Source organism: Candoia aspera, chromosome 3 (assembly GCF_035149785.1).
Source record: "Candoia aspera isolate rCanAsp1 chromosome 3, rCanAsp1.hap2, whole genome shotgun sequence".
In the NCBI taxonomy this organism is placed as follows: domain Eukaryota; kingdom Metazoa; phylum Chordata; class Lepidosauria; order Squamata; family Boidae; genus Candoia; species Candoia aspera.
The window spans coordinates 170,305,790-170,418,391 of NC_086155.1; the positions used below are offsets into that span (position 1 = coordinate 170,305,790).

The window sequence follows — 112,602 nt, forward strand, 5'->3', positions numbered from 1 at the left end:
CGCCGGTCTAAAGACCGCTCCGCAAGCCGCTTCTGCCCGGGACTGGGTGGGTGAGCGGGGCTCCCTGCAGGCAGGCGGCGCTCCAGCAGCGCCCGCAGGAGCCGGTGGCCCAGCCACATCAGCTCTTCGGGAAGCCTAGCGAGGAAAGCGAATTGTCCGCGGAGGGAGGGGAGGGAGGGGGCGGGCTAAAGGGTGCTCCCGTACTGGGTCCCTTTCGCTGCCGCCGCCGCCGCCGCTTTCCATCCGCATCATGGCCGCGAAGTCGGACGGGGGGCGGCTGAAGATGAAGAAGGGCAGCGAGGTGGCGTTCACGCCACTGCAGAATTCGGAGCATTCCGGTTCGGTGCAGGCACTGGCCTCGGGCTTTTCCTCCGCCGCGGAGGGCCCCGGCAGCGCCGAGGATGACGAGTCACCTGGCGGCGGCTGCTGCAACTCCGGCGGCAGGAGTCGAGGGGACGGCGGTGGAAACGGCGGGTGCCGCTGCTGCTGCTGTGGTAGCGGAGGCAGGGCGACTGGTGGCTCGCGGGGCTCGGCCGGAGGCTCCTCGTCGCTGTGCCTGCGGCTAGGCAGGGAGCAGCGGCGCTACTCGTTGTGGGACGGGCTCTGGATTCTGGCCGCCGTGGCCGTGTACTTTGCAGACGTGGGCACGGACCTCTGGCTGGCGGTCGACTACTATCTTCGAGGCCAGCGCTGGTGGTTTGGGCTGACACTTTTCTTCGTGCTGCTCGGTTCCCTCTCGGTGCAGGTCTTCAGCTTCCGCTGGTTCGTCCACGACTTCAGCACCGAGGACAGCGCCTCGGTGGCTCCTGCCTCCTCCTCTTCTGCCGGACACGGCGAAAGCAAGCTGCTGGTGAGCAGCGGCTCGGCCGCGGGGGATATGGATGCCGGGGCCCGGCCGGCCACGCCACAAAGGCAAGCCTCCAATGCCAGCAAGGGCAACGCAACTAACAGCAGTAACAGCAGCACCACCAATGCGACCAGCACCAGCAGTGGAGGAGGCGGAGGTGGCGGCTGCAGCGGCATCCGGACCCCCAAGAGCCGATCTGCCTCCTGCGCTTTCTGCATCTGGCTTATGCAGTCCCTTATCCACATCCTGCAGCTTGGGCAAATTTGGAGGTAAGACACGAGTGCCTCGAACTGCTTTCTATGAGGTCCCTACAGCTAGGTGGCAAGGAAGAAAGATGGGTGGACAAGGGGGCCTTCTGATGGGCGGGAAGTGTCCCGGGTGGCTCAAAACTTGTTATCTTCCTAGCCACGTGCAAGACCAAGGCCTGAGTCCTTAAGCAATTGATGACTTGAGAGATGGGGGGAGTTGCATGTGGAACTGCACATCTCACCTTCCTCTTAAGAGCTCATGCAATAGTGCATGAGTTGTACCTGTGTGTATCAGTCTGTAATTTTAAATGGACGTGTTTGACTGAACTGACCTGCCAAGGCAGCTATTCCTTGTGTCTGATTATATATGCAGCCAGATAGATTGTACTGCCAATGGAGCCACTTAGACCTGACACACACAGTGGAGAATTGCATTGTGTGCAATGCATCCCCTTCTAAGATTGGTGGGTTTCAGTCTTACCTTAGCTTAAGGAGGCATAGATGTCACCCCAGTTTCTTAAGAGAAAATACAAAACTTGGTGCTTGTTTTAGGAAGAATACATTAAAAAGTCCAACTTCTTTTCTAGATACAAGTCCATAGTGAAGTGTCTCTCTGAAGCAGACTTTTAAGACACAGTTGCTATTTCTGAACATTTATTTATTGTTAAAAGTAACATGGGGAATGGCCAAACAGATTAAAAGCAGATGACTTTGAAGTCTTGTCCTTCTGTAAAAGTGTATGCAAAATCCTTAGAATATGGAAGAACTAAAATTTGAAGAATTATGAAGTTTGCAAAACCTGAATATATGTTACATCCTGAAAATCCCTGCACATGGATGGCTTATTAGTTATTTTTATTCTTTCTACAGAAACAGTGCTGAGTGTGAGTGTGGGTGTATTTAGAGTATTATAACCTAAGGCAAATCTCCAAGTATACTCTGTATTCAACAATTTTGTATGTTAATATCCCATGTTAATGTAATTCACATAATACGTTTCATAAATATATTGTTTTTGTTTTTATTTGATAGGATTAGAAAACACATTTCTGAACTGTTGTTAGTGATGATGAAAATCTTAATTACTGTACATTTCAATAAGGAATAGAAGTGGGATGTTGTGTTTAAACTATATGCTAATGTTTAATTTTTATACTATTTTTAAACCTAGATAGAGCTACCTTAAAGATAGTAATAGATTGCTTTGGCATTATTGATTTAGTTACCAAATATATATTTTAATTAAATTTCTATTCTGGGATTTTTTAAATAATACTTCTGAATGACCATAATAGCTAAAATGTTATCATTATATACTGAATATAATCCCAAATATTCTTATTCTAAAAAAAATATACCTACTTTTATTTGTACTATTCCACCCTATCTTGATAAAATATATTTTGATTAAGTTGGTCACACCCTTGTATTCTCTTACATGAATGAAACATGACTATTATCCAGGCTGCTGATTTCAAAATGTAGTATCCTGACCTTGGGTGGGTGGGTGGGGACTAGGGAGTCATATAAGGTGTCAGTGTGTTAAGCAGGTCAGTGAGGTACCAAGTGGGACTGTTGAGTGCAGGTTATAATATAAGATTGGGGCTTTCAGATAAAATTGTGTTAAAAAGGAAGCCTTGAAACTGAGATTCAGTATTTATGCTATAGAAAATTAAAAAGATGGTGTTATTGGCTATATACTAAGATAAGAAATACATTACCCAAGTCAATTTTTGAGGCCTACCAGCACTAATTACTTTTACTTATAAGTATGGGTTTCATGATTTCTTACTTTTCAACCAGGAATATTAACAGTCACTCAGTGCATATTTAATGTGTGAAAAATGACAAGAATTTTGTATGCACTGGAATTCTGTTAATTGCATTTTAAAAAGCTTTTTTTTTTACACAGATGGTTATGAATGGTTGCATTGGTAAAAATAGCAAACTTAATAACTGGCATATGGATGAAACAAAATTGTGATATGTGACTGCCTTTCAAAAAGCATACAATATATTCATTTTTATGCTCAACTATTCTTATTAAAGAATAGGGACGCGGTGGCGCTGCGGGTTAAACCGCTGAGCTGTCGATCGGAAGGTCGGCGGTTCGAAACCGCGCGGCGGGGTGAGCTCCCGTTGCTCGTCCCAGCTTCTGCACACCAAGCAGTTCGAAAACATGCAAATGTGAGTAGATTAATTGGTACCGCTTCGGCGGGAAGGTAACGGCGTTCCGTGAGTCATGCTGGCCACATGACCCGGAAGTGTCCTATGGACAACGCCGGCTCCAAGGCTTTGAAACGGAGATGAGCACCGCCCCCTAGAGTCGGACACGACTGGACTTTACGTCAAGGGAAACCTTTACCTTTTATTCTTATTAAAAGAGCCAGCAGTGGTTAAGGTGTAGTGGTTAAGACACTGGGCTAGAAACCAGGAGATCTTGAGTTCTAGTCCCATTTTAGTCATGAAGCCAGCTGGATGACTTTGGGCCAGTCACTTTCTCTCAGCCCTAGGAAAAAGGCAATGGCAAACCACTTCCGAAAAACCTTGCTAAGAAAATTGCAGGGACTTGTCCAGGCAGTCTCAGAGAATCGGACACAACTGAACAGATTTTAAAAAGATCTTATTAAGCCAATTTATACTGGAGAATGTGATGGGCAGCCAGTTATATGGGAAATCTAACCTGTTGCTGAGATTTCTTTTGCAAACACAATTTTAGTGTAATTCAATACTTAGATATAAACCATATTAACCTGAAAAAAGATCTACTTCCAAGTGTGTTTGCACAGTTATAGCTTTAATATATGATATAATTTATTATTTAATTTATTATTGCATTACAAATGTTTAATTCCTGATGGTGACAACCATACATCTATCTTTCTATTGGTCACTGAAGTGGAATCAGGGTGGGGGTGGGGGCTCTTTAAGCTCTTCTGGTCCCAACCGAACAAGGTAGAATTAATACAAGATGTGATTCCTAACAGTTTTCCAGATTTCACTGTTTGGGTTAGCAATAGTAGTTCTGAATTCTCCTCAAGTTTTCTTGGCCTTAGTAACAGGGTAGCAGTAGAGGTGGAATCATGTTCTGAATTGTGCTCACACATTAAAACAAATTGTGGGAAAAGGAGCAGCAGTAGGGACAGCAAAAGAGAGCTACTGTTTCTCTGAAGTACCTTGGCTCAGCTGTCCCATTTCCTTTTTGAGTCTGGAAGTCGGTGAGAAAATGGTAAAAATTGCCTTCTCTTTGCATCATCACCATAGAACGTTTTCCAATATAGAAAACTGACACGAACATTCTGTTATAGCTGATAAGTCATCAGGGGACAGCAGGAAATATCTTACTCAGGAAAATCACCGTAAGGATAACTGCCTCAGTTGTCCATAGTGATAATCTAGTCATCACTGCAAAAGCCACATTGCAACTCCTACAGCTGAGAACAGAGAGTGAGAAAAATGAAAGGGGAAAATACAGCTACTGTACATGACATATTTCTCCTTGCCTCTTTTCTTCTTTTGAAAATCACACTTCGGTAGAACTTGAAGAACTTCCGATATACAATATGTAATTGGTTTCTAATTCTGATATTTGTAAGTCATTTAATTATTTTTTTCTTGAAACAACTGCATCCATTTTTCCTTAATAAATATAAATAAAGATGCTATTGCTGAAAATATTTAAATTATTATTATTATTATTATTATTTCAATGAAAGCATGCGATTTAAACATGAATGGAGGTGTTACTATAATGCTTCAAAAGTAATGCCTGATATTTATAGTACATTATTTATTGTTAACAATTACATTTATACACTTCTGATGTGGGAAGAGAAGTGTCTTTAAAGAGGCCAACCTTGTTACAGCATGAATTTAGTATCATTATAAATCTAGCAAAATAAAAATAAACCTATAAAATACCTGAGGAACTTCTTTTAAAAATGGGCTTCATCTCATATTAAAAAGAGAGTAAAAACTCCAGATAAATCACTCCTGGGAAATTCTAAGGGGAGGCTTAACCACAGAAGTTCTATCTTGGTTTATCACCTTCTTATTCCTGATGACACTGGATCCAGAGTACTGTCCCTGACTCAGACCCTTGGATATTTCTGAGGTACCTAGGTCCTACTGTCACTTGGGGCTTAGAAGTCAATCATCAATTCCAAGAATTTCTAAGATCAAAATAACTTTTCCAGCCTTCACTTTTTCACATTTCCAAATGACATTTTCACTCATACTATGCATCCCAGAATCTTCATCAAATCATTGCCTCCTTTGGCACCTTTACTGAACATATATGCTTGGAAATGAATTGGAAGCAGCATAGTTTTTATAATGGAATAATTTGTTATGGAAATTCTCTAACTACCACATTTGGGCCAATGGTAGTTTTTAATTATCTCCATGTATAATAATATTATAGTATGATGAGCTGAATATAACCCGATTGCAGTATCTGAGGTTTACTTATACAGGAACTTTCACAGCTGTTTCGGCTATTCATTTCTTGTAACTCTTGTTACAGCTCTTGTAGTCTGGTTGGCATTCCTGGTGGCTAGATTGGCAAGGTTAGAAGGAGAGGGCCTGGATGCAGGTTGGTCCATTACAAAATGCACAGGCGTCAACCACTCCTCTGGCTCAGAAATGAATGATCCTCATCCCATTATGACACATGGGTGGGAGGAAGGGGCACAAGATTGGAGAGACTAGAGCAAGAGAGAGAGAGAGAGAGAGAGAGAGAGAGAGATCGCACACAAACACATCAGTTTTACATATGGTTTTTCTCATATCTGTGATAAAATATTGATAGATACCCTTAAGCATCTCCCTGTGACATGTGAGCCTTCTAGTTCCAGTATCAGTCTGGATTAAGCCAGACAACTGGGAATGAAACATGACCTCAGCCCCCCTCCTTCCATCATCTAAGTTTCTCTGAGCCTTCATTTGCCTCATTCTGGCTACTTCTGCTGGTGCATCATAAGATGTTTCCCCTTCCTTCCTTCCTTCCTTCCTTCCTTCCTTCCTTCCTTCCTTCCTTCCTTCCTTCCTTCCTTCCATTAATAAGGAGTATGGAAGGCATTTTTATGTTTTTATCCTTTTCATTTCCATGTTTCTCTTCCTTTCCATCCCTCTCTCCAACCTGATTTCCTCCTTCCATTCTCTCAAAACATGAAGTGCAGTTCCTGTAGCTTTGCAGGTACAAGGATGTCTAAGAAATGCTTGGTAGCTGAAATATTGCCATATCAGCATTTCTGATAACAAAGAAGGAAGGAGAGGATTCAGAAGGTTTCCCTTTCTGCAGGGAAGTGCTTTATCTAATACTATTACTCTCTGTCTCTCTCTCTCTTGGTTCAAATGATGCATGCTTTCCAACCATTCATTCTGATATTATTTTTCTGAATTTACTTCCTCCCCTCCCCCCATTTTCCAATAATTCTTTGCAGAGATCACAGTTTCTGTGCACTACTGAACAAAGTATGATTCAAATTTATAGTATTCTAACTTCCTGGTGATAATGATTTCTGATAATGGAGAAAACCGCGCCTTCTTTGACTGACACAGACAACACTGTTGGGAGAGGACCAAAAAGAAGAAGCAAAGATAGTGACTGCACTTCAGGCCAGCAAACACCATTTCCTCAGTAGTGATTTATAGCATCCTATGTCATCATCCAACCATCACTATGTCAATATATCAGTAATAAAGATAAACTTTATATCACCACAATGATGACTGGATGATGCTATACTGTGCTATAAATTACTAGTGAGAAATAGCCAAAGGGTTTATTGTCTAGTATGGGTTTGGCAAGCAGGAAATTATATTTTAAGTCACTTCAAATGCAAATGAACAAAGGAATAGAAGTTTGAATGTATATCAACACACAATGATTATTTACTTTAAAAAATATTTTCGTACATGATTTCATGTAGCGTAACAGCAACTGTAGCATAAATCTACAATGCTATAAGTCACCCAAACTCATGACTTTTATAACGTCTTCTATTCCTTCCACAGTATGACACTTTGTTTTAGTAAGTGCTTCATGTTCATGTATTGAATACAATGACCATTGTGGGCTATTTTTGTCATGTACCTACTGAGTAACAATTTTGTCATGTACCTACTGAGTAGCAATTTTGTCATGTACCTACTGAGTAGCAAATACAAATAGTATCACTAAGATGCTTACACAAACTTCAATATAGATTTTGTTAATGACTATATTGTAGTGTAAGCTATGCTTCATGGGTTGACTAGATTACTACAGTGCAGGATATACCCTGAATAATATTAATGACTGGGCTAACCAGATTATTGCAATGCAGGATATACCTTGAAGTATGTTATTCTTAAGGATATTGCCCAAGTCATGGAAAGTCAATATGCAATGCATGGCTATTTTGACTACTACCTGGGTGAAAAGTAAGGGGAAATTAAAGTCATGATGATTTATAAATTAATATTAGTAAAGATTGGGATGATATAACATTTGGAATTTCAACAACCTTGTATTCAACCTTGGAGCCAGTTTGGAGTAGTGGTGAAGGTGCTGGCCCAGAAACCAGGAGCGTGTGAGTTCTAGGGCTCCCTTAGGCAGGAAAGCTGACTGGATGACTTTAGGCCAGTTACTCTCTCTCAGCCCCAATCACAGGGTTGCTATTGTGGGGAAAATAGGAGGCAGGAGTATTAGGTATGTTTGCCACCTTGGGTTGACCAAAATATTTTAAGAAGGCAGGATAATAATATAATAATAATTCCATTTTTAACAAAGCAATTTAATTGTGGAGAAAACACTGACAAATCTGCTTCAGAACAACAATAATTTTAGAAGCATGAATATTTCAATATGCATCTAAAACATCAGTCTTTCTAGGTGCTAATTTGGGGACTTGGTTCTTCCATGACAAAGGAAGTGTCTACTTTTCTGTTCCTCTGATTGAATCTGTTCTTCTAGATCAGGGTTTCTCAACCACAGTCCCTAGGGTTACATGAGAGGTCACTAGGGGTTCCCTGGGAGATCATGATTTATTAAAAAAAAAAAATTTTTTTTAGTTTCATTCTTTATTTTTAGTTTAAGAACACTGTTAATGCATCTATACAGGCCTACACAGGAAACGAATATAATAATTTTGTAACTTGTGGCCTATATTTGAGTCTGAATGTGCAGGAGTTCCCTGAGACCTGAAAAATATTTCAAGGGTTCCTCCAGGGTCAAAAGGTTGAGAAAGGCTCTCTAGATTAAACCTTGGCCTGATGCATTTTGCTGAAAGGAGAAAAGGACACTTTAAAATCTATCTGTGCAGCACAGATGTTTGCAGAGAGACTGGCAACACAGCCCCTCCTGCTGGCTGTTATTTTGAAAATGGAGCTCAGCTGAGAGGAGAGGAACTGAAAGGAAAGCTGTGTTACATGATTATATAGTAAACCTTGTCCTACTTCATTTGAGCCATGCTCTATTTCCAGAATAGCAGTTTGTAGCAAGCCTGGCTGAAGATCCCAGCATGCAAGGAAATCAACAGGCAGATTAGGTGATTTCAGGAAGGGCAGTTGGGACCACCTTGTCCCTGAGTGCGGTCCTAGTAGTATCAGCCTTTTGAGGTAGAGAATATCAGGAAACAGGAGCAGCAGGGATTTTAGGTATCATATTTGTTGTTATAGGGTATAATGACAGAACCTTGAAAGCCTGTCAGACTTTTTTTCTGCTACAGGACCAAGTAATCTTTTCTGAACTTCCTCTCCCCCAATCCATTTTTTCCCCATTCCCAAGGCCATATTTATATTCTATCACAAGTAGTCATAGCATGTTATTATGTTCCCAATTTCCACTATTCATTTCAGGGAAAATATCAGTCCCATGAGCATAAAATAATGTTTATTTAGCTTATGTCCTATGATGACTAATTCTGTTGTGCCTATAAATGCACAAGGACCCTTGGATTACAGTAAAAATCTGTCTCAGAAAGTAGATGTGTGCAAGTCATACTCTGTCCAACTAAGAAACATATATCTTTCCCTATATATTCAGTCTGACCCATCCATTTTCTCTTGAGTATTGCAATGTGTTATACTGAAATGTGTGTATATGATGAAACATAATCAATGCTACTTTGTGCATACCTTTCTACAAATGAAACACCTGGAAGCTAGAAATGGTTTTTTGGGTGATGATTTGTCCAGAGTTAACTTGTTAGGTCCCATTAGATGGCTTTGCTTAATGGATGGGACACAATGTGTGTCCAACCTGTTGGATCTTATGGGGCAGGCAGATGGGAGAGAGGTGGTCTCTCAAAGGGCCTATGCCATTAAGGACTTTATAAGTGGCAACCAGCAGTGTGTTCTACATAGGGCTGTCCTTGAAGACTACTTAGAAGCTACAGCTGGTCCAGAATGCAATTGTGAGTGTACTTCACAATGCCCATGTAACACCTTGGCTAGCAATCTGTGCTGGTTACTAGTGAGCTTCCAGGTGCAATTCAAGGAGGGCCCCAGGTAGAATTCACTGCAGTAATCCTTTGTGATGTGATCTGACCAAGAGGCAAGTGACCATATGGAAGGATTCTAGAAAAGCAGCAAAGGTGATCTTAGTACTTCTAGATCAGTTATTTATTTATGATTAGTAATTTAAATCCTCTAAAAAGTTTGTACCACTTCATTTTTCCTGCTCATATAAGCAGTGTCTACCACCCAACCCAATTATAATCCTTCTGTTCAGTTTCTTGTCTGTTTTACAATTCCTATTAAAAAACCAAAACACCTGTCTTGATTTCTCCAGCCTATATAAGTCTGTGCATCAAAGTTTTGCTTTACCCCACCTTACTATCTCTGGGCTCAAGCATTATTCACCCGTTACTCACACAAGAAGTTGCTGTACAGTTCAACCTGAACCTGGCTGAAAAACTAGTTTCATGAAATCATCACTGCTTTCAATGGGGAATTATATGCATAAGGAATAGGCCCCCACCCCTACATTCTTTTATAAAAGAAATATTCCATCTACCAATAAATGAATTATTCCCAATATATTTGTTATACCATAGTATTTCATATTGTATATAAATACCTCAAATTCCCAAGGATTTTTAAAAACCATTTTGCAATGAAACAACCATGAATGGATCTTGTTGTTTATTCTTTTAGTCGCTTCCGACTCTTCATGACTTCATGGACCAGCCCACACCAGAGCTTCCTGTCAGTTGTCAACACCCCCAGCTCCCCCAGGGACGAGTCCGTCACCTCTAGAATATCATCCATCCACCTTGCCCTTGGTCAGCCCCTCTTCCTTTTGCCCTCCACTCTCCCTAGCATCAGCATCTTCTCCAGGGTGTCCTGTCTTCTCATTATGTGGCCAAAGTATTTCAGTTTTGCCTTAAATATCATTCCCTCAAGTGAGCAGTCTGGCTTTATTTCCTGGAGGATGGACTGGTTTGATCTTCTGGCAGTCCAAGGCACTCTCAGAATTTTCCTCCAACACCACAGTTCAAAAGCATCGATCTTCCTTCGCTCAGCCTTCCTTATGGTCCAGCTCTCGCAGCCATATGTTACTACAGGGAACACCATTGCTTTAACTATGCGAACCCTTGTTGTCAGTGTGATGTCTCTGCTCTTAACTATTTTATCGAGATTTGTCATTGCTCTTCTTCCAAGTATTAAGCATCTTCTGATTTCCTGACTGCAGTCAGCATCTGCAGTAATCTTCACACCTAGGAATACAAAGTCTTTCACTGCTTCTACATTTTCTCCCTCTATTTGCCAGTTATCAAGCAAGCTGGTTGCCATAATCTTGGTTTTTTTGAGGTTTAGCTGCAAGCCAGCTTTTGCACTTTCTTCTTTCACCTTGATCATAAGGCTCCTCAGTTCCTCTTCGCTTTCAGCCATCAAAGTGGTATCATCTGCATATCTGAGATTGTTAATGTTTCTTCCAGCGATTTTAACTCCAGCCTTGGATTCCTCAAGCCCAGCTTGTCGCATGATGTGTTCTGCATACAAGTTGAATAGGTAGGGTGAGAGTATACAGCCCTGCCGTACTCCTTTCCCAATCTTAAACCAGTCCGTTGTTCCGTGGTCTGTTCTTACTGTTGCTACTTGGTCGTTATACAGATTCCTCAGGAGGCAGACAAGATGACTTGGTATCCCCATACCACTAAGAACTTGCCACAATTTGTTATGGTCCACACAGTCAAAGGCTTTAGAATAGTCAATAAAACAGAAATAGATGTTTTTCTGAAACTCCCTGGCTTTTTCCATGATCCAGCGGGTATTGGCAATTTGGTCCCTAGTTCCTCTGCCTTTTCTAAACCCAGCTTGTACATCTGGCAATTCTCGCTCCATGAATTGCTGAAGTCTACCTTGCAGGATCTTGAGCATTACCTTACTGGCACATGAAATGACCATAAATGGATAGTTAAATTAATTCTTAATGACAAAATCTAGGTTAATCATAGAAGAATACTTTATCTGTCTACTATTTTATGAATCTGTTCTCTTAATAATATACAGGAAAACACTACAACATAGGACAGATTCGTAGTATTTTCCATATGCATCACTCATAAATTCAGTAAGCATCTCTCTTGAAAATTACTGTGGATAGATTCTGGGCCTGTGGAATTTCTGGCTGCACAAAGTTTAGCACAATAAAAACTAGGTCAATATAAATTAGAAAGACATTCATCAAGTACATTACTACAAGTTGATTTTTTGCCAGCGGAATTACTATAGTATGAAGAGTTTTGTTTTGTTTTATACTTGCACAATTAACATAATTTTATCAAGGATGTATCGATGATGATATTATGTTAATTATACCTCTTTAATCTTTGCCTGGACATCCTGAAGACCTTTTTGCCTTTAGGGCAGGTTTTGTTTGGCACTCCTTAGACTAACATCGTAATTTATTTTACTGGCTGTATTTACATTCAACAACTGTAAAAACTTAATTTTGATGGTTAACTTTACATTTTCCTGCTCATATTTTGAAGCATCAAGATTTGGCTCATGCTATGATTTCTATTCTTTTTGACTAGGACCACTAAGGTGTAATTATTAAGAACTACATTGATATCTGCTGAGCCTGATTTAAATGCTATAAATGTAACCCCCTTTGGTAGCATTAATGATTTAATCTTGATTCAATGTCTAGGAGGTTGATTGACATTATATTTCAGATACCATTAGGACACCTTTCATACAATGTGCTTTCTTTTTCACCACACAGCTCTGCTTGTCCAGATGTTGTTTTTAGCATATGTTTTCGTGATGAGGTATAATAACTGAGTCTATTGCTTTAGTATTTGCTTTTGTCTTCATCTTTTCCAACTCTGCTGGGTAATGTGGCCACAAGAATACAGCTTGTAGTTTTTTTAGGAGAGGCCAACTTTGCACCTACTCTAATCCAGAAATATATATGTTCCTGATGCACCATACCTATCAATACCATATTTTACAGCACCTATAATTTTCCTGAAGTGTTGCAGTTTATTACCTGGCACCAGGAAAATGTTTGAACTCAAAGAAGAAGAATGGAAAAGGACTTGTAAAGAAGCCTCTATCTCTGTTAATTTTTATTTTGTTATTGTCAGCCTATTGCTGTAGCATTCTGAATTGCCCTCTAGAGTTTTAGCTATAAGAGACACGCAGTGTTTTAATTTTGATTTGGAAGAAGAGCTCTGGAACATGCAGTGATGTGAACGCAACACTTCAGCACTTGTCTGTGACTTATCAAAGGAGCCACATCTGTTTCTAGGATCATACAACTGCTAAAGGGCTTCAAATTAAACCTCTAAAGCAATTCCTTTAAATCAGATCTGAAGTACTGCACAGCCCTATTAGTTAGCCCACCCAATTTTGTGTCATCTGAAAATTAGGTAAGCATTCTGTCCACCTTTTCTTCCAAATCATTAATAAAAACTTTGAAAAGTACGTGATCCGGGATTGAATCTTGTGACACTCCACTTTATACCTCCCTCCAGCTGGATGAAGGATACTTTGAGTATGGTCTTCAAATCAGCTGTGTATCCACTGTGTTGTCATGCTTTGTAACACACACTTACTAGCTTTGTAAGTCGAATATTATGGAATATTTTTTCAGACACTTTGCCGGAATTATTAACATTGCAGTTTAATATATATTAAGCCTACTCAAAGGCTTACTACTTTTTAGGTTTTTGCTTTTCCACAGGATATTCAAAAAACTGCTGCTGAATTTGGGGGATGCAATCCCTGGCAAGCCACAAGAAAAGAAATCAAGGGCTGAATATGGAGCATTGAAAGCCCAACCTGTAATTTGATATAATTATGTCATCTTTAAAAGAACAATCATGGTAGTTGTTAGAATAGTGTGAGTTTTAGTTTTTGGAGTGTATCTTTTTTCCAGAACAAAATCCAAAACAAAATAATTATATATTTGTCAGGGGATCTGTGTAGTTCCTCCTTCATGGCCAATGAAGTGTTGCTATGTCGCCAACACTCTCAGAGTATATTAAACCATAACATACTTTTTTTTCTACTAAATGCTTTAAAAGATTATTTTATCATGATCAAGGAGATTCCATGGGGTGTGAAAAAGGAACTGAGCAGAATATATGTGAGCAAAGGAAGAACATAAAACAGATATAATTGGTCACATCTGATGTGATAGCACAAAATATTTACATCATTTTAATGTCACCTGGTCAAATTCAAGAGAAAGCATTTTTTCAGCAGAAGAATCAAAAGTTTTTTTTAAAATATGTTAGGAAATAATCTACCAAGGAATTCTTCGTAGGATGCTCTAAATCTTCCATGAAAAGGATACCAGTACTGATAAATCAGTGGAGCTTAGTGAATCAATAAGCAATGATGTAGAGCTTAATATGAGTCTTTCCATAAGTAATTACTAGTTAAATTTAAGTAATCTCAGAAGTATTATGAATGGTTAACTATCCATTTGTCTTGAGCATCTGAAAACATGAAACTGAAGAACAATTACAGCAGAAAATGTTTTCAGCTAAAGAAAGATATCAATTAATATGAGACAGGGGAAAGCAAACAATAAAAAATAACCTGATGTCTAAAGTTTATAAACTCTCTTAGAATATAATTTTGATTTGTATATAGATGCCAAGGCTTCACATATTTACATATATAGTAGATGTACCATTCTATGCCAATTTAAGGGTTATGTTTTCTAAGTTCATTATTAAGTTGTACATTACTTCTCAAAAATCATGTTATGCTAGAAATGTGAGAAAGGAATAGCAACTTCACATCATTTTTACTGTGCTTCAACCAGTCATTAAAAAATTATTGGTCTCCTATTAGAAGAGCAATCTATCAAACTAAATGCATTCATATAAATTTAGAACCACTGATATTTATATAGACTTATATCAGAGGTGATCAATGTGGCACATATGAGCATTAGTGTGGCTACAGACACTTTCATCAGTGTCCACCAAGCCACATGCTATTATAGTTCTGTTCATTTGGAAAGCAAAAGATGAAATGGGAAGCCTCTTTATCTTACATAGGCCAATTCTTAGAAAATAAAAATGGTGTATTCTGCAACCTAATGATTCATTTGAAGTATGCTGACCTGCCATGGGGGTGGGGGTGGGGGTGGGGGTGGAATGTAATGTAGGACGGTATAGAGCATCTTCAGAAGCTAGAGGAAGCAGCAGGATGCAACCTTACTATTTTGTCATCTGTAAAGGGGTTTGACATTGAACATATCCACCATGGCAGTCATTAATGAGATGGTCTGATTATAGCTACTTTATATAATACAGTATCGGCTTTTTTCAAGCCCTGGTGCATGTGTTTTGTTCAAATACCACCATAAAAAATAATATGAATTTGGCCATACAAATTCAATAAATAAATAAATAAGATATACATGGTTCCAAGCAAAGCAAAGACCTCACAACATAATTCTAATTTTGTCAGCTGTTTTGACAATTCCACTGTTATAAATTTTAATGTGCCGATAGGGGGAAAACTTGTGCTGGTTTACTTCATAATCTCTGTACTTCAATTGTTTAGTCCTGATATTTTACAATTATTCCCATTTCCTTCTGAACTACTTTAGTGTCATTTGGTATTGCCACATCTATAAGTAACACTTTTTGCATTATTGTATTTGTATTATTTTTGCCACTCAAACATGTCTTGTTTTATAATTTGAGCAATTATGCTACAGCCGCTCCTTAGATAGCCCACGGTCGTGTCTTTCTCTTTACATACAGTATAACACATTTGCTATGCTTTCTGCTTTTCTGAATTTTTGTTTTTAAGGCATTTGTGGCTAGTGCTTGTTCTTGTGCTGTAAATAGTAAGCCTTCTGTTTCCTTTCCTTTTATTATTATTATTATTATTACTGTTTTTGCATTCCTTTGTTAATTAATTTGGCATAATGAAATTACGTTTAAGAGATAGTTTTATACTTGGCATATTGGGGGGGGGGGAATCCTACTGGAAACAAAGCAATTAACAAAGATTTACCAGAGTGAAGCAAAATTCAGTAGAAGATAATTAATGGGGCTGATACAACTCAATAATAACTACTTTGAACTCCAAACAATAGTGCATGAATGTGTATGTCAGAAGGACAGATTATAATTACTGTCAGCAACCATTTGCTCTGGGTTAATTAGAAACATGTGATAACTGATTATACTGATTACTGAAATAAGGGCTACGCTATGATTTTTAAGTATAACATTTCCTTTTCTTATCTGTTCAGTTATACCATGGATACTTTGAAAATAAAAACAGGAACTTCCCTCACTAAATAGATAAGAAATAGTTTTTCCTAGTGCATGATTACATTTAGGGCAAAATTAAATTATCAGAATTCTGAAGAGGAAGAAAAAGTGATTAGACCCTTGACTACTTGAATCTGGACTAGATGCAGACTAGTGACTAAGAATTTATCTGAACCATGAAATGAATTTCTTATTAGGCATATACTTCTACAGTACATATGGATTGGGCTAAGTCCCTTCCATTCAACTTTCCACTTTTGAGAGCAATCAAGCAAATTTTCATATTTATCACCAGACTGGACCCAACTGGAAAAGATGTTACTTCTTAAAAGTTACATGTTGGTTGAGAGGTCTGTCATGTTATCTATTATCTATCATCTATCTATCCATCCATTCATCCATCCATCTCCCTCTCTCTCTATCTATCTATATTCCTTTCTCTTTCTCTTTCTCTCTCTCTCTCTCTCTCTCCCTCTATCATCTCTGTCTATCAGTAAAAAGCTTGGAATCCTTACAGTAGTGTCAGGTTCTTTGAAAACAGAAGCACTTTCTCTGGTGTTTCCATGGCTGATATAGGAAGCCTCAGAGAATTGTACTCTTCAAACATCCCATGCATTTTATAACAATCTTCCAGGAACAAAAGAACCCTCTTATTAATCTCAAAGATTTTAGAATGTAAACTTTTGTACAATCCAATGCAGATATTTTCTTGGAAGAAATCAACTTTGTTTCAGGTACTGCTCCTTGCCCATAAGTCTACTATGGATCCTATGGTGAAGCTCTAATTTTGCTCGCATTCAGATCTGTGATAAAAAAAAATGTTGATTGCTACTTCTGAGTGTCTCCATGTTGACTTCCAAGTGATTACATGTCTGCATGTCACCTCTTGTTAAACATTTGAACATTGGTCATTAGTGATAATTATTTGGAATTTATCAAATCCCAGGTACAGGTTAAATTCTTTTCAGAAAGATTTGTATATGACAACATTCCAGTACATAACTCCGTCTTTGTAGAACAACTCATAGATTCATGATGTTGACTCTGTAAGATGGCGATCAGAATAATAACATTCTGATCTTGTTCTACATTTCTCTATTTCAATGTTTCAGGCTCTTGTCTTCTCATACAGTCATTTTGTGCAGAAAAATAAATCATGTTCCTTTCAAAAATGACTTCCTTCTTTAATATTTTATATGACTTCATAGATTGTCTATGAAGAAATATAAGTAAAGTAGTAGTAATTTAATGGGCAAAACAATTGAAATTTTTTCCCCCTCTAGCATAGATATTTACAGTACATAGTGTGTGACAGTATAAGGCTTCTGTTCACCACATGGCACATTTGGATTAAACATGGCAAGTGATTGTAATGTTCTATCTTTTGAATGAAAGCTGCATTATTTGAAAATATCATTAATCTGTATTTTTTCTCAGATTATTGGAATTTACTTGGATATGCCAGGACCTATAATTTAAACTGTATATCTAGAAAAAATAACTTGAAATTGAAACAAAATTAATTATAAACAAATTGGCTCATTAAAAGTTAACATGTTAATTAAAACAACTGCATTATGAAGATAATCACTGGTATTCATTTGTGGTTTTTAGGAACATACCATCACTGGAAATACATTATTCCAAGATATCAACAGGCAAAATCTGAAGCAGTAAATATTTGCTTGCTTACAATATGCTAATCATTTTTTTAATTCTCTAAGCATAGCTTTTTAAAACTAAGGAAAGTTGCTGGTATTAATATAGTCACAGCAAATTCAGACCTTCTATATTTTTATTTTAATACACAGAACTATGTCATATAATACAAACTTAGGAACTTTAGACTTCAGACTATGGAATTTAAATTTACAGTAAATATCAAACTTCATGCCTGGGCTTGATAAAAATATATATTGGGTTCTTTATCCTTTATTCAACTCCGAAATAGTTGTAGCAGAAGATTCCCAGACATTCCTCAGCTATGTTAGAATCTTTATTGCAGACAAGAACAAATCCTTAAATACAATAGTTGATTGGTTATTGTTGTGCAAAGAAGTCACAACTTTTTAATATCTATTATCCAGAGTTTAAACTCTAGGCTTCTTCCCCACCCGCTTCTGAATATATGCATATTTGGTGAGTCACTTGATGGCTGTTAAAATATATTCACATAGTGACTCACTCTAGGAAACATTTAATTCAAATTATATGTACATTCTCATTCCTAACCAGCATATCTCTAAAATCACCACAAGCATTCCTTATACAGTTATGCAGGCAATATTAAACAACCAAGAGGACATATCATATATCTTTATCTTACCTCCTACTTGATGCTGAAACATTTGTTAAATATTCTATTTATCGTAATACATAATTTACCAATCTTCAGTTCCATACTGATTTCATATTAAATGACCACATCATAATATGCATTCTCAGAATCAACAGACATACAATTTTTCATATTCCTACATTTCCCAATAACTTGCTGAAGAACAAAAATTGGGTCTGCACACACCCCATACATGACATAAAGCTGTACTTCACTTCCCAGCTTTGCTCATTGTCATCTCTTGAACCCCTCTGCCAAATGCTTTCCCAGGCACACTTAATAAACTGGTCCCCTGTAGATTTTACATTTAATCTTGCAAAATCTTTCTGTTTGTAGAGGGGCCAATAACGGCATTTTCCAATTGTCAGGCACAGATGCGCTGACAATTCACACACATTAAACTAGTTGGACAGCAACTGAATAAGTAAACCACAGCCAGATTTTAACATGTTTCCAGTTACTTGCCTAGTCCTACAGCCTCATCATTTTTCAGCATTGTTATAGGATTTATTTCCTTTTAATCTATTTTTTCTCAGTCAATGACATTTAGAGCATTCATTTCAATACATATAATATAACACTATCATTCCCATGCTCATCTCTAAAATACTCTTTTCAACACCCCCTTGCTTCAATTTCATTCTCAGAAATGGATCTGAGAGTAACCTCTTTTAGGATAATGATGAACATTGCTGACAACAAGCCAGCAACTGCTCTGGCTCCTCCCCCATAACATGGTAAAAAATATGCCACATGGTATGGAAAACAACACTGGCTTATTTTGATCAATTTGTCCTTTGATTTCCTCCATTTGTGTGAACAAAGAAAGCATTTAACCCTGAGACTAAAACCTGCTGCCTACAGTCAAGTCAGAATGTCTACATCTTTGCCAAGATACAAAACAAGATTTAGGCAGCCATTAGGATTGATCAGGTCCTGTATATGGAGCAGGACATTTTCACTACAAAAGCTCATTAGAGCAGATAGTCTAAGACAGACCAGAGAGTTTTCTGATCAAAACAGTATCACACAGAACATTTTCCAGAGAAAACTATCAATCAGAATTAAAAAAAAAACAAGCAGACACATCTCATTTGTCATAAAACTTTAACAAGAAATTAAACTAATCAAATTTTGCTTAAATAACAGGTGATTTGTATCCCATTAAGTATGATCATCATCACCCACAGCTTGAGTGATCACCAACTTCATCATACCCTGATTACATAGTTACGAATGTACAGTTATCACTTGGAATTGATATAAAGGTTATCTGAAACTTCTTCATGTATAAGGGACAATTACATATTGTCCTGAAAATAGGCATCTTCTTTGGACTTTAAAAATGTATAAATATCTCAGTTCAACTACTTTGTCATGCATAAACTGTGTGTATAGCAATGTAACAAGTTAGCTGATATTGATTTTAATAGGATTTACTGTAAGTATAATTAAAATATCCATTTAAAGGATTTTATTTTAGTTCTAACAGCTATATATTGCTATTACCTTTTAAAAAAATTCTTAGATCTGAATTCAAAGAATCAAAATTCTAAAAAGCAGTTGTGTCAATGAATCTGATTGCAATCATTCTGCATAATACAAACAAAAACAATTAAAATGTTTAAGGTGAATTAGTTCTACCCTTAAAAATGCTTTCTTTCTTTCTTTCTTTCTTTCTTTCTTTCTTTCTTTCTTTCTTTCTTTCTTTTTTCTTTCTTTCTTTCTTTCTTTCTTTCTTTCTTTTGGCAGGGGGTGGAGGATTCTCAGGCCATAAAACTGTTGAGACATTTCAGCACTTGTTTCCTTGGGATGAAAAGGGATAAACTACAGATAGCAATTCTACAAGTTGAGAGCTTATAGGAGAAATCATGATGGATTTTTGTTTGTTGGGTTTTTGTTCATTTGTTTTGGTGTTCTTTCTTAAACTGAATTGCTCCAATGAAGGCACATTTTTTTCTTGTCCTCTACAGTGGACAAGAAAAAAATGTGCCTTCATTGGAGCAATTCAGTTTTGCCCATCAGATCCTTTTGAATGTGTGGAGTTTCAAACACAGTGATATAGAACAAGGCCACATAGTTAGCCTCCTAACTGACTCCCCCAATTTCTCAAATCAAATCGACTTATCCATTCAGTTGTATCCGACACTTGGCGGTTCCATAAGCCAGCTCTCTCCATGATTTCCAATCTTGTACAGCTTCTTTCAGTTGCTTTATATTTTGGCCTGTGTCTGCTTTGATTACATCCGTCCAACAATTTCTGTGGTGCCCCAATGGGAGAAACTGAACTTCAACTGACTTGAATAGGGGTAGAGTTCTGTATGTGATACGGGACCCCAAGCTGCATCAAGACCAGTTCTTATGTGCAAGTCAGTTGAGTACCATTCTCTTCAGGCTTCACAACTAAATGCATGGGCACTGGGGAGGAAAAAAAACAACGCCCAATTCTCTAGCCAGCCTACCTACAGAGGGTCTGTGTCTCTGAACTGATGTTACGTATTATATAGCATTGTTCCCAGTAAACAGGGTACATGACAGCACGCTGGGCGCTGATAATTTCAGCTCCATTGATTTGGTCATGGGAAGCTATCAAGGAAAAATAACCCTGTGTGTTTGCTCAGTGCTTTTCTACTTTCCATAATAGTGCCGCAAGTGCACTCTTTGTAAACCCTCTGATATTTATTCTCTGCATTCCTCACTGCACTATCTTGTTGGCAGAATTTGTATAAGAGACATCATAGACAGCAAAACATATGAGCTTACGATTCTGTGAATTACATTTGGACCTGTCTTAATGTGACTAACTCTGGAAGCACTTCTGAAGGCCATATACACATTAAATTCATGCATTCATAAATATATACATATTTTGTAAATACATAGTTCAGGATATCTGAAAAGGTTTATATTTGATTACATTAACAAATAAAGAGGTTTCATTAAAAAAAATCTCTTACCAATTCTGTGCCAGTCAAGATAGGCATATGGATGTATAGAATTATATTTCAGTTAACCTATACAAGCCTAATTACAAATGATTATGATTTATAATATAGCTTTTGACACTGCAGCTGTACTTCACAAATGCAGTCCCCGTGTCAGTAATACTAGGCATGGCAATAATGAGCGACAGTCGTTTCCTTTTCCTTTTTCAAAAATGTGCACCCAAGGGCACTATGCAATTCCTGTTTTTCAACAAGCAGTCTCTCCAGACTTCTGGAGAGCTGAGAACTTTCTAATGCCATATGTGATGCATTATATTGTAATCTGAAAGAAGTTATGCATTCTATTTCAATTATCCATCATAGACACAAAAAGCTGAGCAACTTTTTAAAAGCCAATGTATGTTGCTTCCGATGGTATAAATTCCCAATAGAAGACTGAAGAAATGATCCTGGGCTGCTTAGTATATCTGTATATTGCATAGTGAGTACAGTGCTGTCAACCCCTGTAGTAGAAAATGATTTTATTAGCATCTATTTCAAGAAGACAGAAGAAGTGTAATACAGGGAATCCTCATTTAGCAACCATGTGCAGTTACAACAGCGATGAAAAAGTAACTCTACAACCAATCTTCATATTTACAACCTTTTCAGGTTTGTAAAGCAAAGGAAAGCTGAAGGAAGATCACAAGCACAGTCACAGTTTCACTTAGTGACTGCTTCACTTAATGACCAAGGTGCTGGTCCCAATTGTGGTCATTAAACAAGGACTACCTGTTGTTCACAGTGCTGATAATCAATTAGAAAGACTGGAGGAAGTTTCTCCCTCATTTTGGGGAAAAAAAAGTTCTTTGGAAATAGGTATATATATCTTGATTTTTTTTAAAATGAGCTCAGGTGAAACTGCCATGCTTTTCTGCTTGTAGATGTCCAGCGCTTCTGTTTTTGTTTGCCAGAATTAATCAGCATGTGCCACCTAATACAAATGATTGAATCTTTCTGTCTTATTTTTGCTCTTTTTCATTCTACCCTATTCCAATAAAAATGTGTAAGACTCTTGCTGTGCTCCCACTCATGTGAAGTCAAAAGCACCTAAGAATTTCCACACACACCAAGGCAACTTTTCCCCTCCAAAACCAAAGTGCCACATATCCCTAATAATGATGGTTACATATTTTCTAACAGGGCCCAGGAGGGCAGACAAGTGGCTGAAGTGTTCAGAACTATGCTTGACCCAGTGACAGACATGGTGCAAGGAGGCAGTCTCTGACATCTGCTCTTACCCTCAGCCACCAGAACTCTCTAAGCACCTGATGCGAAGTTTCAAACACTCCCCCATGCCCAGCAGTTTTATTGCAATGGTAGAGTTGCAATGGTTCTTCCTTTATAGGAAAGTGAACATATGAATGGGGGCCATTGTGAAACAATTGTCTGTCAGAGAAGGGAGAAGGTAATCCATCTGAGCCCTGACATACAAATAATCGAATTTGATCTGATAGATCTGCCTCCCTGCTTCTAATCTTTCCAGAATATTTCTACTTGGAGGAGGGGCAAATCCGATCCTTCTCATTCATTTGGACTTATAGTATTTCCAAATGAAATATCATATCTAATGTTGCTACTTGCTGAGCAATTTTCATTGTTCATTATTTATACTGCATATTTTCCTTTCTAAGAAATAAATTACTACCTTGAATAAATTTTCAGAATGCTGCACACAATGTAAGCACACAAGTCCCACTAAAATGTTTCAGAATCTTACACTCCAACATTTTATACACTCAGTTGTGCTTCAGTTGCTTGGGATAATCTAAATTAAAATTACTTAATTTCTATGATTTCATTTCAACAATCAGTTTATCTGTGTCTCTTGAGGCAAAATTACTTTCAATTCTCAGTTGACTTGTCAGCCACTACTTTTTCCTTTTCTTCTTTCTGGTTCTGGATATCACATTCATTCTCTGTGCAAGTAATTTGAATGCATATCATTGTAATGAGTCAAATAAATGTAGTAAAGTATATAGCAAGTTGCACTCCAAAACTGAGCAACTGGAATCTATTTTGAACATGGAATTTTTACAGTTTTCTCAATAAATACATGTTATTTTCATTTTGAAACATTAGCAGAACAAGAATACGTTATTTTAACAGTCCTAGAGAAGATTCAGTTGTTAGCACAGAATGGTAGTCAGGTTAACTGGACAATACAATGAACAGATGCAAAATGGAATTTATTTCAATAGATAACAATTTCCTTTTTCTTGTATCAGTTAACAAGGTCTATAATATGATTACGTTAAAAATACTAAAAGGAAATGATTGTTAGCACTATTATTCATTATATCAATATATCAATGACCATTCACAAAAGCTCTTAATATTACAGATTGCCAGATACTAATTTGAAAATGGGATCATGTAATTCAAGAATTCTGATTGGCTGCAATTTGCAGATTGAACCATTGAACTGTACATGTAAAACTTTTTACGTATGTATAGCATGCCAGGAAATCAGAAGACGCTTAATCCTTGGGAGAAGAGCAATGACAAATCTCGATAAAATAGTTAAGAGCAGAGACATCAGAAACTCTGGCGTGGGCTGGTCCATGAAGTCACGAAGAGTCGGAAGCGACTAAATGAATAAACAACAACAAAGCATGCCAGAGAAATCAAGATGTATCACAGCTGTGAAGTTTACAAGATGTAAAGCTATCATTTCTGTCCCTTTATTTTTTTTGTTTTTAATAAGAACTGTCATGAGTAAGGATGGCGAGCAGGGGGCTCCCATCCAGACTGTCAAGCGCATGCGTAGCACTGAGGAATTGTTCAGCCATTCAAAGAGACACAGATCGGGACCGCCTTAACCCTTGGGGTTTATATGTCTGGGTTTTTCCCACGCTTCTTCAGTTTGTTAGGATTCCTGTTAAGTACTAATAATAAATATTAGAGACCAGTTCCTTGTCTCAGTGTGTTTCCTGGTTGTTAGGACAAGAACCCAGTCAACATTTAAATACTGTTTTGATAACTCTTACTGCAAAATAGTTAAGAGCAGAGACATCACACTGACAACAAAGGTCCGCATAGTTAAAGCAATGGTGTTCCCTGTAGTAACATATGGCTGCGAGAGCTGGACCATAAGGAAGGCTGAGAGAAGGAAGATGGATGCTTTTGAACTGTGGTGTTGGAGGAAAATTCTGAGAGTGCCTTGGACTGCAAGAAGATCAAACCAGTCCATCCTCCAGGAAATAAAGCCAGACTGCTCACTTGAGGGAATGATATTAAAGGCCAAACTGAAATACTTTGGCCACATAATGAGAAGACAGGACACCCTGGAGAAGATGCTGATGCTAGGGAGAGTGGAGGGCAAAAGGAAGAGGGGCCGACCAAGGGCAAGATGGATGGATGATATTATAGAGGTGATGGACTCATCCCTGGGGGAGCTGGGGGTGTTTACGACCGACAGGAAGCTCTGGCGTGGGCTGGTCCATGAAGTCATGAAGAGTCGGAAGCGACTAAACGAATAAACAACAAAAAACTGCAAAAAAACAAAACAAAAAACAAAAAACCACTCTGGGCTACATGTAATATTATGCAAGAGCTCTGCTTGTGTAATGAACTTTCCTTTGCTAGAGGTCAAAAGACTCTGAAGATTTACAGCTGAAGAGGAAAGAAAGAACTTCTGGAAATACTATTCTTACAGCAGAATGACATCACTGGAAAGAACCCTTTATCTCCATCATTAAGTGATACAATAAAATTACTGGGAAACAAAATCCACAGTAGGGTCAATACTGAAAATACTTTGATTCATAGATCCAAGTATCTCTTAATTATGAGCCTAAGAAAAAAGTTACAGACATTGATCTCAACCCATGAACAAACTTTTATGTGCAATTTAAGAAATATGTAGCAAGGAATGGCAACTAATTCAGTGAGGTTTAGAGAGAAGGTCCCAGTGTACGGTGTTCATTTTGTTTCATTATGATATTTGCTATTAGACTCCAGATTCTATTAATTTTAGATCATATTTTTATACATTGTATATTATAGGATATCATTTATAATAGCAGTGGGCAACCTTTTGGTGTCCAGAGCCATTTTAAACTTTTTGAGGGAGGAAGGTTATGGCCACATTGGTTGCATGGGTACCTGGGGGGACAAGGGGGGCAAAAAATGAAATTTTGCATGATGTTTCTTACTGACATTATGCCATGACTTACATACTTGCATCAGATGTTGGGACATAAGTGCATAAACATGGCATTTATCTGATGATGCCACTATGTGTCTGTAGTCATTTTGGCATCATTATTGTTTGCTGCAGATACTGCTGATTGGATGGAGATATGTCATGCAAATGAACATAAAAGGATTACCTTTTTACTTTGAGGAAGGAGAGTGCTGGGGATTTGGTTTGGGTGTTTTTACAGCCATGTCTACAGTTTTGGCATTGTTCCCACTTCAAAATGGCAGAAAAATGTGTAGCAGGAAAGCAAAAATATAGCAGCCAATGTTGCCTATCCCAATTTTATAGCCAATGTTAGGTTAAGAAGATGGTAGGATACTTTATTTTATTTCATAATTGAGTGTTTTTGTTTGCTTGCTTAGGTTGTAGTGGTGCTAGTGCTGGTAATACTCCATTTACCATGCAACTTAAAATCCTTATACTCAGCATGCGAAATATTAAAGCTTCAGCCATTTCAGATTTCCCTCTCTCAGTTTGCATTTTTCACACAAGGTATCTTTGATTGATTGGTTTCCTTGGCAACCAGTCCTTGCTTGAATTGCTTAAGCATGAATTAGTGAAATCAGCCTGCTGTAATGGGATGTTGTTTGAGGTGTTCCAAAAATGTTAATTCCATTACTCTGTATATTATTCCCATTAATGAGCCATTAATAATAAGTTGATTCTCTCTAATCAAATTCTCCTTTAATATATCAATGATTGAAGTCTTTGATAGAGAGGAAAAGTCTGTAACACAAATGTGAATAAAATATATTATAATGAAGGATGCAGAAGAAAACCTATTCTACTGAGAGCTGTCCAAATGTCATCACTTCATTGGAGACCCAAGTGACCTTTATGGTTATAGAAATATTTATTACTAACTTCAGCTGATACACCAAAATGTCCTTTCATGGATAGGAATGCCTTAGTTACCATGGTTCACATAACAGTAATGTCACTTTTGACTACTATAACATGCTTTATGTGAGGCTGGCTTTGCACTACATTCAGAAGCTGCAGCTGGCATAGGATGCTGTTGCCAGGTTGCTGACAGGGCATTTGGCTACCAGCTACGCTGTCGCTAAAACTTTATTTATTTATTTATTAATAAATACATAAATAAAGCTCTTATATTAGCTGCTAATAGGCTATCCAGGTTTTCTTTTCATATATAATGTCTTAAACAAAATGTGACTGGGATACTTATTGATTGCTTTCACCATCACATTCTGAGATGATCATCCAGATCAGCTGGAAAGTTCTCTTGTGTTCATCAAGAAGCACAAAATGCCATCTTGCAATTGTTTGCTTTTGAACCTTCTCTTAGATGGTAGTATCTGCATTCTGGAATGATGTCCTCCTGAACTTCATGACATGCATACACTTTTAGACCCTTGTGAAGACCTTCCTGTTCAATCAGGCCATCCCTGTCAAGTGCTATAAAAATGTGGGGTTTTTTCCCCCATTTTTTCCTTTTTCCTCTCACCTTTTAAATTGAACATGTATTTTTAGACTGTTTTAATGTATTGTTTTTTATTTTTTATTTTAACTTTTAATTGCAAATTCCCTTGAGATTTGGAATAATATAAAACAGTTTATAAGTCTAATAATAACTTCTTATACTATCAGCAAAAGGTGGTCTTAATCATAATATATTTTCTTTTCAAGTATATTCTATGTGAATCTACATGAACAAATGTTTGGGTTACCTGAACTCACCTCATAGGGTTGTTGTTATGGGGAAAATAGGAGGAGGAAGGAGTATTAGGTATGTTCCCCACCTGGAATTGTTTATAAAAATAATAAAGGGAAGATAGAAAATAAATAAATAAATAACATTTGTAGTTGACTAAAAGTTATAACAGAGAGCGTTTGGTGTAGTGGTTAAGGCATCAGGCTAGAAACCGGGAGACTGTGAGTTCTAGTTCCGCCTTAGGCACAAAACCAGCTGGGTGACCTTGGGCCAGCCATTTTCTCTTATTCCTAGGAAGGAGACAATGGCAAACCACTTCTGAAAAACCTTGCCAAAAAAACTGCAGGGAGAAGGAAAAAAATAAAGAAAAGAATCAAGTAAATAAACAAGAGATTTACAAATATGATAAAATTCACCATATTTTCTAATAGTTTTACAACAACTAATAGTTTTATAACAATAAGGGAAAGACTAAATTATCTCTTTATAAATTCTTTGGTAAAAATCTAGCTATTCAGAGTAGAGTTCAGGAAACTCACACAAGTAAGTTTCTTTAAACTGTTAATATATATCTGGAAAAGATTCTAGGCTAAGCTTCTCCCTGATGTGTTCTCTATGTACAGAGAGCTTTTATTATGACACCAAGCATCCTATCTCTCCATAGTTTAAAATAGAATATTCTCAGGTGCACTCTTCCATCGTTGTACTACCAAAATTCTAGTTTTATGAATGTTTCGTAACTTCAACAGTACAAAATTGGACTGGGGGCAGGGGTGAGGGAGTTCAGGTAGCACCAGGAGCACTGGAGGATCATGCTTCTTAAACAAAAAAATTCCATTACAGAGCCTGTAATGGAGGGGCCGAGGGTCAGATCTCTCACTCCCAACCACCACCAATTGGGAACGGCTCTGGAGGAAGGAGGTGAACCAGCGCAAAGTCACGCTGCCCACCCCCAACTCCCTGAGCTGTTTCAAAAGGATACCATGGTCGATGGTATTGAAAGCTGCTGAGAGATCAAGAAGAGCCAGGATGAATGCACTACCTCCATCTCGCTCCCGCCAGGTATCATCCATAAGTGCGACCAATGCCATTTCTGTCCCATATCCTGGCCTGAAACCTGACTGAAAGGGGTCCAGATAATCTGTTTCATCCAGAAACCTCTGGAGTTGCAACACCACCACCTTCTCAACCACCTTCCCTAAAAAGGGGAGATGGGAGACTGGACAAAAGTTGTCCAGCACAGTTGGGTCCAGTGATGGCTTCTTGAGGAGGGGGTGCACCAGCGCCTCCTTAAAGGTGGCCAGAAACACGCCCTCTCCCAAGGATGTATTAACCTTTGCATGGACCTAACCACATGTCACCTCCTTCACCAGCCAGGAGGGACATGGATCTAAATGACAGGTGGTGGCATTCACAATCTGGAGGATCCTGTCCACTTCCTCGGGTCCAACAGGATCAAACTGTTCCCAGATAACTGAGCAAGAGCGTTCCCTTGGCATCTCCACCAACCCTTTCATATAGTTACCTGTTTAGTGTTCCACTATTTCCTTAGGCTTAAACCTCCTTAGGTTTTCATGTGTCTACTTTTTACATTTGTGTGTATTCAAATTCAATGGATATTCCTTTATTTTGATTCTGTGTTTAAATTTTAAGAGCAATATAAATGACTGTTATTGTTATTGGTGCTTCTTTTACAACTGGTATATGGAACACTTCTCTAGCCACTTTATATGGCTAGACATATTTTTGCTACTATATTAAACACTTTACTAACACAAATTGTTACATTCATTTTTCTCAGAGGTTTGTAGGCATAAAAAGATAAAGTGAGTGAGCGGACACTGAAAAATTATTTACAATATGTATATACACTTCAGAATCTTTGTATTCAAATAATTGTTGTTTAAACATAATACATTACCTTTTTAGTATGATGAATGTATAATCATTGCAGATCATGCAGGACTTGAAGTTCAGTATGTCATTATAACCAACTGGCTGCATGCCTATAAATTATGAAAATGATTTATAAAACAGAGGAAAATCCATTTCATCTCCTGAATGTATTCCAAAATATAATTTGCCAACAATTAACATCCAAAGGAGTGCAAACTGAATCACTTTTTCCCCTGGGGCTCCCAAGACCATTTAATTTGTTCATGTTTATTCTTTAGGATTTTACTTTTTTTTAATAGTAATTTTATTAAAGATTATAATTGCAACAGTAAAAACTAATACAAACTAAAAAAGAGACAAAAGAATAAAAAGAAAGAGCAGAAGGTGCAGAAAAGAAAGAAAAAAAATAGAAAAAGAAATAGAAATAGAAAAGTAAGAATATAGTAAAGAAAAAGAAAAATATATATAAAGAAGTGACTTCCCACCCTCATCGCAACAAGTACAAATAATTTAGTAACTTACCACCTCCTCTTAAAGTACTACAAATGATGTCTTCTTGCCATATCCTATCTCTTATCTATAAAGCATTGTCATTTCAGTCCTGGTGTCAGCAAAAGTCCATTAAGGGTTACCAGAAATAACAAAATATCTATTTTAACCTTGATCATTTGAAACAACTTGCAAACCAACTTTACATTCTTTCCTTTTACTTCTAAACATCTTAATCTTTAGTCCATTCAAATAATGTCTTAGAACTTAATTTTTTTCATTTTTTTCTTTGATCCTTCCCACAAGATTCTTCAAAATTTTAACAAGCCTCTTTTGTAAATCCAATATAGGAAAATTATCCATGTCACTCTCTTGGTTTATTGTTTGTATATCCCTTTTAATTATTAAAACTTCGGCCAATTTCTTTTGGATGTCTTTTGTATTTCTTCTGTATGTAAAAGTGTAGCATCTTTTTCCATGTCATTCTTGTAGCTTATCATCTGTAAATCCACTTTCAACTCAGTCTTGATCTTGTCAGATCAACTTTTTCCTCTCCCATAACATCTTTTAGATGCAATCTTCTATAGATGCAGATTTCTCTGTTGACACTATTAAAATAAATTTCTGGATCCATTTTTCAAAAATATCCTTCAATATGTCCAATGTTAGAATACTTTGCTTCATTCTGTTATTGTAAGTCGAATGGAGGTGTTCTTCTCCTTTAATTGTAATCTTTAGATCACTTTAGTGTCCAATCTTATTATGTTTTTGCTGTTTATTCCCCCCAAATTTTTCTTTTAAGTTCTTAAACTTGTAATTAAAACTTTCTTTCACTAAGGATTGAAGGAAACTCACCCAGTGCCATCAAACTTGTCAGTCCAAAGATTTCTTATAGTTGAAAAGAAGTTAACAAGCAATTTCCGAAAGTGATTGGAAAAGGTAGTATGCAAATTCAGTTTCCTTTAAAGGCATATATATATCAAATTTATTCACCGCCCATCTCACTCAGAGAGTGACTCTAGGTGGTTTACATAAAATAAGAATAAAACATTAGTTGAAATACAATCAAACAATACAATAAAAACAATCTTCTTAATAAATAATATGTCCCAAGAGGTAGGTGGTAAAAAGTTCTTAATTTAATTTCCAAGGAGTGTCTTTAGGGTGTTAACCACCCCTAGGATTGGTTACGAAGAGTGTTCCATAGGGCGGAGGCAACGGCAGAGAAGGCCCTCTTCCTGGGACATGCCAGATGACATTCTTTCAGAGACGGGACCCGCAACATGCCCTCTCTGCCTGATTGGGTGGGATGAGTCGAAGTAATGGGGATGAGTACCAATTATAGACTATAATGCCTAAGGAAAATTATAATGGAACAATTTCTTGACTCCAAAATTATGGAAAAGTGTTGTAGGATGGGTAATATTTTTAGGTACACTGTACACTTAAGTCTCTAGCTATCATAATCTTTGATTAGAATGCATGGGATTCAGATATGAGCATCATATCTGAGGCTAGTTTACCCTGCTAAATTAGTGTCTAAGGAGTTTATCATTACCATTTATTTTTAGGAAACTCACCCTGTAAAGAACATTGAAAAATAGTTTTGATAGGGAAAATAATAGTAGTCAAAGTAAATTTTTTTTGACTGTACAGCAATACCTTCCTAATTTCATTTAATGCTGATGAATCCACAACCTCTGGGTTTGGCAGGGAGGGACAAATTTGCAGTGGCTAAGGAGATTATATAAAGTGTAAATAGGGGAAGATTTCCATTTTTCTAGGCTTTATAGGGGGTGTTTTTAAAATTATGTGAAATATAGTTTAGGGCTTACACCAGAGGGTTTTTGTTTTTTTTTTTTGTCTTTCTCATGTCAATCATTGTAAATGTAGCTTCTGAGTTTCAGCCATTACCCAACTGAAATTTGTCACTACCTGTAATTCAGCTTTCAGCTGCTTAAGAATAAATACAGCACTTAGTTCATATACTTGGAAAACTGACTCCCAAATGAAAAGATTGGATTAAAATTCTAGGGTGGTCATGGAATAGCATGATACCTTTCATCTGAAAAACTGAAATAAAGGGATATTACAAAAAATAATTTAAAAAGTGAACCTCTTTCATCTGGATATTATAATGCTGGAAAATGCAGAAAGGGTAAATATAATAATCAGGGGTTGGTGAAATTTTGCATAAGGTGACTACATCTTTTGCTTAGAAAAAGTTATCTCTTCTAAAAATTATGTGTAATATAGGAAATATAACATAGCACTATGAAAAGTTGCTAAGACAAGAGTGTGTTTTTGTACAAGGATGGCCAGAGCTTCATTCCCTGCCCTTTCTAGATAAAGCTAGGAAAAGACCCTTTCTCAAGCTCTGGAGAAGTGCTGCCAGGTAGAGCCCACAATGCTGGGCTAGAGGAACCAATGGTCTGACTCAGCCATTTTCCATGTTCATAATGAAGCTGAATGAGGGGATATACAGCACAGATAAAAAGGCATGCATCACATAGTATATATAGTAGTTAAATTATAGAACCCACCACCATAAGATATAGTCATAACTACTGACTCAGCTGCATTTTATTCTTCCTTAAAATTGCAGTCGCTGACTTAAGCCAATTTCAGCATACTAATTCCTTTCTTCACTTCTCAGATCTTGGCTTCTTTATCCTCGCTTCCCCTGATATATTCTCTGCTCCAGTGAAGTTTATCTCCACCACCTGCCTTCTGGTCCTCATGGCATCCCAGAAAGTTATCTGAAAGACCTAACCTTTCCTAAGATTAGAATAGCATTTTTAGAGCTAGATTTAATATCCTTCCATCAGCACTCCTGCAAGGCAGGTATAATAAAAACCCCTTAGCAGAGAAAATGTGTACATGTGGCAATAAGGAGGTTGAAAACATCTCTCATGTTTCATTATACTGTAAATATTACAGGGATAACAGATCAATATACATTCACCCCCTAATAGAAAGATTTCCAGGGAGACCAGACAGTTTTTATGAGAACCATCTTCTTCAGGACTCAAAACCAGCCATCACATGTGCAGTAGCTAAATTTTGTGCTGTCGCAATGATAATAAGGCAAAACCAGTTAAAGAAGTAGGGATTTTTGCTTACTTTTCTATTTTTATCAATATTTTGTTTAGTTATCTTTTAATAAATTTTTGAGGATAACTTTTACAATATGGTGTTACAATATAGTATTAATATATTGGATCTATTAATGTTTAGGTAAATAAATATGTCATTATCATAATAGGGATCTATAGATTATATTATAATTGTTTTAATTTACAGTTGTCTATATATAATTGAACTCATTTGATGTCGTTCGATTTTGTTATTTTTATTAATTTTATGTTGCTAGTCATTGACTAAATAAACATTAAATCAATCAATCTCATGGCATCCCTTCTTTCAAATTGAACATAACTAATGATTCATGACTGCAACTTAAGCAACAAACATATTTTAAAGAAATCTGTAGCTTTATCATAACATGGAAAGTTATTATAAAGGCAAATATAATAGTGTAGTTTAACCAGTCTTAATACATATAATTATGCACTTCATTAAAGTACAAAATTGGTTCAGTAAAATGGCTTGTCTATGGCTGGATTCCCTTGGGAGAAGAGCAATGACAAATCTCAATAAAATAGTTAAGAGCAGAGACATCACACTGACAACAAAGGCCTGCATAGTTAAAGCAATGGTGTTCCCTGTAGTAACATATGGCTGCGAGAGCTGGACCATAAGGAAGGCTGAGCGAAGGAAGATCGATGCTTTTGAACTGTGGTGTTGGAGGAAAATTCTGAGAGTGCCTTGGACTGCAAGAAGATCAAACCAGTCCATCCTCCAGGAAATTAAGCCAGACTGCTCACTTGAGGGAATGATATTAAAGACAAAACTGAAATACTTTGGCCACATAATGAGAAGACAGGACAGCCTGGAGAAGGTGCTGATGCTAGGGAGAGTGGAAGGCAAAAGGAAGAGGGGCCGACCAAGGGCAAGATGGATGGATGATATTCTAGAGGTGACGGACTCGTCCCTGGGGGAGCTGGGGGTGTTGACGACTGACAGGAAGGTCTGGCGTGGGCTGGTCCATGAAGTCACAAAGAGTCGGAAGCGACTAAACGAATAAACAACAACAATGGCTGGATTCACATACTGCACTCACACTGAGTTGTCTGTGATTCCAGTCATTATGGTTCAAAGGATTTTGTGCCATTTTGGTTGGCCCCAATAAAGGCTAGAGCAGGAAGCTATAATGAAGGATCACATTAGAAAAATAAAGGCAGATAGGAGTGGATCATTTGCAGCTGCCTTTTCCTGGACCAAGGGGAAAGCTAAAGTCTCCTTTGAGCTTGACTCCTTATGACTACCTGGAACTTTTTGTATCGTTTTCTTGACTACGGCACAAAATTCATTTGCTTTCTTTAGTAGGGTCTATTTTTTTCCACTTCTTTCAGTCTAGCAGCTCCAGGGTTCCCTAGCAGTTTTCCATCCAAGAATCAGCCAGAATCAAGTCTGCTTAGTTACTTTCTTCATTTAATCAGCCAGTGTCAATATGTGTTGCCACCTATGGTGAGAGTATTAAAAGTAGGCACAACAAAATACAGAATACTCTGGCTTTTTTTTTCCTGAATGGCTCTTTCATTAGCTGTGCTGTGGTGCAAGACATCTCTTTTTCCTATGGCAGATTTAGGAAAAGGAAGCAGTTAGCCAGCCAGTCTGATCATTCCTGTCATCTATTCTTCCCTTCTTGCTTTGGTTGCAAAGGAAATGGAATAACAGAGGAGTTTTAAATAAGTGCTGGATCCAGTAATATCTGACCCACAGAATAGCGTGCCTTTATTAAGAATCTGACCATAGGGACCTGAAGTAGGGAAGAGAACTAGGTTGCTTTGAGAACTAGGATGCTAGGGCACTCAGGCTTAAAATATGAGTTATGGGTAAGGAAATGTTTTTCTTTTGCATTTATGCCTGGAAATACAAAATTACAAAATCTGTATGAAAATATACAGTACTTCTGCTGATGCAATCTAACCTTGCATTGAATTTTTGCAGCCCTAGCACATTGCTAACTCATTCAGTTTGCAATCAACTGCTACTCCAACAACTTCTTCACAACTAGTACTGCCAGGCCAGGCCAGACATCACCTGTTTTATATTTGTGCATTTGATGTTTTTGTCCTTGCCTCTGTAAAATTTCATTCTGTTATTTTCAGTTCATTTCTCAAATCTAGCAAGGTAATTTTATTTTATTTCTATATTCTAAGCATTCTCTCTTCAGCAAAGGATCATTACCTTGTCGTGGTGCTGGAGCTTGAGCACCTCAATGATGCCATGAGCTAAACCGTGAAGGGCCACCCAAGACGAGAAGGTCATGACAAAGAGGTCAGGCTAAATGCGATCCCTGGGGAAGGTAATGGCAACCCACCCCAGTATCTTTGCCATGAAAACTAAATGGATCAGTACAACCAGAGATATGTCAGTATACCATCGGAAGATGAGACCCCCAGGTCGGAAGATGGTCAAAATGCTACTGGGGAGGAACAGAGAAGGAGTTCAACTAGCCCCAGACATGATGACGCAGCTAGCTCAAAGCCGAAAGGACGGTTAGCGGCCGACGGTGCTGGTGGTGAAGGGCGAATCCGATGTTCTAAGGATCAACACACCATTGGAACCTGGAATGTAAGATCTATGAGCCAGGGCAAATTGGATGTGGTTATTGGTGAGATGTCAAGATTAAAGATAGACATTTTGGGCATCAGAGAACTGAAATGGACTGGAATGGGCCACTTCACATCAAATGACCACCAGATCTACTACTGCGGACAAGAGGACCACAGAAGAAATGGAGTAGCCTTCATAATTAATAGTAAAGTGGCTAAAGCAGTGCTTGGATACAATCCAAAAAACGATAGAATGATCTCAATTCGAATTCAGGGCAAGCCATCTAACATCACAGTGATCCAAATATACGCCCCAACCACAGATGCTGAAGAAGCTGAAGTAGAGCAGTTCTATGAGGATCTGCAGCACCTACTGGACAACACGCATAAAATAGATGTTATTTTCATCACGGGAGACTGGAATGCTAAGGTGGGCAGTCAAATGATACCTGGAATTACAGGTAAGCATGGCCTGGGAGAACAAAATGAAGCAGGACATAGGCTGATAGAATTTTGCCAAGACAACTCACTCTGCATAACAAACACTCTCTTCCAACAACCTAAGAGACGGCTTAGGAAGAAGACAATAGAATAGGAAGGACAAGAGACCACTGTCAGAAAATTAGAAACATTGGAGATAAATTCCAGGCAAAAATGGGTATGATCAAAAACAAAGATGGCAAGGACCTAACAGAAGAAGAAGAGATCAAGAAAAGGTGGCAAGAATATACGGAAGATCTGTATAGGAAGGATAACAATATCGGGGATAGCTTTGACGGTGTGGTCAGCGAGCTAGAGCCAGACTTCCTGAAGAGTGAGGGTGAATGGGCCTTAAGAAGCATTGCTAATAACAAGGCAGCAGGAGACGACGGCATCCCAGCTGAACTGTTCAAAATCTTGCAAGATGATGCTGTCAAGGTAATGCATGCTATATGCCAGCAAATTTGGAAAACACAGGAATGGCCATCAGATTGGAAAAAATCAACTTACATCCCCATACCAAAAAAGGGAAACACTAAAGAATGTTCAAACTATCGAACAGTGGCACTCATTTCACATGCCAGTAAGGTAATGCTCAAGATCCTGCAAGGTAGACTTCAGCAGTTCATGGAGCGAGAATTGCCAGATGTACAAGCTGGGTTTAGAAAAGGCAGAGCAACTAGGGACCAAATTGCCAATATCCGCTGGATAAGGGAAAAAGCCAGGGAGTTTCAGAAAAACATCTATTTCTGTTTTATTGACTATTCTAAAGCCTTTGACTGTGTGGACCATAACAAATTGTGGCAAGTTCTTAGCGGTTTGGGGATACCAAGTCATCTTGTCTGCCTCCTGAGGAATCTGTATAACGACCAAGTAGCAACAGTAAGAACAGACCACGGAACAACGGACTGGTTTAAGATTGGGAAAGGAGTACGGCAGGGCTGTATACTCTCACCCTACCTATTCAACTTGTACGCAGAACACATCATGCGACATGCTGGGCTTGAGGAATCCAAGGCTGGAGTTAAAATTGCTGGAAGAAACATTAACAATCTCAGATATGCAGATGATACCACTTTGATGGCTGAAAGCGAAGAGGAACTGAGGAGCCTTATGATGAAGGTGAAAGAAGAAAGTGCAAAAGCTGGCTTGCAACTAAACCTCAAAAAAACCAAGATTATGGCAACCAGCTTGATCGATAACTGGCAAATAGAGGGAGAAAATGTCGAAGCAGTGAAAGACTTTGTATTTCTAGGTGCGAAGATTACTGCAGATGCTGACTGCAGTCAGGAAATCAGAAGACGCTTAATCCTTGGGAGAAGAGCAATGACAAATCTCGATAAAATAGTTAAGAGCAGAGACATCACACTGACAACAAAGGTCCGCATAGTTAAAGCAATGGTGTTCCCCATAGTAACATATGGCTGTGAGAGCTGGACCATAAAGAAGGCTGAGAGAAGGAAGATCGATGCTTTTGAACTGTGGTGTTGGAGGAAAATTCTGAGAGTGCCTTGGACTGCCAGAAGATCCAACCAGTCCATCCTCCAGGAAATAAAGCCAGACTGCTCACTTGAGGGAATGATATTAAAGGCCAAACTGAAATACTTTGGCCACACAATGAGAAGACAGGACACCCTGGAGAAGATGCTGATGCTAGGAAGAGTGGAGGGCAAAAGGAAGAGGGGCCGACCAAGGGCAAGGTGGATGGATGATATTCTAGAGGTGACGGACTCGTCCCTGGGGGAGCTGGGGGTGTTGACGACCAACAGGAAGCTCTGGCATGGGCTGGTCCACGAAGTCACGAAGAGTCGGAAGCGACTGAATGAATAAACAACAACAAGGCATTCTCTCCAGCTCTGCATCCAAGCCATTCGTAAGAAGTTGAATATTACAAGATCCAAGATTAGACCTGTAGGAACCCCACTCAGTAGCTTACTCTAGTTTGGTAATGAATCTTTGATGAGCATTCTCTTGGTATAATCTTAAAGTTAGGTATGTAGTAACTTAATTGTCATGCCATTCAGCACCTACCCAAGTAGATTGCTAATCAGTCTTGTCATAGGGTACTTTATTTTGAACATATTTGAAAAAGGCATGTTTATGGTTCCTAACATCCTTCGTCAACTTTAACTCATTCTGAGTTAAGAAATTGTAGTTATGAGAAATGTAGAAATGAGTTAAGGAATTGTAGGTATATACCTACAATTCTGTGTGCTCTTTGTGTACTCTTCCTTGGTAATCTGTCCCTCTTTCCATATCCACATCCGTGATGAATCTTTTTTTTCTTTTTAGATCTCTAGTAAGGAATATAGTTAAAGAATGATACATTTTGAAGACATATATGTGGCAGAGACAAATAAGGCACCGATATAATTTTGGATAAACAATATATCAGCATCATGTGTCAAAAAGAATGTAAACCCAGATCCTTTGGTGATATCAAGGTTTATTGACTCTTCTGCTCCTTTCAATTTTCTAACTTCCAAACTCAGCATGAATTAGAATTAAAGCAATTTTTATTCTGAGTTTCCTGATGCATAACTCAAGATCCTGTTATTTATTGTGCTGATCTGTAGCTAGATAATGCTCAATTTCTTTGCAATACATTCACAGGTTACCATTTTTTGTGTGTGGGTTTTGAAAAGGAAGCTTTTTTTGAAAGCAAAGACAAAAAAACTGCAATTGCGGAATCTGCTTCTCTAGTTGGTTAACGCAGGTACCATGAATGGATCTTTCCCTTTCATGAAGTGTTCTTTGTCGAAGCAAGTCTTCTTTATGCCACATCCACCTTTTCAACTGACCTTCCCTTTTCTCTTACAATCAGTAAAATCTTTCATGCTTAGGATTTTGTATATGCACTGTCAGGTACAGCAGAGTTGGGTTGCCAATGTGTCTATTGGGCAAGTAGCTCTTTGCATCTGCTGGGGGAGTAGACGTTTTCAGACCCAATTTAGGGTAAATAAGCAAACATATCTGTTTTTGTAACACACATGATAGTGTAACATTTTAAAGTTACACCTGCATTGTTTTTCCATAGACAATACTGAAAGTTTTGTAATACTATGAAGAATACCATGTATAGATGTTACAATTTCAGTAGTCTTTTTTCAGGCATTGATGATAATTGCTGATTTGAGGATTGGAGCCAACACCAGCATTTTAATGTTAATTCTAGATCAAATGTGTGAGAATTGTCTGAACCTAGAAATGTAGGTGTCATTACTAGAGATACCATATACACAGCAAGTAATTGAACCAAACGGGGAAAATAGCTTTTTCAACTAAGGAAAATTAAATGAAGATAAACAGTCACAATAAATCAATACAAGTTACTTTTATCACAAAGTATTTTACAGAAGGAGCTTCCAGTGGGAATGGTGGACTAAACACTGTGACTGTGGGTTCAGCAGGTGGAGCTGACAATGCAGTAACTTTTTTCAGGCTCAGGCAGGTTTTCCTGAAGCCCAGAAACATTCTCCGGATCAAGGAGAACACTTGGAATCGCCCTATCTATCCTCTGGATGGCTGCTTGCAGCCAGAAGATCACAAACAGTGTTTCACATTTGACTGGTAAGAGCCAGCTGGGAGGTGGGGACATCATCACTTTCCAAGCTGCACTGCAGCCCTAAAGGGACACTAAGACCAGCCACCCCATTTCTAAATCACCAATTTGTTTGTTTGTTTGTTTTTAAAGTATATGTACCTCAAGAGAGGCTTTCTACAGCAAGGAGAAGCTGGTTCCCTTGGTACTTAATATTATTTTTGGGATTACTTTTTTTAAAAAAAATAAGTTTTGGATTTCATTTTCCTTCCAAATATAAAGGAGGATTGAGAGTCAACAATTGTCTTCCTGCTATTATTTTTGTATTAAATCTGAAGATATTAGCATTTTCCTACATGTTGAATTGGCTGATTTGAACCTTCAGCTTTCTGTTTTCACTTTCCCTTAAGAACTGTCTGCTATCTCACTTTCATTTTATGTAAATACATCCTGGAACTCTTCCATATTTTCACCTTTCCCTGGTTAAGCTCCTAGGGGGCACCATAATCTACTGCATGAGACATCGAGGATTTCAAATAGATTCTTTTTGACTTCCAAGATTTTAAACAGATTTCTTCTTACTATCAAGCTTTTATGCAAGATATCCAGAACATTGTGGAAAATATGAGATCTAAAATGTGCCATCAGGTTGGGGATGTGGTGGATAAAATTGAGGAATTTAAGAATGATAGAAAGGTAATTTTTAAGAGTGAGATTGGGATTTTTATCAAGATGAAAATTGAAATAGGGGAGTTGGAAAGATCTAAGGGAGAGAGTGATCTGCAAGCCATAAGTGAGATTGACTTTTTGGTAGAATGCCAATGAAAGAACCTGGAATCTTTGAGGGGGGCAGTTGGGCTGTTTGATACTTTCAAGAGAAAAGCTCTGTGCACATTGTGGGGATATGTAACTGCTCTGGTTTATTTTGAAGTGGGATAAGGGTTGAAGAATGTTCATCTGGTTTGCTTTAAGGATTTGATAGATGTTATTTGCTTTTAAAGGTTTGGATTTACTATTTTGAATTGTCCTTGTTTTTTGGGCTTATTAAGATTAAAATTATTAAAACTGTTGTATAAGGGTTAAAGAATGTTTATCTGGTTTGCTTTAAGAATTTGATTGATGTTATTCACTTTTAAAGATAAGGAATTACTGTTTTCAATTGTCTTTGTTTTTTGGGTTTATTAAGACTGGGATTATTAAAACTGTTGTATTATTAAGTATAATAGCAGACAGCATGTGCTTTTTAATTTGGTTCTTATTATAGTAGACAGAAATGTATAGAATAGTGGTAGAAAGGGAATAATTAAATATGTGTTATCTTTTGGAGGGAGAAAGATGTTTAGGAGGTTTATATGAACCTTTTTTTTCTTTATTTTAATATAAGGGGAGGGAGTAACTGTACTTATGTTTTTTATTACTGTATGTGTTAAAGTGGAATGATTTCTAGAAATAATGTGGTGTTTTGGTTTAATATAGAGTAATAAATTGATTATGGAAATTTTGTATATCCTTGCTGTTAAAAGTTGGAAGCCACATTGTTTTGTAAATTTGAAAAAAAATTCTCTTGGGTTTCCTCACCTTTTTAGTTTTTCTTTCTTTCTTTGTAGTTTTTTGTTTTGTTTTTCTGTAGTTTTTATTCTTTTTCTGAAACTTAATAAAATTTACTATTAAAAAAAAGTACAGAAGGAAAAAAATTGCTTATGTAACCCACCAGGTCTTTGACAGTTATGCTATTCCTAATAACAACAGTGAAAGAACAGAGAAATAAGGAGACATGTTTGACAAATGAGGGGCAAAAAATTGCCAGGGAAATTTCAGGACTGTACTTAGGAAGTTATATACAAGAAATCTGAAGGTTGATGACCTAGTATGTACCATGCATGTGTGACCCCCTTGAAATACCAAATAAATAGTTCTACAGAATGACCAGGAAAAAAAAGTCACTGTTGATATACCTTGGTACAAAGTAGGGGAAATACATAGGTATAGTCACTTCCTGACTAGTCAAAGATATTTTGAAACCATAGAAAGCACATATCATGTCAATTATATTCATCCATTTAGACTGTGGATCAACACATTATAAAATTTAAAGAGAAAAGTACTTGGCTAATTAAGGAGAAACTAAATGCACATTGTTAGAGACCTTGTAACAAAAACTGTCAGCAAACTTTGCTGTGGATTATGAAGCTGAAGTCTGTCCTGTGAAGAAAGAATTCCTGATTAGGTCTCTTTCAAAATGAGCTCCCTCTTAATAAAGTGGGGACAATATCTAATTAAGCACTACTAAACAAGCAGAAAATTAAGAGTGTTTCAGGGCTAGCCAAAGAAGTACAAAAGTACCTCCTGAAGAACAAGAAGATAAAACTTATCTTGCACAATAATTGCAAAATGTGAGAATATATGTTACACATTCTTAGTAAAATCCAGTAATCTTAGCAAGTTACTTGTTTTCTAATATTTCAAGAAGTTCTTTATTAAAATGATAATTACATAATATACAATATTCTAAATATATTTAGAATGTATTTTTAAAAAGGACCTACTAGCCACTCCTGATACAAAAGAAGTTCCTTCAACTTTAATAGATGCAGGAATTCCCTTTGGCAGCCAACTTTTTATTTGAAAAGTTTTAGTTTATTGAGAGACTTTTGTGCTATTTATCTCCATACTAAGCAACTATTAGGGCTACCTCTTCAAGTCTGGCAGCTTATAAAAATCCTTTTCAAAGAAGTAATATTCCAATTAACTCTTTCACTTGTACATACAACTCATTCTATACTATAAATAAGAACCATAATCTATACACAGTGCATCTACACAACGACTTTACTGTATACACTAGATAATCCAGAAGAGTAGGATTTAAAATTCAGTGTTATTTATTTATTTAACAAATTTATATGCAATAAATACTGAGCATGGATGCAGTAAATCCAGTGGTAATGAAAGAAAATGGGAAATGTTGAATGGATATGACAAACAAAAATTTAAAGGAGACTACAGTATAAATAACATGCCATCCCCCAAAAGTTAAGGATGCTCAACATCCAGTTCTTGATGTATATGGAATAATGTGGCATTTCAGTGCTTTTACCTTATACCTGCCCAATGACGTTTCCACATTGCATGATACAGTCATATGACCTCTAAATTTTAGAAGTGTTAACCACATGAGTCACAGCTGAAGATGGTACTGTAAATTATTTTGTGACTTGTAAAGAAAGAAAAAGAAAAATAGTCATTTTTACTCTATCATGTTACCATGAAAATCACATTAATTACAAAGTGAGGGCCAATAGACACAGTCACAAGTTTGATAATAGGGTAGGATGACCATGAAGAGAAGACTGAATTATGAAAAAAGCAAACTTTTACAAGCCACAGCTCCTAGTACCTTCCTTATCCAACAGTTCCATGTGATATACTTTTTTTCAGGCTACCAAAGGATAAAGTAGAAGTCATTGTGCTGGGTGTGCAAGTAGAATGTTCTAGTTCTATTCCATGCCATTTGAAGTTGTGCATCAGCTTTCTGCTTTAGGTTATAGATTCTGATCTTTCAGGTCCTTACAGGGAACTATACTTCCTTGTTTTTATTACTCTTTCTTGATACCTAAAAGGTTTTAAAAAGAAATAATCAACCCTAGGTGAAAACCTGAACATCCTGATATTGTATCCCAATGTAGAATGCAATCCATATGAGAAGTCAGCTTCTATGAGTGGGTAAATAATTTAAAGAAGTAATCATAGTAATCATATAGTGCCTAAAGCACTTTCCAAGGATGGTGCTAATCCTGCATGGGAAAATTAACAGATTAAACAATCCTTACTTTTGTTATGCTTTTAAAATAATTTTATAATTTTACTCTTATTTTTTCAATTCAATTATTTTAATATTCTAAAACTCCATATTAAGGGAGGATTATTAAACCAACCGAAGATAATACAGTTGTGCTGAAGCTTGAGCTATTAATAACTCATCATCTTGCAAGATGGTAAAGCAAAACTGGGGAGCAGGAGGAAACGATCTGTAGGTAGCAACTGTATTGATGAAATAGTGAAATAAGCTGCAGATAATCAATCTTAGATGGAATACAGGTTGCACCCAAGAAAAACAAATAAGAAATAATTGTTTATTGCCCATTTTGTCCAACTAAATACATTGTCTGGACTACTTGAAAATAGCTGCTTAATATGAAAATTGTAATACTACTAATAAAATTGGGATATATTCTTATGCTGCTACAGATTTTGTTATTAATTATATAGCACTTTCTTTATGGAAAACATTCAGTAAATTATAGATTGATAACAAAGAAAGCACTGGCTGGGTTAACATATTTAGAGCTTGTTTTAACTATGTTAATAGTTAATAAATCATAATGGGCAGGGTTACACATTAAACCAAACAAACCGTATTATGCTTTGTTTGTTGTGGGAAGTCAGATAGTGTTTCTAAAACCAGTCAATAATCCATTATAAAACTGAAAAATAAATGAAGGATTCTTAAATATAAATACAACTTATTAGCAATAGCTCATTAAATCTGAGTCACAATTAGTGATTATTTCCAAACCAGAAAATCTTTAAAATATATTCATGCTCTAAACCAGAAATTTGTTGAAGTCATTTGTTGGAGTGTATACAAAGCTCATTTATTCACAAAAACCTCTCTATTCACTCAGTAGAGTATGCAGTAGTAAGAACATATTTATGCTCTTGATAGAACATTTCTATTTATGCACAGAGATGTCACTTTATCGTGTGCATTAGGCAGTTTTCATGTGCTAGTATGAGAGCGTAACAGAGCAAAATGAACTTCTGGATGGATGTGATAAAGCCCATGTCTTAGATTTTATTGTAAACCTTTCAGAGTCATGCTCTGAGAGAGATGGGTGGTAACTAAATTTGACACACACACATATATACAGAAATAAATAAATTTATGAAAAGGACATCATAGTGCCAAAAAAGTCATTTGTGGGCCTTATACTTTTAAGCATTTTTATTAGTGAGCTGTATGAGGATTGGAGAGAATACTTATCAATTGGAACGAAATAAAATTCTGGGGAATAGCTAACAACCCAAAAGAGAAAAATAGAATTTCTGCATTTTCTAGTTAAGTTTATTTCATTAAGTGTAAAAGGACTAAGTTAAACTAACAAAAGAGAAACCACAGTGTACCTTACATATTAAGACCATTAACAAATGTCCATACTGATGACAAGACAACCTTTATTGCTTTACTATTCTTAAAAACTGCAGAATGTAGGAATATTGTAAGTACCTGAGGAATACGATCAGAAACAAAAAACCCAGACTGTTAGTTTACCAAGCAGTCATAAAACTATATGGCTAATAATAATCTGACATTCTGAAACTTTTCTATAATTCTCACTACTCAGAAAATAAAAGCAGGGTTTAAAAAGTAAATGAACCAACTGTAATATAAGCGTATGTGATTCTCTCACTGTTGTGGTAAGAGAAAGAAACCCAGGAATGTAGAACCACATCTGCATGGTTTAACATTTTATTTTTTGAAAGATGTCATTCCCTGCCCTGCTTCAGATGATACCTTTGGCTTATATGAACAGAAATTTTGCCTTAATTCTGTCAATACATGGATACATACTGGTGGCTATTAATCTGTAGCACAGTTGATATTGTGTACTGTGTATAGGAAGGCTTCATGCTGATATTTTGACAAGAATCCCAGTAAATGTGAAAAAACGTGTAATATGTAATTTAACAGCAAGAAGTTAGTAACTTATGAATTTGCTTTCTCTGCATCTATGTTTTAGAAAATTGGAGAACCGAATACTGTATCTCCAGTATATGATACTTAGCTTTGTGAAATGCCAACCCCCTTTATTATTGGGTCCAGGAATTAAAAAAACATATTTTGTGGGAAACAGATAACTATATATTTACTGAACTTTTATGCAAAGAAAACATTACAAAAAAATACGAATAATAAAGAGTCTTTTTTGAGATGGGTGGTGGAAAAATATGATGAATAAATAAATAAATAACTAAATATATTTTAATCTGGGGTTCGCAAAAACAAAAAGTCTGAAAAATAGCATCTCATTTCATGTAAAGTTTTGACCCACATTATAAGCCCTTTCTTCTAAGCAAGCCAGTTGCAAAGAGTCCAGCCATCTTATTTCATTTATTTACAAAATGTTTATTCTGCCCCAATCAGTCAAGTGGTTAACAATAAAAACAGAACAAACAATCCTTGAACTCAACTCCCTGAATGTTGTGAACCAACACAACAACAACAAATCATTACCCAGTCACCATTAATTCAGATCAAATGCTTGTTACAAAGAAGAATCTTCAGTGCTTTCCAGAATGCTAAGAGTGATTCTTGGAAATTTTGATTTCTTAAACATCTCTAAGCTGAAAAGATGTTTTCAAAATGAACCATTTGTCTGTCTGATGAACTCAAAATCCATATTGCTCCATTAATTATTATTCCACACAGAGAATGTCAAACGTTCTATGTCTGAGACCTGGTAACCCTGTTCATAAGCAGCCATCTTGGCCATAATTCCTTTATGATTCTTAGTGAGTGACCACATTTGTGGGGTGATAATGGTTATGGTGAAGCGAAATTAATTTTAACGCCAATTTGAAACCCTTTTTGGGCTTTTTGTGTGAAACAGAAAAAAATGAAATTATGATATATGGATCTGATGATTAGAAAATATAGTAGATGATAGAAAAATTGAAAGTTAGGTTGTAACCAGAGTAAGAATTCAATTTAATTTTTTACCTATAACTGTTGTAAAAGAAATTCAGAAGTTATTTCTTTATATTTCTTTTTTCTTTTTTTCTGCACTATTGGCTTTTCTCTCTCTCTCTTTCCTTACTTTTTCTTTTTCTTTTCCTTGTCTTAAATATTAGTTTCTCTTAGTTTTTATCTTTCTTATTTAAGAATTTAATAAAGTTATTATAAAAAATTTAAAAATTAAATTAGAAGGACTCCTTGTGAGAATTTTTACTTCTTATGGATATATTTATTTATTAGAGTCATATCTCTCCTTCTGTTCAGGAGCTCAAGGTGACATACCCCGTGTTCTCTCCTCCCATTTTTCCCCATAACAACAACTCGGGAAAGTAGCTTGACAGACCAAAAGTCACCCAGTGACTTTCCACAGCTGAGGGTAGACTTGAACATAGACCTCCTTGGGGCCAGTCCCTCATATTGGTTCTCAGTGAGAATCTGTTATGTGAAAGCTGTCCCTATTTAACTTGAAGGCCAGCCTTTGTTTAAGAATCACCTATATGTTGTAAAAGCATGTTGTCTTTTTTTCACAACATGTCAAGAGTGTTTTTTGAAAAGGGACGTGGTGGCGCTGTGGGTTAAACCGCTGAGCTGCTGAGCTTGCCGATCAGAAGGTCAGCGGTTCGAATCCGCGTGACAGGGTGAGCTCCCATTGCTAGTCCCAGCTCCTGCCAACCTAGCAGTTCGAAAACATGCAAATGTGAGTAGATTAATAGGTACCGCTTCGGTGGGCAGGTAACAGCGTTCCATGTAGTCATGCTGGCCACATGACCACAGAAGTGTCTACGGACAAACGCCGGCTCTTCGGCTTTGAAACGGAGATGAGCACCGCCCCTTAGAGTCAGACACAACTGGACTTAATGTCAAGGGAAACCTTTACCTTTACCTTTACAAGAGTGTTTCCTGTTGACATTCAATATTTTATCCAATTCTCACCATCATCTGAGACAGTAATGTGTTGACGTTCCATCCAGTTACTTTTCCAGCTCCATCAGATTTATCAATGCGTCTTGTCCAGCTCTGGTACTTTCTGTTTTCCTATTCATGTAACTTTGTTATTGTTATTAGCAGCTGTTGTTTTGTGTGATTTCTATGACAGTTGTCAGTCTTGTTTCAGCTATTTAATTTTTTTATTTCATTCTTCCATCTGCAATGGATAGCAATAATGCATGTCATGTATCTTTGTATCTGTCTATCACCTTGCTGTATAACTGTCTTATGCCTTCAAGTCAGTCTTGACTCTTGGCAATTATGTGGACAAATCCATGAAGTTTTCTTGGCATAATTTTCAGAAGTGGTTTGCCAGTGCCTCCTGCCTAGGGCTGAGAAAGATGACTCACCCAGCTAGCTTCATGACAAAGGAAGGACTAGACCTTACAGTCTTCAGGTTTCTAGCCCAGTGCCTTTAACCACTGCACCAAACTGTCTCTCTATAATCTATCTAAGCTGCCTAAATTTGTAACAGTAGGGGATACTCTAGATAACTTAATAGCACTATCAGGAGAAAGAAATTATCCAAATTTTAATTTAATTATGGAAGGGGATTTATTGATTAATTTAATATTAATTATGGAAGGGGAACAGTTAAATCTTCCTTTTGCATATACTTTTTTTCTGTCCTGATTCACATTTTCTTCGGTTTATCTTAATTTTAAGAACACCACATACTTTAAGTGATACCTTTAGCCTCACTGATTTAGCCTTCAGCAGGTTTGTAGTTTGTGGGGAAATTCTGAAGCCAAGAAAAATCTGGGTTTTCCTTACATTTCTCAAGGGAGTTTGCATTATTCTTCTACATTCCTTACATTTTTGTTCCTAAAACTACATTTTAGGAACAAAAATGTATTAAGCATAATGTTATTTGCTCATAAAATCATTTCATTTGGTATATTAAATGTAAAAACTGATTCATAAAATTTAAACGCTGGGCTGGAAATAATTTGTAAAACCTCATAATACATCTATGTTATGAAAATACAGTAATGTACTGAAAAAGAATTAACATACCAAATTTAGGATGCATGTTTTTCAATAATGAATTATAGAGTGCTCTCTTTTAAATCCATTATGCTTTTCCTGCTATTATGTGGATCTCAGGGGCCAACTCTCAAGGCCAAAAGGCTTACTTTTTCTTCCTGAGCAAGCAAGGCATCTTGCTTTTAATCTGATTTCCATAAGAATAAATGGGGTGCTTGCCCATTCTACTCCACTGCACCTCTGGCTCTCTAGATTAATCAAGCTGTGAGGAGAGGTGAGATGGATCTATCAAGTTCTTCAAAAATCAGCCAGGCAGCCTGTCAGGGCCCCTCCAGACAGAAACAAACCTTGCCCTTGTAAACACCATTTGTCTCTTCCTCATGGGAATAGTAATTATTCTGTGTAGAAAACTAAAAAGTACTTGTGTACATTGTCTATTCTTTTTACTTTGTAAAATAAAATATGTCATTTTTTTTCAATTTTCCAAATTCTTGGGTGGAGAAAAAGACCTTTAAAAAGTAGTTATAGGTAGAAAAAAGCCACTTTTTATTTTTATTAATCGTCTAGAACAGTTTGGTACTGAGGTTCATGAGCCAAAAGTTTTCTTACAATATTTTCTTCTTATTTACCATTTCTTTATGGTATCAAATACTGTAATGTTTATAAAATAATAAAAATTCTAAGTGGAAAGGTGTGATGCTTTTCATGAGATATGTCAGCTTTATCACTTATTGTTATTAGTAATTATTAATTGTCCTCTCTTTGTTGTTCAAGTCCTATATAGGATAGGAAACTGAAAAATTATCTAAAGTTGATGAAGGCAGAGGTCTATTTTTAAATTTCAATTTATTTAGTTTTCAAGGAAAAGTTCTAATTTATCAAATGTGCAAATTAATCCTGAAAATTGAGACACACATATAAAATTGTCTCAGCTTTATTCTAGGAATAAACAGTGTCACTATTTATACAACGAACAGTCGCAACATATTAAAGGGTATGCATTGAGCCATGCAACATAATTTAATGTAGATAGCATTCCCATGGTTCCAAGGAAGCATCACACTAGAGAAATTAATGTGAAAGTATCTCATCACCTACAGTAAATGTGCTAAATACTTGTACTTTCTAATTCAGTTGGAAAGTGTAAGATAGCTCATTATGCCATTTATTTTCAAATAAATAATTATTTTATCACTGAATATAATTTAAACTAAAAACCTAACTTGCAGAAGCTGCAATGATGATTACACCTCACTTTACAGTGTTGGGAGGTTTTTTTTCTCTGAAAATGGGTCAGCCAGAAAAGGAGCAGATCCTGACTTTTTTTGGGCCCAATTATTATGGTTTGTGCTCTGTAGCTATTTCAGTTGCCTACTGTACAAAGATAGTGCCTCACTTTTTTTAAAAAAACCAAATCATTCAACCAGGACATAGCTATATCTTTTATCTGTTTTTGTTTTTCTTGCCCAGTTTTTAAAATTCTGCAGATGAAAGGTTATCAAAAATGTAACTAAACTTACCCTAATAAGTATCTGTGAATAGTATAAGGGGCTTTCTTCCTTGAATATATATGTAGTCAAGCAACAATGAACATCATCTATGTACGTACCAGTAATGACATGCATGCTAGTCTTCTTTCATCTCAAGAAACACAGAAGCTTTTAAAACTCTAATTAAATTGTACCAGGAGAATGAAGCTTGCCTGTTCCAAGAATGTCACTGTTGAATCTTGGTTTTTCAGCTTGAAACATCACTCTGTGTTATTGTCAGTTATTCCTGTCCAGAGCACCTGGTACAAGACAGTCTTGCTTCAGCTGAATTAATTTCATCTGTTGTTTAAGATATCTTCCCATATGAATTTTTGGAAGATATCCAAGGCATTCCTGTCAGTTTTTCCACAAAGCATCCATTTTGTTGCAGGTGCTGATTCTTTTTAAACAGTGAGAAGGTTTTAAGTACCTTCTTATTGTTGACACAGGTACTTGATTGTCTCTCTTGGACATAAGAGGATTTATTTTAAGTGGTTTGTGAAGAAAGAAATATAGACTGAAGAAGAAGCCCAATGAGAAGAACCCTAAGTATTACTTTACTTGCTGAAATACCTTTCTCATTAATTACTTATGCAGAAATGTCCATGAATTAAAGGGTAAATTTGAACTACGCAATTTACAGATAATAGAATGTACAAAGCAGATTGGAAAAAAAAATCTAGGACTGTTTGTGGCTGATTGGAAGATAGCTATGTGGAACAACAACAGAATTATTTTTTGAGATATATCTGTAAATAAGAAAAAAATCAATGTATATAAATATTATAAAACAGTATTTCTATCTCTGTCTCTGACAATTGCAGCACAGCTTTCTGGTGAGCTGTGGCAGATTACAAAGAACATAACTTGGGATTTCCCTCCACCTGCTTATTACTTGGCAACTATTGCTGCCTTTTCAATGCATTTGGAATTGCCATTAGCCATCATGCACACCCATCACCTACTGTCACTGCACACTTTTGTTGCCTGCCTGCTCATCACTGAAAGCCTCAAGAAGAACAGATGACTTTCAAAGCTAGCTATGTGTTTACTGAATTGTGACTGCCTGAGCCATATGCCACTGCCACAGAGCCTCAGCTTTCCAGGAGAAAGATGGAGGACTGGATATGTATGGGCTGATGTTTGACTTTCTCTCTAAGTGGAGCTATATATCCTGAGAAGATATCACTGCCAGATCAATGGACAGCATTAGTGGTCTGTGTGCACTGTGTCACCTCAGGCAAAAATTCAGCCTTAGACAGCAAAATCTTTAGGACCAGTTTTGTTAAAACAGATCCCAATTTAGAACGTAAAGCATAATTTCCCTCTATTGAAACTAACAGAAGCAAATGGACAAAAATATACTTGTGCAAAGCCTGAGTTCATCCAAACACAAAGAAAAATTACATATGATTTTATTTCTGTCCTCCCTCCCTCCCTCCCTCCCTCCTTCTCTCTTTCTCTCTCACACACAAATGCTGCAATAATTTTACAAGAGACTTATATGGGATTATGTGGTATAGCATAGTGGTTCAATTGTTGTACCTTGACTGAGAAGACTCAGTTAAACACAGTACTCACCGGATGATTTTGGGCTAATCATTCTCTTCCATTGTAGTCTATCTCACAGATTGTTGTTGTGGGTTGAACATGACGATGACCTCCATTCCTCAAGGTGGAGAATCTTGAGCTCTCTAGAGAAAAGACAAACTATAAATGCTGTTTTTAAGGTCTGTGTTACAAATTTTGGTACCTGTCCTGGTCATAAACATGCACAACTTGCTGATTGTAGAGATACAAACTCCATCCTCTCCCCCTTGGTTTTCTAACTTTAAAGGTCACAAGCTTAAGATGGTCCAAAACAATAATATTATGAAAGATCTCATTTCACCAAATAATGGATTTATCTCCTATTTAAAATTACATGATATAAGGTTTCATGTAAAATAATCAAAATTATATTCATGGCCCAATATTTTCCATGTATATTTTGTAGCATTAAGTGAAGGAATTAGAACTGATATTTGGAGAAACAAGGATCTCTTTTGAAATATTAGTTTTATAAACATTCTCTCCACGTCCTCTAAGTCATTAATAAAAGTATTGCTTGAATAAAATTCCAGTACTAATCTTGAAAATGTGAAAAATTAAATACCCCTTTCCCAACAAGCAATTGTAATTGATGCAATGAAAATCTTGAAGGATGTCCTTACAGAGAATGGTATTATACAACATATAAATTTATTTGAAATAATGTGAAAAGGAAGACTCCTGGATGGCTGCAAAGAAACATACATACATACATACATACATACATACATACATACATACAAATATACATACATTTGCTTCCATCTAGTGACTGTCTAGATTTTTGCAGCCCAGGTATAGTAATTCAGACCCAGAGACCTTCAAAATCACAGGATATTTAGCCTTTATAGCTTGCATAAAAGAAATTTACAAAAATGTTGGCATCCAAAATGACTTGACTCAGTAAGCCCACACCAATCATGTCCCAAAGACCTTCCAGTTTTTATAAGCTTCATGAGATTGGGAGCCATCCTTACCTACAGGAGCTAAGCTCTTACAGAGCAGGGAACATCCCACAGAGAATTTCTACTTTCAAGCCCCCTCCAGCCATATTTCTACACAGGGGGCCTTCAGCAGGCATGTTCACCTGGATTGGATGGGCTAAGTTGCTTTAAATAACAAATATATTGTGGGCAATATCACCATTAAGGCAGAACAATAGTAGATTGCTGTAAAGGGTAACAGCTTCAGATTGATAAATATATGTTCAAATCCCATAGTCATTCCTCAAGCTCATTGGCCAACTTTTTCTTATGATGAAATAGTGGTGGTGCATGTGATACTTCAGTTCCTCAGTGGCATGATCAAGATGTGAATGTCACTGCAGACAAGGTTGGGGTGACACCCACATCCACCCAGATCTGCTGCCCCTTTTTTCACTCGTCAGTATGGCCCTGGTGAGTGAAAATTGAAATGGCCAGAAAGACATTGCGGCAATCTAGAGAAGTCCTGTTTCACAGGTCTTTCTAGGATTTTGCACCTATCATGGAAGGCAGTGAGTTTACCTCTTAGTCAGTAATTTGGAATGATACAGATGAACGGAGGGAGTTACTTTAGGTCCAAAAAAAGCTAGGATTTAATTTTAATTTAATTTATTTTCTATCCCGCCTTTATTATTTTTACAAATAACTCAAGGTGGCAAACATACCTAATACTCCTTCCTCCTCCTATTTTCCCCACAACAGCAACCCTGTGAGGTGGGTTGGGCTGAGAGAGAGTGACTGGCCCAAGGTCACCCAGCCGGCTTTCATGCCTAAGGCAGGACTAGAACTCACAGTTTCCTGGTTTCTAGCCTGGTGCCTTAACCACTAGACCAAATAGTTTGAGGATAGAAGTACTTCCAATAGATTTAATTGGTTTGGTCAACTAACACATTTTCCTAGTTGTATAACATGCTAACTCTCTTCACATGCCCTAAGGCCTCAGAGGCAAAAGCTATAAATGGATATTAAACAGAAATCTTCCAGGGCCCAGACCAGATTGCTACTCTTTAAGCCACTGGTTTTCTCTTTAAAGCTATATTTTAGAACTGCCCAAATGCATTAACCAATAACGTGATTCCATCTTTCTCTTTTCACATAAATTTCCCATTTTTTAAATGGTGGACTATGTGCACATGCCTATGTGTTTAATTCATAGGGTATGTTCTTTATTTTGCTTTCAGCTGCTTAGCTTTAAGACTTTTCCTGATTTATTATTTCTGCACATTTATATTTATTAGTTTGTCTCCATCAATTTTGGATAATAAGCTTGGAATACCTTCTTGGAGGTTGATTTTGATTCCTTAAAGTATGATTCAAGAACTGTAGTTTCACCATTCCTACAGTAAAAACATGCAGCCTTCTCTAGATGCATCTGACTGGAAACCACAACTTATACCTTTGCAGGTTTTGCTCAGCAGCATCTGCAAGGGGTAGGACTATTTAAAAAGACAAGATGGAAGTTATGGCAGGGTCATCAAAGCCTTGCCTCTTTTGTATGTGCACTGACACTGCAGTACATACAAAAAGATGGGGCTTCAATCGTACTGCTGTGACTTCCATCTTGAATTTTTGATTCCCCTCTCCCACCATGGATGCTGTGACATCCACTCTCATTCTTTATATGCAAAATGTGCATCTCATTTACACAGCCATGGCTTGTCTCTGCATTTGTTGTATTAGTCTGTAATAATTCCAATACAGTTCTTTTTTTCCTGATAATAAATGGCTCTCAGAGATAAGCAATTCTACTAAAATACAAGAACCAACACTCTAACTAAATATAAACCAGTTTTCTATGTACCTATGACAGAAGTAGGCATAAACCTATTCTTTCTTAAACTTTCCAAAACTGTTGGTATGAAGCTATTTTTTTTAAGTATCATTATAAAACTGTGCTGTTGTGTTTAAGGTTCTTACAGTATTGCTAATATGAAGTCACTAGAGATAGGATTGCTCCCTTTTAAAATTGTTCTCAATGCTCTAGTCACTTGCAGACTAATTTGTAGAGGATTGGTGTTTCTCAACCTTGGCAACTTTAAGCTGTCTGTAAGGGTTCTTTGCTTTCCAAAAACTGGACACACCTCAGTGTAGCAAATCTGTATGCAGTGCTATATTGCAGCACACGTCTTCCCCAACAACAGACTACTGCTGTCCACCATTATAGGACCTGGAAGGTGATATTGCCATGTAAATATGTTTTTAATACTCAGTCCTTGAATACTCAGAACAATATCATGTTGATTATTTAGTAGGCATGGAACATTTTCAGTAGTAAACTTCATATTAGGTTATTTTGTGTAGAACCAGAAATTATAATAGATGTTACTGAAACTAGGCTGAGATATGGAAATATGTTAGCAAAGAAAAATTAATCCAATCTAATCTATTAGCAAAGAAAAATGAATGTAATCTAGTCTATTTTGTCAGATTATCCTGTTTTTTTTTCCATCGGTGTCCTTCTGCCTTTGCTTTTTCTCTGTGCTTACTTTTTTTTCACAAGAATGTTGTATATGTACACTTATATATATCTAAACCAATTACGAGCTGCTATGAATTTAAAAGGAGGAGACTTTTTTCTGTTTGGCCTTCACCAAACATTTACAGAATGTACTTATTTTACTTAGTTGGCAAGAGAGATTCCATGATTACAAAATTTATTTATTGCACCCTAAATTTTAAAATCACATATTAAAAATGGGATAGATAGAAAATCCAAGGGCATTGCTATGCTAGTAGCATATTAAAATACTGTACCTTTTCCAGGATTTTACATACACAGCAGTAACATAGTTGAGAAGTAGGCAACAAAAGTGTAAAAATTAGATAGTATTGCAACACTGTCAGGCACTGGACATTGCTGCCAACCAATACAGAGCAGGATGCAATGACAACGACTCTGCAGTAACTGTGCATGGATGAAGCCAACCCAGGTGGAGTAATGGGAATCGATGCTATATTGATACTTTAATAGACAGAGGGTTCTTTCAGATAAAACTGTTATTGTTCAAGTGCTCTTCCACATGTGTAGTGTGGTACTACAGAGCTCAGGAGACACTGCAGCTGATAGGAAGAGGAAGGACACTTTAAGGGAGACATGTGGAGACACATACAAAGGGAGAACTATGGGACTCCTGTGCCTAAAACTGTTATGTAATAGAGTTTTAAGCCACACTACCTTCAAAAGTATGTATCTGGTACGTATTTAGATGTTCAATTATTTATTTATTTATTTATCATACTTTATCACCACCCATCTCCCTCCCAAGGAGGGACTCTGGGTGGTTTACAATAAAATAGAATTAAAACCAGAACAGTTATAAATACAATAAATACAATAAAAGTAAAAACGTAATGGAATCTAGATGGCCAAGAGTTCTTTATCAGACTGTGAGTATAATAGGTCTGTCAGAAGTCACTCTAGGGCACTAGCCATCCCCAGGTATGACTATTCCCCCTCTGTTATGCATCTTTCAAATCCATTTCTTTTAGAAGTATAGCAACTGAGATATATTTACATAAATGAAGCTTTGACTAGCATTAAATTTTCCAGTATATACTATGTACAAATTTAGGGCTGCAAAAATCCAGTCAATCACTAGATGCATATTTGCAGCCTACATCTGTTAGCCTTAACAAATTATAGGATCTATGAACATAGCTTGCAGTGAGTATAGTCAGTGTAACTGTAATTTTGAACATAATATCATGTGGATAGTAGAATCCCCTTAGTCCTCAATATATAAATACCAATGAAGAATGAAATGGAAGATTGCTCAAAGGAGACATGCTATTAAATACAATACAATACAGCAAAAAACTTCTATTTTAACTGGGATTAATATTGGAATTCATTTCCCCATCTTTATTCTGATGCACTGACTGTGTGTTCACACATAACTTTAAGTCATAATGTGCTGAACCCAAGTAAATCTTGAGATTGTGATTTAGAAACATGAAAAGTAAATGAATCCAATGGGGCTTTATTCAGAATCATGGTTAAACAAACCATGGCTTCAATGATGTGGAAATCCAGACAATTAAAATAATAATAACAATAAAGTATATTTTTAAAGTGGTGGTAGCTTACCACTTTTAAAGATCCTTCAAACATCTTTACCAGGATGCCTTTCAAAAGTTTGATCCATGCTTAAGCATAATTAGAATTCCTTGTGCATAAAAGACCTTATCAAAAATAAGAAACAGAAAAGGGAATGTTGCAAGCACAAATGTTATCCAGGCTAACTATGTTGGATGACATTTTAAATACAGAAAATAAAAAGCTGATAAAATAATGCTGAACTTTTAGTCTGAGAAAATAAAATTCCTGATGTCTAATTTTGAATTCAGTGAGCATCATGTACATCTTTGGATACAAATACAGCTTGCCGGGGGTGTGGGGGTGTGTGTGGGGGGCTAATGTTATTTTGGTAATTTTTCCTTTAAACATTTCTCTGAGAAACAGAGTATGAATGTGTAGAAATTATTTTTAAAAAATAGGTTAGTAAAGCAAAGAATGAGCATGTATATCATAACTGAGAAAAGATCCTTATATTTTCCTAGCATTAAATATCCCCAGGATCATGGTAAGTGGATCATTCTCAGATCTCTGCATTATTTTATAATTAGTCCCCATAGGAGAAAAAAAAAGATGTTAAACATCAACACTATGTAGAATTCAGACTGAGATCAAACACTGCTGCTGCATGGGCACCATTTATTTCAACAGTACCTGCCTTACATTATTGCCCTTAAATAGGTGAGCAAAGCAGCATTTAAGATTTTCCAAAAAAGGTGCTGTGCCAGGCAGATGTACCATTGTTTGCAACTCTTTAAAGCAGCTGCATCTTTTTTTCTGGATCATACAGCACATGCAGCACAATCTTACTTATTTTAGGGGGAGAGGGTAGCAACTATTATAATTTGGTCTTATTGCAAAATAAGCTGTGCTTAGAAAATAGCATAATGCTTCAAAGATGAACTTAATGAAAAGAAAGGAAATGTTGAAAATATAAATAGTAAAACTAGGGTGTTCATCTTAAAAATGTACAAGAAAAACTTTCACAAATTAAAACTGCAACATGTTAGAAGTGCATGTCTAGAGCAGATGGTGTGCTTTGCCATTAGGCAACTAAGGTAACTTTTTCAGGCAGAAAATGTTTGAAGGCAACACCTCAGCACTACCAGAGAATATAGTTATGTTGTAGTCTATTAAACTACTTTGCTCGCTCAAGTGTTATGGAGTGTTATGGAGGTTGTCATATCATATCATCAGTGCTAGTCCAGCTGGCATGGGATAGATGGAGTATTGGGACATTCTGCGTAAAGTAGTAGAATAACTCAGGTGGCCCAGTCACCAAAAATTCTTCTACATATAGCTCCTGTTCATGGTAGCAGTAAACTTCTGGATCAGCGTATTTCCCTCTGACATAAACATATATTGTTTTGCTAGGAAATTCATGTCTTCCATGGAGACCATAGGCTTGTCTCAAGTAATTTTGGGTCTGCCTCATGTTGGCAGTCACACCTTGGACTGCCTTTCCATCTCAGCAGATGGTTGGTGATTTGGAGATGGAGAGAATTTTCATCATCCTGCTGCCATGGTCAGATCATCTTCTGATCCAGTTACAACTGATAATCATTTGTGACCTCCTTAAGGTAGTGAGATCCATTTGGATGAATTACCCTGAACACCTAATGGATTTAACTGGCATCCAAAGGGCACATGGAAAATTTCCAAGCTCTCTTGCAGACACTTCTATCCAGTGCCTGGTGCACAACTGGAAACAGGAAGCATACTGGATGCTGAACAGTATTGCTCCTGAGCAGCTTCTTCCTGGTGGCCAATCCCAGTTGGCACCTTGGTCTTCTGAGACCCTTCAGGAAACAAGAAGAGAATAAGAAAATCTGATTGAGCACAGGTATGTGCCTACACCATGATGATAAGGGAGGCAAAGCATACTTACTTCTCCTTTATCATGTCAACAAGCCACATGGAGATCTCCACTTTGGGAAAAGGGCAACATGGAGATCTCACAACTGGCTGTTGTGACCAATTCACATAACATTTCACTAATAAAACTGCTCAGATTTGCTGAAGCCCTGACTCTGCAGAGTCCTTGATGGAGCACCATCTAACAATGTTATCTGGAACATTTTTGGCCTGTGACCTGTGAGGAAGTAGATAGGGTGCTGTCTAAGTTATCATCTCCTCATTGCTGCAGGGAGTGGGTGGAGAAGTAATGTAGAGAGTAAGTAAGATGACCTTGATAAAGTATGCAAGAACCATTACCTAGAGAAAAAGGGTTGAAACGTTTTTAATTCCTGAGAAACAAGATGTCACTCAAAAGTGGCTCAGGCAGATGACTCCCTGATTCACTGGAGTATAAGAACAGGGAAGACATACAGCACAATCAGACTTGCAATGTTCTGTTATTATAGCCAATCTCAATAAAGGTAGCATTAGCTTTCCTGTAGTTGTTCCTGATCTGGACTATATAGTGGGGCTGGCAAATTACTTGGATTCAGGAGATTGGCAATGTCTCCTTGTCAGAGGGAGAGTTACCAGCAGTGGTGAAGCAGACTGTGGTGTACCCATTGCTGAAGAAGTCATCCCTGTATCCAAGGGTTTGAGTGCATCCTTCCTCATCTTTTTGGACCCCTTGCATCTTTGTATACCATAAAAGTACCTTACTTTGGTAGCTTACTGGGCTGCCTACAGGGATTGGGGATTGGAGGCTAGGCTTTGCACTGGTTCTGCTCCTTCCTCTGCAGGCAGTTTCAGTCAGTGGGGAGGGAGGGAATAGTAAATCACCCTGATGGCCTGTGATATGTGAAGTGCCACAGGGGTCATTCCTCTCTCCCTTTCTCTTTAAGATCTATATGAAGCCATTGGATAAGGCCATATAATAGTTTTTCATCACTACCCTGGCCTGTAAGGAAGACACTATTGATGTTCTTTCCCATTGCCTGGTGGATTGGAAGGTCTGGATGGGAGGCAACAGGCTGAACCCAAATAAGACAGAATTACTGTTTCTACATAGGTGCTCTCTGTCAATGCCAATGTTATTTCCGATGGACAGGCAGTACCTATGAAGAAGCTAGTTCATGATTTGGGGTCCTTCTAGACACATGGCTGCTGCTGGAACAGCAGGTGGAAGAAGTGGCTAATGGGGCCTTTGCCCAGCTTCAGCTGGTACACCAATTGCAACTTTAACTGATGTATGATGAAATGGCTATAGTAACCCATGTCCTCATTACTACTAGGCTGGATTGCTGCAATCGATTTACATAGGACTGCCCTTAAAGACTACTCAGAAACTGCAACTGATCCAGGATGCAGCAGCCAACATATTTACCAGCTCCTGGCAATGGGAGCACATAACACTGTTTTTGTGCATCCTGTGCTGATAGTCTATTGGTTTCTGGGTACAATTTAAGGTGCTATAAAGTTTATAATGACCTATAAGGTCATTCATGACTTGGCACCTGAGTACTTGCAGGACTGCTTGCTCCAACCAGAATTGGCCCAACCCACTAGAACTTGTAGGGAGCAGTTGTTTGTAGTCCCACATTCCAGGAAGTGAGGGGAGCTATGGCTAGAAGGCACTGTTGTTTTTCTTTCTTGGTTTTGTTTTTGTTTTGTGGCATCATTGATGCTCTGGAATGGCCTTCTTATAGAGATCAAACTCCTTCCTTCCCTGATGACTTTCAGAAAAACTATTGAAAAGGGAATTATTTGGGAGGACTTTCTCTTAAATGAAGTATTGTGAAAGATGAAAGGTCCCTATTGCACCACTTTTATTTTTTTTAGATTTTTGTTACTGTTTGTATCTTGACTTTGTTATTTGTTACAAACTGTACTGGGAATATTTTAACTGTTGTTATATGTTATACTCTGCTGGCACTGAAAGTGCTAGACTGAGGTAACATAAAATTTTAATCAGTTAAATAATTAAATAAACTGAAATAGCAACGTGAAATTTCTAAGTAAACATTCTTAAATGTAAATCCTTCTTTTGTGACATCAAGGCCTTTCTACCATAGAATTACTAGATATATTGGAAAGACTGAAATGCTCATTGGTGTAACCTTTGTTAATATTTATGGGTTGCCTTTGTAGATTTGGTGAACATTATTAGAAGTTGCTTCAGCTATTTCAAAAGAGTCCTATAAAAAGTTAAAGTACTGGTTATTGCAAATTTACTTGCAAATGTTTTGCAATATCTTCCAAAAATTAATCCGATACACCTTTCCTTATATATTACTACTTTGTTTATTTCATGTGCAAAGTTCCATAACTTTTCCATAACAAATAGTTAGGTCTAGGAATAAACAGCAAAATATTGCTTGAATGAACATTATAATAAAAGGGAGTAAAATTCAATAGTTCTAAAGTTGTGTGTGTTTATACATCCCCCATCCTCCAGAAAATAATAGAAGTCTGTACTCCAAGCAGGAAATTATCTGGAGACTGAGAATCACTGCAATTATTTCCAGATTCAGCCTGAGCTACATGCGTTTATTTATTTTTTTAATAATTTATATTCCACCTTCTGTTATGGAGAATGGTATAGAGTCTGAGGCTATCTCACATCAAGTCTGACAAGATCCAAATGCGGCTATAAAACATGCACCTTCTGTAACAGGAAGCCTAGTTTAAATGAATCCACCTAACAAGTTCCCATGAGTGGTCTTTTGAACAGCAAATCCTCCTTCTAGGGAATTTTACATTTATTGCATCCACTCAGGGGACCATTTCTATTAAGGGAACATTCAAACATGTCTGAGTACTATTTAGTAAAAGATTTGTCTGCTAGGCAAAGGGGTTTAGTACTTAGCTCTTAAAAGTCTGGATTTAGAATGAAGTCTCCCCACTCCTGCAACAGATGCTTGCATTTTAACTACAGGCAGACAGATCTAGCCTGGTCTTTAACATACAGGGCAGAATTTGGCCTACTGAATTTGGGTAGTGTATAAGTACTAGAATTTAGTTTGGTTTGCTTTCTTAAAAGATAAAATCCACCGATTTCTTCATAAATAAGAGAAGAAAGAATATTAAAAATAAATAAAATGTGGGTGAATGCATGTTTATTCAAAAGGTGTAGAATGCCCTCCCCAAATAGGTACTGTAGGCCTTCCCAACCTGGGCATAACCAGTAATCTATTTATGAGTTTCAGCACCAAAGCAGATTCATGCTAGGAGGAAGAACATACTTCTCCAAGACTGAGCCAGACAACAAAAGTGTTGTCCTGCTGTTTTACTTCAGTTTTGCCAATGGGAATAGCATTAAGGCCATTTCTAAAATTCAGAGAAGGCACAGAAAAGTGAGGGTTTTCATCACATCCACTGAAAGTGTCAAGATAGGCTGCTTCAGTTCATCCAGCAGTATTGTGTATTATTATTATTATTAATATTGCTTGATTGTACAAGTTTAAGCAACATCTTAGCTCCCTATGAGATGCGTATGCTTTTTGTTTTACTTAGGATTTTGTTTAGTAAATTAGTCATCAAACTTTGAGATATCCATTTTTCTAGGTTAAAACCTAAGGATGTACATAATTACAGCAAATAAAATTATTTTTTCCATGTACTGATTCCAAAAGGTAATAATAGCAGGCAGTATTCCACAAAGTGTGTCTCAATTGCGCATTTAAAATCTGCCGTGGTACTGCTCTGCTTGAGAATAGTGACTAGCATTTAAAGCTGGTATTTAGTAAAGAAAAGGTTGTAGCTCAGGGCTGGACTACAGAATAGACTGGGTATCTGCTATCCACAGGGGTGTTAAAATTAGGGATATTCTTGAGGCTGAACCAAATCCATCTCCAAAAGTGAGATGGTTCAAAATGGATGTTCATTTCCCTGAGGATGAATGGCTGTATCTGAACCTTTTCTGGCCTATTTCTGAGTTTCAGTGTGCTTCTGGTCCCAATTTGTTTCTCCAAAGCAAGGATCTGTACTGTGGCAGCTATGGAAAAAACCCAAATCACAAAAATACAATCACATACTCTAATGGGGAGATGAAAAGGGACACACTGAATTGCAGAGCCTGCTTTTCTCTTCCTTTGCCTCTTTCATTCTTTGTATATGAGCAAGGGAGAGAGGGAGGGGGAGAGAGAGAGAGAAAGCTGGCTTACCATTTTTGATGCTCTGTCCATGGTCTCACTTTCTTGTATAATATCTTTTATATTTGCTATAACTCCCTGGCAACAATGATTTAATTTACAATGTGTGATAACAAAAATGGACAAAAATGTTATCATATATATACTCTCTGTGTGTGTTGGTTGTGTTTGTGTGTGTATGTGTGCCTATATATGTATATATATATGGGTGTATGTATATATATGTGTGTGTGTCCATATCCCCAATCCTCCCATATGCCCAAAAAGGCAGGTTTTTTTCTTCTTCCTCCCATCAGACTATCAATTGCCCTGGGTTACCATTCAAAGTATAATTTTGTATACTTTGAAATGATCAGATGGTTCAACGTTTTTCATTCTTTGGAGAAAATCTAATCAGTTGAATCTAATAAGGATTATTTCAGTGATTTCAAGTTTCCAACACATTTTGGATTGATTTCAAAGGACAGAAAACAATGGAGAAAAAAATACATGTATGTAGAATGCAGTGGGAACAAATAGAGGTCACTGCTCTGATGAATATTCTACCTCCAGGTCTCTCAGAGTCTTACAAGGCCTTCCCTTTTTATATCCTTTTTAGGGACAACTCTGGCAAATTCTGCTTATCCATGGTGGCCTTTGAGATATCCCACAAAGAAGCACCAGAAGGCTTTTAGGCAATGTTTACCTTTCCCAGGGAGGTGGAATCCCTTTTTAGGTTCAGGTGACAATCTAGGATCTAAGGCTTGGAGAAAACCTTTTATTTGAGATCCCTATACTGTATATAGTAGCCATAGACTAAGAAATGACTTTTCCCATGAATAGGTAGGGAAACAAGGAAATATAAATAAATGGAAAAATTTTTAAAGAGAATCACTTACCTGAATTACAGTTCATTTTATGTTGTTATATCTAAATCCTAACTGTAGAGATTTTTATTCTCTGTTCTTAAAAGATGACACAAAGAGTGCCTGTTTATAGTGCTGCTAAATTGCTTAATGTATTATTTGATACAGGAAGCAAATTAGACAATCTCCCCTTTATCTGTTATCAGCCATTAGATTTTTTTTTCCTTGTCTTTTTACAAGTGCTTCAATATAATATAGCAAATGGCATACTTGGGTAATTGCATAAGTATCAGAATGTAGAAGGCATGAAATCAGCACTTTTCTTCTATGCCAAACAATACAAATGTTGCTTTTATCTTATTTATCTTTGTAGAATCTCTGAAATATTACATTCTTATATGCCGCTTATTTTACACTTAACTAAAAGATGAGTAGATTTTTCTGCCTTTGTCACACATAATTTGATAAGAAAATGGGACAACAAGAGGAAGATGATAACATACCTGGAAAGAAATGCTTAATTAACTTCAAATGCTTTCATTCCATTCCCATCCATTTCTTTTCCTTGCCCCCACCCACTTTTGGAATATTCCCTTCTTCCCAGCAAATCATTCAGAAAACAAAAGCAAACCTTAATCTGGAAAGTGGGGCATGCTGGATCTAAGAGAGGAATTTCTAACTCTTTCGGGCAGCAGAACCTGTTAATTGTAAAAAAAAAAAAAAAAACATCCTGGAACCTCTGATCAAGAGACAAAGCTGTAGTGGTAGAAAACTGGCTCTTTGAATGAACTTTTTTTTTGGTCCCTCATTTTTCATGGAACCCCACAGAATCCTAAAGGTTCCTCAAAACACAGTTTGACTACCCCCCCAATCTAATTTTGTTGTTTATTCATTTAGTCGCTTCCGACTCTTCGCGACTTCATGGACCAGCCCACGCCAGAGCTTCCTGTCGGTCGTCAACACCCCCAGCTCCCCCAGGGACGAGTCCGTCACCTCTAGAATATCATCCATCCATCTTGCCCTTGGTCGGCCCCTCTTCCTTTTGCCTTCCACTCTCCCTAGCATCAGCATCTTCTCCAGGGTGTCCTGTCTTCTCATTATGTGGCCAACGGATTTCATTTTTGCCTTTAATATCATTCCCTCAAGTGAGCAGTCTGGCTTGATTTCCTGGAGGATGGACTGGTTTGATCTTCTTGCAGTCCAAGGCACTCTCCGAATTTTCCTCCAACACCACAGTTCAAAAGCATCGATCTTCCTTCGCTCAGCCTTCCTTATGGTCCAGCTCTCGCAGCCATATGTTACTATAGGGAACACCATTGCTTTAACTATGCGGACCTTTGTTGTCAGTGTGATGTCTCTGCTCTTGACTATTTTATCGAGATTTGTCATTGCTCTTCTCCCAAGGATTAAGCGTCTTCTGATTTCCTGACTGCAGTCAGCATCTGCAGTAATCTTTGCACCTAGGAATACAAAGTCTTTCACTGCTTCTACATTTTCTCCCTCTATTTGCCAGTTATCAATCAAGCTGGTTGCCATAATCTTGGCTTTTTTGAGGTTTAGCTGCAAGCCAGCTTTTGCACTTTCTTCTTTCACCTTCATCATAAGGCTCCTCAGTTCCTCTTCTCTTTTAGCCATCAAAGTGGTATCATCTGCATATCTGAGATTGTTAATGTTTCTTCCAGAGATTTTAACTCCAGCCTTGGATTCCTCAAGCCCAGCTTGTCGCATGATGTGTTCTGCATACAAGTTGAATAGGTAGGGTGAGAGTATACAGCCCTGCCGTACTCCTTTCCCAATCTTAAACCAGTCCATTGTTCCATGGTCTGTTCTTACTGTTGCTACTTGGTCGTTATACAGATTCTTCAGGAGGCATACAAGATGACTTGGTATCCCCATACTGCTAAGAACTTGCCACAATTTGCTATGGTCCACACAGTCAAAGGCTTTAGAATAGTCAATAAAACAGAAATAGATGTTTTTCCGAAACTCCCTGGCTTTTTCCATTATCCAGCGGATATTGGCAATTTGGTCTCTAGTTCCTCTGCCTTTTCTAAACCCAGCTTGTACATCTGGCAATTCTCGCTCCATGAACTGCTGAAGTCTACCTTGCAGGATCTTGAGCATTACCTTACTGGCATGTGAAATGAGTGCCACTGTTCGATAGTTTGCACATTCTTTCGTGTTTCCCTTTTTTGGTATGGGGATATAAGTTGATTTTTTCCAATCTGATGGCCATTCTTGTGTTTTCCAAATTTGCTGGCATATAGCATGCATTACCCCGACAGCATCATCTTGCAAGATTTTGAACAGTTCAGCTGGGATGCCGTCATCTCCTGCTGCCTTGTTATTAGCAATGCTTCTTAAGGCCCATTCAACCTCACTCTTCAGAATGTCTGGCTCTCGGTCACTGACCACACCATCAAAGCTATCCCTGATATTGTTATCCTTCCTATACAGGTCTTCCGTATATTCTTGCCACCTTTTCTTGATCTCTTCTTCTTCTGTTAGGTCCTTGCCATCTTTATTTTTGATCATACCCATTTTTGCCTGGAATTTACCTCCAATGTTTCTAATTTTCTGGAAGAGGTCTCTTGTCCTTCCTATTCTATTGTCTTCTTCCACTTCTGTGCATTGCTTGTTTAAAAATAATTCCTTATCTCTTCTGGCTAACTTCTGGAATTTTGCATTTAATTGGGCATATCTCCCCTTATCACTGTTTCCTTTTGCTTTCCTTCTTTCTTGGGCTACTTCTAGTGTCTCAGCAGACAGCCATTTTGCCTTCTTGGTTTTCTCTTTCTTTGGGATGTATTTTGTTGCCGCCTCCTGAACAATGTTGCGAACCTCTGTCCATAGTTCTTCCGGGACCCTATCTACTAAGTCCAGTCCCTTAAATCGATTCTTCACCTCCACTGCATATTCCTTAGGAATATTAGTGAGCTCATATCTAGCTGATCTGTGGGTCTTCCCTAATCTCTTTAGTCTGATCCTAAATTGTGCAAGAAGAAGTTCGTGATCTGAACTACAGTCAGCTCCAGGCCTTGTTTTTACCGACTGTACAGATGTCTGCCACCTTTGGCTGCAAAGGATGTAATCAATCTGATTTCGGTGTTGTCCATCTGGTGAAGTCCATGTATAAAGCCGTCTCTTAGGTTGTTGGAAGAGAGTGTTTGTTATGCAGAGTGAATTGTCTTGGCAAAATTCTATCAGCCTATGTCCTGGTTCATTTTGTTCTCCCAGGCCATACTTACCTGTCATTCGAGGTGTCATTTGACTGCCCACCTTAGCATTCCAGTCTCCTGTGATGAAAATAACATCTCTTTTAGGCGTGTTGTCCAGTAGGTGCTGCAGATCCTCATAGAACTGCTCTACTTCAGCTTCTTCAGCATTTGTGGTTGGGGCGTATATTTGGATCACTGTGATGTTAGATGGCTTGCCCTGAATTCGAATTGAGATCATTCTGTCGTTTTTTGGGTTGTATCCAAGCACTGCTTTAGCCACTTTACTATTAATTATGAAGGTACTCCATTTCTTCTGTGGTCCTCTTGTCCACAGTAGTAGATCTGGTGGTCATTTGATGTGAAGTGGCCCATTCCAGTCCATTTCAGTTCACTGACGCCCAGAATGTCTATCTTTAATCTTGACATCTCCCCAATAACCACATCCAATTTGCCCTGGCTCATAGATCTTACATTCCAGGTTCCAATGGTGTGTTGATCCTTAGAACATCAGATTTGCCGTTCACCACCAGCACCGTCGGCCGCTAGCCGTCCTTTCGGCTTTGAGCTAGCTGCGTCATCACGTCTGGGGCTAGTTGAGCTCATCCTCTGTTCCTCCCCAGTAGCATTTTGACCATCTTCCAACCTGGGGGTCTCATCTTCCGATGGTATACCGACATATCTCTGGTTGTACTGATCCATTTAGTTTTCACGGCAAGAATACTGGGGTGGGTTGCCATTACCTTCCCCAGGGATCGCATTTAGTCTGACCTCTCTGTCATGACCTTCCCGTCTTGGGTGGCCCTTCACGGTTTAGCTCATGGCATCATTGAGGTGCTCAAGCTCCAGCACCACGACAAGGTAACGATCCTTTGCTGAAGCCCCAATCTAATACATTCTGCAAATGTTTTATAGATATTTCAGACACTACTGTTGGTAGAAATGCTCCTTGAATATACAGAATGATTAAGGCTGCAGTCTTACATTTGCTGGAAAGACCACTTGATACAGTAAATGTTACAATATTAACTGTAAGAAATGAGTCTGCCAATCTTCATTAAATTGGCGGATTTTCAACTTATCCCTAGAACTTTCTCTGTGGGACTGTCCTGAAAGAAATAGTTTTATGGTGCTAGTTTTATGCATTTAGAATTGGAGTGAAAATTGCTTCCATAGTTAACCTTACTAGGGTTTGTTTGTTTGAGTTGCTTTGTTCTTTATTTGAATTTATATAGCTGCTCATCTCACTTGCAAGTGACTCTAGGTGGCCTTCTTTATATCACAAATCATTTTGTGAAAAATCCTCCCAAGTTAGATACATAATCTAGACACTTAGAATCATAGAGTTGGAAGGCAACGTTTAGGTGAGGTCAACCCCCTGCTCAGTGCAGAAATCCAAATCATAGCACCTCAGACAGATGGGTATCTAGGCTCTGCTTGAACACATCCAATAATCAATTTCATCTACTGTCAAACTGCTCTTATTTTTTAAAAAACATTAAATTGGAATCTGTCCATTTATAACATGTGTTTTCTAAAAAAAGTTTCAAAATGTTCATTCGGGGCTTCAATATCAACAGCTTAGGTACAAATCATATCTGATCAATTCTAATGTATTGCTTTTTAATAGTGCTACAGTGGCCAACCTTGCTTAATCACACATTTGTTTGATTTTTTTCCCACTTCAACCTATGCTTGGTGTCCACAAAGACTGAGGACAAAAAGGTCAAGAATGCCATGACCATGTGATGGAAGCCCTGACCCTTTTTCACATGGATCATGCCATGTGAAAAAAAGAGGCAGGGCTACTATCTTAATTTTTTTTGAACCACTTCCAGCAGATACCCCTGGCTCCTTTTGTTGATCTTCTCAACTGATGTAATCAGAGCATTTGCTAAAGTGTAACTATCTATAACTATAAGGTAAAGGTAAAGGTTTCCCTTGACTTTAAGTCCAGTCGTGTCTGACTCTAGGGGGCGGTGCTCATCTCTGTTTCAAAGCCGAAGAGCGGGTGTTTGTCCGTAGACACTTCCGTGGTAATGTGGCCGGCATGACTAAACGGAACGCCGTTACTATCTATACCTATAGATGCACTTAATGTGTTCTGTTTAATAAATATATTTCTAATCATTTATATTTACCATATTGGTAGTACAGTAGAATATTAAACTAAAATTTCCTTATACTATACTACAATTTTTAGTTCTATTTTCAAACTTTCTTTTTAGGTATTTCCATACTATATATTTGGGCATCCGGAGTAGACAGAGTGGAGAGAATGACAGGTGGCGTTTTTATTGGAAAATGGTCTATGAGTATGCAGATGTGAGTATGCTGCATTTGCTTGCTACATTTCTGGAAAGTGCCCCACAATTGGTCCTCCAACTCTGCATTGTTGTACAGACACGCACTCTTCAGGCCCTTCAAGGTAAGGATTTCCCTATTACAGTTTTCTAGATTTATATGTATAAATATATAAGAACCTGGGTTAGATTCAGTTTCATTTCATGGGCGATAACATTGCTTCATCAGATTTTGACCAAATTAAAGATCTTTAGTATAGTTTTAAAAGGTAGAATTACATCAGCTTTCTACCAGACTGGACAGGATATATTCGAGTGTAACAGATTTGCAGATCTAATGATCCTGTATATAAATCCTAAAACAGAAATGGGCAACTTATAGTTCATAAGCTATTTGCAGCCCCATAAAATTCCTGAAAGGGCAAATTTGACATTTTCAGTGTGTGTGTGTGTGTGTGTGTGTGTGTGTGTGTATGTACCTACAGTATGCATATGCATATGAATCAGGAGTAAATTGGGAGGTGTAAGGATTGAAATAATTGCTTAAAGATTTGTAAAGGCCTAAAATGTCAATTTTACTCCTTAAAATCCCTTCCCCAAATTCCAAAACCTGCACAAAAGGACAAATTGTTTTGGCTTCACTCAATCTGATATATGACATCACTTTCCAGGTGTGTCTGCAGGGTGTGGTTAAAACAGCCAAGATGGCAGCTGTGATGGTGCACAAAAATTCTGCCCATTTTTTATGTGATGTCTTGGCTTTTTTTACCACATCCCATAGATGGCCCTGTCACTAGCCATGTCGCTTGAAGCAAAAATATAAATTGCAAGCCATCAAGCTAAGAATGTTTACCCATATCTACTGTATTCTTATTCCTTTCTGGGACATCTAGGATACATCTGGCAATTATTGTAGGTTCTGAACTATTTCTAGAGAAATGTAGGGGAAAACTCAGTCTGCTTATACTTAAAAAAAATTTTTTTTTCAAGCAAACCAAATTATTCTCAAAATCAAAGTGGGATTAACTACATATTTGTTCTGAAATGTATTAAACCCAGTTCCAGAAATACAGAAATTAAATGTATAACATAAAGGAATAATACTAATAGTCCTTATGTATAATTGTGTTACCATTTTGAAACAAAAAGCCAGCTAGGTGACCTTGGGCCAGTCCCTCTCTCTCAGCCCAACTCACCTCACAGGGTTGTTGTTATGGGGAAAATAGGAGGAGGAAGGAGTATTAGGTATGTTTGCCACCTTCAGTTATTCATAAAAGTAGTAAAGGTGGGATAAAAATTAAATAAATTTTAAAAAACTGTGAAAGTAGCAAACCATGTGCTGTTTAACCATTCTAAAGTAGGATATTGGTAACTAGAATCTGTAGACTGGAAGAATGTGATAAGGAGTAGACTCTAGTCCAAATTGAGACAATTATAATTAATAGGTACTGACCTACTGACCTAGATAGATAAACTCTCTGAGAAAAGCTAATAATAGATTCTACCTACTGATTCTTTTTGCAACTATGCCCAAAGCTTAGTGGTTGGTCCTCAATGAAATTAAAATTACTTTGCCTACAATTCTCAGCCTCTATTATTATAAGCAGTTTCCAGGTTAAAGGTTTATGTATATGTAACCTTTGCCTATGTGGATCCTCGGAGGCTAAATTGAAATACAAACAGCAAAGAACTATAGTAAATAGCTGAAATTAAGGGAGGTATTCCAAATTAATTAAATAGTTTAAACCCAAACTCTTTGTTTTCCAAGGAGGCAGGTATATAAAACGTGTATTCAACTTTATATTCAATTAATCCACATGTTTCTTAGTTCCTCAAAATATAAATAACTTTTATCTAGGTTACAGGATAATCACAGGAACGGTCAAGTTGGAATTTGCACAGAGACATCATAGGCATGCAGTAACAATGAACATCAAACCAATAGCAGTAATACAAAAATCTTCTTATAATTCAGCCATGTGAATTTATCAATTTAATTTATTTTATTCAGTGTGATAAGAGCATGGATTTATCATACATTTTGGGAATAATCAGCTTTCTGATAAACTGGTGATTTATTTTTCCCTTCCAAGTTTCTCCTTGAATGGTAACTTTGCCTTTAACTTTGAAGTAAACCAAGCTGTTCACAGAGGCTCCATTCGCATTTTTATGTACATAATACACAGGAACGTTCTAATACATGTGCATAAGTTGAAAGAAGACATCCCACCCACCTTCACCATTTGCATAGAATAGTGTTTGAAATCAGACTTGACATTTGAAATGTTCTGATTTTGCGCAACTGTATGTTGAGAGGGTGGCCTTATTGATTAGAATAACTAGACAGTTTTACTTGTGTGCGTGTCTGTTTATGTATAAATTGGATTTTATTCCTAAATCTTGCCCTTAATGACCTAATCTAGTAACGTCAATGATTTTTCTTTCCATACATCAGAAAGCATAAAAAAATGGAGTACTATTTCTTAAATCATATATTCTGCTGTTGAATTAATTTAGAAAGGAAAATTCATTCCAGCATTTTACAATGCTTCAGCAGACACCATTATCATGGAAAAATATGTTCTTGTAGTCATGATAGTTCTATCAAAATTCAGTTCCTTTGCCTTAATACTGTATATTGTTTTGTACTTCATTATCCTTAGCAATCTGTGTTGTCTTTTTATACATGGATATAGTTAAATTTATGCCAATGCTGCACAATATACCTTCGTAAAAAAAAAGTCTGATATACAGTATGTCAGATAGTATACTATTTTTCATTTTATTTTAAGACCAGTTACTTTTAAGTATTGACCTCTCCTTATATTATTCTGGCACTCTATGTTGGAACACTTTTATTGTTTCCAATCCAACAGAATTTGTAAAGAAATTATGCAATGGGGCTCAGGACATTATCTGATCATTCATCACCAGGATAATTCTCAGAAAACAGGATGGCACCAAATTTGGTGTGATGGGAGAAAACAACAAAAGAAAGACTGAGTTTGAAAAATGGGCTAGATCAGCCCAAGAGCTGCAGAAAAGAAATAGCCAGAAAATTTTACACAATGCATATGGAGAAACAGTTGGATGGTTGCTCAGAATGTTGCTGACTGTTCCATCCTAAGCTTCCTCCCTCACAGCCACATCACCCAGACTAGGAGCACAGCATACGCAGCCCACCCTGCACTTCTCCATGCATGCATACACCCAAACACATCAATAAGGGACAGCAGAAGCACACATAAAGATGTTATATCCATGCAGCAGCACTGGTTAGACTCTCATAGACACACGGACAACACATATGCAAACATACTGATTAGTTTCTGGAGGGAAAGTACATGCAAACCAAGTTGTAACATATTACTTAGTTACATAGAAGAAAATTCAGACCCCTTCTATAACAGGCATCCAGTACAACCTGTGATGATCAAGAGGTAATGAAATGTGCATTACAATGTCACAACACCAATTCTGGCCTTTCACATTTCTGTCCTGATGTTATACACAAATATTTGAATCATGTTGTTTGAGTTTGATGTCACAACACACATTTCATTTGTCCCCCTCCTAGGATATCCATGCCTCCCATGGTTGCTAAAGGGGTTGGAAAGTATTCCAAAAAACTGACTGTATGCTTTCCCTAGTTTGTATAAATAAATTGTTTAAACAGTTATTCTATTCTAAAGGGTTTTATTTTGGGGGTGGGGGGGGGAATTAGGTCATGTCTACTGACATTTTTTTCCAAACTTTTCAATGGCAATTTTAAACGTGAACCAATTTACCTGCAGATTTGCAATAAACAGCAAACAAATCTTATGCAGGTGAATTTCTGTGGATTATAATGAATTAACTCTTTTCTTCTAACTATATCAGATTACAACTGATGTTCTTATCATAGTCCAATAATCAACAATGGTAGTTAAGATTGGCAGATACTACCATCACTCGATGGCAGAGAGGAGCTCCACTAGGTGGTAGAGAGGTCAGCCTTACCAGGTAGACCAGACAGGAAACACAGCCAGATAAGCTAATTCTATTCTATTGTAAAGCTACATTAACAGAACCTTGCAAGTCTGAAAGTACAATTCTCTCGCTGTCACATTTACAACCCGATAACTTAGGGAAGGTCCCTCCTGAGCTTCTTGGTCCACCCACAATGCAGCTGTGAGCTATGCTGTCTCTTATCTGACCATTCCTTAGGCAGCAACTCTTTGCCCAGTCTCCCAAGGTCATTCCCACATACCATTACAGAGAGGGACATCTTCCTCAGAAGCTTCTGGTAGTTGCACCCCAAGACAGGGTATTGCAGAGTGGATGCCGAATGAACCTTTGGAGCCAAAGCTAATTCTTCTCCTGACTGCTCACAGTAATGGTCCTTCACTATATCTGACTGGGGCCTGCATAACCAATATCCTCCCTACTGATTTACATAGGGTGGAGAATTCCTAATAATAAAGATATGCTGGGCTGAAATGTCTGCTAAAGTCCTTGTTACACTTCCTTTCCGGATCAACCCAAGCTGGGCATGGTAGTAGTCCACTATTTTGCCAGTGTCCTGCTACTCTTAGATGCAGATAAATCCTCTTTCCTCCTAAATATTCACAACTCAAGAAGTTGCTTTGGGTTACATATCATGTTTCTGCCATTAACCGTATCAAATCAATTTTAATGGATGAAAGAGCTTACATTTCCTCAGAACAATAGATTAGATTAACATGCAGTGGAACTTCTCTTGTTAGAAGATCAAACTGTCTAAATCCATTTTGGATAATGCAGAAGTGCTCAGCACTGAACATAGCATAGTAACTATTGTCACTATTCAAATTTTAAAACATACTCTAGGGGCTTTCTCAGAGTTGCTAGTATTGTTTAATGCTGTGGGCATTGAAATGAGACTGAGGAAACTGACATTCAGGTTCACCTTCAGCCAAGGTGGATGATTTCTGGGTGATAGTCAATCACTATCTCTCAGCCCCACCTACCTCACAGAGTTCTTTCATAGGTGGAAAAATGGATGAAGAAAGGTAATCCTGAGCTCCTGGAAAACAGGCAGGATATAAATCTAACAAATTAAGTTGATAAAGATGAATAATATTATTCCTGAAATATTAATGTGTAACTAGAGGAGAAAACAGTATGCAGTGAGAGTTCTAGGGAAGTTAAGCACCAGGCATTTTCAGACTAACTTTTTAAACTGACAAGTGTTGTGATTTTTTTTTTACCCTTTAGAAAGGGCAAGCTCTAACTCAAGAATTGAACGTAATGACAATTCACTGTAGATCTTCAGATAATGTAATCTTTAAGAGGCTGACTGAAACACTATAGAACTGTATAAATGAAGCTTAATTTCTCACAGCTGTGCTCTGTTGCAGCAGATTTTATTTTTAAATACCAAAGCAATGCCTCTTCATTTTCTTCTTTGCTAAATGCAGCTTCAGAAGAAAAGGCCAATTGCTGTGCCTATTGTTCAATGATCAACACACATCCGTTTCAATATTTTCAGAGGATTGTAGCGTTACAATTATTATTCAGCAATTTGTTTTCTTCTGGTGAGAAGACTAGTCATCAGGATGATATTCGGTGTCAGAACCCCAGCATCTATTTTTTTTTATCTTATGAACAATACATTTATGAAGCAATGAGTAACAATTAGATTCTTTATAATGAAGAGGACACTAGCATGTTAGATTTTACTAGGCAGAATAATGCAATTCAACATTCAAGAGGTTCTTTCTCCATTCAGATCTATCTGGAGATGCCAATGAAGAGCTACTTCCCCATGTACAGTGCAACTGTCGGCAATATTTGCAGCACAGTCTTCCCCTGGAGATATTGTACTATAAACTTGGAGACTGGCTATTCACTGAGTCACCAGTGCAATTTGGAGAGACAAAAGGCCACTCACCACTCCTCAAATATTGAGTTGTACCCAGGAGGTGTCAAATGAACTGTGCTTCTGAATATTGTACATTTGATTTGTCTCACTTAGCCTTAATTTTTTTGAAACAATTTCTGACTGACATGAAAATGAAACAGTGTAAAAGAGGGATGGGATTGTGCTGAATCACCGTTTTTTATCCCTGGAAATTTCTAAGTATTTACTCCTTTCTTGAACCATAGTGCCTGAGTGAATTTGTTGTCTGGTGAGATCTGGAAGAGATGGTTTTCTTGAACTAATGCCATCTACAGGGATTGAGTAGATGAGGTTGTGCCTTCCCTGTGATGATCCCCCTTTTTGTGGACGTTTGTCCTGAATAACCAGATCTCATCCAACTTATTGCACTTTTGAAGGGCTATAAATACATGGTTCTTTAGAAGAATATTTGGGCATGTGGAAGATATATTATGCTTTTGATTTTTCTTTCACTTTTGAGGTTCATTATGTTTTTAATTTAATGTAATATTTATTTGTGGATATAAGTTTCTCACAGCCTTTGGAAATTGAGTGAGATAGATTTATATTTACTGTAGTAAATAACATCTACGTATAATACTGAATATTTTTCTCATTAATTGCTGAGATTTTCTGTCTGTGATTTGAGCTGCCACAAGTGCAATGCACTGAACTAACCCACTGCAGGAATTCACTACCACCAAATCCCCAGCAGATGGTCATTCAGCCTCTGTTTAGAAACGTTCAGCAAAGGAGAGTCTATCACCTCCTGACACAGTGTTTTTCGTTGTCAAACAGCTCTTACTATAAGGAAATGTTTCCTGATGTTCAACTAAAATCTCTTTCCTTGTAGTTCAAATTTATTGTTTGTTCTGCCTTCTGGAACAACTCTGAGCAATTTTGCCCCATTGTTTACATGACAGCCATTCAGATACTCTCCACTGTCTTCCATTCAGCAAGCTAAACATGCCCAGTGCTTCCAGCTCTCTTTCAAAAGTTTCTCTTCCATAACCCTTTTCTTCTTGGTTGCTCTCCTTTTGACATACTTCAGTTTGTACATCTCCTTCCTAAAATGTGGTGCCAGAACTTCAGTTTGTAAATCTCCTTCCTAAAATGTGGTGCCAGAACTGATGCAATATTCTAGGTGTAGCCTGTTCAGCCCATAACACAAAGGAATAATGAAATATCTTGATCTTGACGTCATAATTGATTCAGCCTAAGATTGGCCTTGGCTTTTCTACAGCTGCATTATATTGTTGGCTCGTGTTCATCTTGTGAGCAAGAGTCCCAGATGATTTTTGCATGTACTGACTCATCTACACTCATGCCTTTTATTTCTACTACCAATATGTTGGACATTGCATTTGTCCCTTTTAAAACTCATCTTCTTGGTTTTTGACCATTGTTCTAGCTTATCTTGATACTCTCCTCTAAGATATTTGATAGGACCCTATCCTTTGTGTCATTTGCAAATTTGATAATCTTATTTTTGAATTCCTCATTGAGCAACACAGGGTATAACAGAATCTCACAGTATACTACATGACATTTCATCTAGCTTGATGCTGAGCCAGTGATGTACACTTGCTGGGTATAGCATACAGTTCTGTATCCATCTGATGGCAGCATAGTCCAGTCCATAATTTGTCATCTTCTCTAGTAGAATCTCATGGAATAATTTGTTGAATGCTTTGCTGAAGTCAAGGTGCATCATATTCATCATATTCCCATGGCAAGATAAATTGGTCATTCTATTAAGAAAGATCAGATTGGCTTGACATGATTTATTCTTGATAAACCCATGCTGGTTCCTGCCATTCTTTTCTAAATACTCACAAACTGGCCATTTACTAATCTGTTCCAGAGTTTTGCACAGTATGGATGTCAAGCTGACCATCTCTAATAACATTGTGACTATAGGAATAACATTTGCTTTTCTCCCATTTTTCTGGTGTTATGCCCATTCTCCATGTTTTCTCAAAGATCACAGAAAGATGCTCCAAGAGGACATCCATAAGCTCTTTCACAACTCTTGGATGCTGGTCCTTGAGACTTAATATAGGACGGCCAGTGTTCCCTAAACTTGGACTGCCACTTCCTTCTTTTTTCAGTTGTTATATTTCATCCAAACACAATTCTCCTATGAGAGAGAAGACCAAAGCAAAGTAGGAGCTGAGGATCTCTGCCCTCTCCCCCAAAATGTTACTATTCTAAAATCCACTCCTACCAGTTGGCTCACACCTTCCTTCCTCCCCCACTTTTTTTTCCTGTTGATTTAGCCAAAGAAGCTCTTTTTGTTGCTGTTGGCCTCCCTTGCAAGCCTAGGTGAGTAGATCCCCATATCTCTTCTTCTAACAAGGCAATGAGGAATTTGGGAGATCTTACAGTATGGATACATTTTTTTTTCTATTAATGCCTAGATAGTTAATCTGTCCTATTACTACTTTTCTCTCTTTCCCAACTCTCCTGTAATCTTGTCCAAGAGGGCATTATCCAGATCTTAGGACAGGTATATCAGTTTATAGAACATCTTCACAATAATATCTTCCTGTTCCCCTTCCTTGTATTGGTGTCCAAATATTCTTGACTGAACCCTCATACTCAGATTTCTGGATCTCCATACTAGTGTACCATTTCTTCACATATAATTCCATTCCTACTTCTTTTTTATCTTTTTATTTGAATAAATTATGTCTTTCAATTGCAACATTGCACTTATTAGTTTTATCCCACTAGGCTTCAGTAATTTGTACTAAATCATATTTGACATCCTACATTAAGTCTTGTTCTTTCTCCTGTTTTTTCCCCATACTCTATGCATTTGTACAAAGACATTGGATTATTGGATCACACAGTCTGATTTATTCTTTCCTATATCTACTGTACATGCTCATGATTGGATGTGTCCACATTCTGTACACCCCTTCTAGCCCCATTCCTGATATTTAGTGTCACACTATTTTCTGAGGTCTGTTCTCCCTCCCACACAAGATTCACTGGAAGGGACCTTCTCGATGCATTTTTTTCCAGTTGTCATGAGAGGCAGCCTCTCTCTTGCCAGCAGTCCCTGATCTTGAAAACACATCATATTATCAAAGCATCCAAACTGTTCCATTGGCACCATCTGTATAGTCTGTTGTTCAGTGCCATTATTTTTTTCTTTCTTCCTGGGCCACAACTTTCAACAGGAAGGAGAGAAATAACACTACATATGCTGCCAGTGCTTTAGCCCTCCTGCCCAATTCTTTATAGTCCCTTGCAGTATCTTTCAGACTATGTCTGTTTGGGTCAGAAAGGGATATTTGTCAATAGGCTTAAACCATCTTTGGAATCTCTCCATCACATTACAAAATGTGTTCCCCAGGAAAGCTTCTCTTGAGAGGCTGTCTGGATGATTGATTGCTATTTGAATCCCTCTCAAAAGGGGGTCTCTCATCAGCATCACCTGTCACTTCCTCTTCTTCAAGGCAAAGGCAGGAATCCTTTTCTTTCCAGAAGGATTCTTTGAGGTAGAATCTTCTTCCTCGGTCCCTGTGGTCTGTATCAGCTCCTGAAAAGGCTGTACTTTTCCAATTTTAAAAGACAAATAGGAAATAAGGGTTGTTAGTTAAAACTGGGCTTCTCACTTAATAACTGATTTTAGAGATTGTTTGGCTTAAAATATGCATGCATTTCTGAATAAAATGCCATGCCTCTCTCTATTAATGAGATCCACCTTCAAAGACATTATGTCTTCTGGGACAGCAGATACTGCCAATGTAACAATTACATGACAGCCAAGTTCAGAGGAAAATCTACTTTTCTTTGGATTAATTTTCAGGTAAGATAGACATGATAAAAGTGGGCTCCAGTCATATACTAAAGGAATAGGTGCAGCTTTATTTCATATTAAAGACCAATACAGTGAGAAATTGAAGATTCCTTCAATGCAGTATAAAAGCATAAAAACTACCTAGCTGTGAGCAGATATTGGGCCCTGCTGTGATTAAATTTTGTGTCACTGATATTTGCAACTTCTTGCTGTCCAAGGAATGTACATGAAGAACAGATATAATAAAACTCCTATTTCTTCTCTTTCAAACATCAGAGCTATCCAGACCCTGATCCATGTAGGATTTTAACAACCACTCCCTCGAATTGCACCTGAGAGCTAACCAGCAGCCAGTAAAGCTTCCTTAATAGCACTATTACTTGGGCAAATTTGGCCAACTATTGGCGTACTGCACGCTGGACCAGGTGAAGCTTCCAAGAGGTTTTCAAGACCAGCCCTACATAGAGCAAATTGCAGTAGTTCAGACACAAAGTGATAATGATAAGACCCTAAGTGACTATGCACAAAGCCTCCTCAAGTTGCATTCATATTTAAACTCCAGCTCTTTCAGTTACCAATATTTTGTCTAAACTAGAGATGCTTAATTTCTTACTTTTTAAAAACCTGTCCTCTTTTCTCTTTGTAAGAAACAATTTTATTTTCCATTTACATTCTATTTTTGTTTTTAAAAATGATCTGCCTCTGTAACAAAGATCCACAGAACAAAGGAAAGAACTTGGCCCTTTCTTTGAAAATACGTTTTTAATTTTATTTTCGTAGGAATTTGTGCTGTAATAAAGGCTATGAAAGAAAATGTCAAGAAAGACTTTGAGCCATATGTAGCCGTCTTCTTTACATCTCTGTGCACCTGGTGAAGATGGTATCCTTAACAGAGTGGCATTGCTTCAGATTACTATTTATGTAAGCAAATGGAGAAAAATCTTTACTGGCTCTTCATGCATTGGCTCCAGATGGGAGTTCAGAGGACACATAATGGAGAGAACTGAGCTGATATCAAAACATTTGTCAGCTTAAAATCAAAGAAATTACAGGCAAAAGCTTACAATGCGAAGCTGATTGCAGTGCAACAGGCTCTGCTAAGTGCTGCCAAGAATATGGTTTTGTCAGCATTTTAATTCCTAGTTAGTGTTCAATTGCATCTAACATCTGTTTGTTTGGGATGTTCAGAAAATCTCTTCTTGATGGAGATGAAGGAAACAGAGGGTGTGAGGCTTACACTTCTCTATTTTAACCTCATACATTGAGAAGAAAAAGGAGGAGGAAATTAAAGCTTTTGTTTCTGTGTCATCATCTCTTTTTCTACTACCAGGCTGTATATCATTCATACTAAAATCATGTCATCCAGAGAGGGAAGCTAAAGTAGCTAAGAAAATCCCACAAAGAAACTTGATATTATAGGTAGTCCTTGCTTAACCACCATAACTGGGACCAGAATTTCAGTTGTTAAGCAAAGCAGCCATTAAGCAAATCTGACCCATTTTTACCTTTTTTGCGGTGGTTGTTAAGCAAATCACTGTAAGTATTAAGTGAACCATGTGGTCGTTAAGCAAATCATGTTGTTCCCATTGATTTTGCTTGCCAGAAGCTGGGCTGAAAGGTTGAAAATGGCAATCATGTGACCACAGGACACTGCAACGGTCATAAATGTGAACTGGTTGCCAAGCACCCAAACCATGATCACATGACTGTGGGGATGCTGCAATAGTCATAAGTGTGAGGACTGGTCGTAAGTCAGTTTTCCCAGCTCTGTCGTAAGTCTGAACCATCACTAAACGAATGGTTGTTAACTGAGGACTACCTATATATTTCTGATATAAAGGAAAGAAAGAAAGAAAGAAAGAAAGAAAGAAAGAAAGAAAGAAAGAAAGAAAGAAAGAAAGAAAGGAAGGAAGGAAGGAAGGAAGGAAGGAAGGAAGATCGGTCTACAGAAATGACAAATATATACTTCAGGAGCAAGTGTATACTTTGAAATATTTTCCCCTTTAAGCATGCCAAAAAAAAGAGGGGGGATTCCATTATACAAAAATGAACAAAGGCAATTTAATATGTAAAATAAATATTTTATCTTTATACAATAGCATAGTAACAAACTCCATCAAACACTTGTTCTTATTGTAAATGAGAACAAACAAAAGAATAACATTGGAACAAAGGCAATTTGAAGTGAGGACTACCTATAATATCAAATTCTGATTTGGAGGAACGTTGTCAGATTTTCCCTGGTGTTTCACAGCACTTGGCTACTGTAAGCCTGTATGGATATCACTGGAATTTAGTTGATAGGTATTTGGGGCCTTTATATATAGTATAATAAAATCCTAAATATCTCAATATTCATCTAGTTAGTCTTTTCAGGCTTCTCCAACTCATCCACTGAGATGTTTTCCAAATACCTGCCCTTTTGGGAAAGGTAAGGAACAAAGTGAGATAAAAAGGCTATAACTGAAGAAATAAAATGCAGTAATTGGTTGACTTTGAAATATATATATATATATATTTAAAAGCTGTGGTTAAAAAAAAATAAGTAGAGCAAATGCTACTTCAATTGGTAGCATCAATATCAACTTAATTTTGTAAATATTATGTGGATTGATTTATACAGTTATAGATTCTAACGATTCTGAGCATTTATAGACTCTAGGAATTTCTACAAATCCTTGAAAAGAAATAGTCCCTAGCTATGCATGCATAGACTATGCATGCATAATGTGGATATGTGTCAGATATTTCTGAATATACTGAATACATTGAACCTGCATGGACTGGTGGCATGACCAGCTGGAGTGGGTGTGTGTGTGGCGGGGAGAAGTACTATTCCTATCCTCTTTCAACATACGCTGGTATAATTTGTTCTCTGCCCTGTAATGTATTTCCAGATGTTTCTCATAATATATGAGGAGATGAACACCATCTGCCAGTTTTATCCATTTGATCTTTGCTTAGCTAACTTCATTATTCATCATAAAATTTCAGAGATCCTCACCCAGTCATTGCACATGAGTATATATTCCCCCATCACATTAATTCATATACTACAGATCATATTAACAAAACCTAAGAAATCTTCCTAGAGATGCCAGAAGATCAGATTGCTTCTGCTGTCTCAAATGAGTTAAGTGGCATGTTATAAGATACCACTTATATGATGGGAATTTAAGGAATATAGCTGGTGAGATGGGGCCAAATCTAGTAGACATTTCCCCACTGTGGCCTCATCCAAATGGAGAGCTTTCTAGGGTCCTGATTTCTGCTTTGAGTTACCTGTTTTGCCTTTATGTGATTGATAGTTTGTTAAAGAGAAATGAGGGCAACTCCTACTTCAGTATGGTCCTTATCAGTCTCAAATGCCAGCAGTAGAAATCTGGTCATGAAGCAAAACCCTTAAACTGCAAAGATCTCTCTCTCAAAAAAAAACAACAACGTTTTAAGTATAGCAATCCTAACACACACACACAAACGATTTTTGTGTTAGGGATAGGAGTAAATATATTTTTGTGTATTTGGTCTATAATAGAAGCCCATTATAGTTTTCTTTGATTTCATCTGCCATATATCTCACCCCTATGGGTGGTATGTGTCTCCCTCAACCTCAGGTCCTCTACCAGAGGCCTGAGAGTTTGAGGGTTCTGCCCAGTATTTTAACTGTTCCTAGCACTGCACTCTTCTGGACAGAGAGCTCTGATACTGTTCCTGGGATCTGTTGGAGTCCCTCTCCCAGCTTGGGAGTCACAGCCCCGAGTGCTCCTACCACCACTGGGACCACTTTGGCCTTCACTTTCCACATCCTCTCTAGTTCCTCCTTCAGACCCTGGTACTTCTACAGTTGATTGGCCAGTACCTATCTGTCTAGTGTATAGGCTAGACCCTCCCAAGTCCAGATGGGAGATTCCACAGAAAGTCATTGAGAATGACAGGGAATGACATCCAGATCCAGACAGGCAGGTACTGGCCAATCAACCAGACATCGTAGTAGTAGAAAAGGACCAGAAGACACTGGTGGTGATAGATGTAGCGGTGCCAAGTGACAGCAACATCAGGAAGAAGGAATATGAGAAGCTGGAGAAGTACCAGGGCCTGAAGGAGGAACTAGAGAGGTTGTAGAAAGTGAAGGCCAAAGTGGTCCCAGTGCTGGTAGGGGCACTTGGGGTTGTGACTCCTAAGCTGGGAGAGTAACTCCAACAGATCCCAGGAGCAGCATCACAGCTCTCTGTGCAGAAGAGTACAATGCTAGGAACAGCTAGATACTGCGCAGAACCCTCAAACTCCCAGGCCTCTGGTAAAGCTGACCATATGCATGACAGCCTACTAGGAAAAGAAGCAGCTGGGTGACTCACTAGGTATAAAATGATTATAATTTAAAATTTCAACATGTGGAAATGAAACTTAAGAGGAAAAACTTCAGAAAACAGTTGTATAGCTTTTTACGGTAATTTGGCATAACTGATGGACATCTTTCATCTTTTTGTGAAGTTAACTATAGATAGATCAGCTGTTCTAAGATAACAAAATATTGGGTTGTTCAACAAAATATTGGGTTGTTCTCCAACAAAAGTGGGAGAAGAATTCACAAAATGGAAAATGTGTTTTGTTTCATGCACAGGACAAACATTCTGTATCTTGGAAGTTTGACTGGATTGTTCCAGGCAGCTCCTGTAGGGCTAAGTCAGTGTTTTTCAACCTCAGCAACCATCCCAGTCGCTGTTTATTTCAGGAGAAAGAATGTATTAAATGTTAATGCATGAGATCATTATCATGGTGTCTTTACATTAGTCATGTTGAATGTTTTAATTTGTGTCATATGTAGCAAGTTCTTTTGTTACAAGACAAAATTAAATTAAAATCACTTTAAGATCTATATTAAATGTTAAATTGTATGTTAAACGTTCTATTTTTTTTAAGGACAACTTTTCACTTCTTTTTAAACTGTTGTTTCCTGTCATTAACATAAAACATTATCTTAGTGTCTGATTGCCAGAATACAGAATTGCTGTATATGCCACATTATGGTTCTTCTTTCTAACGTATGGTGATAATTGAATCTTGAATACTTGAGTCATTACTCACTGTGACTTATATACCTTCTCATTAGCACCAAACACAGAAATATTACCATGTGAATTAGCTTCTGGTTATAAGTCACAAAGTGAGAAATCAGTTTTAGCTTTCATATAGCATCTGTATCACATTTAGCATTCCAAATCAGGTTTATCTGATATATGTTAATGTGTGACTTGACCTAATTGTATTTTTTCTATGTGCAAGATTCTATTCAACATAGGAAGAATGAGAAATAGGCTTTATAATGTCACCATTATTTATCCATTGTAGTAAATGGACACCTGCACATCAAACTGTAAGAATAGGAAAGATTGCCAGATACATATTGCAATATATTTTAAAAATTAGTCAGCACTTGCATTAACAACTCTTCACTTAGATATGCAAGTCTTAATATCTTCCTTTAATTTCAAAACTATGTGTTAGCCAGCAACCTAACATGTAGTACCAAATGCAAATTAGGCAAAAGGATAAAATCGATCCTATTTTCTAGTTGAGTATATTTATTGTAAAAAAGTAAAGTTCAAAAATGGTCAGTTTTATTTTTACATCAAACCAAATATGTAATCTAAGGTGTATCAGAACCTGAACATGTAAAACTATTTCAAACCCTTTATCACATTGTAGAATTCTATAATTCCCATTTAATTGGCTTTGGTAAGGAATTTTTACATGTTCAGGTTCTGACACACCTTAGATTACATACTTGGTTTGATGTAAAAATAAAACTGACATTTTTGAACTTCACTTTTAGAAGACTTAACAAAATTAGTGCTTTCTGTGGATATTTGTTATGGACATTGCTGATAGAGGGGGGGAGCTCTCTCTGCATCAGCAATGTCCATAACAGTATTGGGTAGTTTCCATGTAAGGCAATTCAAACTGACCCATAAATTTGGGTCCTGACTCTGGTTACCTCCTAGAAGCTGAAAATGCAAGGTGTTTGGGGGCTGATGCCAGATGCTGCCTGGCATCAGATGCTGCCTGGATGCACGTTTTTGTATTTTTTCATTATAAGTTTTGTATTTTGTATTGTTATTGTTATTTATTGTGTGTTATAGCCAAGAGTCTACTTATGATTGTGACAGGGTATAAATGGGATAAATAGTGAGATAAATACATATACGCCTACATACCTGAGATGGCTTCATCATGTGCCTTCCAGGTGATCTTGTAGTCCTTGTTAAATATACAATTGGGACATTGGAGGCGGGGTGGGAAGGAATTTTTGGATATGCCTGGCAAATCTGCGGATGTGTTCTCTTCAAAAACTATCTCTCTCTCTCTCTCTGTGTGTGTGTGTGTGTGTACACATACACATACTATAATAGTACAAAATAATGGAGAGACCTTACAGCAGGAGATGGGAAGATGCTTCCATTCTAAAAAGGAGTTTAGTAGGCTCATTCTCTAAGATATTAAAAATATTTCTTAAAAAAATAAAATAAGTGAGCCCCTTGTCACAATTTACAATACATACCCAAGATGATCTTCTTTTACACTCATGAACATTCATTCTAAAATGTAAGGATGTAGCATTCCTTAGAAATTTCTTGTGATAAAAGTGAAAGTATATTTGTGGTTTTAGCATACCTGACTAAATGAGTAGAATCTTTCAGTGGGTAGACTATTGTTTATTTTGGCCTTTATTACAGCCTCATTTCATTTCTCTGTTTGTCAGCATGAAAGTAGATTTTTACCCTTACCATTTTAAAAATGTTTTAATAATGTACAAAGTCACATTTTCAAGCAAGATAATATGGGGCTTATTTGTCTATAATGAGTTATATCAAAAGTTAGCTCAGGCAGGGCTGGTTTACCATGGTTTAAAATAAGTAAAGTAATAGATATTGCTAGCTAAAGAGAAGAGCTCCCACAAGAATATCAAATCTGAAGCTATAATTATAAGGAAAAAAATTATAGCTCCTGAGCACTGCTAGAGCTGTATTTTATGATATATACTTTGTCATTTTTGAATAGAGTAATCATTTCCCAATTCAGTCCTGACCTCAGTTCCACAAAAACTCACTCAGCTAAGTTTTAACTTGTTATTTATGGACTGGTTCAAACAGATATATCCTGGCTTAGCAGGCTTTGTATCTGTCCACACTGGCCCATCTCTGCACATTTAATAAGTAAGATAATTTCCATTAATCATCCAGTGTGATGTAATAGTTAAGTGTGGGTTTACGATTAGGTGATTCGGGGTCAGTTGTTCTCTCTTTATCCAACTTACCTCCCAGGGCCATTATGGGAAAGAATTAGCAGCGGTTTTATGTACCCCACCTTGAGACTTGGATAAAAGATGGATATAAATATAAATATAAATCAGAATTTCCATTATATCCAAATTGGAGGACTACAGTTACTGGGAGGTGGGGGATCAGTACCATAAAATAAGGTGGCAACTATTTTAAGATCTTGGCTTATTCTGGACACTATAGGTCTCGTCTGAAGTATGAAAGTATGAAATATGAAACTATAGTTAGTAGAAGAATTTTGGGTACTTATGGTGTCCTGAAAAAGAAGAGGGGAAAGAGTATTATTATGATTTAATAAGCCAAAATATGTACCATATATACTCACAGGTAAACTAAGAATTTTAGTTGCCAAAATACACCCCCAAAATTGGGTTCAGCTTATCCGTGGATGGGCTTATCCGCAAGTATGTACACTAATACTTTTTGAAAGTACCCATATATCCTGTATCTACTCACATATAAGCCCATCCGCAGATAAGCAGACCCTCAAATTTTTAACCAAAATGCCATGAAAAATGTGCCACCTGTGGATAAGGTGAAAATTGTGAAAATCAAAACATACAAAAATGTTGAGGGTCAGCTTATCTGCAAATGGGTTTATATGCAAGTACAGTATATAGAGTACATCTGAACCAAGTCTCTGTTTTGCAAATCAATCTTCTTATACTATCTAAATGCTAATTAATTTGCACACTGCTTCTTGACCCAGTGGGTTGCAGGAACAGATTATACCTATAGTAACAGTACAAGAGAACACAGTATAAGTTTTATTAAATCATGCTTCTTCATTGTCCTAAGCTGCATTATCAAGTCATAGTCAAGTTTAGGGTTTCAAGCAGGAATGTAAAGTAAGACTGACTGAAACCTTGCATTTCAGTTTTAGTCCGAGAAAGCAGAAATAATTTTCAAGGTTTTCATTGGTTTCCTGCTGAACCAAGAAAACCACAATAGAATATAAACAGACATTGAAAGGCAGATAATAAAAACATGCCTTAATAGTCTTTTGATAAAAAGGTAGATTTGAATCTACTGTGACATTATGGTTTCAGTACAAAATATAGATTCTGATCTATTGATAATACTTCAGTAGGTCAAGATGGATTATCCAACTTTCCATTGTATAATCCTAATAGCAACAAAATGATCCCTCAGATTATATTTTTTTAAAAAATTAAAACATAGAGTGGTAATCAAGTAGCAGACTGAGCCTCATTCACTTTGGTACAAAAAAAACATTTCAGAGATTGTATATGTATATGTATATGTATATGTATATGCATATGCATATGCATATGCATATGTATATGTATATGTATATGTATATGTATATGTATATGTATATGTATATGTATATGTATATGTATATGTATATGTATGCATCTTTTACATCAGGCTAAAAGTGAAACAAAAACAGATCCTGTCCATGTGAATTCTCCCCAGTCTGCCTACCGGAACAAGTCTTGTTCCAAACTCAAGTTAAGAGTTGTTCCAACTCCCAGGTTATGACTCCGTTTTGCAGTCTACTTTAAAAGATTGATCTCCTGATCTAGTAAATTTTCACTTCAATTTTTAATATCAATCAGGTCTGGATGACAGACAGATAGGTGTTGCTCTTGCTTCAGCATGATACTTCAGGAAGTATCAGAAAAGGAAACTGTACTCTTCAACTCTGTTAATGAACTATCACTTGGTGTAGTGGCAAAGGTGCTGGGCTAGAAACCAGGAGTCTGTGAGTTCTAGTCCCGCCTTAGGCACGAAAGCCGGCTGGGTGACCTTGGGCCAGTCCCTCTCTCTCAGCCCAACTCAGTTCACAGGGTTGTTGTTGTGGAGAAAATAGGAGGAGGAAGGAGTATTAGGTATGTTCCCTGCCTTGAGTTGACCAAAATATATAGCTGGGATAAAAATCTAATCATCATCTTCCCCTTCCCGCTCTGTCTTTTAAACCGCTTATAAAGTGAATTTCATTTTACCCCCATCCCACCCTTTTTTATTTTTTGTTTGGATGAGAATGGATACTAGCTAGAATCATCCCTTATGCTTTGGATGCACTAGAAGCACATTTGCCCCAACTGGATTCTGCATATAATTTATTTTATTCCATTCCTGACATTAATTAATAGGTCCATGACCTCTTGCTTCCAAGCAGATGTTGAAAAACAAACACAAGAAGGACACTAACACCAAGTAAATCAGTATATGAAATAGCTTTCTCCAGATTTGATTACTAAAAGTAATAATGATAATTTTAAGGTGGCATCTTGAAAGATGCTTGAAATAAATCTAGGTTGGTTTTAAATAATTATTTTGAATTTTCTTTGAATTAGCTTTCAGAGCAATATTAAAGGGAGATTTATCCCTCTAAGTAAATGGAGAGGAACCCAGCACTGAGTTGTTGAACTCAAAAAGAGCCCCAATGACATAACAAAAGGAAGAAGCCTTGACTATGCAGTTGACATTTAGAAGCTTGGATGGTGCACAGCGAAGCTTTCTGTACAACTGCTCAATATTTGCTGTGATATTCTTGTGCAAGCAAACATGTAAATGTGTGCTATGATATTTCCAGAATGTATATATCATCAAATCATAAAACTGAAAGAGTAATACATCTGATGTTGCACGTACATTGGCCTTTATTGGCTGGCCATTAAAGTTTCCTAATATTCTGACTAACGTTCAGTGGAATTTACGAATGAGAATGCTTTACTTCATGCTTGCATGATAGACATATATTTGGGGTACTTCAATGTGATAAATAGATTTTTTAAAAATCAGAATATTATATTCTAATAATTCTGTATTTCTGAGAGAAGGAATCACAGGTGAAGTTTAGAAACAGGCACAAAAAAGGCTTAACGTTCTAAAAGCTGACTGACTTCTCTTCCAGTTTTAAAAAATGTAGCAGGAAACTCTCCTTGCTCCGATGGCTGTCCATAATACCAGAAACTTATATTTAATAAGTTGTATGAATTAAGATTTTCAATAGTGAACAGTTATAAAAATGAGAACAAGAAAATTTGAAAATTGAATGGTCTGCTGTTAAAAGGCTCCATCGCAAGTAGGAAACTTTAATTTGCTTAGAACAAGGGATGGAAAATAAAAACAGTTGCACCAAGTCTTGTGCCATACTGGCATACAAAAGAATTTGAAAATGAAACATTCATTTCCTATGTCCATATCTACATATCACTAGAAGGCTGTGGGTTTGGTATTTTATTTTCTCAATTGCATACTCAGGTTTATTCTTTAAGATCCTAGCGCTATGCTGCACGATTGCTTCTTCCAATTACTTGGTTGTTTTGACTGCCTATTTTGACTGAAATGTTGTTAGCCTATTTCAGCAATACTTCGTGGATTAGAAAATGTGGAATATCCATATTAAGTAGGAAGATTAGTAGACAGCTGGAAAAGTACAGTTTCAAAAATCTCTTCTAAATAATTCTCACTGACTCTTACCTTCTCTTTTATTGTTCCCCCCACCCCCACCCCACAACTGTGCCATTTTCCTTTCTCAGGTCTAAATCTGCATTGTAAATAAGATCTCTGACTACTTTCTCTGTGGTTGAATATTTTCCTCAAGTATGATCTGTGCTCCAAACGTCCGCATACCAGTCTAAGAATGTTAACTAAGAAAACGTACCAACTTGCTTTCACAACCTCAGAAACACTTAATCGGCTATCATGCCCTATTCACTTATATCTGATAATAGGACAGAATTAAACAGCTAACAAATTTGTAACAAATCAAGTATTATAACAAATATAAGCCAAAAGCAAAACACACAAAGAAGCCCATGAACATATCAATTAAGTTGTCCTGCAGTGTCACCTAGTGGTTAATATATATTACAGTTAATTTTTCAGAATTTGATGAAGTAACATTCTGTTTTCCTTTTTTCACAATACATTTCATTGATAAATCAGAATGCAGTTTCATAAACTTTTCTACATATAGTTATTTTTTTTAATAAAACAAATATATTGGTCTTACAATTCAAGTGGGCTATGTTAATAAATAGCTCTTCTTTATATACATGTTATAACTGGGTAAATATTTATTTCTATACTTATTTATAAGCAGAAGCTACAATTAATGTGGAGGTTTTTAAGTTAATTCTCCTTACACTATTCTGTGTAACAACCACATGTGTGCTCTGTATTTGGCTGAACCCCATAGTTTTCTTTGATGAAAAAGATAATCTTATATTGTATCTTTTTTCTTTGCTACCCTATTGGACAACAGACCTCTGTTGTTTTTCAATCTTGATTTGGGGTTTGGTCAAGTCAGGACACTTCCAGAGAGACTGAAACCATCAAGTATTTACAAAGGTCAGAATTACACACAGCCCCAATTGAATCAGATGATGTCAGTGACATACCAAATTATAATAATAAATACCTAGTTATAATAGTTATAAGTGGGATGCGGTGGCGCTGTGGGTTAAGCCGCTGAGCTGCTGAGCTTGCCGATCGGAAGGTCGGCAGTTCAAATCCGCGTGATGGGGTGAGCTCCCGTTGCTAGTCCCAGCTCCTGCCAACCTAGCAGTTCGAAAACATGCAAATGTGAGTAGATTAATAGGTACCGTTTCGGTGGGCAGGTAACGGCGTTCCGTGTAGTCATGCTGGCCACATGACCACGGAAGTGTCTACGGACAAACGCCGGCTCTTTGGCTTTGAAACGGAGATGAGCACCGCCCCCTAGAGTCGGACACGACTGGACTTAATGTCAAGGGAAACCTTTACCTTTACCTTTACTATAATAGTTATAATAATAAAAAGTTGTTTGGACACTGTCACTGCTAAATATCCTCAGAACCAAATTAAAGACCTTTTGGAGAGTAGGGATAGGAAGTAACACTGGGATAGGGCAGTTTCCTATGCCTCTATAACTTAGTAGAAGAAACCAGGGTTGGGCCCGTGAACCATCATGAGAATCAAAGAAATCTCCTGAGGCAATTTAGTAAAATGGGATAAGATGCTTGATAGTTTCTGAGTTACAGATTGTTGGTGTGTGTGTTCTGGTGCATGTGCAGAGTACCGGAAAGCATTGGGCATGAGAGACCAGTAACGACACCAGGCATTACAGCAAATACAGTTGTATTCATACAGACAGAGAGTATAAAAGTTTTCTTACAGATCCCTGGAAGTGCTCAAAAATCTTCTATACATAAAACAGCACAGTTACATTCTCACCATCACACACCGGGCTAGGCAGGGCTGGCAGGCAAGTCCAGGCAAATTTCAAAGCAAGCAAGCACAAAACAAGGACAGCTTCCTTTATATATATTTCATCTAGGTCATCCAACACTTAATCTTTTGACCTTTTCACATTTTAACCAGAGAACAATTGATGCCTGACCTTTTGACTCTGCTGGTGCTTAACAAGTGCCTTGTGACTTACTCCTTAAGTAATAATACATCAACACTAATAACAAAACAATTTATGTATTCACGATAACTATTTAGCTGGACATTAGATAGCTGTGTCCTTCCATTATGGTTTCAAATAAAACAAATTTATATAAATCATTTAAATCATGGAGCCAAAGTTGACGAGTACTCCGGCTGTACTATTCACCGCAGTGCCGAGAAGCAGAATGCTGGTGCAGTTTGACTCCGATCTTCAAGAGTTTTAAATATTCTGCCAAAATAAATTGGGGAGATATCCAAAACATTGGATATAAGATTTTATAAATAATGATTGAAGTATTAAAATAGATGCCAAAAAAGAGCATAAAAGATTTTTTTTTTTGCAAATCAAAAAAAAAAAGCACAATTGTAATTCCAGGAGGAGCTGAATTTGTTCATGTTTCTTTCATTTCCCTCTTTCAGAATCAAAAAACACCTTACCAGTTTCCCATATATTAAGCATAATGTTCCAAGTAATGGTTCTTTATTGACATAGTTATGATCTAAACATAACTAAATATACAACAATTCATTTCATTCCATAAGGCCTAGCAGGTATGAAGCCTTTAAAATATCATCCCCAGAAGCTAAGCCCTAAACCAAGCTGTGGCCCGTTGCAAGTGCTGCTGGGATCTTGCACTCCGTAGCCAGGCTCCTCGGAAAAAAGGCGGAGGAAGCAGGAGTGACTTACAGGAGCAGCTTGCAACCTTTCCTGCTGGCTTCTCCACTGACTTTGTTTAGGGGAAGCCAGCAGGGAAGGTCACAAATGGTGATTACAAGATGCAGGACGTCGTAAGTGCAAGCCGGTTGCCAGCACCTGAATCTCCTGACCACAGGGCCACTGGGACAGCAGGAACTTCAAGGACCAGACATAAGTACCACCTGTTCAGCTCTGTCATAACTTCAAACGGTCATTGAATGAGTGACCGTTAACCGAAGACTACCTGTAATATCAAGATGGTTTGCCTTCATCATTTTCTAGGATTTTTTTTCCAACTACCCAGGCTAAGCTAAACTCCAAGTTTAGATCTGATCTTATTTAGCTTTTGAGCCCAACTAATTTATGAGACCATTAATGACTAGAGTTCATTGCCACCTGCTTTTTTACATTACTTTTTATGAACAAAGTATACAGGAATTCTTTCATCCCTTTGTTATTGAAAGTCAAGTGTATTGTTATAATCTTAAACAAAATTGAATTAGACAGAAATATATGTTTGCAGAATTAGTAAGAATAGAATATACAGCCTGGTTCATGAAATGCTTACTTATGGGAGCGCTATCAAAATAAAACTTCGTTCTTTTTTAGAACAATCCTGTCTTTGGATCTAGTTATTTTGTAATGATTTTGTCTTCTAATAATACATTTTGTACCTACATTTGTGTTAGTACTAATCAGTAGGTAAGACATTTATTCTGGGTTAATTGATGGATATAAGTTGAAGGTAACTTTTATTTTCATAGTAATCTCCAATAGTACCCTGGTGTTTTTTATGGATAGCTGCCAAATTGAATTGACAGAGATAAGACTTATGCCAGTACATCCTTTTCTTCTGTTCAGCAAAATACATGTATTGATGTATACCATACTCATTAGCAAAAAGAGTCCTTTCTTATTGAAATACTCATGCATCTTTTTAGTACTTCAGTGTTTGGGTAGTTGTTTGATTTTTAACAAAAATGCAAACAATACAGCACTAATTTAAATTGCTTTGCCATGTCATATTTTAGTGCATCCGTCCAAGATTTTTGGATCAATATTTCCTTATACATTGTATTGCTCACCTAGGACATCTCTTATTAGTCTTACTCTACAGTTCCTTTCAAATACAACACTAATAGTCAACAAAACTTCAATGAATAGAGATCTGAGGCTGAAATATTACACAGAAGTTGTTTATTCTTAGGATTAGGCCTGGCCCTCCTGAAGTAGAGTGAGTAGGTGGTGGATTTGGAGTGATAACAGATTCTGCATTCCTTGTTTACCCAACCACAAAGGCTAGCTGTTTCTCTCTTCAAAACCTTTAGGGTACAACATCCTGTCTCCTAATATCTCAACCCATTCTTCCCATTGATTTTCTACCATACTTCTCCACATCAAGAGCCTTCCAGTGTTCTTCCCTTGCCCTCTTTTTCAACTTTTTCACCCCTATACAGTATAGTATGTGACAGTAACTGGTGGTCTCTACTGACATTTTGGTTCTGTATCTTTCCCCAACTTACAGTTGGTAGCTAATTACAGTTTCTCGTTTTTGCACACAATCTCAGTTTTCTATATTTATAATCTTGTCTGGAATTAGCTATCAGTTTTTTGAGGAACAGATTTCACCTGCAAAATTCAAATATGTTGTGGCCAATGAGGAGGGAAACAGGTTAAGGGAAGAGGGACTTCTGCTTTCTAAAAATTATACTAAAGCAAAACATGGTTCATCTTTAATAGGTTGGCTTTTTGCACAAGCAAGATCTTTTGGTATATCACCCATCAGGACATGGATGCCACAAATGCTCAGAGAGCCCTGCAGGCTTCTAATGCTCCAAGACAAGGTAGTCATTACTTAGCAAGAGACAACAGGTGAGGTAGCTTTTCAGAGTATTGCAACAGAGGAACCAGAAACAGCACTGGATTCTTCTGTCTCAAGTACTTGAACATATTCACCTCTGCTGCTTATGAATCAAATCAAGCCTGATTCCTGTGTTGTTTCACTTCCATTCAGTTGCATAGCCAGTGATAGAATATTGTGTGAATACATGCACACAAGCTTACATGAAAGATTTTTACATGTTTCACCTCACCAGATGGTAAATTTATGCCAAGGGTACAACTGATGGGACTTCATGGCCAACATGGGGAGTTTCCGGTGATAGGAGATGCAATAACTTTGACAGGATGAAAGCTGAACAGAAATGGTTCTCTGAAATTCTCTGAAAAATGAATGGCAGAGAAGCCACAGAGAATTACACTTTTCCTGAAGAAATTATGACAATTTATCTCAGTTTCTTCAGGGAAAAGTGAAATTCTGAAGCAGTTTCTCACAAGCAGAACTCCCCTTTAACATGAATTAGAGAATTACTCTTAAAGACTTTTCTTGTGATTTAACTTAAGCATGGGAAGCAGAGGGACTGTGGACCAATGGAGATTCAGTTTCCAATCAAAGACAAAGTTCACCCATATATGCCTTGGCCATTCATCCACCGCATAGTTTAGTAGCACTCATAATCCTTTTTCCGGATGTATCCAGCACAGTTATAAACAATCTGATTAATACTACTTTAGAAAAAAGTAGAATGGTAGCTGAGCACAGACTATGAGCCAGTGGTGTGACATGGCTGCAAAAGAAGACAAATGCAAATTCAGGCTGCATGAAGACAAACATAATTCCCAAACCACAGTAAATGATCATTCTGTCTTGCTCTGCTTTGGTTTGATCCACCTTGGGTGTTATGTATTATGTTAAGTCCTGTGTACTGCACTTTCAGTAGAAATCAGAGGAATTTTAACAGTTACAGGGAAAGGCAATAACGGTGATCAAGAACTAGAATAGTTTAGATGGATGTGTCCCAACATGTATTGGACAGGAGCCTCAGAAAGGGTGATTCTGATGCATTTGCCATACCGGCACATCTTCCACCTCCCGTCCTCCTCACTTTCTATAGAGGCACCACAGAGAGTGTATTGTCCAGCTGTATTTCAATCTGGTTTGGAGGCTGTAGTGCCTCAGATAGGAAGCCTGTGCAGAGGGTGGTGAGGGTAGCAGAGAGGATAATTGGGATTTCACTTCCTCCTGTTCAGGATATGGCACATACACGATGTCCATCTAGAGCCCGAAATATTGTCAGTGTCCCCTCCCACCCCATTGTGGCTTGTTCTCCTTGCTGCCCTCTGGGAAAAGGGTCCACTGCATTCGATGCAGAATGGCTAATTAGGTAATAGTTTTGTCCCCTGGGCTGTTAGACTCCTGGACTCTTAATAATCCCCTCTCATTTCATTGTGGCACATGCTGTATGTAGGACTGTATTATTTATTAGGGATAATGATTAGGGGAGTGGAATGGCAAGTATGTATATTATGTATTACAGTAATTATTTTTTTGTGAGCCAACTGCAACGGAATTTCATTTTAATGCGCACCTTTGTGAATAGTGGAATGGCAATAAAAGTTTTCTATTCTATTCTATTCTATTCTATTCCATTCCATTCCATTCCATTCCATTCCATTCCATTCCATTCCATTCCATTCCATTCCATTCTATTCTATTCTATTCTATTCTATTCTATTCTATTCTATTCTATGAAAGCAGACTGAAGATTGTGTGTCTTTAGCCTTAAGAAAAGATCACTGAGGCTGTGAGAATGATAGCTCTCTTCAAATACCTGAGAAAATGCTGTGAGAAGAAAGACAAGACCTGTTCTTTCTCATTGCAGAATATGGCATAATGGTTACAGGAAGGTAGATTATGACCGAATGTTAGAAAAAAATCTTCTCATCAGTAGGAATAGTAGAACCACCTATCCTGAAAAGAGGTGGGATGTTGTCAAGCAGATTGTAATGGTTGCCTAACCTAACAAACCCAGGCTCACAAGTAGACTTTATGAAATCTGGTTTATTGAAGGATTAGTATGCAAGTACAGAGAAAGCTGAGAATGAGCAAAAGCGCGCCAAATACAAATTAAGAACCCTCGGCTCAAAACGTAAGACCTCCCCCCACCCAGCCGTTCTAACCACACACACACACACACACCCAGGTGCCAGTAACTGTCTTCACCATCCCTGGGAAAGCAACCTTGAGCATTTGAGAAAACCCAAACACATTCCATTCCCTCAGCCCAGAGATAACAGTCCGGGGTATGGAAGCCTCCCTTCCCTGCAATCAAACACGCAATTAACAGCTGACACGTGAAGGGTTACAAATCAAATACGGGAGTAGCAAATGACATGTGAAGTGTTACGATGTACCAGGCACATTGAAACAGTGAACATGACACAGATGCTAGATAGCCATTTGTCTGGGATGCTTATCTTGAATTTCTGCACTGAGTCCTTTCCAACTCTTTATTCTGTGTTTAATATACTTCCAGTATATAAGTAAGTCAGTCAATTATTATTTTGGTTTTCTGCATCTTAACTGAATACTAAATACTGTATATTGTCCATTATTTGTGCATGCTAGGACACTGTATTTGAATTTATAAGAGAAAGCATTTTTCACTTGCACATGTATGCATTTATTATCACTAAACTGAGTATGTTTCCTCTCACAAAAGAGGAATCTGAATTGAATCTAGTGGTCACCATCAGAGAAAGGTAGCCCATCAGAATGAGGAATTTAAATAAGTTTATGCCCATGCCAAAAGGTGAAGATTTCAAACAAATGTCCATCTTAATCTTCAGATATTTTTCTATAAAATGTTGTCCCACTATTCATCTGTTGAAGGATAGCACATAGTACATCTTTAATTGAATTCTGAGTCTTTTGGGGATGGGTGTGTGTGTGTGTGTGTGTTTCACACTGTTATATAATACCATTTTCAGTGGTTAAAAATTCCACTCCACCTTTAAATTCCTGTTACAAAATAGTTCCATCCACTACTGCAAGTGGGCCTGGTAATTTCATTTATCTGACATCATCTGCCAGTGTAATCCTTTGTTTGATAGGTCCATCGAAAGAAAACACACACATGATCACACATACACACACACAGTTATTGGAACTGCTACAAACCTTGCTACCAGTAGTGTAATGAGATTATGCATGTTTTGTAAAATTTCTCATCTGTGTCTCTTCCTTAATGACATGTCCTATATTTATTCCCCTTCCTTTTTCTATAGGTCTTACTGCTGCAGCATCTCTTGTGTCTTTGGCATGGGCATTGGCTTCATATCAAAAAGCTCTTCGTGATTCCCGGGATGACAAGAAACCCATCAGTTATATGGCTGTAATTATTCAATTTTGTTGGCATTTTTTCACAATAGCCGCCAGGGTGATTACTTTTGCTCTCTTTGCCTCTGTTTTTCAACTATACTTTGGAATCTTCATAGTCCTTCACTGGTGTATCATGACTTTCTGGATTGTCCATTGTGAAACAGAGTTCTGCATTACTAAGTGGGAAGAGATTGTGTTTGACATGGTTGTTGGAATAATTTATATCTTTAGTTGGTTCAACGTCAAGGAGGGAAGGACACGTTGTAGGCTTTTCATTTACTATTTTGTGATTCTTTTGGAAAACACCGCCTTGAGTGCTCTTTGGTATCTGAACAAGGTTCCTATGATTTCTGATGCATTTGCCATACCGGCGCTGTGTGTGGTGTTCAGCAGCTTTTTAACTGGCATTGTTTTTATGCTGATGTACTATGCCTTCTTTCACCCCAATGGACCACGATTTGGGCAGTCACCAAGCTCTGCTGGTGAGGATTCTGTAGCTGCCTTCACTCTTCCTGCAGAAGTAGCATCAAGTACTTTAAGGTCTATTTCTAATAACCGGAGTGTCACAAGTGACCGGGATCAGAAATTTGCTGAGAGAGATGGGTGTGTGCCTGTCTTTCAAGTGAGACCAACTGCACCTTCAACTCCTTCATCCCGACCACCAAGGATTGAAGAATCTGTCATTAAAATTGATTTGTTCAGGAATAGGTATCCAGCATGGGAAAGACATGTATTGGACAGGAGCCTCAGAAAGGCCATTTTAGCTTTCGAATGTTCTCCTGCTCCTCCACGACTACAGTATAAAGATGACGCCCTTATACAGGAGCGATTGGAATATGAAACAACACTATAAATATAACGAATAAAGAAAACTCAGTGCAACGGCTATGATACATCCAAATAAAAGGGTAATAATAGGGCCGTGGCAATAACTTAATTTCATTCTACAACAGATCAGGAAGCTATAGCAGTGTCCTTAGTCTGACTACCATCATGATTATCATTTGATCCACTGTACCACAGTCTATCTCAGTAAACCTAAAAGCAGCAGCATCCAAGAACCTCAAAGAATCAATTATTCTTGACTGAGAAATAGACTTAGTCTGTTGACTCTGATTTTAAAGTGCATTACACGGAATTTAAACATAAGACAGGAAGGGTTGAATGAGTGACATCCAACACACCAGTGAGTGGTGGTTTTTTTCTTTCTTTTTTCTTTTTAGAAAAATCCCTATATATGTTTTCATGCTGAGTATGTTTGCATACTTATTTACAAAATAAAGCAGCAGTTTTGAAAAAAATGTCAGAAGAACTAAATTCATACAAGGCAATGTTACTGTTACCTGAATTCTAGTTTCTATGAAAGAAATTAATATAGTTATCTTGCATAGATAAAAAATTTTCAAATAAAAGACATTAAAAAGGCATTAATAATTTTTCTCTAATCTAGAATTCTATTTATAATCAAAAGAACTATTCATTTTTATTTTATTAAATTTTATTTCCTTTTTTTAACAGAAATCAATATTTTATGTACAACTTCAGGGTATTTTTTAACAGAAATTCTATGCAGATGATTCCCTCCTCCCTCCTCAGCTTTCAGAAAGAATTGAGAGTTTTGGTGGTTATTAAAAATGTAAATTAAATGATAATCATGATTAAGTTTCAATTGCAAAAACAAAAAACAAAAAACAAAAGAAAGGGGGAGAGAGGGAGATGGAAAAATACCAAAAAGGTATACATCCCATATATTAAATCCTGTGAAGACTATGTTCAGAACAGCATTAAAAAAGAATAGGTGTTTTAATCTACTGTGTATGAATATATTCAGAATGTGTGATAATGCATAACAGTATGCTATAACCTTTTAGTGCCAAATATTGTGTAACTGCAAAATTAATGTAATATTGTGGTTTGAAGAGAAGAAAATGGGTAACCTATCCTACTGAAGTTGGGAAGAATACATTGTACTTTCTACAATTATAGGCAATGCTATTTAAGCAAAAAAATCCCTAGTTTGTAAGTATATAAACTACATACTTTATAAATACTGTAAGTTACAGTAATCTACCTTATGTGCAAGATTTTCTTGAAGGGGTCAAAACCCATTTCATTATACTTGGACATAATACAACATTGTGTTTCAGTTTCACAAAAATGTGTTTCAGTGAGCCTTGGATTTACATGCTACCCCACCTTCTGTCATCTGGCCTGGCATCTAACAAGATCAGAAGCATCCACTTCTATCCTAGATGAAGTGCCATTTCACTTGCCATTTTAAGGTTAGTTGAAACAAACGGTTTCAACTTTAAGGTTAGTTAGTTTTTCCAACTACACATAATTATGATGGATAACATTTTACCTGTCCTTGAGTAGCCAGGCAAGCTAAAATTAATCTACAATTTCAATACTACTCACAAGTACACCAAAAAAGGAAGGGAAAAACATAAATCCAAAGTTTACTGTGGCTCACTTTTGTACAGCTAAACTACAGTTTAGCCTTATATCCAAGCCAGCTAACTGTCAAAAGAATAGTTTTGCATATAGGAATCTGGGCATGATTATAGGAAGTATCTTTTCTTACGTTAAAAGTATCCTTGATGGTGCTTTTGGTTGCATTAAAGGTGCGAGTGAAAATTTAATAGTATTTTTTTTAACAAAAATTGGTGCAAACTGGAATAACTCATGGATTATGTCAATATTTTTGTAAAGCAAAAACTCAGTACACAAGTTGTTACTTTTTATAGGCAGAATCTTTTCACATGTGACTCATTCTCTTTACTAACTTAAAGTTTAAAAATTAGTCCATAATTATATCCACTAGTCTTTTGTACATTAATACAACTGCATAGCCTTGACACTGTATTAGTTTGTTTCACAATATCATGCAATATGAAAATGTCCATTGCTACCTTTAGAATATTTCAAAACAGTGAGACCTCCAGATGAGTGCTTCAGATTTAGCGCAGTGTGTATGGTGGATGCTTTTCTGTGGTCTAAGGGAAAAATAAACAAGCTTTATAATGAATTCTGATGAACTCTGAACTATAAATCAGCCTTTTCCAATCTGGAATTCTCCAGTATTGTTGGGAATGCAACTCGCAGAATTTGAAGCCATGACAGTGGAGAATTCCAGATTGGGAAAAGCTAACATACTACTTAGTTTAGCCTGAAACCTTGCAGATTCATAGTGAGATTATAGTTTGCTTATTTCTTATTCAGTTATTTTCTAGATAGTGGCAAGCTGTACTTTCATTATGTTTATGCAATATATTAGAAACTTTGAAAAGTTACTGACAAAATAAAAGTAATCATTTTGTGGTGGTTCATCAGGTTACTCATTAGCGGAGATACAATCACCCACTGCAAATACAAACAAGTTGCTACTGAATATAAGCAGCTGCAGTAAGCTTGTATATGAAGCAGATTTTTGAACCGTTGAATTAACACAAACCAACTTCTTCCCAAAGAAATAGCCCTACATAAATGTGCATGTCCTTTAGCAGTCTCCCTTGTGACTGAAAATTTCCCACTTGACATTTAATTAATATTGAGCTAAATCCAGTTTAAATAAAGCAAAACCGAAGTATTTAGATGTAAGTTTTATCAACTGAAGACTGGCTCTGCCAGTAAAAATGTGTTTTAAGATAATGGCATGGTGAATCCATACCTGCTTCATGCCATCAAATGGCAAAGGTTATGTTGTTATTTCAGAAGAATACCAGGTTCAACTGTGGGATCAATATTTTTTCAATAGAGACTCAACATGTAAGGGTGGGCAATCTCTGGTCCACTGCTAATTTCATGTGGCCCTCCATCTGATCTCAAAAGTCCTTTAAACTATTAATTAAGGCCTCTCACAAGAATGATCCATCCTTTTCCGAAAAGCCTGCTGTGGGAGAGAGGCAGGTGTGGGTGTGTCGTGTGTGCATGTGCATGTGCATGTGCAAAACAATGAGAGGAGGGGAAAAGATGAAGTGAATGAGTCTTCTCACTCACTCTTCTCTGACCCTGCCATCCACTTGCCTCAGCTTTACCACCATTGCCAAACTTCTCCAAAGGACTTTTGTTGAAGGAAGGCAGCCTTTAACAGTACAAAGACCACCTCATCTGTATGTGCTGCATGCCCGTAGGAATTTCAGCAGGCCCCTCTCCATTAATAATCTTGCATTTGTGGTTGTTTTCATAGCATGCTTTTTATATAATCCCATGTCTGCCATTATCACATGTGGAACAAGATGCTGTATTAGAGAAGAGTTGGTCTGAGTTTTGCAAAGTTTGTTCAGAAATGATTCGCAACTTCATATTTGAACAGAAAGGTCTGAACAAGAATCAGGATGCTTGTTTCTCACTGTTTTTTATCACCCAAGAATATGAATATTATTTGGATTTATGAGGGCTATCATGTCTTAAGATTGACCTACTGCATCCTCCATAAGAACTATTTGCATGTTTTAGTAATAGCTATCTTGTAAAAATAATTTGTCAGTTCAGAGATGTAATTTATTACTATGGCTCTTCTCCACTATGGTGATTTGGACAATTTTCCAGTAGACATGTAACATCTTCATAACAACCTGTGAGCGAGTTTAACCTAGAAAAAGTGCCAGGCTCCAAACTGTGCAAGAAGTATCATGAAGGCTAAATAGGCTTTTGAAGTCTCTGTGATCTTAATCTAGCATGCTAACTATTAATTGGCTTTCTGTTGAGAAAAAAAATATTTAAGGAAGTGAAAACTCCTTTATCTAAAGTCCATATACTTTCTCAGATTTGTAGCATGCTGAAATTAATGGCACATAGCCTAAAGTAAAGTGTAGAAAGAGGGCATGACATGCCAGAAAAACTTTAGCATCAAATCCTATGAAAAGTTTATGGTACATGAATAACATGTTTTACTCATAATCAATGTTCACTCTGAGAGTTAAATACTTAAGTAATTTTCTGTTAATCTCAAAATTTGATGCCACATAATGGTGCAATCTGAAAGACTGGCTGTATCAGTACGGTGCAGTTTACATCAAAATAATGTTTTCAGAAGTTTAAAAATTCTAAGATCATGCTACTAGTTAGATTAACTTCCATAAGTAGGTTTCTATATCACATTGTTTGACAATATTTCTATAGTCTGTGTACCATACCAAAAATCTGGGGAAAAAATGCTTCTAGCTAGCCTGCCAGTTTTGAAAAAAAAAAATGCCCACATGCATGCATATATAAATCAGTATACAGAATGATACCCTCCTTTAAGTACTTCTGCCTTCCTCTGTTCTGGATGATTTGTGAGTAAGGGTGTTGGAGGCTAAGAAAAAAATATCTATCCTGTCTAGTTTAGAATCTCCCAGCAGAAAAACCAGATCAAGATAATCACATATGATTCCACCAAGAATCTGAATATGATTGTGGCGAGATAGAAATGTGGTAGGCAAATAAATAAATAAATAAATTGTGAGTAACTGCGACACATAGCAAATATTCAACTACTGGAATGGAAGTATTGTATGTTTTAAGAATACATCAACTGAATAGGTCACATTCAGATCAGACCTTAGTGGAATTTTGCTCACACTGGAAGGAGGAGGAAACGGGATGAACCTCTGGAGTCGTCTGTTTTCCTACATCTTCTGTGTTTCCCACTGGAGCAGAATGAGAGCTTGTGTAGGGGACTTTAGAAGAATGGGAAGTTCCATGAAGACAATCCCTTTCTTCCCTTCTTTAGCTAGGAAGGAGCCCTTATGCTCACAGAATGGCCCCTCTTGATGGAACACAATGTTTCATTTAATTATTTATGTCTTGATATGGCTGGAGTTGTTTACATGATTTTTTTTTTTACTTCTAATATGTATAATTCTGTTGTAATACACAGCAAAGTTGAAAATCCAGTTCCATGAAATACTCTTCTCTCTTGAAAACAGGATTCAGTTTTTCTCCTTCAGTGTTACGATGATGTAGAATTTTTTTACATAATGTCCTTAAACTTATTTCATTGCTGCAGTTTTTACAGGGTTATTGTTAATATTCTATCATATTCATGTTTCCCATTTTATCTCTGAGGGAACCAATGGCAATATAAGCTTTCACAAAACTAATGCTGGTGCGTTTTAGGCAGCAGCCTTTTTAAATCCAAGGTCCAGCCAACTGCCTTCCTCCTACCTACACAGACCTCCTTTAGATCACATGTGATTTGCTACAGTTTTTTTCCAATTGTCAAAGTAGACTAAAACATTGGCTCCTTTTGTGTTGGGGGATTTTAAAGAGGCAAAGTAAGTACTTAAGACTTGCTCCCACCCATTCCCGAATAAGGCTCATTTTGAATCCCAGCCTTATCCACTTTTCGAAGGTGGCTCTCAATAGCTGTGTAAAAACACCAGACAGACCCACAAACCAAAGGATGTCACTTATCTCTAACATATGCCATCTTGGGCCATTTTGGTTCATGTTGAGATATGGTGGTCCTGTTTGTACAATGTATTTAACTAGGTTGGGGCAGGGGGGGGGGTTAACGTGTGGAATCAACCTTGGGATGTGTTTTGTTCTAAACAATGCCAGAGTTGTTTGGGATTAAATTACCTTTCCCCAGTCTGCCACATCATATGAGCAAGTATAAGGGGATGAACAGAAATGTAACCCTTTCTTTTTGGCATAGAAAGGAAATCACTAAATGGCATCACCAAATTAGGGCTTCACAAAAACATCATCTTTTTATTTGTTCTACTTTTCATATGCAGTAGAGTAGATACATAAAAGGGCAGGTTAAGTTCCCCTTCAACTCTATCAGCAGTGGTTGTGACCTCACCTCACCAATGGTTGGACCACCAATTATTTTCGTTTTGTTTTGTTTTTTGTTCTCAGATTTTTAAAAAAATAGGAAAGTGACATGCTTCTAACAATAGGAGGCCATTCATTATGTGACCAGGAAACTTGTGATGGTATGCTCTTAGTATACAACCAGTTCTACAGTTGTACAGTTTCTAACAGTTTCTAACAAATTGCTACATCAAGGTGGTTTTGCCCAAATATTTGATTTTTTTTCAGAAATGTTCCCCCTAAATCAAGCTAGCTCAATTTCATGTTCCTTTCCTCAGCCCCATTTCTACTCTTTAACGCATCTAGCGCTGGCTCCATTAACACAGAGTAAAAACCTCACTCCTAGTCCCGAAGGCAGCTTTATTGCCTGAGATACTCCGATAGAGAAGTACTTGCATTATCTGACTGCTCTGCCATCTTTGGAAATGCTATTCTTTTCCACCCATTAGCCGCTGTCAGTGGCAAACCCCTAAATCCTTTTGCTCTGGTCTCCGGCCCTTTGTATTGTCACTGAAACACTGGCAAGAACTACCTCTTAGTCTCTCAGCCGAAGTTTGCAACCTGCAACATACAGAGACACATGCAAGAACAGCAGTCTGCATTTGCTATCCAACAGTGATGGTGGCATCTGTTTCCAGGATTTCCAGAGCATGTTTCCGGCGTATGCAAAAGTCCTAAGTCTTTTTGTCCCTTTCCAGTGGACTGTGACTTTCCTTGAATTTGCCTAGGTATTAGTTCCCCTTATCCCAATCTTCCAAGTAAAACCCAATAAGAACCATAACCAAGCTGCACTTTCTTCATGACTTCTTGGCTCACTTATTGTGAAGAATAAAACTGAAGGGCTTGATCTTCTAAAGCAAAGGTAGTGTGTAGATGTAATGGAAAAAAAACCAAATGAATAAAAACTTTAATTTTGTGTTACTGCTTCCATTTCCCTCCTGGCTCCTCTAGTACAAACAGACCACTGTTAGCATATCCCATCCTCTGCACGGCCATGACCATGGCCACCAGTGACAGAGCTGCTTTCAGCTGAGGGCAGCTGCCATTTCCTACAAGGCTGCAATGTGATGTTATATGGAGGTGTCCCAAAGCACTGTAGAACTTATAAAGACTGTCTCTCCACTACCCAGAGTTCATGGGATGTGTGGCACTGTTACTTCTTAATGGCTTGTACATGTTGGCAATCCTAACATTCCAGGGCTAATCTGCAGGGGAGACATAAGCAGAAGCCTCCAAGACAACAGCTGAGGCTGACCACCAGGGAGCACAGAATACAGAATGGGAGAAATTAAGGTGAATTCAGTAAGATGGAAAATGAACTGGCTTCCAGTGTGAGTCATGGCTGACTGAAGACATTTCCACGAATGAAAGACCAGCAAGTAGACCTGTCCTTCAAATTTCTCCGGAGAAGGAGAGAATGAGAGATCACCCACAAATGCTATGAATGGCCGCTCCTCACATGGAGACCATAAAACAGGTCTCCTGTGGGTTTGAGCACCAAGAGCCAAGGGAGAAGACATATTTGCTCTCAGCAGTGGCAGAGCCTTTCATAAGGTCACTAAGCCAGCTGAACTCACTTGCTAATTACTTTTGGAAATGTTCAATTTAACCACTTTATGGATATTAGAGACCTTCAAAATGGCAAGTTTAACTTGATGCCTGGTGAGATTTACCTTCTTCTTTGGATTTAAGAAATGTTAAATAGAGTCTTAAGAATTTAAAATAATATACAATTGGCAAAAACCAAAAAGAAAGGGGGGGATTTTGATTTAAGAAAGTTTTAAATGGGTTGGGACACCAGAGAGATTTGGAATATTGGCTATTTCTGCTGTAAAATTTGAAAAACAAGTATATAATTAAATGATATACAGTACTCATGGGAAATGACTGAAATGGAACTAAACCCATATTAGGAACTGAGGCTTAATGAAGGTTGCAAATGGACACTAGAGGGAACTAAAGGACCAGGTAGAAACGAGTTAAAATGGCTAAGGCAGCTATAACTTTTTCTTATCTTAAAGGGTTTTTTTACATGGGCTGAAATATTAATAACAAATATCTCAGAAAGGATACAGATATCAATAGATAAACTTTTAGAAGACGATGAGAAAAACTTTTAAAAACTTTTACCTGACATAGACATTATAGAGTTTGAAGGCATGGAAGACAACAAAATTAAGATTACCCAAATGGGCATACAAAAGACAAATCAAGAAAAGGATCTGGATATGGAAGAGCTGCAACAAGAAATCCTGGTCAATGCCCCCCCCCCTCTATTATTAAAAGTTTTGAAAAAGAAAATAAAAACTAATATAAAGAAAAGGAGGAAAGGAAAAGAGAAAGAGAAATATAAAGAAGAAACTTCTGATTTTCTTTGCATCAAATACAAGTATGATGACAAAAATATTGCTTACTCTATGATTACAAAAAGAAAAGCTCTCTTTTTTCTATTATCTAATTTTTTTTTTCTTAATCATCAAAACTACAAATGATCAGTTCATTTTTTTCTGTTTCAAGCAAAAATTCTAAGAGGTTTTCAGTCAGAAATAGATACTGTTTTTTATTTAATCAAGGAAGTACGTTTAGCCATCTCTGCAAGTTCCATCGTTGTCACCAACTATTCCTCTGTTGTGGGTAATGTTGAACCTTTCCACACTTGAGAATATAATAGTCTCGTTGCCATTATCATATATAAAAACAAAATTCCATGACTTTTTTTCCAGCTGTCTGTCCATCAGTCCCGAAAGAAAAGCCTCTGGGTTCAATTGTATATTAGTCTTTAAAATCTTCTGAATTAGTGAATATATTTGTATGTAAAAAAATTTGGCTTCATTACACAGCCACCCAACATGATAAAATGTCCCTTCATGTTGTTCACATTTCCAGCATAAGTTCGAAATACCTTTATGCATTCTAGACAATTTGTCTGGTGATAGATACCAACCATACATCATTTTATAAAAATTCTGTTTAAGATTGGAACTTAATGTAAATTTAAATCCTTTCAACCACATATTTTTCCATTGTTCCATTTCTATATTGTGGCCAAAAGTTTTAGCCTGTTTTATCATTCATTCTTTCACTTGTTCTTCTTCTGTCTCAAATTTCAACAGAAGTTTATACATTTTAGCAATAACATGTTCATCATTTGTATATATTCTGTTTCAAATTCAGTCTTAGATTGTTTAAAGCCGTAACATCTTTTATCTACTTTAAACCTCTCTGATAACTGTACATAAGAAAACCATTGACAAGTATATCCTTTTGTTATCTTGATTTTATTTTACAATCCCCTTGAAAAAATTCTAGCTTATCATTATAAGTTAACCATTTATGCTTACTTATCATTTCTTGTCCATAGAATGCTTCTTGTGTTGACAGCCACAAAGGTGTTTTCACACAACTAGATTTGTATTTATTCCATAATCACAGAATGGCATGTCTAACATAATTTTTTAAAATCTACATTGACTTTAGCATTGTTGTACCACAAATATCCATGCCACCCAAATCTCAAATAGTGTCCTTTTAACTCCAATAGCCTTCTATTTCTCAGCAACACCTACTCTTTCATGTAACAAGAAGCATCAAAGTATAATTTCAAATCAGGAAAACTCAGTCCTCCTCTTTCCTTTGCTTCTTTTAACACCTTATATTTAACTTGTGGTTTTTTTCCCCTGCCATACAAATTTAGATATATCCTTCTGCCATTGTTTAAATGGTAGATGATGCCTCTTTATGGGATTTATAAATTAGGCTGGTGAAAGCTTTGAAGATTTCTTTTAAATGCCGAAGAGTGATAAAAGATCAAATCCTGCAATGGCATAGGAATGATTTAAAGGTCAAGATTGGACAGAGCAAAAAAGAAGGAATATCAAGTTGAACAGATTGACTAGGGATAAACTATTTGTTTGATATTTCTGGTAACTCCTACTGGACTTTTTGCTGAACTAGGATTGAAAAAATGATTTTTGGATTGTGTAATTTTTTTATTTGTAATTTTAAAAGGTGAAAAGTTAGTATATTAGCTTATGCATGATGTGATGTAGGTTGGAAGCCACTTTATTATTGTCTTGCCTTTTTCCTTTTCTTTTCTCTTCTACTTTTTTTTCTTTTTCTTCTTGTTTAGTTTGTATTAGTTTTTACTATGTTTATTTAAAACTTCAATAAGATTAATAAAAAGGAAAATGAACTGAAAGAGAAAAGTTTTTTTTTTCCAAGAGGAAAAGCTGAATCCAGGTTTTTTTTTTCCTGAAAAGAATTAACTCTTCTTCCTCCCTGTGCAGTGCTCCCAAACAATATTTGTCCTAGTGACTCTAATGGGTGAAATGGATAGAAGAATTTCCAAATACCTTTGCTATAGAGTTTGCTCCACATTTGAAGGTTAACAATCTTGTAAAAGTCTGTGTAAATTACAAATACATATTTTTGTGGGAAATGTGTTGGGAATTTCTGCCAAAGCTCTACTAAATGGGCATTATCTTGAAGTTGCTGGTTCAAATGGAATTGTCATTTTAATACTGTTACCACTATTCTATAACTGTGTTTTTGTTACCTTATATTGAAATCTCTGAACGTGATGCCCACCAGATATATTAAACTTCAACCCCAATGTATGGTCACTGTTCCCAATAGCCATGAATTCTATACCCAAGAGGGCACCTGAAAAGGCGTAATACATCTTGCTGATATAAAATATCTGTAAAAACTTGCATATGTACCAAAACATCCTTGTACTGAAAATCAAATTATTTTTTCCCCAAGTCGTAACATTTTAGTTACTTGGGAAAAGATGTATTATATTGCTATAGGATGACTCTAATATAAAGATTACACCACAGTAAATGATTGTGTAAGGCATCATTCAGGAAATACTGAAAATTGGTAAGTTCTAGATGGGATTTTGGGAAACGTTAAAAACATTTTAAATGCAAAAACCAGATGGGGCTAAAGATATTAATTTTGCTTACCTTATGCACATTCTAATTAATATTGCAAAGACATTTTACTGTTGAACAAGTAAATTTCAAATAGCTTGAAACTTATACTACTATTTGTCTGGCTATGTTCAGAATCTGCATTTTTTTTTTTTTACATTAGACTACCTCAGCTGCCTTTAATTTTCATTCTTGTTACATACTGGAAAACAAAATATTTTTCAAAACCATGCCAATTAGAGTTTAGGAAGAAAAATCTGGGGGAAGGGAAAAAACCCCACCCTAGATCATTAAGGAATGTGAAACACACTTACTCACCATGAATCACTTATGATGATGTTTGCATGTAGGCAGGTTTCTGTCCTTGTTTTCTGTCATTTGTAAAGAAGGAAAATACTGGCTGCATCTAATTTCTGGGTCTGAAGTGGAGACTGTGTGCAAGTGCTGATACTGGCAATCATACTGCCATTCATTTTTTTGGTGGCAGAAGCATGCATCTTTCTCCCTTTAAAAAACCAACAATATGCTGGTATCAGAACACACTGTGCCATCCATCTGGATTAGGGAAGCTGGATGTTTAGGTCAGTATCTGCATAGCTGGATTAGGAGTGTGAGCCTGGGACATGCAGTTAAGTATCTAGGAACAAACCCATATAAGCTGCTTGTAAATGCTTACTTTGTCTTTTTCCTATTTATAAATTAAGGGGTTTCCCCCCCCCCCCACTTTCTTTATCCTGTATCAGTAATCTACTTGTGTGAAACAAGAGAAGGAAGTAATGAAAAGTTACCGTTCACAGACTAGAAAATGGCCAATAATTTCTCAGCTCCTGTTGTAAACTGTTGCATTTTAAGCAGATTGTGCTAATTGTAACTGTGCTTTTACTCAATAGTTACCATTATCAGAAACAAGTTGAGAGATCTTTATGTTTATGGAAACCATGTAGATATATTTCCCTCAAGCACAGTGACTTGAGTTGAATGATATTCATGACAGTTCTTGTGCTATGACCTGTAAACACATTGTACAAATGTACTTGGTATTTCGTTTGAAATGAAGACTCAAAATAGATAATGGAACAGAAATCCTTCCTGTAAATATCTATATTCAGACTCCATGTATACAAACATTCCTTTTGAGTCCTGATTGTGAAGAGTGTCTTTATTGGCTAGAGACCATTGTCTTGCACTGACAGTGGTTACATGTGCTATAGTAAAGAACACAGTGTGTGAAGTATTTGGTGTACCACAGTACCATAGTTCTTTTGGTCTGTTAAGTAAGTTGCAATTTGTGATGAAATGAAATTCAAAGTAGTGCTTCATACTTAAACATTTCTTTGAATACAACTTGATTTTTCTTGTAAAACTTTAAAAGAAAACTTGAAAATTTTATATATTTGGATTTTGTAGATTTTTTTTTATTTTATTGCAACAAAAAGTACCAAATCATTAAATAAAGTACACTGTGGTCATTTTACTGACACTGTGGAGTCTTTTTTTTAACACAATGCATTCCATTTTAATCAAATGAGCCATAATAAATATGGCTTATATATTTGGCAGCCAAGAGTCTGTATATGAGTGCAACATTTACATTACTGTGGTTATGTCATTGTCCTAAACAAATCAAAAAGATGAGGAACTCTGTTTGGATTTGAGAACAGGCTTGGTCAGTTGGGACGCTTCGCCTTGTTTGCTCTTTGAATCACCAGCACATATTCCCAGCACATACATACATACATATTTCTCATATAAATTGCAAATGCAAAGTTTCCAATCAGGAGTAGAATTACACCAGAGACCAAAGGGCTACAATAGAAGTCAGGCTTCTTACTTGACGAAATTAAATGCCAGAAAACACTCTAAGTCTATCCCAAACTCATTTAGTGGCCTTTGCCCCCACCCCCAGATCATATAGCTTAACCTGGAAAGCAGGTTCCAAATCCTCAAATTTATAGCAAGAATCATATCCATCAATTTATTGGAAAGTCCATTGTTTAAGGACAGTGAGAACTACTAATCAGAAAGGAGAAAACCAAAACTAGAAGTTTTCCAAATGTATTTGTAGCCGCTAAACTTGGTTTAGGAGAATGGTATGGAATCACATGAACATGAATTTGTCCTCCGAGAGACAGTGGAGGACAGGAAGGCCTGGCGTGCTATGGTCCATGGGGTCACGAAGAGTTGGACATGACTTAACGACTGAACGACAACATGGAAGCACATAATGCATCAGCCTTGCTCAAACCAAGCAAAGCTGTGTTCAGTAACTGCCAGGAACGGGAGACTGGGAACCCCATGAATTCTACTCTGAATTGTAATAAACTATACAAGACTAGCTTATCTAACATGGTAAGGATCCCCCTGACCAAAGAACAGAATACACAGAAAGTTCAAGTGGATTATTGTAGCCATGTAGAGTGACTAAGATCACACATTATGCTAAGTCATGATGTAATTTGTCTTGCTTTGGCTTGATATCATGTGAACCCAGCAAATCATGTTTTATATAAAACCATTAAACAAACCTTGATTGAATTGCTTATGAATCAAGGTAATGCTTTACTTGGCAAATGTCAACTTTTAAAAGTACTTAAATTTACCCGTACCTTACCATGTTTTCCTTCATCTTATCTAAAACTTACCCTTTGAAATGATTTTTATACTAACTATAATTAAGGATAATCACAGGTGTGTCTGTGTGTACGCATGGGTATGTATACGTATACATATTTCAGTTGTAAAGGAAAATAAACATACATTGCAGTATTCAAGTATACCAGGCTAACTCCTTATCTGATTTCATATCCAGACAGCCATCTGGTCAAAGATATCACTGATTTATAAAGCCAGAAAAGAACACACGTTGGATTTATATAGGCCCTAGTTATTCTAAGTAGCATATTTTGGTCTTTAAGGTCACTCCACATGAAAGGGAGTCCCCCTAGCCTTGTTCCCCTCTGGGAAGGTGAGACTCTTCCAAGCAAAGTTCTGGCTGCAGCGGGCCCTCATTTTTATTGTCTTATGGGGCACATTTGCTGCCAGAGGAATTCTTGGAAATAAAGATGATGAAATGTGTATTTCCCATTCTTAAAAACAGTGAAAGAACATTTTTAAAAAGAAAGGGGCAGAAAGTATGGCAGGCATAATGGCACCCTGAGATACCATTTTGGGTATTCCAGTTCTAGGCTACAATATTCTGATAATAAATATTGAACTGCTACTCTATTGGCTTTGACATACATTATTCTTTGACAGTTTGCCAAAGCTGTGTTTACTCTACAGACTATACCATAGCCATGGGTTACCAATTACAATGACTAAGCTAGAACAAATAAACTATGCCACATGTTCTTGTGTTGTATGAACCAGATTATCTTGTTAAACTATGATGTGATATAGATTCAGCGGATCGTAATAAAAAGAAAATATTGTATCATTTATTTATCAATGAACAGACCAAGTAATACAAGTAGCAATCAAAGAAAATATATATATTTTTTGAAGCAGAATTACAGCAAACATGTTATAGGATTTCCAGGAGCAATATTTTCATTAGTCCTGGGTCCAATTCAATGCTCAGAGAGTTCTGCCTCCCCCCACAAACAATCCTGACAGAGAAATGGACTCATGGTAAAGCACTCTAGCTTCCCATGGCATATTCCTAAAATAATTTGGATGAAGTCCCTTATGCATGCTAAAATCTGGAAAAAAAAACGATAAAGCTGAGTTTCTGCTTAAAAATTTAAAGGGAAAGCCTTGCCTTATGGATTATAATTGTTAGTACAGAATAGTTATCATATTTAAGAGCACCCACTCTGAAGAACTTTCAGAATAATATCCCTCCCAAAAAAGTAAAAATGGTGCTTAGAACAAAATATACTTTTCTCCCAATAATTTTAAAAGTTATTTTACATAAACCAAAACAACAAATGTCCAATGCATATACCATAAATAAGCTACTCATAAGTAGGTTTAGACAGCTATAAATATGCACCATAAA

General features: G+C 37.1%; 1 protein-coding gene across 1 annotated transcript; it reads left to right on the top strand.

Annotated features, from left to right (window-relative positions):
• The first annotated feature begins 250 nt into the window (after positions 1–250).
• Positions 251–97,714, top strand: XKR4 (XK related 4). The gene is made up of 3 exons (XM_063300237.1): positions 251–1,116; positions 68,410–68,609; positions 96,768–97,714. The coding sequence occupies exons 1-3, from the start codon at positions 251–253 to the stop codon at positions 97,712–97,714; spliced, it is 2,013 nt and encodes a 670-aa protein (XP_063156307.1).
• Positions 97,715–112,602: the final 14,888 nt, after the last annotated feature.

Bases quoted from the DNA above. Each gene is read 5' to 3' on its own strand.
- XKR4 (XM_063300237.1), top strand. From the start codon at position 251: ATGGCCGCGAAGTCGGACGGGGGGCGGCTGAAGATGAAGAAGGGCAGC. The intron at 1,117-68,409 runs GTAAGACACGAG...CTTTCTTTTTAG, and splicing joins CAGCTTGGGCAAATTTGGAG to GTATTTCCATACTATATATT. The intron at 68,610-96,767 runs GTAAGGATTTCC...CTTTTTCTATAG, and splicing joins CACTCTTCAGGCCCTTCAAG to GTCTTACTGCTGCAGCATCT.